At 33.5% G+C, this 144179-nt stretch overlaps 5 protein-coding genes, 1 long non-coding RNA gene and 1 pseudogene across 6 annotated transcripts; 2 read left to right on the top strand and 5 right to left on the bottom strand.

Moving 5' to 3' along the window:
• Positions 1-21988: 21988 nt before the first annotated feature.
• LOC131625799 (pentatricopeptide repeat-containing protein At1g62680, mitochondrial-like) lies at positions 21989-24657 on the top strand (annotated as a pseudogene).
• Positions 24658-24785: 128 nt separating this feature from the next.
• On the bottom strand, positions 24786-28585 carry LOC131625798 (uncharacterized). The gene is made up of 7 exons (XM_058896629.1): positions 28349-28585; positions 28194-28271; positions 28001-28107; positions 25952-26029; positions 25645-25746; positions 25331-25412; positions 24786-25095 (listed from the first exon to the last, which is right to left on the bottom strand). Exons 1-7 carry the CDS (start codon positions 28491-28493, stop codon positions 24977-24979), a joined length of 711 nt encoding a protein of 236 aa, XP_058752612.1. The 5' UTR covers positions 28494-28585; the 3' UTR covers positions 24786-24976.
• Positions 28586-31569: 2984 nt separating this feature from the next.
• On the top strand, positions 31570-33885 carry LOC131625780 (B3 domain-containing protein Os07g0679700-like). Its single transcript, XM_058896611.1, has 7 exons — positions 31570-31754; positions 32011-32107; positions 32212-32460; positions 32892-33137; positions 33375-33415; positions 33546-33629; positions 33729-33885. Exons 1-7 carry the CDS (start codon positions 31570-31572, stop codon positions 33754-33756), a joined length of 930 nt encoding a protein of 309 aa, XP_058752594.1. The 3' UTR covers positions 33757-33885.
• A 5353-nt stretch (positions 33886-39238) lies between these two features.
• LOC131625800 (probable serine/threonine-protein kinase PBL18) lies at positions 39239-42823 on the bottom strand. Its single transcript, XM_058896631.1, has 5 exons — positions 42665-42823; positions 41380-42062; positions 40683-40940; positions 40366-40485; positions 39239-40289 (listed from the first exon to the last, which is right to left on the bottom strand). Exons 2-5 carry the CDS (start codon positions 42019-42021, stop codon positions 39651-39653), a joined length of 1659 nt encoding a protein of 552 aa, XP_058752614.1. The 5' UTR covers positions 42022-42062; positions 42665-42823; the 3' UTR covers positions 39239-39650.
• Positions 42824-54327: 11504 nt separating this feature from the next.
• LOC131625781 (uncharacterized) lies at positions 54328-55896 on the bottom strand. Its single transcript, XM_058896612.1, has 3 exons — positions 55842-55896; positions 55069-55734; positions 54328-54908 (listed from the first exon to the last, which is right to left on the bottom strand). Exons 1-3 carry the CDS (start codon positions 55894-55896, stop codon positions 54328-54330), a joined length of 1302 nt encoding a protein of 433 aa, XP_058752595.1.
• A 21212-nt stretch (positions 55897-77108) lies between these two features.
• LOC131625791 (RING-H2 finger protein ATL74-like) lies at positions 77109-78041 on the bottom strand. Its single transcript, XM_058896623.1, has one exon. It carries the CDS (start codon positions 77818-77820, stop codon positions 77269-77271), a length of 552 nt encoding a protein of 183 aa, XP_058752606.1. The 5' UTR covers positions 77821-78041; the 3' UTR covers positions 77109-77268.
• A 26439-nt stretch (positions 78042-104480) lies between these two features.
• LOC131625792 (uncharacterized) lies at positions 104481-106383 on the bottom strand. The gene is made up of 3 exons (XR_009290955.1): positions 105951-106383; positions 105465-105520; positions 104481-105070 (listed from the first exon to the last, which is right to left on the bottom strand). It is a non-coding gene; the product is annotated as an uncharacterized LOC131625792 (long non-coding RNA).
• Between the last annotated feature and the right edge of the window lie 37796 nt (positions 106384-144179).

Below are 144179 nucleotides of genomic sequence, written 5' to 3' on the forward strand. Positions count from 1 at the left end.
TAAAATTTCAATCGGTTCATTAGAAAGACCGTGGGATGAGGAGTACGAAAATGGCTTAGATTTTTTTATTGGAGGTGGTGGCCGTAGACAATGTGAAGAAAGGGGACAGCGGCAGCGGACTTAGGGTTTGAAGAGAAAAGAGAGAGCAAATCAAAAATAGGAAAGAGAAGAGGAGAGGAGAGAAAGAGAGAAACGTGAGAAATGGGGGTTTGGCAAAGTGTTTTGGCAAAGTACAAAAATTGAATAAATTGACCAATGGAAGGTGAACAAATGGCATGGATGAATATTGAATTTGTTAATTACATGAAAGACCTTTTGGTAGTGTAAAAAATATTTGTTGTAAGGGCTAATTAGTAATTTTGGGCTACATTTTAGTATTGGGTAGATAGTTGATGACTCAAGGTACTCCATCCTATTATTGATCTTTTTATCTCCTCCTCCTCCTCCAAATCGTAGCCAAATATCTTCTGATTCCTTCGTCCTATTATTGATCACAATTCAAACTTATATACTTAAGTGTTCAGAATGTTTGAATAAAACTCTTTGAATGATATGAAAGTTATGCATAAAATTTCATTGTTAAAGTTGTATAAACACTTAAAAAATAATCTGAATTTTATGAAATTATATGTATGAAGAGGTGTATTAAATTTTGATGTATACTATCAGAGTGGGTTACCATTATTCCAACGATCAACTTTTTCAAACAAAAAGCTCATATAACCAATTACCAAAAATAAGATAATTACAACTGTTCTGAAAGTGTTGTTACGACGATGTCAACTTCCATAGTTTATGAAAAACATATTTGACTCACAGGGATTAATTTACAATTCTGTTCTTAATTTCTATATCGATAGAAATCATAAAGGTTATGAACATATCCAATAGACATGACAAACCAACAAGTCGTATCAAAGACACCTATATCTGATTCAATTTGAATTTATAATATTTTTTATATAAAGGTTCTAAAATTGGGATTCTTTTATCTTCCTATTTTGTGTAAGGTTCATGTCTTTTTATTGTAATTTATAATTATGGTATCAATTTATTAAAGTGTATTTATAATATTTAATTATGTTATCGTCAATATATTTTGTCAACCCAAGGATGGTTACACTTATTTTTTAATCAGATAAGTCGACGGTGTAAATGCTAATCTTTTCAAAATGATCACCGTCGTTACCTTGGTCGTTTTCTTTGCTAGAAGAGTGTGAATAAATGGGAGAGAAAGTTATTGAGACATTTTAAGACTCTGGTTTTTTATATGGTTTACACATATTCACTCAGGATCGTAATAAAACAATATAGAAGTTTCTTGTGGAAATTTCTTACATCTAATTTCTACCCATTTTATTGATACAAAACAAGAAAATGTATATGAAATGATTTTATATATATATATATATATATATATATATATATATGAGGAGGGATCAAATTACACCCGAAGAGTTACACCACGAGTTACACTCGTTCAATAACCACATCTCGAATTAATATTTTTTAAATTCAACCGTTGGATTGAAACATAATATCATATTGATCATACCTATAAAGTTTGAGCTTAATCTATAATGATTTACTATATCATCAAGATATCCAAAGATTAACGTCAAAATGAACTTTCATATAACGTTAATTTTGATGTAATTCAATGACATAATAAATCATTATAGATTAAGCTCAAACTTTATAGGTATGATCTATATGATATTATGTTTCAATCCAACGGCTGAATTTAAAAAATATTATTTCAAGATGTGGTTATTGAACGAGTGTAACTTATGGTGTAACTCTTCGGGTGTAATTTGATCCCTCCTCTATATATATATATATATATATATATATATATATATATATATATATATATATATATATATATATATATATATATATATATATATATATATATATATATATATATATATATATATATATATATATATATATGAGGAGGGATCAAATTACACCCGAAGAGTTACACCACGAGTTACACTCGTTCAATAACTACATCTCAAATTAATATTTTTTAAATTCAACCGTTGGATTGAAACATAATATCATATAGATCATACCTATAAAGTTTGAGCTTAATCTATAATGATTTACTATGTCATTGAATCACATCAAAATTAATGTTATATGAAAGCTCATTTTAACGTTAATTTTTGGATATCTTGATGATATAGTAAATCATTATAGATTAAGTTCAAGCTTTATAGGTATGATCTATATGATATTATGTTTCAATCCAACGGTTGAATTTAAAAAATATTAATTCGAGATGTAGTTTTTGAACGAGTGTAACTCGTGTTGTAACTCTTCGGGTGTAATTTGATCCCTCATATATATATATATATATATATATATATATATATATATATATATATATATATATATATATATATATATATATATATATAAACGTCTGCACGTAAATCCACAAGAAAATAAAAAAATTCTATTAGTGTTGGATGTCCATGAAAAATAATTAAACACAACATTCTATTAATATCGTGTATAAATAACTTATACACTAAATTTCTTTATTTAATAAAACAATAATATTTAATAGGCTTAAATGCACATTTGGTCCCTGTAAGTTAGCGAATTTTTGATTTTTGTCCCGTAAGTTTTTCTTGTTGGTATGAGTCCTTATATCTTACTTTTTGCTTGCGGTTTAGTCCTTAAAGCCAAAATCCGCAGGAAAATCTGCAGGTTTTCCTGCGAATTTTCCTACGGATTTTGATTTTAGGGACTAAAACAAACGCGAAAGTGAAATATAGGGACTCAGACCCAGAAAAAAAAACTTACAGGGACGAAAATCAAAAATTCGCTAACTTACAGGGACCAAGGATGCATTTAAGCCTATTTAATATCATGTTATATTTTAATAACACGAGTATCTTTATTTTTTTAGTTTTTAGAAATTTGTAAAATTCTGAATTGCAGTGTTTTGTTGTGCTTTGCAGAACAAAGCAGACACAGTTTGAAACACAGGTCGGTCATGTTGGTTTGCTCATGTTGGTTTGCATCGTCGTGTCCCTTAATTGTTTAATCTGTTAATTTTGTTATTTTTTGTTCAAGTTTTGGCTACGATTTCTAATTTTATATAAAGGTTAACATTTAGAGTGAGTCAATTAAAATAAAACGTCACTAAAGTGACCTCTTTTTTTTGGAGATTACTTATAAGAAATGTTAAATATTTTTTTCTTTTGTGTGTGTTTATTTATGCGAGTATCAATTGATCCAAAGGACAATTAGTGTTTTGCCGGATTTCATACACACCTATGATGGTAAACATGTGATTGTTATTATTTGACATGGTTTATTATCAATGTTTGATCATTACAACAAGAGTACCACAAGCAGTTAATATTAGTGTCCAAAGATTCGATATTGATGGTGCGTTAGGTATCTTGAGATGGGTAAAGCCATTAGCTGAGCATATTAAAGATTCAATTTATTTTGTGAGTATATTTATAATGCTTCTTTTGTTCTATTTTCAGCTATAATTTCTTCCATATATGCTAATATGAATTCGGTTCTGGTCCTTAATGAGACAAATTTCAAGGAATAGAATGAGAACATGGAAATTATTCTTGGCTGCATGGATTTTGATCTTGCATTAAGGATGAAGCAACCACATTGTCCTTCGGAATCTAGTACCTCTGAACAAATGAAAGATTATGAGAAGTGAGATCGCTCCAATTGCATGGATTTAAGAAATGCGAGTCGATGTCATATTTAGGAATTAATTTACAATTCTGTTCTTGATTTCTACATCGATAAAAATTACTCCCTCTGTCCTAAAATAAATGTCATATTTGTAAAAAATATTTGTACCAATATGAATGTCGTTTTTAGTTTTCAATACAATTTTAACTTTTATCTTCCAATTATACCCTCTAATAAATGCTTGTAATTTATATTTCTCTCACACTGCATTAATGATGATTAGAATACACCAATAAACAATAAAGATAATTTAGTAAAATTGTCATTCTCTCTTTCATTTATTATATTTTCTTAATATATGTGAAAGTGTCAACTATGACACTTATTTTAGGACGGAGGGACTATAAGGTTTTAAGCAGATCCAACAGACATAAAAAACCAACAAATTTCTCTACTCGCAAATTTAGAGAGGAATTTTATTTATTCTCTTAATAAATTTATCTTGCTAATTTATATTTTGTATTTAAAGTGTTAATTTGAAAAACTCTTTTTTTTCCACAAATACATTGAAAATGCATATAATCTTGTGATAACTTCTTTATAAGCTTCCAAAATAAAGAAGTATGCTATATGAAGAGACATATTTTCCTTCAAGCAGGAAAGAATAAATAAAGAGTTACACATAGTGTATAGCTTTTCTATTACATATGTCTCACTAAAAATGTTGATACTTGGGTTAGACAATGACTCCTCTAAGAATCTTAAAGTAAAGAAAGGGTGAAAGAAAGAGATACTATATATATACTGTACAAATCAAGGAAAAAAAAGTGTAACCCTTTAACTCTCAAATCTCAACTATAAACTTGTCATATGGCTAGTTAAAATGACATTGCACCAATAACCGTAGAGCAAATGGATATGATTGAAAGAAGATTCGGGGACGAAAAGAGCAATCTATTGGATGAGTTTGAGAGGATCTCCTTCGAGGTGCACGCGGCGCAGCTAAGCAGAGCTATGCTGCGCCGAAGCCTATCAGAACCAGCGTTGCAAATGTCACAGTCACGAATGATTGACATGGCTCCAATACCTCTTGTTAATCAGGTGATCATGCAAGGGACTCATCATGGTAATGGTCATGGACAGGGATTTCGTTGTGTCTTGAAGAAATTTCTCAAACCTATTTTTGGTAAGAAGAAGTTGAGAGGAGGAAGAAAACATGTCTCATCTGATCCTAAGGATATTATGTTTTGCAACAAGGCATTCAGCAGATCACTACGGTTCTGATCAATATGGCAGCTAAAGCATTGCTTAATATCTCATCTCCTATCTATATGTTTATATCTATGATGTATCTACTATATAATCTAAATATAGGCTATTATAATTTCATAAAATGTGTCTACGCATACTATGGAGATATTGGAATTCATGCACCTGCCGTACACCCTAGTTATCCACGACTAACTTACAGCAAGTTATTTATTATTAATGATTATTGTAGTTTAAACAAATAAATTTAGATATATGAAATGAATATTTTTTACATCACTCGTGATTTTAATTTAAAACATATACTTGTAGTAGGTATAATTAGGGGTGGCAAAGCGGGCGGTCCGCCCCGCCCCACCCAATGTCCGCCAAGGTAGCGGGTTGGCGGGCGGCGGGTTTGCCCGCCATTTTTTCCCCATTTTTTCTATTATTTTTAAAAATTAAAAGGCTATTTTTTTCAGGGCCGGCCCAACACTTAACGAGGCCTAAGGCGAATTTTAAAATTTATTATATATATATATATATATATATATATATATTTATATATATATATATATATATATATATATATATATATATATTAAATTTTATTATAATCAATTTATTATAATATTTTTAAATTGATAATAGATTCATTTTACCCAATCTTCATTGAAAAAAAAGTTGATCTTACATAAAATTTAATTGATTTAGACAATTGTTAGGTACCTATTCTCACCTTAATAATATAAGTTTAAATTTTTCTAACCAGTCAAGTAAAACTTGCCTTTATATGTGTATATGCATCAATTTTTTTTTTTTTTTTGAAATCATTACTTTTATTTATGTTTAAGCTTTTTGTTATCAATTTCCCACTGTTGTACGTTACACAGTTTACAAAGTATACTAATTAAAGTGAATTAGAGTTTGTTGAAAACATAAGTAGCAAGCTCCTAGAAGAATAAAAGAAAAAAATTGGAGGCCCAAGGCAGTGGCCTCAGTCGCCTACCCCTTGGGCCGGGCCTGATTTTTTTTGCATTTCAATAAGAAAGCATAAAACCAACAATTAAAAAGCATAAATGGCAAAAGACTAAAACCGAAAAAAAATCCAAATAACCATGTTTAAAAAAAATTTTACCCCAAAAATCAGGTTTTCAGGAAAATTACCTGTATGACCAGGTTTGGGAGGTGGTCTCCACGTAGGAGCCACCTCCGGTGGCGCCAACACACAAAATGTAATACATATACGCCACCTGGGGTGGCGCCATAGTTCATGTTGAACTTGCAAGCCACCTGGGGTGGCGCCAACATGTCCCAGTTTCTTTTTTTTTCCTTTTTTTTTGTTTTTTTTTGTTTTTATTTTAACATATTTAAAAAATATATATTAAATTAGCGCAGATAAGATCAGTGAATCAGCTAACACGAGCGTTCATGGAAAACATTAATTCATTCATTAATTAAAAGGTACATTGAAAATAACCAACAAAAAAACTAAAACATCTAAGAAATTACTACGGTTAAAACAATGTCATTGGGTTCATGCATCATTTGAATGCAACCAATGTCGTATTCCACGTTATCCCAGAAACTTATCGTTGCTCCAGTCACAGCATCGGCCCTTGTTTTAAGCCTCTTGATGCTTCTTATCTGTTCGCCGGATTCCTACTCCCCCTCTAAAAAAGTCATGAGAGTCCTCTTGAGTTGCTCGACGGAAGAGATATTCCAAAACATAACCGACATGGGAGGTTTGACGGGAGAGAATATGACATGTCCGTTCCTTCTGCGATACTCCGGTTCAGGTTCGGTACGCCATGTTGATCTCCGGGGCGGCAACTCTGTTGTCCGGTGACATCCATCTGGTCTAATGCGAGACATTGTTCTGTTTGTGTTTGTGTTTGGTGTTTGGAGTTTGTGTTTCTGTGTGTAAACTCAACCCTAGGAACCCCTAATTTATAATAGTAGTAGGTAGAAAAGGAGTACTGTTGCGTACTGTTTACAAGCACGCCTAACTTGTATGATAAATGAAGGCACACTGATCAATGCCTGGCTTGATGGGACTAGACGAAAGCATGCGTATTTGACTGTCCAAAATACAGACTGAAAGTATGGGTCATGAAGACAGTTTCACTACAAGACAAATACATAACTAGTTGATTTAATAAGAGATAATACAAATACATAAGCGGTACAAATACAAATACAAATACAAATACATAAGCAGTCCAAATACAAATAGAAATAGAAATACATAAGAAGTACAAATACAAATACAAAATACAAATGACATACAACTAATTATTGGTGGAGGTTGATCCACGGTTAGGACAAGTATTTTTATTGTGCCCGACTTCAGGACATATGCCACACTTTCGTACCATTTTCTCATGATCCATCTCGGTTCTGATCCGGGTGCTTTTTGGTCGACCTCTTTTCTTTCTCCGCATGTTGTCATTATGCCAAACCACGTCCCCTTCATACGCAGGCCAATAATCCTCCTTTGCCATCACTTGAAATGCATTGTTGTACACTCCAAGCAAGGTATCCGCCTTGTAAATGGGAGATAAAAGTTCGAACGGATCTTGATGCGCATACGAACATGCTGCAATTACATGAGAGCATGGCATGCGAAAGGCTTGAAACTTTCCGCAATCGCACCACCCTTCGTCTGTAAGAACCTTGTATTGTTGTCTCGGAAGGCCCTTGTTATGGTCAATTGTTTCTTTAACACTGAAGGTCTGATTAAATCGGTCGAAAGATGTCACAATGTGGCTGTTGGCTTTGGCAGACTGCTCTTTCATGAATTTGACGCATGTTTCGCTGAATACTTGTTCGGATTCTAGAACTGCACTCCAACGCTCACTTCTTCGTGCGAAAAGAGAAGCCATCCCTATAGTATGTTGTTTGCACCAAGGAAGTAATCAGAAGGTGTCTGATGCCCTTAAACACCCCGTTCATAGACTCCACAAGATTTGTAGTCATGTGCCCCCATCGCTTCCCGTTGTCGTATGATCTGGTCCATTTCTCTCTAGCAAGATTATCTACCCATCTTCCTGCATCTGGATTTTCCGCTACTATTTCATGTCGATAATATTGGAACGTCGGTTGAGTCAATGCATATCCGACATTGACAAGAGTCTTCCGAAGAGCCTTGTCCTTTATCTCTCGCATGAAATTTTGTGCAATGTGTCGAATACAGTAAACATGCGTTGAAGGTGGGTTTTGCCACCCGTTTGCTGGATTGTTGTACGCACTATCGATGGAAGCATGTCTGTCTGAAATCAAACAGAGTCCAGGCTTGGAAAGGTGATATGATTAAGGTAGGTAGTTCAAATTCACACGTCCTTAAGAACAAGGCGTGGAAGGCCAAGTCCCTCAGGCACGAGGCATGGAAGAGAAAGAGATTTGGGCGCATTAGCTACCACGAAAGGTTTGATATTGTTTATAAGGCATTCTATATTATGAGTGCGAGGGAGGTGGTGAAGTATGACCAGAGCGGTATGAGTGACAAAAAGTTAAAGATTATTTAAGTAAGTTTTTTTTTTTTGCATAAGTAAATGCTTTGACCGACATGAATATTTGATTTAACCTTGATTTTACCCTTTTGCATATAGGATGACCCCATATCCATTGCTGAGAAGAAGACTCTGTATGAAAAGAAAAGGGTTGCTCAAGCGGGACTTGGTTCGTTAGTCCGAAGAGCAACCCCTCAAGTTTGATAACCTGATAAGTTCCAAATTGTATTTATAATTAATAGTATTTTGTGACATTTATTAGCTTGATTCTTAGGATTATTAGGTCAAAACCTCAACTTTTATGTAAATATTGTTTAGTTTAATCTTTTGCATCTTTTTTGTAGGTTTCCTTGCATTTGTGAAGCATTGGGAATTAAAAGGCAAAAGAATAGCTTCAAGATGCATTTTTGAGAAGTTTAGCAAATGCTGTCAACGGGGTTTAGTGCAGTCAAATCATGAAATCAGGGGCTTTCGTGTTTAGCTTCAAAATCTGCATTTAGCGCCATTTGTAGCAGTTTAAGTGTTTTTTCTACTATCCACGCTTAGCACCAATTCTGGGGCTTAGCGCGGTCTGTTGTTTTCAGTTTTGTAAAAATAGAGATTTTTAGATATTTTGAGAAACACATTACATTTTGGATAGAGAGAATCTTAGAAAACAATAGGGGATGGTGCATCTTGAAGATAAGGAGCCGGGTTCGCATCAATCGCTGGGAAATCACAATTGATGCATGTTCATCTTCATTCTTCTCTTTGTATCAAGCTATCATGGGTAGCTAAATCCTTTTCTTGTTTGGATGGGATATAAGTTCACCGTAAAAGTATGTATTTTTATTGACCATGGCATTATATACAATCTATTTATGAATCTATATCGATATTATCTTTATTTTAATGTTAATCATATGTGTTTGAATTATTATTAATAAATATCTTTCAAATCTTGACCTAAGATCATCATCTTTTAAAGACCAGACTCTAGAGATGGATTTGGATTTGAGATTCACATATAGTATCGATTCTTAATGCTTCTTTGTTGTTTAATGAGTTGAGACATCATCGATTAAACAATAAGGTCGAAACCTGATCAGAATTTTAAACATAAACTCTGTTGTGAGCGATATGTGATGATATTGATGAATGTTTAGATTGTGTATAACACATTGGTAAATTACATATTCTATCGGTGGATGAAATTCAATCCTAACAAGCTCTCATCTCTTTGAAATTTTATTTATCATTCATCTTTTTTACAATATGTAACTTTCCATAATTAAACATCTTACAAACGTCCGCTTAAAACCATAGTAACTATCGAACGACATTGATATTGAACCAGTCCTTGTGGATACGATAAAATAAATACTTAACACTTTTGATTGCTAAAACTACAACATCATAAATTGGGATGGAAATAAAAAGAAGTCGGTGGAGGAGGCTTGTATAATATCATACACGTCCATTGCCACTATAAAGCTAGGAGCGAGGAGGCGCAACACTTGATATAAGCTGGAGAAGAAAAAAAAAAAGAAAAAGATGATACCTACAAAAAGTTGGGCAAAGATCTTGATAAGGAAAAGGTTAAAATCAAGAATTTGAAGGAGGCCACTGAGGAAGAGGCCACTACCAAAATCAAGCTGGAAGAAGATTTGGTCAATGCTAAGGCAAAGATTATTTAATCTGTCGACCAAGCATTCGAAAGAGCCAAGGCGCAAAGGATGTGTCTCCATCCCAGCTTGCATATGGACGAGCTTGATGTGTTCAAAGTCATCATGGACAAACATTTGGTTGATAAGGAGGATATATCTGACAAGCAAGAATTTTCTCTTCTGAGACAACGGAAGAAAATATAGTGATGCATGATGTTGCTCATGTTTCTAATGAAAGGGATGGATTCTTCCATGAAAGAGACGAGTCCCCCTCCCAACACTTAGTATTATTATTTGTTAAGTTATGCTCGTTGTAGTATCGCCACTTTTTAGGCATTTTGTAATGTTTCCCCTTCGAGGGTCCTTGAATGAAATATTTACGTCTTTGGCGAAATTTTAATAAATTTTGTGTGCATTTAATGATTATGCACACCACAAACTATCTAAGCACCAAGTCGCCTTATTTCATGTACCTCATGTAACTGTTTAGACTACAGGCCTTTAACTTCATCATTCTACATTTTCATTCCCCTGAGGATGTCTTTATTGGTTAATTTGACCTTTTCGTTGGCTTACGGATGCACCACTGAGACTTCATTTTGACCCTAAGTTCGTGGTAGAACTCTACTATAGTTGAGTTGAAAAATTAGGTTCCATTATCTAGGTGATACATATGGGTATCCCAAATTTATAGATTATTTGCTTTTAATAAAAGTATCGTACTCTTTTCATTGTGATTTAGGATTCTACCTCCACTTAGATCCATTTGGTGAAGCAATCCACGCCCATTAGTAGGAGCTTAGATTTATCTGGCGCCAAAGGGAAGAGATGTTGACCAAATGACTCCAAAAACAAGAAGGGGGTGAATTATTATATTCGAATTTCTAAAATACCGGTTTACAAAAATTATTTAATTTAAAATCATTTATGTTAGAAAAAATTAACACAATGAAGCAGCAGAATAATAGAGAATATAAGAGGAAGAGAAACAAGCAATGAAGAAGATAAATAAACATAAATAAAAGAGATAAGAGATATAATGATCACACTAGTGATTTATCCTGGTTCGACCTAAACCACTTGACCTACTCTAGTCTTCAAGAGCTTCCCCTTGATATTTACACTAAAACAATCTTAAGCTTTTATACGAGATTAACCCAAGAAACCTTACAAACAGCTAAAGCTTTTGCACACGATTGGCCCACAAAACTTATACAAAAAACTATAGTTTTTACACAGACTCAACTCAATAACCTTAACCAAGGCTTCAACAAACAGGCTAAGCTCAATAAGTTTAGCATGCAACCTTAAAATATATTACATAGAGATCACAAGAGAACTACACTCTTGAAGAAGAAATTACATCACAACACCAGTATAACACAACTCTCAGATGAAACTTCTGTACTCTATTGGCACTAAGACAACTCTAGTGAAAAAAACTTTATAAAAGGATAAGAGAAAAATATAGAAGAATGTTTCAATTCAGCAAATCGACGTGTTTTGAAATGAGGATAAACGTCCTTTATATAGGAAAAAATATGGTTCATAAAGGAAACAATCCATGGACGTTTTCACAATTTTAATTGATTATAAATGTGTGTTAGTCAATTAACTTAACCAAAAAAAGGAAGCTTTGATTTTTGAAATCACTTAATCGATTACCGATCTCCTTAATCTAATAAAAGGCATTACGTATTGATTTAATCAATTAGAAGTGTCTCTTAATTTATCATCCAATGTACTTAGCTTTGCTAATTGGTTAAGCAAGTTACCTTGTTTAAGCACTTGTCCGTATTGGTTTTAAGAAGTATTATAAAAAAAAGATGAGAAATTCTAAATACTTTGTGTGTGTTTGTGTGTGTGTGAATTGCCTTAGTACCTCAAGACCTACTCTTACTTCATTTACAATGAGATATTCAAATACTAGATAAAATGTTAACCCCGAGATCAAGCGAGCTTTCACATTTTCATATCTTCAAGTCCATTTGCTTGATTAAACTTTGTCTAAAACTCTCAACTAGAACTTGAAACATTTATTTGATGATACTACATATATCTCTTTATTTATTTAGATGTCATCATCAAGAACCATTCAAATAGTTGTTATCATCCAAACCTTTTGACTTTATCACCTGCACACTACATAGAACCACAAGGGACCCAAGATGTCCACATCCCCATTAATAGAACAACCAAAAGAAGTCATAGAGTGAAGGATTTTTTTGGGGTGTGATTTAGGTTAGAATGCCTCTAGAATTTATCACACTTGTTAACATATTCTACAATGTCTTTCATCATGGTCAGCTAGTAATAAATGACTCATAAAGATTTGTGGTTCAGTGCCCTCCCTCTTATATGGCTTCCACACACTCCTCCGTGTACTTTCATCCGTAATAGGGCATTCTAAATTTTTCATGAAACCTCAAGATCAAATAGAATCTCCCTAACTTGTACAACATCTTTGACATTGTGGTATACTTTTCTTCCAATCTCTTAATCTTCTCCGTCTCTCCCTCCTCTGGGGCCAGTTTATCCCTCATAAAATACTACACTATTAATTTCATCCATCTTGTGGTGTCAGTGTATCAATTACATTGACCACTTTATTTTTGGTGTTGGAAACGACCATAATATCATGTATAACAGTCCTTAATGTTGGCGAGCTTGGGTAGGAGATCATCCTGAGCATTTTCCTCCATGGTCATGTATACCATCTCGAAGAATTTGAAATGTTTGGCTAGGTCTTATACTCTCTAGAGATATTTGATGAGTTGTACCTCCTTATTCTGATCATCTTCGGCAACCTAACTAGTGGCCAATTGAGAATCACTCCAAACTCTTAAATTGGACGTGCACATATCTCTCTAGCCAGAGTCATCCCGACGATTAAGGCTATGTATTCCATCTAATTATTGTTGGCTTTGAATTCAAACCTTAGAGACCGCTATATTAGAATGCTCGTCGAGCCTTCTAGAACTACTTCATCTCTAATTCCTTTCTATTTTGACATGCCAGGAATTATAAGGGCTATATGTGAGCGACTTCCTCTCCAAATGGGGAGTTGAACTCGACTAGGAAATCAACTAGCACTTGAGACTTTATGTCGTATTTTAATAGCTCGAACTACTATGATACATTTCTTTCTTCCAGGTCTAGTTTCTTGAGTATATAGAGAATCATGTAGTTCTTCTTCACCATAACCTTATGCCCTTAGAAGCAAGGTCTTATTTTTATCGTCATTATCACCACCTCCAATGCCAGTCTTTATATCTAATGGTATCTCAACTCTTCACTTTTGAAAACCTTGATGACAAAGTAATCTCGATTTCTAAATAATGCAATTCACCATCTCTTTTGTTTGGAGTCACTTGATCAACAACCACTTAGTGATATTCAAAACATACCAATGCAAGTAAGAAATAAGTTTTTTTTTTTACTAAATTTATGGATATGATAGAAGGAGGTAATTGGGTTGTTCCATAGTTCATCTCAGATCAATTTCTAGAGATTGCATAAAAAATCCTTCTCATTCACCTTCCAAAGAGTCCCCTAAAGGAAAAGTTAGAGTGGATTCCCTCAGGAAATGGATAACTAAATGCAATATGCTTATAATTACCTTGTTGGGAGCATCATATTTTGTAATGGACAAAACTCATTTAACAAAATTTCATCCCACATTCTTCTTCTTGCACCGTTTAAAGACTCATACACACATTTTTAATTGTCATTTCGTTGTTTGCATCTGGAAGGAAATTATTAGAAAGCTGAACATTCCAGCTTTGCCAAATATGACTATAGATTCAATTCAGATGATCAACATAGGGTGACACCCTAAAGTCATTGATATAGTTATATCACAAATAACTTATACAATCCACCGTATTTGCCTAACTTGTAATGAGATGTGTTTCAATAACGCTAAAACCAATACCCACAAGGTGTTGAGTAGCATTTTGGCCCTTATAAAGTTTAGCTCTTTGCTTTTGAAAGTTTGGATTGCAAATTGCAAGCAAGATATCATAATTATAGAAAGTCTTCAAATAGAGAGAGGATACAGAAACGCGCCAAAGATTACTATGGTGATTCGGAGAAAGCCAAAGTTAATGTGGATAAAAGTAAACACAAAATAGTTCTTATTGGAATATGAGAGCTGTTGTGAAAAACGATACCAATAACAAAGTATAATAGGGAATTAGGGAAGAGAATAAGAACACAAGAATTGGTTATAACTGCTATTCTTTCACTTTCTCTTAAAACAAGATTACAAGTTTACAAGAATAACAAATAACCTCTCTCACCCTAAATTAGGATTTGCAGCTTAGCAATGATGAGAGACTAGTATGATATTTATAATAAAACCTAACATACTAACTAATGGGCTTTTTCAGCAAGGCCCATTACACAAGCCAACTTAATAAACAAGCTAACTTAACAAATTAGGGTTTAAACACTAAAACCTAATTTAACATGCTAACAACCCTAGCATCTTCGACACAAGCATTTGAACAACCTTCGACTTCATGCTTAACCTTGTCGAACCAAGAAGCTACCCTTCGGCCATACTAGAGTTTGATCCAATATCTCACAAATCTCCACCTTGGATCTAACTCTACAACATCAAGGGAACAAACTAGCTTTCTTCATGCAGCTTTATCAACTGCATACAGTGGAAAAACTTGCAACTCGGCAATGTCTTGGTAATCATATCAGCAGCATTGTCTTCAGTCGAAACCTTCAGCACTTGGACTTCTCCACGCTCGATTACTCCTCTGACGAAATGCAGCCTCACATCAATGTGTTTAGTTCGCTCATGATAGGCTGAATTCTTCGACAGGTGTATTGCACTTTGACTATCACATTTAACAGTGATACCTCGACCTTGAAGTTTTAGCTCCTTCGCAAAACCTTCAAGCCACAATGCTTCTTTCACAGCTTCAGTTAGGGCAATATACTCCGCTTCAGTGGTTGATAGAGCAACAACCTTCTGAAGTGTTGCTTTCCAACTAATTGCAGTGCCAAACATAGTGAAAACATATCCAGAAATAGATTTTCTGGAATCCATACAACCTGCATAATCAGAGTCGACATATCCTTCTATTACTGCTTTACTATCTTCACCCAAGGCTCCACCATAAATTAGGACTCTATTCAGAGACCCATTTATGTACCTTAAAATCCACTTCAATGCTTGCTAGTGAGCCTTTCCAGGATTCGCCATGTACCTGCTTACAAGACTTACTGCGTAAGCTATGTCGGGTCTAGTACAGACCATAGCATACATCAAAGAACCGACTATATTAGCATATGGGATGCTATTCATATAGGCTCTTTCGACATCAGTACTGGGACACTGATCAATACTCAGCTTGAATTGAGGGTTTGTTGGAGTCACAACTGGCTTCGAATTCGACATACCATACTTTTCAAGAATCTTCCGTAGATATGCCTCTTGAGATAAGCATATCTTCGACTTCTTTCTATCTCTCCGAATGTCAATTCCAAGAATCCTGGAAGCAGCTCCCAGATCCTTCATATCGAACTCCTTATTGAGTTCAGCCTTCACCCTCATAACATCTTCGACATTGTTGCTTGCTATGAGAATATCATCCACATAAAGCAACAAAATAACAAATGAATTACCAGGTCGAAATCTGAAGTAAACACAGTGGTCGAACTGACTTCTAATGAAACTTATGTGTGTCATGAACTTGTCGAATCTCCTATTCCACTGTCGAGGAGATTGTTTCAGCCCATATAAAGATCTTTTTAGCTTGCACACATAATCTTCCTTTCCCTTTTCGACATACCCTTCAGGTTGCCTCATCAGGATCGTTTCATCTAGATCACCATACAAGAACGCAGTCTTCACATCCATCTGTTCCAGTTCAAGATCGAACTGTGCCACCATGGCAAGCAACATTCGAATGGACCTATGCTTCACAACAGGAGAAAACACATCATTGAAGTCGACACCTTCTTTCTGAGTGAAACCCCTTGCAACTAACCTTGCCTTGTATCTTTTCGACGTCACTCCTTCAATTCCTTCCTTAACTTTGAAAATCCATTTACAGCTGACTAACCTTGCCCCAACAGGTTTCTTGATCAGTTCCCAAGTATGATTATCATGAAGAGATTTCATCTCATCATCCATGGCCTTCAACCATTCAGTCTTATTTCGACTCCTCATAACTTCCTTATAGTCTCTAGGTTCTTCGTCTAGAACCTCACTTGCAGAGATTAAGGCATAAGCTATAAGATCTGCATATCCAAGTCTTTGAGGTGGCTTGATGACTCTTCTCGACCTATCTCTCGACAATAGGTAGTCATCGTCAGTTTCCTCAACTTCAGCATCTTCTGCTTCTTCTTCGACTTCATCTGGGATATGCAATTCAGCATCAACATGCTCCACCTCAACAGGAATCTCTACCTGTTCCAGCTCTTCGTCAGATGTTTCTGTACTTCGACCAACATCATCAGTTTTCTTAAAAGCCATTTCAGCTTCATTGAAAACTACATCTCGACTGGTGATACACCTCCTGTGACCTGGCTCTAGGCACCATAGCCTATAAGCTTTGACTCCTTCAGGGTATCCCATGAACATGCATTTCAGAGCTCTAGGTTCGACCTTGTCTTGCCTAATGTGAGCATAGGCTACGCAGCCAAATACTCTCAGTTTGTCGAGATCTGGTGGATGTCCCGACCAAACTTCTTCAGGTGTCTTCATATCTAACGCTGTCGAAGGACATCTGTTTATCAGATATGTTGCTGTCGAAACAGCCTCAGCCCAGAACACCTTTGTTAACCCCGCACTAGTCAACATGCATCTGACTCTCTCCAAAATAGTTCGATTAAACCTTTCAGCCAAACCATTTTGCTGTGGAGTACCTGCAGTAGTTCTATGCCTTGCAATACCAGAGGCAGCACAAAAACTGTCGAATGCCTCATTGCAAAATTCAAGGCCATTGTCGGTTCTCAACCTCTTGACCTTTCTGCCAGTCTGATTTTCAACCAGAGTCTTCCAACTTTTGAAATTCTCAAAAGTTTCATCCTTAGTCTTCTGGATGAATACCCATAATTTTCTGGAATAATCATCTACTATGGATAGAAAATACCTTGCTCCTGAATGTGATGGACACCTTGCAGGCCCCCAAAGATCAGCATGGATGTAATCAAGGGATCCATGTGTTCTTTGTTTGCCTTTGTTGAACTTCACTCTGCAAGATTTTCCAAGTACACAGGGTTCACAAAACTTCAGCTTTTCGATTTTGTCTCCACCAAGCAGATTTTGTTTCCCTAATTCGACCAGACCCCTTTCACTGACATGGCCCAATCTCATGTGCCAGATTTCTGTTTTCGACAAAGGTTTCGTGGATGCAACATTTGTCGAACCACTTACAACTTTAGCCTCAAGGGTATACAAGCCTTGTTTCTTCACGCCTCTCAAGACTTCCTTCGAACCCTTCATGACTCTTAGGATACTTTTCTCTCCTTGGAAAACATATCCTTTCTTGTCGAATTCACCAAGAGAAAGCAGATTTCTCTTCAAATCAGGAACATACCTGACTTCAGTCAATAACCTTATTGACTCATCATGGAGCTTGAATCTCACAGATCCAACGCCTGCAATCTTGCAAGCCTTGTTGTTTCCCAGCAATACTGATCCACCATCTTGATCACATAATTCCTCGAACAAGTCTTTGTTTGGAGTCATGTGCCAAGTGCAACCTGAATCCATAATCCACTCCTTCTTAGAGTCATTGCTTGAAACCACAAGAACATCAGATGATTCGAAATCATCTTGAACAATGGCAGCGTTGCCATTATCCTTACCTCCATGATATTTCAAGCGTTCAGGGCACACCTTTCTTGTGTGACCCTCCTTCTTACAATGGTAGCATCGAATGCCAGATGCTTCGCCACTGTAAGTCTTCGACTGGCTTTTGCCTTTCTTCTTGTCGAACTTACCATCCTTTCGTAAGAGTTTTCCTTTAACGGCCAAACCTTCGCCAACAGTCGAAGGTTTATGCTCCTTTCGTTCATTCAAGTCCTTAGAGTACAAGGCTGATTGAACTTCTTCAAACGTCAGGGACTCCCTTCCATACAAGAGAGTTTCTTTGAAGTGAGCATGTGATCGAGGCAAAGCGCACAATAGTAACAGCGCTTGATCTTCATCATCGATCTTCACATCAATATTTTCAAGATCAAGAATCAGCTTGTTGAACATATCCAACTGCTCAGCCAATACTTTGTCTTCAATCATCTTGAATGAATACAAAGCTTGCTTCAGGTAGAGTCGATTTACCAGCGATTTGGTCATATACAAACTTTCAAGTTTCACCCATAACCCTGATGCCGTCGTCTCCTTTGATACCTGCCGGAGAACCTTATCACCAAGGCTCAACAAAATTGCGTTGTGTGCTTTCTCGATCATATTCTTCTTCTCCGCTGCCGTCAATTCTGCATTCATGGCTGCCTCTCCCTTCAACGCTTCCAAACACCCCTGCTGAACCAGTAGGGCTTTCATCTTCAAGCGCCACAGACCGAAATCATTCACTCCGGTGAACTTTTCAATCTCATACTTTGTTGAAGGCATCTTCTCCACGCTCACCGCACCAATTTGTTGTGAAAAACGATACCAATAACAAAGTATAATAGGGAATTAGGGAAGAGAATAAGAACACAAGAATTGGTTATAACTGCTATTCTTTCACTTTCTCTTAAAACAAGATTACAAGTTTACAAGAATAACAAATAACCTCTCTCACCCTAAATTAGGATTTGCAGCTTAGCAATGATGAGAGACTAGTATGCTATTTATAATAAAACCTAACATACTAACTAATGGGCTTTTTCAGCAAGGCCCATTACACAAGCCAACTTAATAAACAAGCTAACTTAACAAATTAGGGTTTAAACACTAAAACCTAATTTAACATGCTAACAACCCTAACATCTTCGACACAAGCATTTGAACAACCTTCGACTTCATGCTTAACCTTGTCGAACCAAGAAGCTACCCTTCGGCCATACTAGAGTTCGATCCAATATCTCACAAGAGCAGTGGGTAGAGCTATAGCGAGAGACCATAATGAAGGGTATTTAGATGGTTTAAGTTAATTTGAGAGACATATGATTGTCTTGAGAGTTGAGCGTATGGAGGCGAAAGGTTGGCAGAATGTGTGGATGAAGAGTAATTTTCAAATTTTCATTCATAGTCTTCCATGAAGGAGTTAATACCTTGGGCTCTCAAAAATCAATGGTCGAACTACAAAAATTTATAGAGAAATTTGGTTTACTCTCATATTTATAGACAAGAAAACAGATGCCCAGATAAACTAGCAAATAGTCATATTGTAGTGAATTTCTTGTGGTGGTCCTTTTTTTTGTCAGGGAAGAATTTTTTAGAGACAGTTTTCAATTACTCAACTTTAGGTTGGATTAGATCGCCACTCTTGGAGTTTTTGATTTGTTGGTTTGATTGTTTTTTGGTTTTTTTTTTCTTTTCTATTTCTATTTAATTTTGTTTTTATTATTTATTATTTTTTTTATTTTTTTAATGGATCAGACGTTGGCTTTTTTTTTTTTTAGAATTAATTTTTTATTCTTAAAAAAAGACAAATAATAATATTTTTAAAATTACAATTGGTCGAAAGTAAGGGTGTGAGCAAATCAGAAATTGATTAAATCGACAATCCAAATCAAATTGAATCGATAAAACTAAGGTGGTTTGGTTCGAGGTTTTAGCTTTTAGGAACATCTAAATCGGTGGATTAAATTGATGGTTATAGTTAGCCACTTAATCTTTTATTCAGTCCATTATTAAGTATAAATTTTGCACCAGCGCAACCCTTCTCTATCTTTATTTATGATTCATTCCTTTCAGAAAAACAAGCAACCAACAAGCAAACTCCAAATATATAAAGTAGAAATCTTAAGTCAGAAAAACGTGTTCTCACTGAATAGTTGCTTTCGCTGGGCACCACCGTTGTTGCTTTCACCATCGTCGTTCTACTCTGTTCTGATCGTCTTCTTCGTGTTTCAAGTTCTCTTTATTAGTTTTCATCTTTTTTTTCTTTTCAATTTTTACTTCTTCTATGAAATTCTTTATAGTTTTATTATAAAATAGTCTTGATGTGTGTTTGAGGTGTGAAACATGTAAATTTTTGTGTATTGCAATCTTTTGTTGTTATTGTTGTGTTTTATCCGTTATTGATTTGTATGGATTAAGTACAACTTATAAGTTGTTTGAGAAGTAAAGCATAAAATAGATTATTTGAAATGTATTATTTGAAAAAATAATAGTAGGAAATACATTGAAAAACATGATAGTGGAAAATACACAGATGAATATAATGTTTGAAAAAAAAGGTTGTAAAATCGATCAACAGAACCAAACCGGTTAGTTTGGTTTGGTTCCATTTTTTAAAATGACTAAAAACCAAATCAAATCAAATTGATGGAGATATCATCGATTTGAACATTCTTTTATCAAAACTGATCCAAATAGAACTCATTACATCCATATATTCTGAAGGAATAGTTTTTTTTGGTGTGATACTTATTGTTGTCCGTTATTTATAAAATTGTTCTAAAAAATCCTTTTAATTCAAATGTTTAATGTTTAATATAGGGGTGGCAAAACGAGTCTAGTTCGTAAGGCATGTCTATTTTGTACGCATTTTTTTACGGAACGAATCAAGATTTTAGGCTCGTACTCTCTTATGTGTCTGCGATGTCCCACCTCGTTTTTTGAAGACGATTACTTTAATATAAACTTGCTCAATTTTAAGCTTAAAATATGCAGTGCCAGCGAACGCGTCCCGTCCCATCCTTATTTTTTGCGGGGAAGACAACAATTTTAGACCCACACAATTATGTTAGTCTCATCTAGGGGTGAGAATAGGCCAGACCGACTAACAGGGGCCTGCGGTCTAGCCTACATAGGTCTTGGCCAGACCAGACTTTTTATATAAATAGAAAAGACCTAGACTTTTGTATAAGTCTATTTAGCTCAAAAGATTATGTCACATGCCATTTAAAAAGTCTTTTAAGCCTATGAGGCCGACCTATTTAAATAAATATGAATAATTTTATTATTATCATATTATATTTTGTACTTTGAATTAAAATATAAAAATAAATATTAGTTATTTTAAAGAAATTATGAAAATAAGATGAAAAAAATCTTATGAACAATGTCATAAGTTGCTTCCATAAGTTCTTTCAAACAAATAGTATCACAAAATTTATGCTACTAAGTAAACTCAAATAAGTCAATGCAAACAAACATTTAATCTCACTAATATTTTAATTTGTTAGTCTATACAAAGTTGGGTTTGAATGACTTATTTACAAATGTTCAAATAAAATAGGCTTTTAAGTAGATAATAGGTCAACCAGACCTTCAAAAAGGTCAGCTCAAGCAAAAAAATAAGCCTACGATAGACTACATGTCAGACTTAGGCTTTGAATTTTTTAACAGGTCAGATTCAGGCTTGACAAAGCCTAACCCGACCCAGCCTATTCCCACCCCTAATCTCATCCCATACCTTTTCACAGTAGGAGTTAGGAGCCTAAATAAGACGGACATGCACGCCTGCTACACTAATTTAATACTCCATCCGTCCCATAGTTAGTGACCCATTTTAAATAAAATGATGTCCCAAAATGAATGACTCATTTCAATTTCAGACACTTTTCAATTTTACCCTCTAATTAATAAATATTTCACTATTTTCAATACATGATAAGGGTACCATAGTAAAATCAATATTCTCTTTCTTACATTTAAACACTTTTCTTAATTTGTGTGAAATTGTGTGGTGAGTCACTCGTTGTGGGAGCGGAGGAAGTACATGAAATACAATATGTATAAATTGGTTAAAAAAAAAAATTAACCACGAAAATACATATGGTGGACTTCACCCTTCCCACACTCATGGCTCCTCCAATTCCCACACTATCTCAACTTTCTCAACCTTATCACACTCTAATCAAAATCCCCCCTTTCACCATCAAAGCCAACAACAATAACAGCATCACCAGTAACAAACCAATTAACCCCTCTCTTCTAACTACAAACTCCTTCTCCCTCACCAATTCCTCCATCAAACACACAACAAAAAACCTCATTGATTTCAAAGACAAAACAACCAAGTTCCGACTCAAAAACCTTGTCCAATGCATCACATCATTATCCTCGTCCAAAAACAAAGCCCACATCCTACAACAAATCCTACAGAAAGACACTGGCGTGTTCCAAATTCAAACCATATCAGATTTCAATCACCTTCTCATGGCTCTAGTAATTGCGCAAGAGCTACAACTTTGTCAAACAATCTTCACAAAGTTATCGTCTTTTCATCTTGCTCCAGATTCTTGCACTTACTCCATCATGATAAGGTGCCACTGTGAGAAAAACGATGTTGAAGAAGCAAAAAGAGTTCTTTTTACTGTTCTTGAAAATGGGTTTCAACCAGATGCTGCAACTATCACTGTTTTACTAAATTCCCTTTGCAAAAGAGGGAAAGTGAAGAAAGCTATGGAGGTTTTTGAGTTCATGGGGAGAAAGGGTTTGAAGCTTGGTGTTCAAGCGTATAACTGTTTGTTGAAAGGGTTGTGTTATGTGGGAAGGGTTGATGAAGCAGTTGAGATTTTGATGAAAATGAAGGAGAAAGATTTAGGGTTTGTGGGGGTTTTGGGGGTTGATATTTATTCTTATAATGCTGTTATGAATGGGTTATGCAAAGTGGGTCGTTCGGATGAAGCAATGAGGTTGTTCAATGAAGGTATTGAGATTGGATTGAGACCGAATGTGGTTACTTTTAACGCGTTGATTCAAGGGTATTCGAGAGAAGGTAGACCGGTGGAGGGTGTTGGTGTTTTGAAGATGATGAAGGAACATGGCTGTGTTCCTGATTGTATTAGTTATAGTACTGTTTTACATGGATTGTTGAGGTGGGATGAGATTGTGGCGGCGCTTTGGGTTTATAAGGAGATGGTGGAGATTGGATTTGAGGTTGATTTGAGGATGATGGGGAGTTTGGTGAGACGTTTGTGTAAGAAATCAAGGAGGGAAAAGTGTTTGGTTGAGGATGCGTATGAAGTGTTTGAGAGAATGAAGGAGAGGGGTTTAGTGGTTGATAAGACGACAATGGAGCTGGTGGTTGAGGCTTGTTGTAGGGGGGAGAAGTTTGATGAGGCTTTGGTGAGTTTGAATGATATGGTTAGGCGGGGTTATTCTCTTGAGGCAATTAGGTTTAGGAATGTGATTAGAGGACTTTGTAGGCAGGGTAGAGTGGATGAGGCGGTGTCGAGTTTGCTTCTTTTGCATGCAAATGGAGGGATTGTTGATGGGAAATGTTTTGAGGTGGTTGTTAATGAACTTGATGCACATGGGAGAATGTTTTGTGGTTCTTTTTTGTTTGGTCTTGCATTGAAGCGACGCGTTGTTCTTGTTCGCGATAAGGAGCTGCAAGCTGATAAAAGGTGTTAGCAAACATTTGGATACTCAGTGAGCGATGTTTTCTCGCATCTCGACTCGAGGGTTGTTCCCCGTGAATTTTTGAAAGCAACTACTTGAAGTGAATTTTTTAAAGCAACTACTTGAAGCTTCACTTCTAACTTGCAGTTTCACCGTGATTCTTACATTATTCAAGCACTTTGTTAGTCAACTCAAGCAGGCTTAATGATGCTGAAATGGATATTGAGTTTCTAGTGGATAAGGAGTTTCATGTGAAGAGTGCAAAGATTTGGGGTCTTAGAGACCATACTTGCAGGCTATGTGCAAAGTGACTGTGTTTTGAACAAGCCTTGAATAGGAGTACAATGGTGACTCTGCTTGTGGTCACACAGGGTTGCTTGTTGGAAACTGGATTATTTTTGGATTAGATACCATATATGTTTGATTCAATTATTTAGCTCAGAAAGTAAGTATGAATAGAAACATAAGATATTTTGATCAAACTGTAAAGTAAGAAAATGGAAGGATCAAATTTGTATGAAAAGTGTTCTTAATGGGTCTTCATACCAAAAAAAAACAAACAAACTTGGTTGTTTCCTCATTAGAAAAACAAAATTCTCACTTTGCAACTATGTAATGATTTGGTGGCAAGTTACATTCTTAATTGTCTCATCCTATTGAATGCTACAGAATTGAACATTTAAATCAATCTAGATTTGTGCAGTTTCAGCATACAAACTACTTTGACGAATATTAGATGAGACAATTAAAAATTCAACTTGGCAACCAAATCATTGCATCTTTATCAAGTAGAAGACATTCTTCTTTAGAATGAGTTGTTGTTGTTCTACTCCTTAAACCATGACAGTTACCTGTCAGCAAAAGGGTAGCAAAGGATATTTGACTGGCTATATGAATGGTCAATGACACAAATCTATGTTTATGGTGATTTTTATGTTTCTTCCTCTAGCTCATGGTCTTGTTCCTGTGCTCATCTTCATTTCTTATATTTTATTATTTGGTTTAACCTCTGCGGTCACTAGTGAGCCAGAATTGTCTTCTGTTAGCAAAATGACTTATTAGTAATGCTTAAATGTTCCTGTAAATGAATTTTATTGGTAATAATTTCCTTGAGTAAACCATTATTCTTGAAGAACAACAATTTCTTAGCAACCATACTGAAAAACATTAGTTACTATAATGGCAACATTTCACGCACCACAATCATGCTGAAGAATAATGCCGCAAGAGCCTCAGTTTCATAACTAAATTACAAGTTACAACAAAATTTTAACTCATGTTGTGATTCACATAGTCAATTTGCTATGTTTTCTATTACATATGCTACATATTATTGTAAAAGAACAAACTAAATCACGAAACTCTGAACTTCGATTGATGACAAAACTTGATGTGAAATCTTAAGCACGGCTCATGTACTGCCCAGATCTTGTATCAACCAGTATTTCTTCACCTAGGTTTACAAAGAGCGGAACATTGACAATAGCACCTGTGTCAAGAGTTGCTGGCTTTGTTCCACCTGTCATTTCAATCAAATTTCATTTACAATAAGTTCCATGAGGAAACATATGACCAAAAGCGACCAATTATTAGTCGAGATTCACACTCCCTTGATTTTGTTAGTTTAATATCAAATTGTGAAATAGAGTATGCATTAAGGGAATTCTTGGCTCCTACAGGGCTGGCATTAGCAATGTTTATTTACAGTATAAATTTGGTCTGAAAGAAATTAGCAGTATAAAAAATGGCATCACCTTGGACTGTGTCACCCTTAAGGCCGGGATCCACATCGACTATCTTAAGCTTGACTGTTATAGGGAGATCAACATCAATAACCTGAAAAACATCAATAGACAAATTGCTAAACAAATTTATTATAAAACATCAATTGATACTTTCCTCCATTGGAGCATATAATAATCAAGTTAATTTAAGTTTTCAAAAATTTGAGCCCGCTTTTTTTCATAGAACATAGTTACCCATATTTATCATGATCATCAATACCAGCCTAGAAAATAAAGGTTGGAGAGTGTGAAAGAGCGTAATAAATCATGAGATAAAAGGTTACTTTTCCATTCCATAACAGCAAATTGCAGTCCATTCCCTCTTTCAGCCACTTTGTTTTGTTTCCAACTTGTGATTCATCCAGACGAGTTTCCTCATATGTACTCTGATAATACAAAATTAACATAAAGTAAAAATTAAAGGGTGTCTGAAATCAAAAGAATTGCTGGAATAGAGAATTTGAACCTAATTAGACTAACTTTTCATCATGATCCAGGAATTATAGTAAGTAATTATAATCATTGTAAAGAATAATATAAGATAGCTACGGTTAGATTATATAATTAAGGATTCAAGTTTCCGGATGATACCAAGTCCATGAAGACAAACTGAACACCATCTTTATATGTGAACTGTTTTGTTTCCTTGACTATATCTGCTTCATCAATCTGTCAAAAGGAAATAGAACAGACAAGATAAAAACAGAAAAGGTTGAGAAGATAGAAGCAACAGATTGATAGAGAGACAGGACTCTTGTAATACTTCGCAATTCATGTGTCATGCCATCACTAAAGACTCTTGCCATTCACATAAATGAGTTAGATTACCTTAGCAATTCACAATAAAACCTCAAATTTTCTTGGAGGGTGGGTTGAGTTATTACAAAACAGCAATTATTTAGGCACTATGATGCACCGATACTTCATTTTCCCTCCTATATGTACTCGATATGCTCTTATACACTGACGACAAGCGTTGGCCCAGTATTGGATATCCTTAAAAAAAAATTGAAATGCTCTTGATATGACATTGATATGCTTTTTTGACACGAGGCCTGTAAATATGACTCTTCTTCATGGCTTCACATTTTAGGTACATAATTTATGTTGAAACTCCCACTTATTAATTGTTACAAATGCAATTTATATCACAAATTCACTTATTCTTCAGCTCCTAATTCTCACTTTCCCACTTACAGATTAATTGCCACAGATGCAATTATATCACCACTTCACTTTTTTCACCCATTTCAAAAACTCACCACTTTCACTTTTTTCACCCATTTTCAAACTCTCACCACTTTCACTTTTTTCACCCATTTTCAAACTCACAACTTTTATCATTTTATATATGTATTCTAAATGTATTGTATTGGATGCATATAAGTATTGTATGCTATATTTTTCAAGGAATGGTGCTTCGCTGTATTGGATATCTATAGTATCTGATTCTCATATTGTATCCTTACGTTATAGTTTAGGCACAATTATAAGACAAACAGCAGAAGACTCTCTACACTAAGTTGCACGGTACTAGTAAAACAAATTACTGATAGATTCACTCACCAACATAGCTCAATTAGGCCTGGCAATCTATTTCCATTCTACCTCCACCAATTGGGGTTGTTTGCCCATGAAGGTAGTATGACACATGTTTTAAATACAATCATATAAACAGATTCAGAACTAAGTCCAAAGATCTCTAGAGTGAATATGAGCAGGTAAAATTCTTATTGGCAAATGTGGGGAAAATCGTGCCATTACCAAGCTTAACCTAAATAGCTAATAAACGACCCCTGTATAGAAAACCTTGTTATGCAATTTCTGCCTCAAAAAGGGTTTCCAGTTGTGAGACAAAAGACTGAAGCAGAACACGAGTTGAATATGCAACAGACAAAGAAATCCAAAATTTTGGCTTTCCAATTAGCCTTGATGGAAAGTATTATAATTGATTTTGTCTTCTGTTCAACGTGATTTCAGCGAAAATAGAGATGTTCGGATATCAACAACAACAACAACTAAGTCTTATCCCTCTAAGTGGATATCGTTAAGTTAAAATAATTTTGCATCCGGTGCTTAGTTTGACTAGAAGTAATAAAAAATAGCTTCTACATTGAGTTTCTTCTTTCATAGGAGAAAAAAAAGAAAAGAAAGGCAACTATAACTACAACAACTTTATCACCCTCTACCCCTACCCCGAAAAGAATCTAACCAAGATTAAACATCAAAGGGACTTTAGAGACATAATCCAAGCAAATGGAAAATAGTGAATTCATATTCATTTTCTACCGAATCCACTAACCAATGCAACATGGTGAAGTATATGTTTGTTTTCAAAGTTGGAGCACTTAGAATTGATTGTGAATATGTAGAATTGATTTTAACATGTTTGGTTTCTCGAGCATAATTGATTCTGCTTTCTAGAATTAATTCTACTTGTAGTTTTGAGTCTAAACGTAATTTTTACATTCAAATTTACTGCACTTTTGCATAAATCCCTTTATCTTCAACCCATTTTTAAATGAAATCAATTTTACAAAATCCATTCGCTCATAATCAATTTTTTTCACCGCAGAACCAAACACACTCAATATCAAAAAGGTTTTACAATTTACAAAAATTAGGGTGCAATTGCATTACCGAACTTCCAGCTCTGAAGGTCTTGTCAACACTATTTCCCGAAAGATAATTCTTGAGCTTGGTCCTCACAAATGCCGCACCTTTTCCAGGCTTAACATGAAGAAACTCTAAAAAAAACAATGCAAAACCCATTTCAACAAACACTTTCAATACAATCAAAATTACAAAAATAAATGTTAATAAAAAAAAATACCTATCACACGCCAAGGTGAACCATCAACTTCAATATTGGAACCTACTTTAATGTCATTACTAGATAGTGCATAAATTTCTGGAAAAAACGCATAGATTAGTGAAATTGAAAAGGGTTAGTTAGAACTGAGGTTATGGAAAGTTGAAAAAACTTACTGAAAAAACGGGGATTAGAAGGAGGAGGGTTTCGAATTGGAAAGTTGGATGGGGATGGGGATGGGGAAGAGAATCTGCGTAGAGATGAAGTTGAAGAAGAGAAATGGGAGAGGTTGAGGTTCAAGGTAGCGGTTCCCGCTATCATATTGTGCTATGTTGTGTCTTTGTTTTGTAAATGTGAAAAAATGGGTTTGGAGAGGATAAGAGAAGCTTTTGGAATTCACATTCTAGATTTTTGTTTTGTAAAGGTGAAAAATAAAATGTATTTTGTGTAACTGTAAATCAAATAAGCGGTAAACCTTTGTTGTCTTAATTGAGGTATTTTAACAAGTTTTTTTATTATTATGAAATTATATAGATTATTAAAACTGATTGAAGACATTTTTAATATATTTTAATTTAAAACTAAAATTACTCCCTCTAGCCATTATTATAAGCAAATATTCTCTTTTTTAGATTCATTAAATAATGAATGTATCTGGTCTTTTAAGTATACCAGATACATTCATTACTCAATGAACTTAAAAAGAGAATATTTGCTTATAATTCAGGCCGGAGGGAGTACCTTTTAAACAAATACATCAAAATTATATATTTTTACCCATATTAAGGGTGGGAATAGGTTGAGCTGAGATAGACTTTGCTAAGCCTGGAAACTTAATTTTTATTAGTAGCATAGTTAATTTGAGTTTCGTCAAGGGTACTACTAGCATAATAGGCTGCGTGCAGTTTTTTTTTATCTTTACGCTGCTTTAAAACATCACCTACTACGTAGTCACTGGCGTCACACATGATCTCAAAGGGCTGGCTCCAATCTGGAGGCTACATTATTGGGGCGGAAATCAACGCGCGTTTCAATAGTTGGAAGGATTGATGGCATCGTTCATCGAAGATGAACTCAACGTCCTTCATCAAAAGACCAGTTAAAGGCTTGGTGACTTTTGAGAAGTCTTAGATGAATCGCTGGTAAAAACTAACGTGTCCGAGAAAACTCTAGACTTCTCTTACGGTTGTAGGTGGTTAGAGATTCTCAATAACCTTAATCTTTTCCTTATTAACCTTAATTCCTCTATCAGACATCACATGTCCAAGGAATATACCTTCTTTCACCATGAAGTGGCATTTCTCCCAATTCAGCATGAGGTTGACCTTTACACATCTCTAAAGTACTTTCTCCAAGTTAGAAAGACAATTTTCAAAACTTTACCCACATATAGAAAAATCGTCCATGAAGACTTCCATGATGTTATCTAGAAAGTAGACAAATATCGCCATCATGCATCTTTGGAAAGTTGCAGGCGCGTTACACAATCCGAATGGAAATCGTCGGTAGGTAAATGTATTATAGGGGCATGTGAAAGTAGTCTTCTCTTGGTCATTCTAGTGGATTTGGATTTTAAGGTATCCTAAATAACTGTCCAGGTAGCAAAAATGTGAGTGTTTGGCTAAGCGCTCAAGCATTTGATCTATGAATGGGAGAGGAAAATGATCGTTCTGGGTGGCTTTATTTTACTTTCTATAGTCAATATACATTCTCCATCCCGTTATTATGCGTGTGGCTATTGAGTATCCTTTGTCATTCTGTATCAAGTCACGCCTCCCTTCTTCGATACCACGTGTACCTGACTAACTCACTTGCTATCAAATATTGGATAGATAATCCTAGCGTCAAGGAGTATCATTACTTCTTTCTTTACTACCTCGTTCATGTTGGGATTCAGTTTCCTCTTATGCTATCTAGAGATTTTGGAATCCTCTTCAAGCACGATCATGTGCATACACAAAGAGGGTTCGATTTCCTTGAGGTCATTAATAGTGTAACATAATGCTCCAGGATATCTTTTCAACATAACAAGGAATTTCTCAGTTTTGTCTTTCCCTAGGCTGGCATTAACTATGATTGGGCGGTTTTATTCACTGTCTAGAAACTCGTATATAAGATTTTGAGGTAGTTCTTTTAGCTCTATCTTTGGTTGATTTGGGTCAAGCATTGAATCGGGAGTAAGAGCAGGGGATTCTTCTAGATCTTCATCTAAATAAATCTCAACCTCGTCTTCCTTTACCTCCTCTGTCGGAGGTGCAACCAACTCTTCCGTCGGTGCTTCTGACGACAGCTCCTTGATGCACTCATCTATTACATGGGTTTAGTTCCTTAATGTAATCTCTTCTTTTATAATTTCTTGTTAAAAAGTTTAATATTGGTTAGGAAATCATGTATGTAACTTAGCAACATTAGTTGTTTTTGTTGTTTTGTCAAGCAAAATGTTTAATGTTGTTGTTATTGATGATGAGATTTAATGTTTAATGCTTCTATTTGTTTTTTTATTTGTTGTTGTTGTTGTTGTTGTTTTTGATATATAATATTTAAAGATTTTATTGATCTTGTTGTTGTTGTTGTTGTTGTTGTTGCAGTTGAGATTTAATGTTCAATGCTATTGTTTATTTGTGTTGTTGTTGTTTCTGTTATTGTTGTTAATGATGATGATGGAAAAGATTTAAAATTTGTTAACAAATTTAAATTTAATGTTTTGTAGATTGAAACAAAAAATTATATTAAAAAAAAATTATGTAAATAGCCTATTTTAACTCGGGTATTTTTCAACCGAAAGTTATGAAAATCCAAAAAATACTGATGATCTTTTACCTCGTAGAACTTTATCAGAGGGAAAAAGTGACAAGTTGTTATTACGTCCTCGTCCATGAAATTGAAATAAAATCCATTTTTTAATCGGGACAAAAATGGTTTTTTGCAGTAGTATTCGATTTTTAGATTAATAAGTTTACTATTGGATTCTATTCTATTGGAAACTAACGGGAGGGACCGATATTAGAGACGGAAAAGTTTGCAAGGATTATTTATTGAAGAAAAATTTTAGAGGGACTATAATTGCAGGGTCGCGACTAAAAACATATTTAACCAAAAAAAAACACATTATTAGTCATGGGGTTATGGGGTTAATTAACATGAAAACGGCAAAATAAGAATGCATAACTAAAAAGAGAAATGTTATAGTAAAAATAGAAACTTTCTTAAGGTATGCAAATGCTTTGGTTGGTTCAACAAAATCACATTTCATTGTTTGTTGACTAACAAATTCTAGATACTCTCTCTTGATAGTTGATACGTGTGAGTTTCAGACTTTTTAACTTTTTAAGGGTAGTTTAGTCTCTCCCACAATATATGTTAAACCTATTTGTCATAAACACATGTGTGAGTAATGATGTTAAACCTAAAGTCTCACAATCTCCCTAACCCAGCTCTTGCTACAGATTCAGAAACAAATGTGTGCATGGCATCACCAACTCAGATTACAAGACAATCACCTATAAAACGACGACGGAAGAGCATATCTCCACGTAATTTACCTAAGATTACTGATCAAGAATTACAGCAATTATCTGGAGAGTATCCATTATTTTTCTAATTTTTTTTTTTTATTGTATGCCAAATATTTCATGTCAGAAATGATCAAGTTAACATCGTGTAATACTTACATTTTGTTACACCATTCAATAAATTTATTGAACGGTGTAACTAAATATAAATATGACATAAGTGGTGTAATTTGATTACTACTGGTTTTATTTTATGTAGAATGATAAACTTATTGTTTCTGCGATTACTCAACTATTTTGTTAACCGTAATTCATGACGCGTTAAGTTTAAATTCCACCATTGTGCCGCTGTTTGAGAAGACATTGACAGCGAGTGATGTTGGTCGACTCGGTCGCATGGTTCTTCCGAAACCATGCGTTGAAGTAAGTTTAGTAACTAATTAGCTAAACATTGCTCATAACCAATAATTTTGTTATAAACCTTTTTCTATAATTTGTTAGAACCGAAAGAAGTATGGTTTTTGCAGGCATATTTTCCTCCGATTTCTGAACCGGGGGGCATTTATTTACATATTGAAGATGTGAAAGGGAAGAAACTGATGTTTAGATTTAGATTTTGGCCAAATAATAGCAGCAGGATATATGTTTTAGAAGGTGTACATCCTTGGATTCAGTCTATGCAATTGCAAGCTGGAGATTTCGTCACATTTAGCCGGATGGACCCCGGGGAGATACTAATAATTGGGTTTCGAAAGACATCAAATTTGTTTACGCAGGTAACTGTCTCTAAATTGATCACTCATAAAGATCGCGTGTAAAATTGAAGAGATGTAGAAATTACGTTACGTCTCATTAGAGGAAGAATTTTCTTAAAACATAAATATTTAGTAACGTATTCGTCCGCGTCACTAATATTCCGAGCTGTCTTTGAGAATGTGTAAGGTGGGCTGTCATACAAGGTCTAAAGTTTGCCACAGTTTAACTGTACGTAAATAAGGCATCATAAATATTTGTCATTGATAAAACATGGTTAAATATGGTCTCTAATTATTTTGTATGGTTGGACCATGACTAATTTATACATAGCCTCCAAAAATTTAAATTTGAAACGGCTCTGTAGTGATATTATATGTCTAATATGGCCTAAGACTCCATTTCGAATGAAACTTTCTATTTTTTGTATTTATGATAGTTTATTTCCCATCAGGTGCATGAATTTACTTTGTCTAAAGGCATGAAAAGAGAGGGAATGCATCCGCCACAAGAGCTAGTTCCTGAGAAGAAACAAAGAACATGTGACATTGGTTCAAAAAGTAAGAGGCTGGTTATTGATAACCAAGATGCATTCATGTTGAAGCTTAGTTGGAAAGAGGCTCAAGGTTTTCTTCATCCATCACCAACAGTTAACTCGAACATTGTGGTGATTGAGGATCATGTTTTTGAAGAATATGAAGTGAGTAAACTAATACGATGGCACTCCAATTCTCGGGACTAATTTACTGACGAAAATCCACAAATGTTTCATATACAACTTGTTGAAAATGTTTTGTTGATGCTAACTGGTAAATTCTATGAAGCACGAACACAGACATAAGACATGACACGTGACATTGACACGAATACAAACACATTTTTTTTCATAGGTGTCGGTGCTACAGGCTGGTAATTGACTATACTTAAATTGATGCAGGAACCTCCTATCATTTCAAAGAGAGGAATATTCATAAACGGGTAAGATAAACATGTGTGTCACTTAGTAAAACCAAAACTCGAGAAACAAAAAAACACGCGCGTCTATGTTTCTGTTGGATATATTTTCTTTAGGACTAATTGAATATTTCATTTGCAAATTGAATCACAGGATGAATGAGAAATGGATACAGTGTGACAAGTGCTCAGAATGGAGGAAGTTGGGATCTGTGGAGAATTTATGGGAACAGAGAAGGTAAGCATATAAGAATTTCGGTTTCTGCTGCAATGCAATGCAATTGCTAATAAACCTTGTTTTGAGGAAGATCTTTAAGCTTTTGTATGCTGTTATCAGGTGCTCATGTTCTGTTCCTATGAGTTGAACCTAAGGAATGTTGTTTTCAGATTCCTTGAAACCATTAGAAAAGACTTTGATCTACATGGCCTATGCAAAGAGCTGGTTTTTGTCAGAACACAATGATATCAGCTGATCTATGTAGCTCAACTACATGTCGTAGGAGAAGACTTTGATTGTGGTTGCAATATATTCATAATTTAGATTTGCTTAGGAATAGTGGTGGATTATGGTTCTCAAATAGGTTTTCTATTCAAATTTGTACTTATTGGGAAGCATACATGTCTAATGGTTAGTATTTGAGGACTTTATGTTTAGTGTTTTACTAAAGCAAGACCTTAAGTTGTTGCTTTGAAAGTACTTAGGGATCATTCCAAAGTTGTGTCCCTCATGAACCTCCTCGAGCATATTCTGAAAAATAAAAATAAAAATTCTTTTTGAATGTGTTTGAGTGAATAAAATACTCTGCAACCATGATATTTATACACAGTACATAATCAATTACATGTCATATTTTAAGGAGAAATAAATACAAATTCAACTCCCTAATTGTATGAATATAAACATACCTAAAGCTAACGATATAAATGCTTCTTTTTAATGGGAAATATAATGAATTTAACTATTTTCAAGATTCTCCCTCAAGCCATTGAATAAGCATTATCCATTCTCAACTTGGATATAATTCCTTCTGTGAGATTTTGGATCAAACTCTAGTATCTCGACAGGGATGGGTTTCTTGGTTCGACAGAGATTGAGCATGTTGTCGAAGTTTGTTCATATGCTGATGTCCAAGTCCTGCATTTGTAGTCAAAAAGTGTTCTAGCATGCAGTAGTTGATAATACTAGGCTTGTTAGCATGTCGAATTGGACCTGTTTGTTTAGCTCAATTGTTTCAGTTAGCTTGTAGCCTAAGTTGGCTTAGTAGTCTATAAATAGAGTAATTCTCTCAGGTTGAGAGATGTTGATTGTTGTTATTCACTTGTAATCTATAAACCCGAATAGATAAAGTGAATAGAAAAACAGTTACAACCAATTCTAATTTCTTCTTCTTCTTCTTCTTCTTCTTCCCTCTTCTCTCTTTTGGGAAAACCTAATAATGTTTCTTGTGTTGTTAAAAAAACTCAATCTTTCTCATAGTTTTGGTTTGTTCTTGACCGCACTACGATACAACAAACTGGTGAGGTGAATGTGAAAAAGAAGATACCGTCAATGACGTATGAGATTGAGAAATTCACCTATGTGAATGATTTTGGTTTGTGACGCTTGAAGATGCAAGCCCTTCTTGTTACAAAGGGTTTGCTAGAAGTGTTGAAGGGAGTCGCAGGCATGGATGTTGCGCTAACAGAGAAGGAGAAAGCGAAGATGGTTGAGAATGCCCACAGCTCCATCGTATTGAGCCTTGGTGATAAGGTTCTCCGACAGGTGTCGAAGGAGAAGACGACGGCGGATGTATGGTCAAAACTCGAAAGATTGTACATGAACAAATTGTTGGTTAATCGCCTCTACCTAAAGCAAGCTCTTTATTCATTCAAGATGAATGAAGACAAAGTCTTGGCTGAGCAGTTAGATATGTTCAACAAACTGATTCTTGTTCTTGAAAATATCGATGTCAAGATCGATGATGAAGATCAAGCATTGTTGTTGTTGTTGTGTGCTTTACCATGTTCTCAAGCTCACTTCAAAGATACTCTCTTGTATGGAAGAGATTCCCTGACCTTTGAAGAAGTTCAATAAACATTGCACTACAAGGATTTGAACAAACAAAAGGAGCATAAACCATCGTCTGTTGGTGAAGGTTTGTTTGTTAAGCAGAAATTCTCGAAGAAAGATGGTGAGTTTGAAAAGAAGAAGGGTAAAGGTCAGCATAAATCTTATGGAGGTGATACTTCTGCAGTTAGGTGTTATCACTGTAAGAAGGAGGATCACACACGAAAGGTGTGCCCTTATCGACAGATCAATCATGGTGTGAAGGACAATAGTAATGCAGCCATTGTGCAAAATGATTTTAAATCATCTGATGTTCTTGTAGTTTCAGGCAGCAGTTCTTGTAAGGAATGGATCATGGATTCAAGTTGCACTTCACACATGACTCCAAACAAATGTGTTCGAGGAATTTTTTGATCAAGATGGTGGATAAGTGTTGTTGGGAAATAACAAAGCCTACAAAATTGCAGGAATTGGATCTGTACGATTCAAGCTCTATGAAACAATAAAGCCTGTATAGTCTAAGATTCTCTTGGTTTTGTGTTGTCCGTTCTTGAAACGAACTTTACATTGTTTTCCAATAACATAATACTTGCATAATCCAATTGTGCAACTGCGACCACCCTTTAGCAAATTCCTCTTATATAGTTCCGTCATCCCACAATCACTGAGATGAACCAAACGCATGTACCACAATTTGGTTGCATTATTATCAGTTTCAACACATGTTACATCACCCATAAATGTGCCCCCAATAACTTTTAAATGTTACATGCAGTTCTCCTTGCCGTTATCATTTTTATTTCCCCCTTGCTAACCCTCATGATGTATCTATCTTCATCTTACTGGAATGAATAACCATTCGCTTGAAGAGTACCCATAGAAGTCAAATTCTTCCTCAATTTTGGAACATAACGCACTTCACTCAACATGCGCACGCAGCCATCATCCAAAGCAATTTTAATGTGCCCCTTTCTAGTGATGGTACAAGTTTTATCATCATCTAAATAGACATAACCAAAATCAATTGATTTAAAATAGTTGAACCACTCTCGGTGCGGCGTCATATGGTAGGATCACTCAGAATCATGAATCCATCTATTAGTGCACTTTGCAGATGAAATGCAAAGCAAATCCTCTTCACTAGATGAACCATCAGACTGAACTACATTTGCTGAACTATTGTTTCCTGACATGTTTGGGCAGTCCCTCTTCCAATGGCCTATTTTCTTGCAACCATAATATTTTTCTTTTTTTCTGTCCTTGGACTTGAACCTATTTTTATTTCTAGAACTCGTCGCCTTATCCTTGCCTCTATCATGGTCTTGACCTCCCTTTACAAATAAACACTCACCTGAACTTCCTCCACCTTCCTCTACACTTTGTCGACGTTGTGCGTGTTGCAAAAGAGTAGAAGAAATAGAATCCAACGTGATTGTTTCCTTCCCGTATGTGAGAGTGGTCACAAAGTGATCATAAGAGCTTGGTAAAGAGTACAACAAAATAATGGATTTATTCTTATCGTCAACCTTCACACCATGTCGTGTCAAATCAACAAGGAGGTTGTTGAAAGCGTTGACATGAGCCTGCTAATTGCCTCCTTCCTGCATCTTCAGGCTATAGAGACGCTGCTTTGCGAATAATGTGTTCATGAGCGTCTTGGACATGTACTAATTTTCCAATTTATTTTAGACATCCTTCGGAGCTAAGAGGTCTAGATATGATTCATCACGTCATCAAAAACGCTAAGTCTTATCATCATACGACCTTCTACTTCATGTTGTTCCATTCAATGGTTGTGATGTTCGTCGGTTTCTCATCATAAAGTGCCTTCTGTAAACCTTGCTGAGCCAACAAATCCTTAACCTCCCTTTGCCATAAATCGAAATTTCTTATTCCGTCGAACTGAGTAACCTCGAATTTCGCATTCCAGGATTAAGCATCATCTAATATCAATTGTTAGAACAGTAACGCAAATATAAATCAAAGTAGAGAGAAACACATAAAATCTTTGTTCACACTGTTCGACCAAATTACCTATGTCTACGACTATAGAGTAGCTATAATTCCCTTTATTTATGTCTTGAGAACTGCATATTGATTACAATGTTACAAGTCATACATATAATACGAGGTTTTAGATTGTCTAAATTCCTAATCCCTAGTTTCTATCTATAAAAAACTATCTCTACCCATAATTATATCAACAATATAAGCTATTCTCTAAACAACCTATAGTTATCTCATCAACCGATAATTATATCAACAATATGAGTTATACGCTCAACAACCATAGTCATCTCAACAACCTTGATTATCTCAATAATATAAGCCATATTCAACAACAATTGAATTAAAACTAAATAATAACTTATAGAGCCCCCTCAAGCTGGATAATAGATAATCATGTTCATTTTGAAAAATACATGAGTAAAAAGTTGGTGATGGTGTGACTTTTTAGTATGCATATATATTTAAGTTGAGAGGAAGAGACTACATGAAAAAGTTTGATTAACAAAAAGTTTGACATGTGACTCCATAGATAAGAGAGGTAAAGTGTGGTGGTTTAAAAAATCGTTAATTTAAAATAAATAATTATCAAAATTAGAGTTTGAAAATATTTTATAAAAACGTTGAAAAAGTATATAGCAAAAGTTCAAGGTAAATAAATTACGTGGAAAATAAAAAGAATAAGGGAAGAAAATGACCCTTACGAATTATAAATGTTTTGTCTAATGAATTGACTTATTGCTTTAATTATCTTGAGAGTATCTCCTATACTTGAAAGTTTTTAGAAGGTTATGCCTAAGAACTCTTTTATATAGGAAAAATAAAGTTTCAAGATAACTTCCAAACAAACAATGACCAAGGCTTGTAGGCTTGTAGCAATTAGTCTTTAATCCAAACAACAAGTACGATTTTAAGCAATTTTAAGAACGAAATTTTGAGTTGGTTATCCTCCTAAAAGAACCGGAGTTTTACACAAGAAGACCATGAATCGAACTAAGATTTTTGCCGTGTTGATTTAATAAACTAATTGAGATTTTAAACTGGACTAATTTCAAACCAATAGAGTTTTTAACTAGACTTAGCTAAAAAACTCTTGTGAAGATTTTTACTAGGTAAATTTCACGAACAGGAGTTTTACACAAGATGACCATGAATCGAACTAAGATTTTCACCGTGCTGATCTTATAAACTAATTGAGATTTTAAATTGGACAAATTTCAAACCAATAGAATTCGTGCTGATCTTATAAACTAATTGAGATTTTAAATTGGACAAATTTCAAACCAATAGAATTTTTAACTAGACTAAGCTCAAAAACTCTTGTGAAGATTTTTACTAGGTAAATTTCTCGAACCAAAAGAGAAATTTTCTTCAATGTCGGAGTTCACGAACCAAAAGGAGATAGATCAATCCTCAAATACATACAAGAGTTTTTTTTTTAATGATTTACCTTTTAACTAAAATAATAACTTCCTAAGAAAGAGTTATTTACTCAAGAAAAATTATACTCTTAGTAAATTTACAATTATGCACTAATCTAAAACAATATTCCTAATTAGAACACTTTCAAAGCATTAATGTTAAAACATGTAAGAAAATTATGAAAGATTTAGAGCAATTATGAGATAAATGAAATGTATTTCACCTTTTTCTGGATGATTTGAAATGAAATTTATAAGCCAAAACATGATATAAATTTGAAAATAATTCATAAATCAAATCAATAACCTGATCGATTAGGCAATGCCAATAATTGATTGTTAATGTCAAACACTAACATTAAAGATTTAGATAGAAAGTCGTTATCATTCATTCAGAAACTATCGTTATTCATTATAGAATCGTTTTATATTAATACAAATTTTACTTAATAAGGAAATAAACATGTCCTTCCTCATGCTCCACTTCAAAACCAAATTAAATTGAACATTCTGTATTACATAATAGATTTTTAATCTTCCAAAACAGCTTTCTTTCATGACATATATAATTACTTCTTATCTAAGGAAAGAGGATAAAAATGCTAAATATATATATAAATTTTCTTATAAATAGGGTTATTAATTGAACCCAGTCGACCAACCTTTGCACTATCTACAAAAGAACATCACCTCAGAGCATCACACTGAGGTATTAAAAGCTGGAAGAACCGCATCTTTATCTCCTATAAATTTGTGTTGAACCACACCAAAAAAAAAATGAACATTATATAGACAATAAAAATCCTTCAACACTAACCCTCCTAGAGGCCGACGACGATGACTTCCGGCTTTCTTGCCTTTCAAGCTCTTCCAGAGAGAGAGTCGAACACGCTCTAGGTAGAGGGACAGGCACGCCAGACCATCTCGGAGGCGAAACAGCTAGCGGGGCTATAGATGGTCGCGAAGGAGAGTAACTCAACCTAGGTGCAGGGCATATGATACCATTCAGACTCGGTGATCTGAACATTTCTTTTCCAGATAATGGTGCCGGTTCTTGAAGTGAGAACCTGCAAGAGTACTTCAAATCCTGTATCGTTTTGAGATGCTCGACAACAGTTCTCATAGTGGGTCGATCCGATGGCTCTTTTTGAAGGCATCTTTGTGCAATGTCGGCTATTGTTCTTGCTGCTTTGGATGGAAAGCGGCCTTTGAGTTGAGGGTCCATGATCAATGATAAACGACAATTATCAGCTAAGAAAGGTCTGCTCCATTTGACTAAATTCCTCTCTTCCTTGGGGTGGTGGCCATCGAGATTCTTTCTTCCGGTAAGTAATTCCAGAAGAAAAATTCCAAAGCTCCACACATTGCTCTTTGGTGTGAGCATTCCTTTCTCCAGTGTCTCCATGGATAGGTTTCCAACAGCCTGAACAATAATAAAATTCATGAATATAACGAAAGTGAGCAAGAATCATGGAACAAAAATTCGTCAAAGTACTTACAGATGAGCTGCTTGGAATTTCTTCCTCAGGAATATGTCCAACAAAACCATACCCGGAAAGCTTAGCACTGAAATCTTTGTCAATCTGTATGTTGGCTGTTGAAAATTCATTATACATTGCCTGCACACATAGAGAGCTATATCAACAAAGATAAAGTCGCACGCATAATTGTAAAATAGGTCGGTGGAAACAATATAATAATCATGACAGTTTTGAAATCATCCGGTCCATAACATGAAAAAAATAAACATAAAGCTGACATAACAACATAAAGTTTCTTAAATTTGATATATCCAATATGATTTCATACTAATTACCTGAAAAGGCCCTTCTTCATGCAAGAAAGTAAGACCCTTTGCAGCACACATTGCAATTTTCATTCTTGTATTCCAATCAATTGATGGTCCATCAGATCTACCATACAGTAGGCGGTCCAAGCTTCCATGGTATAGCCTTTCATAGACCAACATTCTATGTTCTGAACTATCACGCGCGTGAAAACCTAGTAATTTACATAGGTTTGGATGTTGCAAAGTTGCGAGAGTATTGACCTCGTTTATGAATTCCTTCAAGCCCTGAAAAAAGACAGACGCTTTTAGACCACTTCAGAGAGGTTCTCAAGTCATTTAGAATCATTTTTAATGTCAAGAAAACCATAAAGTTGACAACACTAAACAATTTGCAAGGATTTGGCCACAATAACATATTCATATGCATGGAGACATAAGGAGGATAGCAAGAACGGTATTTAAACACTGCGTATAGCCAGTTGAAGAGAAAATAGTGAAACTGAAAAGCAATCTAATTCAGCAGTTGTATTTATTGGTGAGTTCAACTAAACACGACATAAGGTTATTAAGGTTAGCACATAACACATCTCATGCGACACGAAATACATATATGACAGTAAAGTCGAGCCATGAGAATACCTAGTTTGACATGACCAATTAGCAGTTGGCATGCATGAGAATACCAAGATATGAAATTAAAATAATGCAGTACTGAGAAAAGCACCTGAGATGATGGGTGAAGACGTGTGACAGTGGCTTCAAATTTCTTTGAATTTGAAGGATCGTCACCGAAGTAAGCTTTGTATATGGTGGATGAAAGACATTCAGACATGCATCGATCAGGAGAGAAATTTTGGCAAGCAGCAGCAACTTCCTCATACGGAAAGTTTCGAAGTGAACCAGTAGGTGGAAGCGGCAAAGGTCCAGATGCATTTAGAGGACCACTAGCAGTTCCCGTCTTAAAGCTGTTATTAGCTTTCAGTGTACAACCTCCCTGCGGAGATGGAAGAGGTAAAGGTTGTGGACTAGCAGAACGTTGTTCCTTCATTGATCCTCCTCGTACTCCTCCTCGGTATCTCGACTCTTCTTGTTCCTCATACTCAATGGAGGCCAAATCATCTTGATCTGCTGCATCAAGAATTGACGGAGCAGATAATGCCCGTGCTCTATTGTTAGCAACTTTATTAACATGTTGAATGGGTTTCACTCTGGTCCTAAAACTAGGAGGTGCAGACTGAAGTGATCGAGTAAGAGTTTGAGGTTCAGGAAGCACTGAAGGTGCATGGTTGTTACGGCTTACGCGTTTCACATAAGCAAACTGATCAGACTTCTTCTTCTTGCTCTTCTTTACAGTGAAACACCCCATCCTTTGTACAGAACTAGGCTATTGTAGAGAACTGTTTATCTCTGCATTAAAGAAAATAGAACATAAATTATCCAACTCAACTACCCATATTGACAATGCCAAATTATCCAATCACTACCATGAGTTGTCTCTTTGCAGATACAGAATTACAATTCCTATGATTCCGAAACAATTCCCGCTATTCGGTATATGATTCTATATAGAAAAATAACTCTACATGAATTGTTAGCGCATAACGGGATTCCAACCCGAAACTTTAAAAGGTGCACACTCTCCGGACTCAAGCCTTCACCAACAGGCCAATTCAATTCATCTTATTCCAATTATCAAGTGGCCAACTACTAATATATATGCATCAATGTTTCATCATTAATTTTCAGTAAATTTACAATCAATTCAGATCCACAAAATTATAAACATAAACCCAAATATTCAACTTAGTCTCAAAAAAAAATCCAAGGTGGAAAATAAAATATCATCCCAATTAATAATTTTCCAAAAAACTAAAAAGGACATGTTGCAAAAAAAAAATCCAGAAATTAAATAAAATCATCAGAAAAAAATATATAAAATTCCAAAGTAAATTTACAGATGAAAACACTGAAATTACACGAACAAACAAATTGATGAAAATTGAACGAACCTGCTGAAGAAATGGGAGCTCATGCAACTCAAACTGAGGTATAAATTCGTCGACGAAAGTGAAGATTTTAGAGAGAGAATGAATAATATTGAAGTGAAGAGAGAGAAGAAAAAATGTATATTAAGAGAGAGAAAATGGAAGAAATGAACAGTGGTCAAACCTACCCAATACTCAAATTTATTTTATTTTTTTAAAATAATGTTTTGTTTCATTAAACACCAAACACAAGATCTGCTTTATTTTATTTTATTGTTGTGTTTTTACGGTTTTGCCCTTTTCTTTGCTTGTTTGATTTGGCTTTTATTTTGGGTTTTTGTGTTCAAAGTGAGAGTTTGAAATTGAATGCCCTCGGTTTTGTTATGATTCACAAATGGTAATGGATGCATTTAGTAGTACTTTGTTTGTTTGAACTTTGACCAACTTAGTTGTCTTTATGGATTTTCTTTGACCGGTCAATTCTTTATGATTTGTTAGTTTTGTTTTTTTAATCACTACTAAAGGACCCCTGCGTTCGCACGGGTCACGCAAAGTCGATATAAATAATAAATATATATATAACAATAGTTAATAAATATATATATAAGATACGGAAATTAAAAAGAAAAAATATTTGAAATTATAATTGTCATATAAATATTAATTTAATTTAATTAAAAATATATATAATTAAGTAGTCATCTATCAGTATGTTCGCACGCATCATACAATATTGTTACAAATCTACCATGAGTAGTCATCTACCCGTGCGTTTGCACGGATTGCACAATGTTATAAATAATAAATAAATATAATATATGTGATTATATTTATTTGATTCGGTAACATGTATCAAATTTGTTGTCCAAATTTTGTTCTTTGTCACTCATACCCCTATCTTATTATAAGCATTTAAAATCTTTTTCACTTATTTTAAATAAAAATTTCAATATATTTAATAGATTTATTTTTTCAAAAATATCAGTCATGGCTTAATATCAACATATAAAAAATAAAGAAAATAAATAATATAGTAATGGTTAAAAATGTAAATAAAATATATACAGATTAAGTAGCTTTGTCCTGTCGAAAAATATATATTTTAGTAGAAAAATAAAAAAAATAATTAAGAAATCATTTACCCGTGCGTTCGCACGGTTCGTATAATATCGTTATAAGTAGTAAATTAATATAATATAGTGATGATTAAAAATGTATATAAAATGCAAAAAGAATAACAAATTTTTGTTCTTATAACTTGTCTCAAGTTAAATGTAATTTTATAAGTAGTTTCGGCCCGTCAAATTTTTGTTTTTATAAGAAATTATGTATTCAACTATCATAACTATCTCATGTTAAATGTAAAGTGACAATAATAACGATATGCCATCAATATTGATGGCATATCGTTATTATTGTCACTTTACTCAATAACATATTAGTTAAAAATTAAATCTAAATAATATAAACAATATTTTTCCTTTTATAAAAATAAGGATCTAGGTAAATAAATAAATAAAAGTCAAATGATCCATTATTAAAGAAGGTTTATAACTTTGTATTACAAATTTAAATAGATATTATTGTTAATTATTATCCACATATCACATAGATTAATAGTTATAGATAAATTTAAAGAATAAATTAATCTAAAAAATATATTAGTCTAACAATTTCTATCTCTTTTATCTATAGTTATAGATTAATTTTCACATGAAAATAAAATTAAATAATCATATCAAGATCTCTATGATGTAAAAAATCAACATGAAAGAAAGTCTACTAAATTTAAGTGTCAAATAGATAAATATGTGTAGAGAATATTATTGTACTAATTTACAGAACGGTGGTGGAATGAGAAATTATAAAATAATATACTATTTAAAATTAAATCAAATTAATTTTTGAAGATATAAAAACGTGTTATCAATACCTCCTAAGATGCAAAGAACGTGTTATAATTCCTTATTAATACCTTTATAATAAAAGGTATAAATCAAGTTAATGTAGAATATTAGATTTGGAATATTAATTTATTGGAATAGGCCATTTATTAGAATAGGCAAGTTTGACCGTTTTGAAAAGTTAATTCAAAAACACAATTTATTATCATTATTAAAAAAAATATATGGAGTATGAGGATTTGAAATATTAATGGAGTATGAGGATTTGAAATATTAATTTATTAGAATAGGTCATTTATTATAACTAGAAAGTTACCCGCGCGATGCGCGGCTGTTTGCATATATAATAATTGAATGTGTATTTTAAAATAAGCTAAATATTTTATTTAAGTTTATTGTATATAATAATATGATGTCATCCATGCTTTGATAAAAAAATTGTAACAAAAATTTCTGTCTTCATATATTGTTAATAGATAATATTATTTAGTTATATTTAAATATTACTTTTTATTTTTAAAGACAATCAATTCTTTTGCATTTATTATGGTTTATATGAGAATTAAATGAATTTAAATGGTTAATTAAAAGTTTTAAAAAGTAATAGATGGATTTTAAATAAATTGTATATTAAAAAAATTAATAGAACAAAAAAATTAGTTTATTTAAAAAACCTATATTCTGATTAATTGTTTTAACAAAAATTGTTACATTTTTTTTATAATGAACTGTGATGATATTTAGTTCAAATGTAGTAATTTAGAGTAAAAAGTGTGACTCTTTAAATATTTTAATAGTGTTTGAAATTACCAAATTTAACGATTGTGTAGAAATATATTAATGATAATAATAAAATATAGTAATCGAAGGTTTCAAACATTATTATAGTATTGAAGAGTTAAAATATGATATACATAAATTAAATTATAGAATAACATGTTTGTAAAGAAAAATATAATGACAGAGATATACTATAATACTGAGATCAATTGGTTCAATTTTTTATTATTGTTTAAATTTAAAGTGAAATATTTTACTTATAACCTTTATCTAATATGAAAAATATCGAAATTGAATATTATTTATAAAAAGTAGTTTAAAATGATATAAGTAATTATCAAATATCAATTAAAATTCAATTTTTAGATATAACAGTTTAATATATTAAATTGTTTTTAAATTTTTATATTGAAATGTGTACAAAATCAAACAACGCGTTAAGATAAATTATATTTTGTAAAATAGAAAATATGGTTTATTATAAATAACAATTAATATTCAAATTTTAGATATAAAATTTCATTATATTTAATTGGTATTAAATTTAATATTAAAATATGTATAAACCAATGGTAGCTCAATTTCTCATTGTTATCGGTCAAAATATGGGATTCAACTTGGAAAAAAATTATAATGGATCAAATCTCCTATTTAATATATAATAAAAAAGTTAAATGAAAAATAAAGACAAAAAATGAATACACTTGAAATTTCATACCTTTTTTATTCTTCCAATTATTTATAGAAAAGAAAAAAAATGAACTCAAATAATAAATTAGCCTAATTCTCCCTTAGCCTTTTTCAATCCAAAGTTCAATCTTATAATTATATATGATTTATCAACTCACTTTTCTCGATAAAAAATATGATTCATCATATCTTTATCCGTCCGACAAAATATGTGACTAAACCTGAAAAAGTAAAGAAATTACATACCTTTTTTTATCCTTCCAATTAATTACAGAAAAGAAAAAGTGAACTTAAATAATATATTAGCCTAATTCTCACTTAGCCTCTGTCCATCCAAATTTTAATCTTATAATCAAATGTGATTTACCAACTCACTTTTCTCGATAAAAAGTGTGATTCAACCTGAAATTTTAAAAAATAATAAAATTTTAACTATTCAAATCACATACATGAGATAATAAAGTTGAAGTATATAGAGTAGAATGAAAATAAATCTTCAAAATTACATAAATTTCTTATTCTTCTAATAACTATATGTAGGAGAATGTAAATTCAAATAATATATTAGACTAATTCACAGCTAGCATTGTTAATTGAGAAAAATGAAGGAGAAAACTTTTAAAAGGGAAATGAAAAAAAAAAGAATGTTATTGAAGATCATTTCTTTTGATATTTATAATGAATGCATAGAATTAGAATTTAATAAAGAGTGGTTGAATAGTAAAAAATGCACATTAAAGTATATTTTTTTTATATTCTTAACCGAAAAAGTTAATAGTACCCATTATTTGTCAACATAGTAACTGATAAATAATAATAAGTATTGCATAAGTTATGGAATAGAAAAATATTAGTATATATTTATAATAATTCAAACCAAAATACATTATTACTCTTAGAATTATATTGTCTGTTTTATAAGAACTTCTAAATCTATATATTATCTAAAATTACATTCAGTTAGCATTGTCAATTGAGAAAAATGAAGGAGAAAGTTTGTAAAAGAGAAATGAAAAAAAAAAAAAAGAGATTGAAGAACATTTATTTATGTATTTATTATGAATGCATAGAATTTAAATTAAATAAAGAGTGATTGGATAGTAAAAATTGCACATTAAAGTATATTTTTTTATATTCTTAACAGAAAAAGTTAATAGTTATTTGTCAAAATGGTCAAAAGGGGAAGTAAGAAATAAGACTTCAAAGAAAAATACATTACTACTATTAGAGTTAGATTAATATTTAAAGTTAGAAATAAAATTAAAACATAAGAATTTATATTTTTTTAATAAATGAAATTAATTTTTTATATTTTATTTTTATATATTATCTACATTGAAGAGTTTTATAAATAAAATATAATTATATCAATTTTCATTGATATAAAATATAAAGATTGAAGAGTTTTAAGATGATTTTTCATAATAATAATTTTATTTTTTATATTTTATTTTTATATATTATCTAGATTGAAGAGTTTTATAAATAAAATATAATTATATCAATTTTATTGATATAAAATATAAAGATTGAAAAGTTTTAAGATGATTTTTAATAATAATAATTTTATTATTATTATTTATAATTATTATCATTATTATTATTATTATTAAATATTAATGTAGGGGTTTAATAAAAAATAGTATTTAAATAAGTAAGTTATTTTCTATGAATAAAAATTTAATAAATTAGATGGACAATTATATCAATTTTATTGATATAAAATATAAAGATTGAAAAGTTTTAAGATGATTTTTAATAATAATAATTTTATTATTATTATTATTATTATTATTTATAATTATTAATGTAGGGGTTTAATAAAAAATAGTATTTAAATAAGTAAGTTATTTTCTATGAATAAAAATTTAATAAATTAGATGGACAAAAAAAGTGAACATAAAATTAGGGTTTAGGCAAGAATTACTATGAAGATGACACATCACCATATATGCTTAGAATTGCTATGAGGTTGACATGTGGCTAGGGTTGCCATCATGACAACCTTGGATTTATATATATTAAGATTAAGATTAAGATAGGCAAGTTTGACCATTTTGAAAAGTTAAGAAACAGCATGCGTGTAAAGTAAATCCCAACCAATCATAAATGTAACACGTATGAAATACTCCTTCTAATTATTATATTATATTATTATTATATTATATTATATTATGAAAAACACAATTTTCTAACATTGAATACAATAATTTTTATGTGAAATACCTTTTTAATGTTAATTGCAAGCGAAGTCGAAACGGTTCTTTGAGACTATGTGATACTGTCTATGCACACTTAATTAATAGTGTATATAATTAATATTATTATATATATATATATATATATATATATATATATATATATATATATATATATATATATATATATATATATATATATATATATATAAGCATGCCTAATTAATAGTGAATCTATATTTTTATTCCAATAAAATAGAGTAATAGGGTAATCATGACAAATAGAGACATGAATAACGTTGTTCAATTGGTTGTTAAAAAACAAATCATAAATGATGTCTAAAAATATTCTTAAATGATATGTAAATTTTTTTTACATTATTAATGCAAATTAATTAATTTTTATAAATATTTTTTTAAATAAAATGAACAGAGACTATTCTACATTTTTTATGCGGCGTATATAATTAGACATTCACCCTTTATCTATTATTTTTTTAAAATTATAAAAATAAATAATATACCAATTTAAAACAGTTTTTTTCGAATACCTTCCTAATGTTAATTTCGCAAGAAACAATTTATATATATTTATTAATTAACTTTCTAGTATGATTTTTTATAAATAAAAGGAAGGGTTAATACCTATTTTACCCCCTGCCATATGGGGCGTAGTTGAAAAACCCCTCTGCCAAAAAAAAAGTTTCAAAACATGCCTCATAAAATTTCAAAAGTTTGCATTTGAACCTTTATCACGCCACCTCACTAAAAAATCTGATGTGGCAATTGTTTTTTAATTCTTTTTCTTATTTTTAATGACGTGGTTGGGCTTAGGTGGCATTTTTATTATTATTTTATTGTTTGGTTTTAGGAATGTTTAATATGAATGTTCAAATAATTGGTCCTAGTGGGTGTTGAACCCAGGTCATAAAGCATACATGACCAACACCATTACCACTAGGCTGCATGTTAGTTTTTGTTATTGAAATGCCTTAGCTAAATTATAATAGTTAATATTAACATTATTAGCACTAATAATTAATGTTTTCATAATTAATTAATATAAATATTATTAGTAAATAATTAATAGTTATTAGTTAATATTTATCAGTTAATTAATATTAATTAAATTATAAATTATAAATTAATAATTAATATTTATTTTACTGTTAATAATTAAATTATAAAATATAAACTAAATTAAACTAAATTAATATAAATATTATTAGTTTATATTTTATAATTTAGTTAACTTGAATAGTAAAACAAATATTAATTATTATTTTATAAAACAACCATATCAACCTATAGTAAAGCAACCATATCTCCAAACTAATAATAACAAACTATTAATTATTAGTAAAACAAATTAATAGTTACAGTAAAACAAATATTATTATTAGTAAAACAAATTAATAGTAACAGTAAAACAAATATTATTAGTAAAACAAATTAACGTTAATAGTAACAGATTTATATTTTTTATTTATCTAAACTCATTATTAGTAAAACAAATTTAATATTTAATTAATATTAGTTAAATTACAAAATAATAATTAATATTTGTTTTACTATTAAAGTTAACTAAATTATAAAATATAAACTAATTATATTTATATTAATTTAGTTTAATTTATATTTAATTTAATTTAATTTATTTTACTATCAACGTTATTAATTAATATTTTTTATATTAATTTAATTTAGTTTATATTTTCTAATTAATATTAGTTTAATCTAATTTAACGTTTATGTTTAATTTAATTTATTTTTATTTAATTTATTTAATATTATTTTACTATTAACGTTATATTTATGTTAATTAATATAATTTAAACAATTTATATTTCATTTAATTTAATTTAATTTACTATTAACGTTAGTAATTAATATTATTTTATGTTAATTAATAACGTTATATTTATTTTCAATTTTCAATTAATATTAATATATAGAACGTTATTTTATATAACGTTATTTTATGTGAAGACCCATGATATAGTTGTTAATTAATAACGTTATATTTATTTTCAATTTTCAATTACGTAAGTGAAGACCCGTGATAATAATATTTATTTCAATTTATTTTTAAAGTAAAATAAATATTATAAAATATATAGTAAATAGTATATGTTTAACTTTATTAGTTGGATACTATAAAACATAGTATTAAAAAATCTATACTAAATAGTATATAAAATATATTTTAAAAAAGTTATAGTAAATAGTATATAATTAGTTGTATATAATTATCAATTAAATGCAAATAATTAGTTGGATACTATAAGAATAATTAAATGCAAACAAATAACAACTTAGAGCTTCTAGCCTAGTGGCCAGGCGCTCCACTTTGAAGTTGCAAGGAGTGGGTTCAACTCCCACCTCCAACAAAATTTTAACATGTTTTCTTATATTAACTAAGGTTCAAATGCAAACTTTTGAAATTTTATGAGGCATGTTTTGAAACTTTTTTTTTGGCAGGGGGGTTTTTCAACTACGCCCCATATGGCAGGGGGTAAAATAGGTATTAACCCTAAAAGGAATAAACTATTCTCCATTTATGTTTTTGAAGTTGTTGCAAAAGGTTTTGAGTAACAACAATGTTTTTTGAGCGTATATAATTAGATAGTCACCATTTTTCTTCTTTTTTTACCGTGGTTCCAAATTTGGCGTAGCTTAATCCTCCATGCCTAAGTAACAAATCCCTTTTAAATTCAATTTAATTTTTTATTTTTTAATTAAAAGAATTTTTAAAGTGGTTAGAGTAAATAATATAATGGCTCCAGACATGTAGTATGTTTTATTGATTAGGTAAAAATAGTTAATTTTTTAATGTATATATTCTGTAATAGTTACTACACATATATTTAAATTTTATTTTATTAGAGATAAGTGAATATAAATCTATAAGTAACTTTGTTTTTTAAAAAATCAATACACAATTTTGGTTTTGGATTATCACACACAACTAATAAAGTTGTTAAAGAAAAATAAACATCCATATAAGACACTTTTTCACCATTATAAGAATAAGTCTTTTCAACGCGAAAAGATTATAATAAAGTTTGCAATTGAACATTTATACTTATTTTTATTTAATCCCACTTAAATGCATAAATTAAATATGAAATAAAATTAAATAGATAAAATTTAATTAATTTTCTTACATTTTTGTTTAATTGTGTGTCAAAATATTTTCACTTTGGGTTTGTGCCTAAGGGAGTTTTACTCACTAAAAATATTAGAACACATGCTCTCTAGTTTGTAACTATCATAAAAAATCTCAAAATTAATAGAAATTAAAAATTTATGGAATGAAAAGCTTATATACTTTGGAATGCTTTGAATGTAAAGAAATTTTACAGGGAAATTTATTGCTTAAAAATCGTTACGGAGAGAGCATTTTTTTAAATGATTTACTATTTATGTATTTCATTTTATAAGTTATTTATTTACTATATTTTGATTTTTAATTATAAATAAATTAAAATAAATCTTATTAAAAAAATCAAAGTTTCTAATTTTTTATATAAATTTTATATTATGTATATGTCGTTAACTTGATAAATATTAAAATTCATATATATCAAATTTATATATATATATATATATATATATATATATATATATATATATATATATATATATATATATATATATATATATATAAATTTTATATATATATATATATATATAAATTTTATATATATATATATATATAAATTTTTTTATATATATATATATATATATATATATATATATATATATATATATATATATATATATATATATATATATATATATATATATATATATATATATATATATATATATATATATATATGGAGAATGCTATAACACACCCACTCATTTTTATGAAGGTGTGCATTACCACAATACACCTTTTCAATTTTACACTAAAAAGTCTTCTCTCTCTTCTTCATTATGCATTATGAAATTTCTTTTTCAATTATTTTCATATCTAAAACTCATTTTTTCTCTCTTTATTTTTATTCAATTAATTCATGTAGCAGCTATTTAACATTTTCACTATCAATTTAATTATAAAAATATTTTTGTCAAACAACGTTATAGTAGTAATTAATATTTTTATAATTAAATTACTGCACATTCTATAATATTAGTAGTAATTAATAATAACATTTATAATAAATTTTTTTTTTTTATCGTTGAACTATAACGTTATTTTTATCGTTCACTATAAAGTTTCAATAAAAGAATAAAAAATAATATCCTTGAGCTGTGTTTCAAGAAGAGAAATTAATAAAAGTATTTTGTTTTGATTATAAATGTTAATGTTATAAAGAATATGCACTAATTTAATCACAAAACTAATTTAGTCACAAAAAAAAGGGAAGGAAATAGATGAATAGAATGACAATGAGCAACGTCAAAGATTTTTTTCTGAAAATGCTAAATAGATGCTACATAAATTAATTGAATAAAAATAGAGAGAGAAAATTGAGTTTTAGGTATGAAAATAATTGAAAAAGAAATTACATAAATCATAACGAAGAGAGAGAAGAGTTTTTAGTGTAAAATTGAGAAGGTGTATCATGCTAATGCACACCTTCATAAACATGAGTGAGTGTGTTATAGCATTCCCCATATATATATATATATATATATATATATATATATATATATATATATATATATATATATATATATATATATATATATATATATATATATATATATATATATATATATATATATATATATATATATATATATATATATATATATATATATATATATATATATATATATATATATATATATATATATATATATATATATGGAGCATATCAAGTGAGAGCATTTTAAAATGAGAGATGAGAGGAATAAATATCAACCATTGGATTCATCAAGAGAGAGAAGGTTAATGCTTTAATGTGGCTATTAATTTTTCTCTCTTGATGAATCCAATGGTAGATATTTATTCCTCTCATCTCTCATTATAAAATGCTCTCACTTGATATGTTCCCTATATATATACTAGTAAGTAACCCGTGCGATATATTACATGTATCAGAACACACTAAATTGTTTAATACAACACCATATATACAGACTTAGGGGTGGAAATAGGCTAGGCTAGGCTTTAGAAGGCCTGAGCCTGGCCTACGATAAACTTAGAAGGCCTAAGCCTGGCCTAAGGCCTATCATAGGCTCGGTTTTTTGGCCTGGCCTGACCTTTTTAAAAGCCTGGCCTGGCCTGAAAGCCTATATAAAAAGCCTGTATCTCATTAAAGTTTTCAATTAATTTATATAATTTAAGAAGTCTTGTAGGTCGACCTATATATACATATATAAGTGGACCTATTTAGCATTTGTTTTATATATATATATATATATATATATATATATATATATATATATATATATATATATATATATAGGGTAGTCTATTTAGCTTTTTTTTTCTTCTAATATATGCATACATGGACCAACTTATTTAACATATCTTTAATATATATGAAAATATAGGCCGCCCTATAAGGCTTCATAGGCTTTTTTAGTAGCCTAAGCCTGGCCTATTTAATGAAATAGGCTTTTAAAAAAGCCTAAGCCTGACCTATTTATTAAATAGGCCTGGCCTGGCCTAGGCCTATGTAGGCTGGGCCGTAGGACCCTGTAGGCCGGCCTGGCCTATTCCCACCCCTATATACAGTTGGATAATATTAATAGAGTTATATAACTTATAATCATTTATCAAATTAGAATATCATGTGTTTGGAATGTAAAACGCAACATAATATAATTCAGATAAGTTAAAAAATTCCAAAATAAGTTTCTTAAAAAAAACAATGAACTTGAATACAAATAATAATAAGATTCAGATGGCTACATTTTAACATCTTTAGTGAGCATATCTCTATTTTCTAGATGTTGTATTTATCTTCATTGTTGAAGCAACCATCTCATATCAACAAAATAACATCCTAAAAGAATGAAAAGATTCTGTTAGAATATGTATTACTTATTCGAGTTTGGAAACAAAACAAATTGAAGTTTCTACCAATTATATAGTAAGTTTAAATTGGATATTAAACTTGTATCACAGAGTAAAAGATAAAAGGTTTACCAACTAACAAAATGCTTGGAAGACCTCCTTGTATACAACATTTGTAGTAGTCGAACACGGTGCATTCTCCTTGTCATGAATTAATATTTTCAGGCCACTTTTGGTCTTAACTCTTGAAATTGCAACATATAATTGACCATGACTAAAGACAGGAGTAGGCAAGTACAATCCAACACTATCAAGAGACTGGCCTTGAGATTTATTAATAGTCATTGCATAGGAAACAATTATCGGAAATTGTCTCCTAATCAACTTGAATGGCCAAGGTGAATCAGAAGGTGACATAGACATTCGTGGAATGTAAAAAATGTTACCTATGTTCTTACCAGACATGATTTTTGCCTCTATGATATGATTTGCAAACCTTGTGACAATTAGTCTTGTTCCATTGGACAATCCATCAGCTTGGTCCAAATTTCTCATCAGCATAATAGGGGTACCAACCTTCAATTTGATTTTATGATTTGGAAGGCCTGATGTTCTTAACTTACTTAGAAATTCAGGAGTTAGAACTTCATAAGCTTCATTATAACTTGTATCTGTTCTATCAATGGAGTCAAAACTCAAAAACTCCTTCTCTTCTCCTAAAAGTAGAAGAAGAAAAACAACAATATGGAGAAGTAAAAATATGTTCTTAAACGTATTGTTATATATATATATATATATATATATATATATATATATATATATATATATATATATATATATATATATATATAAATGGAAAATTTAAGGGATATATACCTGGTAGCAAGTCTAATACATAATTATTGATTTTGTCGACAACTTCAATTGTTGAAGCAAGAATAACCTTTCCTTGTAAGAATTCAACATCTTGAAATTTTTCCAACAAATTGGGATATGTGTTATCAACAATTGCCCTTATAGGATCATCAAAATTTGTTATTAATAACTCTGGAGGTATTTCTATTTCAACCAATCCATCATTTGGTTCACAAATCTTACCATCCCTCACATCTAAAATCCATTTTGAAAATTCTGCAAGTTCATGGGCACTTGTACTATCTCTTCCTTGTTGGAGTCTCATATTTTTGGTCAGTGTTAAAACCTGAAAATAATCCCACACATAAGATGAGCTAATTGAAGCATGGACGATATCAGAACGCCCTGCTCTTGGAACCACTGGAAGAATCTTCCTGAAATCACCTCCAAAAATAACAACTTTTCCACCAAAAATAGTATTCTCGAGACCATCTTTGCTCATGACATCTTTAAGGGTTTTATCCAATGCTTCAAAACAATTTTTATGAGACATAGGAGCTTCGTCCCATATGATGACATCTGTTGCCTCAAATAGTTTTGAATGTTCGGTGTCTTTATCAATGTTGCATGTTGAGTTGTCAAGTGTTGGGACGGGTATTTTAAACTTTGAGTGGGCTGTCCTTCCACCTGGCAATAATAAAGAAGCAATCCCGCTTGAAGCAACAATAAGAACAATTTTTTTTGCGAACGAAGTGCACTTGACAGTGTTCTCCACATGAAAGTTTTGCCGGTACCTCCATAACCATGTAAAAAGAACACACCTCCCTTCCGATTGTTAACAGCCTCCATGATTTTATTAAAAATTAAACGTTGTTCATCTATAAAATATAAAAATACAATTAATAGATTTTTCTTGTTTATTAAAATATTTTGTTTATTAGACAAGTAATCATATATATATATATATATATATATATATATATATATATATATATATATATATGTATATATATATATATATATATATATATATATATATATATATATATATATATATATTTATATATATATATATATATATATATATAAATTTATATATTTTCAATGTATCATAATTCAAAAATACATTGATGAGTGAGGTAAGGATGTATACAAAATATACGGTAATAGGAAAAGACACATATAATAGAATGAAAAATAAATGAAATAATTAATGCAATAATCACTATACATAATTTGAATACACAATGATGGTTAAAGTTTTATGTAATAATGTCTGTAATTAATGTTGTATAGGGAATGATGGCTATAATTTTGTGTAATAATGTACGAAATAAATGTCAGCTAGGCTAATTATGGATGAAAATATTTAAAATAGCAAAATGATAAATAAGGGCATGATAAATCCTGGGAAATAGAATATGGACCTAAAGCCAAAATCATCCATACATTTAACCCTAACTTGATTCATATATTATTTGAATACTAATAATAAAATAAATAAAAAATAATAAGAAAAAAAAAAGGAAAACCAAATGGGGAGAACCCCTTCCAAAACTCTCGATCTACTTCTTTATTTTATTTTAAAAAAATATAATATAAAAAATAAAAAGAAAGAAAAAATTGAATTTTCAACAACAATCAATTCACGTGAAAACAGTACTCTCTTCCGCACCATATTTTTCAATCTCTCAATCCAAATAATTATATAATTAATAGTTTGACTTTTTTTAAAAAATCAATTAAAAATAAATAATGAAAAAATAAATGAAACAATGCCTTTATTCTTCCCACTCATTCTCCAAAAAGCGTGAATCCCTCAACTCTTCAGCTTTTTGCGAAAGCATGTTCAATGCAAAAATTTCCTCCACAAAATTTCAGATCACAACCTCAACCATGCTCTTTGAAAATTCAAAAGACTCGCAACAAAAATAACAATCTGTCATACTTTGCTCTCTTTTTTCAAATCATGATTGAAAAAGGGAGGTCGTGCCTTCAAATATCTACAAATTCAATATCATAGGCAAGAGAGATAAGAATAGGTTTTCCACGTGTTGAGAAGTACTGATACATACATACAACAACCAAAAATAATGAAACCTTTGAAATGATATGTAGCGTGAGACGGTTCAGATGAAATTATCTACTGTGTATGAAGTAGTACTTATAATGGTAGGGTTTAGGGTTTGCTTTGGTAAGGGAGGTGGCTTTATGGTTCCTGAGAATTTATCTGCCCCAGTCTAATTGCATCGATGCATTGTTTCAAGGGAAGATGGAAGATACAATAGTCTGTGAATGGAAAAAAATTTACGACTGATGAGGGATGAAAATGGAAGATGCAATAGTCTGTGAATGGTTGATTTAATATAAAGGATGAATAAGAAATCGAAAGGGTGACAGCTCGCATGATTCATTGGTACCTGCAAATATTCGACTCATATTCTGCATAAAATGAAAAATAGAAAACTTCAAACAACAATCCTTAAAAACAAAATACCGTGAATCATTGAGGTGGAATTGCATAAGTAAATGAAAAAAAAAACTAAAATTGATGGATGTAATGGAAGAGGAAGAAGACCTAAACCTAATGGTTTGTAGTTTAGGGTTTGTTGGTTGATATCAAAAGCCATAATATATAGATTAATGAGAGAAAATTGAAGGGTTTCTCAGAAATCAAAGAGGAGAAGCGTGGAGGTGGTTTTGCTGTATTCCAAGAAAGATTGCACAATTCCAAAAAACTTTTTCACCTTATAATGATGGTAAAACAAAAAAAGGGATAATTGAAAGGTTACCAAATGATTAAAAAATTTATTTATTAATTAAAGTATTAAAGGAGATGCAATTACATCTATGTCCCCGTTTATCACCCTCAAATTGGTGATTAGAGGGATAATTATAGAATTTCATATGTCATCTACTTTATTATATTAAAAGTAGATTATGGTCTTGTGAGAAACTTGATAATAACTCTTAATGTAAATTTTTAGTAAAAAACTCTTTATTGTAAATTATTTTCAAAACTTTTTTATGTAAATATTCTTTTCGGCATTATTATTATAGATAATTATTTTAAATTTTTATTGAATATAAATTTATTTATCAAAGGAAAAAATATGTTTTTTAATGTCAAATATTAGTTAGTTGACCATTTTTTACGTATTAAAATAATTATAGAAATGAAAAAAAAAAAGAATAATATTTTTATTGAAGTATCCAATATTAAGTATTGGAAGTGAGGAAAGTAGTCATGATTAAAGGGTACAATTAAAAAAATATGTTAATTTGCATTGTATATTAAAATCGATTATTTATTTAATGATACTTTATTATTTTAAATGTGTCACTCATTATGGAACGGAAGAATTAATATATTTGAGTGAATGATACTCCCTCCGTCTCACAATAGGTATCTTCTTTGAGATTTTCACACTTTTTAAGAAAATGATTAATCATGTTGATTTCAATGATAAAATGAGTCTCATTTACTAAAATAATCTTATTAATAATAGATAGTAGAGTACTTAAATGAATTAAAATACAATAAATAAGGGTAAATTAGTGGAAAGAAATAATAAATATCACATTGGTATTCTAAATGGACAAATAATTTGAGACAAATAAAAATAGAAAAGATGACACCTATTGTGAGACAGAGGAAGTATGTAATAGTAGAGTTAAATGGAGTAAATTGTTGATCTATAGTTCAATTTCTAATGACAATATTTATTTAGGTTTATGTATTACTCACTTTGTTCCCTTTTAAGTGTCGCTTTTGTGTAAAAAAATATTTCTTTTTAACTGTCGTTTTCAAAGTTCAATGTAACACTAATTGTCATTTTGTCAAAATTATCCCTAATAATTTATTACAGAGAGAAAAAAATTCAAATAAAATTATAAAAAAAATAAGAGTATATAGAAAGCACTACTTTTTTGAAATCACTATTGCTACTGATGGAAGTTGGAACTGGAGCCTTTTAATGAGTATTCTTCCTCGTGAAATGGTGAAAAAAATCAGAGCTATTGAACCTCTAGTGAAAGGGAGTCCTAAAGCTGATGTCTGTGTGTGGGATTGACCAATATTGACAGTTTTTCAATAACCAATGTTTTTATTATATTGCAAGTACAATAAATAAAGAGAGTAACGAGCAATGAAAGACCATCTAGAAATTGTTAGTTCTAGAGAGAATTACTAACAAATATATCAGCAATCTGAAATTGAGAGATCCCTTTTGTTAGGATTGCGCGGACCAAGAAGAGACCATTCTTCATGTGTTTAAAGACTGTAAAAATGCCAAGCCAATTTCGATGCAAATGCTGAACATGACGACCAGACAAAGTTTCTTTGATCTAAACTTTTCTGAATGGATGGCAGTCAACTTGCAGAGCAATTTAGGAAAGGGTGAGGAGAACTTACAGGCCCTATAGGCCATTAATTGTCATTAAATGTGGTTTTGGAGAAATCAAAGGATGTTTGTGCTGAATTTTGTTTCTCCCATCAATTTGATCCAAGACATTAAGTCAAATGTTATGAGTTATAATCAAATCATGCTTCTTCGTAGCAGACTGTCTCATAAACCTTCTTATCTTATGAACAATTATTGGAAGGAGACTAGCACTAATTGGGTTTGTTTCAATGTTGATGGTGCAGTTTCAAGAAATCAAGTAGCTGGAAGTGGAGGTTTGGCGAGGAATAGCAATAAAGAGTGGCTTTGTGGATTCTCAAAAAGCATGGGCAAATTTAATGTCCTAACTGCGGCGCTATGAGGTGTGTGCTAGAGTGTCTTTGACTAGCAAAATCCAAAGGATACAACAAAGTGGAGCTGCAAATCGATAATCACGAAGTGGTGCACTTAATTCGAGACAACTACATCCAGAGGAAAGGCTTGAGCTTAATCCCTAAAATAAAAAGCATTAAGGTGGAAATGGTGGAGTTCAAAGTCATAAAGATTAAACCAAGCGCTTGGGCTTGAGTGACAAACGAGTCTATGCAAAGGATGATATTCAGGAAATACCGAGTTCGATTCCTAGCATTGCAGGAATCCTGATGCAGCTATTATAGTTTCGTTTTCTTCCTTTGGGCTTCTAGCCCTCATGACAAAAAAAAAATAATTATTACTTAAAAAGTAGTAGTAAAATTTATATATTTTTTAAATATTTAATATGTGTAAAAAGTCAAAAGAAAACACTTAAAAAGAAACCGAAAAAATACCATATATATATATATATATATATATATATATATATATATATATATATATATATATATATATATATATATTTACATATTTCAAAATACTTAAAAACCTCTAACTTTTTTTAACCCTTAACTTAACTATTAAGCTCCCTTTTTCACTCGAAAAAGTATGTTTGATATGAACATAATACTAATAAGTAATAACTTATTATTATTTTATTTAAATTAAGTGACTTTTATTTCAAACATATTAAAAACTTATAAAGAAATGCTAGGGTCAAACATTTCAACACATTATTCTATTTTGAAACACTTTAACGGAGCATGAAATGATACAAATTGAAGGATCCATGGATAGATATTATAGTTTGGGTGGGATAAATTTGAAGGATCCATGGATGTAAAGAAGTCATGGAGAATGGAGCTTGTTGAGAGTGGAACAAAAAAGCTACATACTTACATTGCAAATGAATTCTTTTCTTTAATTGAAAGAAATAATCGTTTCTTAATTTTATTATGAAGCTGTTGTTTTTTATGAGACCGAGGAAGTATGTAATAGTAGAGTTAAATGGAGTAAATTGTTGATCTATAGTGCAATTTCTAATGACAATATTTATTTATGTTTATGTATTACTCACTTTGTTCCTTTTTAAGTGTCGCTTTAGTATAAAAAATTATTTCTTTTTAATTGTCGTTTTCAAAGTTCAATGTAACATTAATTGTCATTTTGTCAAAATTATCCCTAATAATTTATTACAGAGAGAAAAAATTCAAATACAATTATAAAAAAAAGAGTATATAGAAAGCACTACATTTTTGAAATCACTATTGCTACTGATAGAAGTTGGAACTGGAGCCTTTTAATGAGTATTCTTCCTCGTGAAATGGTGGAAAAAATCAGAGCTATTGAACCTCTAGTGAAAGGGAGTCCTAAAGCTGATGTTTGTGTGTGGGAGGGACCAATATTGACAGTTTTTCAATAACCAATGTTTTTATTATATTGCAAGTACAATAAATAAATAGAGTAATGAGCAATGAAAGACCATCTAAAAATTGTTAGTTCTAGAGAGAATTACTAACAAATATATCAGCAATCTGAAATTGAGAGACCATTCTTCATGTGTTTAAAGACTGTAAAAATGCCAAGCCAATTTTGATGCAAATGCTGAACATGACGACCAGACAAAGTTTCTTTGATCTAAACTTTTCTGAATGGATGGCAGTCAACTTGCAGAGCAATTTAGGAAAGGGTGAGGAGAACTTGCAGGCCACTAATTGCCATCAAATGTAGTTTTGGAGAAATCAGAGGATGTTTGTGCTAAATTTTGTTGCTCCCATCAATTTGATCCAAGACATTAAGTCAAATGTTATGAGTTATAATCAAAGCATGCTTCTTCATAACAGACTGTCTCATAGACCTTTTTATCTTATGAACAATTATTGGAAGGAGTCTGGCACTAATTGGGTCTGTTTCAATGTTGATAGTGCAGTTTCAAGAAATCAAGTAGCTGTAAGTGGAGGTCTGGCGAGGAATAGCAATTAAGAGTGGCTTTGTGGATTCTCAAAAAGCATAGGCAAATGTAATGTCCTAAGTGTTGCGCTATGGGGTGTGTGCTAGAGTGTCTTTGACTAGCAAAATTCAAAGGATACGACAAAGTGGAGCTGCAAATGGATAATCAAGAAGTGGTGCACTTAATTCAAGACAACTACGTCCAGAGGAAAGGCTTGAGCTTAATCTGCAAAATCAAAAGCATTAAGGTGGAAATGGCGAAGTTCAAAGTCATAAAGATTAAACCAAGCGCTTGGGCTCGAGTGACAAACGAGTCTATGCAAAGGACGATATTCACGAAATACCGAGTTCGATTCCTAGCATTGCAGGAATCCTGATGCAGCTATTGTAGTTTTGTTTTCTTCCTTTAGGCTTCTAGCCCTCTTGACAAACAAAAAAAATTATTACTTAAAAAGTAGTAGTAAAATTTATATATTTTTTAAATATTTAATATGTGTAAAAAGTCAAAAGAAACCCGAAAAATACTATATATATTTACATATTTCAAAATACTTAAATTTTAAACCTCTAACTTTTTTTAACCTCTAACTTAACTATTAAGCTCCCTTTTCCACTCGAAAAAGTATGTTTGATAAGAACATAATACTAATAAGTAATAATTTATTATTATTTTATTTAAATTAAGTGACTTTTATTTCAAACATTTTAAAAACTTATATAGAAATGTTAGGGTCAAACATTGTAACACACTCTTCTATTTTGAAACACTTTAACGGAGCCTGAAATGAGACAAATTGAAGGATCCATGAATAGATATTAGAGTTTGGGTGAGATAAATTTGAAGGATCCATGGAACTGAAAAAGCCATGGAGAATGGAGCTTGCTGAGAGTGGAACAAAAAAGCTACATACTTACAGTGTAAATGAATTCTTTTTTTTTTAATTGAAAGAAATAATCATTTCTTAATTTTATTATGAAGCGGTTGTTTTTTAACCTGTGCAGCTGGTCACCAAGTCAAAAACGTAAAGATAGTAGATTACTTGTCTAATTATTAGTGGTGTGTGTGAAAAGAGTGTGTTAGTAGGTTTGATACTAGCATATCTCAAACTTATATATATATATATATATATATATATATATATATATATATATATATATATATATATATATATATATATATATATATATATATATATATATATATATATATATATATATGTGGATAAGGTTTAAGAAAGAAAATGTATGGTCATATGAATGGTATGATTTATAGGCCTTTAACCGAACAATGAACTGCCCTTGGTGGTATATTAAACTCATGGTCACCTAAGAGAAGGGAAGGGCACTAGGACCATTGATTCCCCCATTTCCGGTCGTCCCATGTAGAAGCATTTACAACTATATTCTATGGCGACCATAGACATAGTAGCCCCCCCTAATCCACCTAAAGTTAAAATATCACAACGTGCATAATGAGCCACTAATGTTAAGTGTCGACCTTTCTAGAGCAAAGAGGATTTATCAGACCCTATGGCAAGATCAGAAGGAATGAGGATGTAAAGCCATGGAAATCAACATGGCTCCCTTAATCAAAATGCTCAAGGACATGGTTATCCGACTCCTTGCCAGGAAATCACACCATCAGACCAGCATGAGTGGTTAATCCAGGGAATACCAAAGAAAACTGTCGTTAATCTTATGGAAAACAAGCGGTGGCATAACCACTTGGGTATGTCAAATTCACATGTATTTTTTTTGTAAATAAAAACGATCATGATGTAATATAAACATTTAAGTAAAGAAAATAATTTTTTTACCTAAATTATCTTTCCCTTTATGATCATGAAAGGTAAAAACAAGTATGGTGTACAACCAAAAGGATTGAAGCCACATCATAAATACTTAGGGGTAGTGTCATAAACACCACAATCATATGAATAAAGCAACCAAAACCCTATGATGCCAACACACACACACAAAGAAAGAAAGCAAGCCTAAAAAATGAAAGGAAATTGACTCCCCTCCCTCTAGGTAGGTAGCTACTTCAGAGGCATCGGGGAATCCACCAACATGTCGACCTCAAACTAGGTTTTTTACATGGGAGCATGGGAATGGGTACCAACCCTTGGCCGGATATAGTCCCCGTAGACGTCCAATAAATTTTGAGCACAAGACTCGAAGGAAAAACTAAGTCCTAGAGGAAAGAATTTGAGACCTGAGAAAACATCAAAAGTCGGGTATAATTCGAATAAAAAATGAACTAAAGTAAAAGTATATTACATATATACGTTATATGATGGAAATGTCAAAGCCACGCATATGCCAAATTTAAGCATGTCGGATAAATTCCAATTTTCCTCTTCTAAAGCCTCACCATTCTCAATCATTCTCCGAACAAGTTGCTTCATTTTCTCGACTAGAAGGTCAAGATACTCAAAAGGATCCAAAGTCACTTCTATAGTTAGGAACAAATTTGAAGCACACTTAATATCTTCCAAGTACCGGTTCCGCTCAATAGTAAGTTCATCAACCCATTTCTCGACCCTCTCCCTCTCTTGGTGTAGATGATCAAGTAATAAAACTTCTCTCTGTCAGCGGTGTCGAGCACCATAACAGTAAAGGCTTGGTGGTCTTAGTAAGTTAGTTCATCCAATTCCCTTTGACTAACTTCTTCAAAGAGCCGCGAGAAGTTGGGATGTTCTTCATCATATATTGAAGAACAAAACTCTTCATCCATCCTCAAATCTGGACGTGCCAAAAACATAAGGTGTGGATCCATCTGCATAGAAGATTGCCCACCTGCATACCTGGATCAAAGATGCTTACAAAGAGGACTCTAAACCCGTACCTCTTCTTACTCAAGAAGGGAGGCCAACTTTTCCCCCTTCCTTAACTAGGATATGACAAAGTGCCATCTACCACTTTATGACCAGGGGAAACCTGTACCTCATTTTGAGTGCAAAGAGGATTAGTTTGCTCAGTATGGCCTATAACAGGGCTAGAGGGGGGTCCTGATAGACGTGCCTATGATAAAAGCTCCCTCATATCTCTTATCTTAATTGTTGCATGACGTCTTCACTCTTTATGGCATTTGCACAGATAAAGGTGCATATCTATTTTCTTGCAGGTATGAAGACTGCAACTACATGTTGATTTGGTTTTAATGTTGACAACGCTCTTAATAGAAGTATTTATTAGTCTTGTTGTTCAAGGCTTAATTGATTCAAATGATATCATCTGATATGTTGATCAAGTAACGGTGCTTGACAAGTTTATTCAAGTGATGGTGATTGAAGATTAGTCAAGTGATGGTGGTTGAAGACTAGTCAAGTGATGGTGCTTGATATGTTGATCAAGTGATGATGTTTGACAAGCTGATTCAAGTGATGGTGCTTGAAGAGTAACCAAATGATGGTACTTGATATTTTGATCAAGCAATTGTGCTTGAAAAGTTGATTGAAAATGGTGCTTGAATATTAATAATTTCATATAACCAAAAGAGACATTTAATAATCGTAATATTTATTTTTAACTAAAAAAATATTTTTGATAAGCGTTTTTCTGATTTTTTATTAACTTACAATTTATTTGTATCCTCTATCTTTTTAAATGGTGTTTTTAGTAAAATACTATTTTCAGTATAAAAAAAATACTACTTTAGGTTCTATAAAATATTCTAATATGCAAATTACCACTTATTTATAATATGTACTACTATCAATATTACACTTTCTAATAAATATTTATCTCGGTATTTTAATTAACCGAGGTACAATCACTCCACTTAATGCCTTAATTTAAATTTAAAATTTTAAGTAAAAAATATATTATTATCTATTCTCTCTGTTGTTACATTTAACTAAGAGGGAAATATAGTGAAGGGATCACTCTTGCAGTTTTTCCTCTTATTTTTTTTATAATGTATCCGTTTAACTTTTAGAAGATATTTTCTTCTCTTTTTTAAATTAAAATTTATCTATTATTTATTTAAATTGGCGCCTTACTATTTTTTATTTCAAATAATTATATTCCCTCGGTTGGATTATAAACCCGAGAGGTAATATTAGTTATGTATTTAAAAAAGTGTTTTTCTCTTTTTATTTATTTAAAATTTATCTATTCCCTCAGTTAATTTGTCCAACCGAGAGTAAAAATATTTTGCATGTATTTCTGAGAGCTATAATCTCTACTTATTCATTTAGTTTCCAACTCTCATTCATCTTCATTATCCTACTAAACCGGAAGGCATTCATTCTCCTTCCTAATTCTCATTCATATTACAAATTATCACTTATTTGTAATATGCAATACTATCAATATTACACTTCCTAACAAACATTTACATAAGCGCCTTAATTTAAATTTAAAATTTTAATTAAAAAATATATTACCTATTCTCTTTGTTGTTACATTCAACCGAAAGGAAATATGGTAAAGGACCACTCTTGCATTCTTTATTTTTATTTTTCTTATAATGTATTTGTTTAATTTTTAGAAGGTTTTTTTTTTTATAATTAAAACTAGTAGAAGACATGTACGTCCGTACGGGTAAGTGAATTGTTAATCCTAACTCAGTTTTAGTCTGGTTTTTTCCCATGTTTTATTATGTAAATGTATCTTTTATTTAGTAATATATGTTAGCAAATGGACTTCAATGTATGACAATATAACTATTTCTTAAAAAATTGGTAACCTTGATACAAGGTTCTCTGTCATTTGCTTTTTATATTTTACTTTACTACTTTGATACAAGCTTCTTTCTTACTTATTTATTTAAAGTGTTTTGTTTTATATATGTCCCTATCATTTTGTTATCTATGTTTGCAAATATATTTTGATTTTATAAAGCTTCTTTGTGTTATGCTTTTTTTAAAAATATGTCCTGCTAATCTAAATTCTCATTGCTTCATTTCAAATTTGTCCACGCTCACTAACTATCACTCATGATCTCTATATGAATGTAGTATACTTAAGACGTTGCCAATTTTGAAAAGTTTAAACAATCATAGTCAATCATAACCCAAAAACAATTGCTAATGTTATTCCGCTTAAGACCTATCCTCAAATCTATCATATAAGAAAATTATATACTTTGGGTTTTACCAAAATATCCTATTTGTTCCTAAATTGGCCACGTGGCTATCTTGTCGATCCATCGAGCATTATTTTTTTCTTTCTTCCAACATCTCACACCATGTGAGTAAAATGATGATGACAATGTTATATAAAATCAGGATGTTGTATTATTTTTATGATTTTTTTAATTATTGTATAATAGACTTTAATTATTTTAATTATTAATTAATATCATCCTAACTTATCAAATAAATATGGGAGTAGTACTATCATATATATCTCTATATATTTTTATTTTTCAGTAAAAAAACTAAATTGTTGTGTTACCTCTTAATTAATTAAGAAACATTAAAATATATCTTAATTAATATATTATTTTTAAATTTATTTTGCTTATATATTTTTCATAAAATTTCAATTTAGGGAATGATAGAAATAAGTATGTTTTAAAAACGGGAAGATCCATCTCATACAAGTTAAAAACGTTTCATATGTGTATGACCACATTCTTAACATATAAATTACTTAAATTATAATTTATTTTATTATCATACATGTTAAATATGAAAATTAATCAACTATTTTTTGTTACTTAATATTATAAATTTAAAAGTAAATATTTGAAATTGAAAATTTAATCTTTATATAAATTAACAACATTAATATTATATTATTCAAAATATTGAAGTTACTGATCAAATTAGTGAATATTAACGGAAACCTGAAGTTATTGATTAAAATATTGAATATTAACGGGAACATGAAATTACTGATTAAAATAATAATATTAACGGAAACATGAGAGAGTCTATGGTTGCAAGATGTCCATTCTTCTCAATTTCCATCTCCTTTATGATTATCTTTTGCTTCTCAACTTGTTTGCAGACTTCAGCATTCTTGATACACAGCTTCTTGTATGAGGCAGCATGCTCATCAAAGGTTAGCTTATCATCACTAGAATCATCATCAGATGCATAGACACTTGTTAGCACTGTGACATGTTTTGCAGTTTCCTCTTCAGACTCATTGTCAGAATCTTCATCAGACCAAGTGACAGACAAGCCTTTCTTATGCTCCTTGAGGTAGGTAGGACATTCAACTCTAATGTGTCCAAATCTTTCACAACCATGACACTGAACCCCTTTGCCTTGATTGGGCTTATCTTCAGCTTTAGATCTTCTGCTAGGATCATAGGTCTTGCTGATGTCATAGGAAGTGTTCTTGACATTGGGTCTGGACTTCTGATCAACCTTTTTAATGAACCTATTGAATTGTTTTCCAAGCATGGCTATGGCTTCTGATAAATTTTCATCACTTCCACCATTGATTTCTCTTGAATTATCTTCAGTGTTGGAAACAAAAGCTATGCTCCTGTTCTTCTTTTCAACAGTATCACAAATACTTATCTCAAAGGTTTGTAGTGAATCAATGAGTTCATCCAGCTTCATGTTGCTGATGTCCCGAGCTTCTTCTACAACAATTACCTTCATAGCAAATCTCTTAGGCAGTGATTTGAGGATCTTTCTTACCAGCTTTTCTTCAGATATTTTTTCTCCTAAGGCTCCTGAGGTATTTGCCATCTTAAGGATATTCATGTAAAACTCATGAATGGTCTCATCCTCTTTCATCTTGAGATTTTCAAACTTGGTGGTAAGCATTTGAAGTTTAGACATCTTCACCTTGGATGTGCCTTCATGATTTGTTTTGAGAATATCCCAAACTTCTTTAGTCATATCACAGTGCTGCACAGGTTTGAATATGTTCTTGTCAATTCCATTGAACAAGGCATTTAATGCCTTGGAATTGCCCAAAGGCAGCTCTTCCTCAGTTTTTATCCATTGTTCTTCAGGAATTAGAATAGTGGTTCCATCTTCCACTACCTTCTCAGGATGTTTCCATCTGTTTTCCACAGCTCTCCAGGCCTAGCTGTCCACAGACTTTAGAATAGCTACCATACGGGGTTTCTAGTAGTCATAGTTAGAGCCATCCAAAATGGATGGTATATTCCCAAACACTAACAATTCCTTCTCCATAGTACCAGAATTTTGTTGTCCCTAGATCTCACCCAGATTTAAACAGGCAGGGTGCCTGCTCTGATACCAATTGAAAATTCTAGTAACTCACACGTGATGTCGTACTGGATGTTAATACATCCACAATAACACAGAATAATACTATAAAACAGAAAGACATAAAACAGTAAAGAACATAGATAATTGTTTACCCAGTTCGGTATACAACAATACCTACTCTAGGGGCTACCAAGCCAGGGAGAGAATCCAATATAAGCAGTATTAATTCAGAGCTAAACTCCCCCGTTTACAACTACTCACTTAAGACCTACCCAATACAATTCCAATCTAATCCTAGACCTGAGTATCTCCACTCACTCCCCCTCAATCACAGCAGTGATTACAAACAGACATTAATCAAATGAGAGAAAAGACACACTTAAAAAACACACATTAATCTGCTTAAAAGCTTCAATCAAGAGACACACACTCGTGCTTAAAAGCTTAGAGTGACAAAGTACAAAAACAACCTATTCCAATACAATCATCAAAAGACAATTGCTTGGAGTACAAGAGACTAAACACACAGACACAGAACTACGGTTCTTCACAATTAACAAATCTCTCTGCATTCCAAATTAGGATTGCAGTCTTCTTATATGAAGCTCTTGGGCCTCGGGCTTTCCAAGAAACAAATTAGGGTTAACCAAGTTAACCTAATTCACACGTCATCAGGCTGTTACAGAATGTGTTGTTAGTGAAATCTTCTAGGAGAAATATTCAACACACAATAAAATGTTTCCTAAATTGTAGATTGAGAGAAATCAGGAAACATAATAGTAAAACATAACAGCTCTTGCTGTCAAACATGGATGTCATGACATCGGTCATGACATTCACTAACAAAACCTGTATTAGCTTAAACATATGCAACCTGCATAACACCATATAAAGCATGTCATGACATTTTCGAATACATTAAACACCCAGGTATGTTTTACCACAAATGCAGCCAACATGAAAACACCTACAGATTATACTTCCCTTTTCAACTTCCTTGGTCTTTTGGCCTTTGGATGACTTTGGGACTTTTTCTTCTTCTTCTTCTTCTTCTTCTTCTTCTTCTTCTTCTTCTTCTTCTTCTTATGTATCAAATAGATGTTAAAAGTGCCTTTCTGAATGGGTATATTATTGAAGAAGTCTATGTATAACAACCCAAGGGGTTCATTGATCCCATCTTTCCTAAACATGTGTGTCATACCCCAAAATTTTCCCATCATATTTCTCTTATTCAAACTCACATCAAAGTGCAATGCTCAAAGACACACCCTCCTAAACAATGGCTCAAGGAGTTAGGGTTTTGATTTCTCTGAAGAAAACCAATGAATCAAAGGCTCCAATGCATTTCATATGGCTTATGATGTTTCAAACTATCTCCATGACAAAATTCAGGTTTCAATTCCAAGGATTGACCACTCAATTGCTCAGAAAGTCAACAGTCGACTAGTTTGACCTAAAAGTCAACTGTGGTCAAAACACAGTCAAAACTCCTGATTTTTTGTCAACAACCGTATTTTGAAATATCATTCATCATTTGATCAAGGATTGATCATGACTCATCAAGAAAAGATCAGAAATCAACAAAACCAAAAGTTTCTAAATTAGGGTTTTCATAGGAGAAAGTCATCTGAACTTTGACCAGCCATAACTTCTACATGGAACATCCGAAATTTCCCATCCAAAGCTTATTTTAAAGGAAATTGAATTCTCTACAATTTTGTCTCTCACAAGCCAAGGCTAAAAATGCTTCATTTGAGAGATATGCACCAAAAGATTATAGGTCCTTTTTGAAAGTCAACCAAAAGCAGTTTTTTCTCAAAGCCAATATCATCAATATAAAATCCTCAAATGGAAAAAGCTTCCAAAGTGCCTTGTAGAGGACATCTTGAGGTTTCTAAAAAGTCCTAGAACTCCTCCATAACTTAAAAATTGAGGGAGATATGCCTTGTCAAAGTTGGACAATTTTGAGAAGAAAAATGTGAAGTAAAAGGGTTCAAAATGAATTTCTTTGCAAAGAGGCCAAACTTTTTATGGCCCAAACTTAATCCTCAAGTTATCCAAGACTCCAAACTCAATTCCCACAAATTTTGGATTTTTATTTGATTTTAAATGAATTTTTATCATTTAAAAGTGATAATTAATCATGGAAAATCAAATATTTGGCTAAGGATCTTATTCTAATCATATTCAATCATCATTTAAGGCATATTACCAATATAATTTCGTGCTCTACAAGATTGAGTGGAAGATATTGAGATTTGGCCAATTTTAGAAGCTTTTACAAACAAATTTCCAATCAAATTTTCAAGATAACAAATATATGATTCAATGAGATTCTTTCTGGTTTTATTAACCTAATTCACACTATTATAAGTAGGGAACAATTGCAGACCTCTAGAAAACATTTTTTTGCAGTCTTGGAAACCCTAACCGAGTTCTTCCAAAATCAAGAAAAAGTCAAAATCGTTCTTGGAGTTTGAGAGTGATTCAAGGTGTTTTGAAGGTCTAAACGCATCCCTGAAGGTTCACAGAACGTTTTCCATTCATCACCAAGCTTTGCAGCACCAAGAATCATCTCCAATTCATCACAGTTTGAACCAATCCTTCTAACTTCGATTTCGTTAATTCACGCATCATGACTGAACTTTAGTTGCATATTCATATTTATGTTGATGCTCTGATCGATTCTGGAAAGTTAATTGTGTTTATATGCTGTTATAAGAGTTTCGCCATTGCTAGGTTTTCGAGCTCCAATTTAGGGCTTTCTGATTAAGCCAAAATTAGGAAAAATCGATGCCATATTCATGATCAGGGATGTTGGACGATCCTCCTGATGAGGTCGCGCCAAATTTTTGTGTTGTTTTGGGGGTTCTACGTTTTTGCAGGTGTAATAGGTCGAGGTCTTTTACAGCTTTCCATAAAAAAGCGCTGTAAAAGGAACGTTGCAGAAATTTGTTGAAGAAGATGATGCGTTGTCATCATCCCATTGGTCGGTTCAAAACGAAATTGCGCGCGTCTCTTTTTTCTATTTTTTCAGATCTCGTGCAGCATGCTCAGACACGCACACCATGCACCCTCGCTCAGGCACCATATTATCTCCATACAATTTGATCCAACGCTTCTAGGATTGCAGGCGCATCATGGACCTCACTGCCTTAGCCACACAGGATCCAAAACGCTAAGTCCCAATTTTTTTTTATTGCATAACTTATTTCTTTTTATTTGTTTATATATTGTTTATTTATTTTTATTTAATGAAAACTCTTTTAAATATTCTTTTAATTAAAATTTGTTCTAAATTTTCTTTTTTTCATAAAAACATTAAAAAATAAATATATTTATTTTTAAATGATTAATTTGATTTAGTTATTAATGATAATTTTTATTTGATTTAAATGATTAAATGATTAATTTAATTTGGTTTGTTTAATTGTTTTAATTTGATTAATATTTTATTAATTGATTAAAATACTTATTAGGGTTAGACAATTTAATCAAAAATTTATTTTTTGCCGATCTAATTAATTAGGTTAAAAACCAATAATTAATTAGTTTGGTTTTTATTGTTTTATTAACCATAGTTAACTCGTGCCCTAATCAGGGTTTGCGAGGTTTGTCGTTAGACCATTCATACACTAAAAATTCTTTTCTTTGTGCAACTTTTCAGGGTTATCCCAGGATCCTCCGACTAGGCGCCTACCACTCGAAAAGCTAAGTTTCTGCATCCTTATTTTATTTAATATTTTACTTTTTATTTTTCCTTTTGCCTAAAAATAGGGTTTTCCCCACATAGTTAATGAATTCCTCCTACACTCACCCCTTTTTATTTTGCCTTTAATAATATTCAGGGTTAACCAACCAGTCAAAGCTCGAACCTTCGGTAACCCTAAACTCGTTCTCCTCTAATTCTTCTTTAATTATTACTTGTGTTAAACCTATTGCTTATTGGTTTATTTTATTGCTCTTTTCCCCTTCCCCATGGCTATATTCTGTAACTGCTCCTGGGTTGTATTGTGTGGCCTTGAAGGCACTTAAATTATTATGCATTATATTATAACTGCGTGGTTAGTAATTTAGGGCGTGAAAACCTCGAACTGAATTTAGAATAACTAATTTACAAGATAATTATCTGAATTGAATCACGTGATTGTGCACCCACACACCTTTTATGGTAACCCCTTTTGTTGCCTGTTGCCTGTTGCTTTTTTAGTGCAGAATAGTCAAGTCCCTCGGATACGAGGACGCCTCAGCAAATGTTGCCCTCGGTTCATTCTCATCACAAAAGATCATAAGTCCCAATTATGTTGCCTTCAGTTCGGTTATATGATCTCGTCCCTCAAGGTTGCCTACAAATGATGTGATAGTCCCTTTCGATTGCTGAGGTATCCTCTTGGTTGCCTAATAATGACTATTCTTATCCTTCCCTTAGACTACCTTCCCTCTTCATGACAGGGACAGTCTTGTGGCGAACGATACCTTCGACGACTCTTCAACCTCCAAATAAAAGGACTTCCTACCCTCTTATGGTATGGATAGCCCTGAAAGGCTAAAAGAACTCTTTTACAATGTTAAGGTAATTAGCTCCTAATTGCTTGCTCTGGTTTAAATATTTTTTCTGCTCTTTTCTCAAAAAACCTTCAAAAAGCTACGCTTATTTACAAGCTAAAGTCTTATTTCATTTCTAAGCTTTTGAAAACTAAAAGAGCTGAGCAATTAAGAGCCCATGGAAAACCATGGATGCAAAGGGTGCCTTGCACCTTCCCTTTGTATAAATTACCCCCCGAACTCAAAATTTCTTTTAAAATGTTTTTTTTTCAGTTCTTTTAGCCTTTCTTTAATTTGGATAAAATAAAAGTCAGTGGCGACTCTTTCTTACCGCGACATTTCAATAAAGTCAGTTCACCGTATTACAATGTGTAAAAACAGAAGAAAATTCTCTATGGATTAAAGCATGCTCTTGGAGTTTGGTATGAGAGGTTAACTGAGTTCCCGATCAATAATTAATACAATAATGGAGGAATATATAAAACTCTATTTGTGAAGAATTATGGAGGAAAGCTCATGATAGCCCAGATTTATGTTGATGACATAGTCTTTTGTGGGATGTCAGACAAGATGGTGGAGCATTTTGTTTAACATATGCAGTCTCAGTTTGAGATGAGTCTGGTAGGAGAATTCACTTATTTTCTTGGTCTTCTAGTAAATAAAATGGAAGACAACATTTTTTCATTCCTCGGAGTTGGATTAGCGTTGCCATGGAAGAACAAAGTTTTTTGGGTTCTCTTCTCAATGTGAATGAACTTGTTGGGTCGCCTTTGTGTGTGTCGTTGCTTAGAAATTTCAATTTAACAAATGTTGTACATACTTTTGAAAAGTCAGCATTTGAGATGTTGTGAATTTGGTTGAAAACCTTGTGTTTCCATTGGATATATCTTCGAATATTACAGGTGAAGTCGTGGTTCCTAAAGAGAAGGATACAAGCACAAAATCTTTTGCTCAAGTTTTGAGTAAGACATGTGCTATTTCCTCCATTGTCAATTTCAAAGATATAGTTTGAAAGGAGATGACATAGCTATCAAATTTCCCAAGGAAGAATACAAGGTTAGTCTTGAATCATGCAAAAAATCATCTTCATGGGCGGTTGATTTTGTTTAAGGGACATCCTCCCCTGAAACTTCAAGAGTTGCGTGGTAAACTAAACACTATTTGGAAGCCTTTAAGTAAATGGGGAATTGATTCTTTAGGAAAAGGTTTTTATAAATTTTTTCTTTTGTTGAGGATGTTTAACGTGTTCGTGTGGTGCTTTCTTGAAGCTTAAAGCCTGGTTTTCTCAAAATATTTGCTTGGACTATTGACTTTAAACCTAATAACCACAAACATACATAAGTTCAATGTTGGTTTGTTTTCTTGAATTGCCTCATGAATATTGGAGTCCTAATATTAACTTTGCAATTATTAGTTTTCTCGGATCGCTAATGTGTTTGGATGCTGCAACAAGTGCCCACTAGAGAGATCTTTTGGACAATTTGCAAGAGTTTTAGTTGATATTGACTTATCTGCTAAAACCAGACATAAATTGTGGGTCGAAAGAGAAGATTATGATGTTTTTGTTAACATTGAATATAAAAATTTGCCACTTTTCTGTTCACAATGTCATAACATTGGTCATAGTTTTTCGTCTTGTAAAATTATTAAAGTGGATCAAGACAAAGGGGTAACTAATGAGAAGCATAAACACATGTGAATAAGTTTATGCCTATTCAGAAGGCGGATTTAAGAAAGGAATCAGTTAAATGTGCAAATGCTACTAAAACATGTGTTGATAATAATCCTTTTTTAGGATTTATTGATTGTTTGAAAACCACTGTTGATAGGAAGGATGCGAGTATTGATGTGTTGTATTAAGGAGAATTGGGTGCCCAAGGTAATGAGAATTTGTATGGTTTAGCTGATATAGAAACCACTGATCAAGGTAAAACTGAAAGAATCACGAAAAAGATTTAGATTCAGTTGACACTTTCTTCCAAGAGGATCATCAAGAGGAAGTAATAGCAAATCACTTCTTTTGGGAGATGGCTTTATTATGGTGGCAGACTGTAACTTGTCAAATTTTAGTGCCTCTGTTATTCATGACATGCAAGTTTTAGGGCTTGTTCCTGCAGAGGTCCAACAAGCTATAATTTTTTTTGAGTGAATCTTGGGCTAACATGGCTAAGAAAGATAAGATGGTTGATTTGGATGAAAACACAAGTCATCCATTTTAATTGGTGGACCAAAAAAAAAAACAAGAAGAAACTGCCTGAGGCGAGCATAAGTTTCAAGGTGGGTGCCCTCAACCGCTCACCTCACTAGTTTCTTTGATGAGAATTGTCTCTTTTGTGTATTTGCTTTCTATCTTCTTTTTTTTTTTCCTTTTCGCTATGTTCTTCTAAAGGGTTTTGGTTTTGTCCTCCTCCTTTTTGTACTGCTTTATTTTGTTCTATATATTTTGATGCTTAAAAAAAACATAGTTAAAATCACAATTTTTTTCAAAATGATGTAATTCAAAAAATATTTGAATTAGCTTCAAATTTAAGTGATTTTTTTTAAAATTTTGATATCTAAAATTTTTTTCTAAAAAAAATAAAATATTTAAAATAATATTTAAAAAAAACTATTTAAACCAATTTTTTTTAAAAAATTAACATAAAAGTATCACCCTATATAAACTATCTAAAAAAAACTAAAACAAAATGCACCCCTTATCTTTTAGTTATGCATAATACAAACAATGTCTCATTGAAAATTTTCAAAAGCATTATCGACATCATTTACAAAGAGAATTGTCCTGTGCAGTATAATTTAAAACACATCTTGTGGTTCAGAAAAATTGGTACATGAATGCTCACGGGAGTTTCTACTTTCTAGTACACTCCAACCTATTATGATTCAATATTCAGGTTTTTTTGTGTGGACAAGAACATGACTTTTCACACTATTTTAAACATTCATCGTTATGTAAAGCTATTTTGTCCTATTACTATTTTCTAACCTATACAAACAAACTGGTTAAAAAAAACCAATATTAAAACAAACATCTATGTAGTATTTTAGTATTCTCATTATCAAGAAGATTCTTAAAAAACACTAAACGATCCATTTCTGAATATTAGGATATCAATATTAAGAGATATAGAATTAAATCAGTTAATTGATAGTTAAGCTTTTTCACAAAACCTGATGGTTAAAACTATTAAACAAACTAAAAAATAATAGATGGAAATTATTTTTATCTCTATCCCAACAAAATAGAAAATGTTACACCCTCCTATCACTATTATGCAAATTTCACATATAGATTAGATACATGTCAAAATATAGGCTTAAATGCACATTTGGTCTCTGTAAGTTAGCGAGTTTTTGATTTTCGTTCCTGTAAGTTTTTTTTGTTGGTATGAGTCCTTATATCTTACTTTTTGCTTGCGGTTTAGTCCCTAAAGCCAAAATCCGCAGGAAAATCTGCAGGTTTTCCTACGAATTTTCCTGCGAATTTTGATTTTAGGGACTAAAAAAAACACGAATGTGAAATATAGGGACTCAGACCCAAAAAAAACTTATAGGGACGAAAATCAAAAACTCGCTAACTTACAGGGACCAAAGATGCATTTAAGCCCAAAATATATTACAAAAAGTAAAACTAATACATTTGACTGATAATATATCTAATCTATGTCTGCAACACAAACACAATATTTTTTTATTAAAAAAAATAAGGTTGGTCACATAATAATATTCATGAACTAACTGATTACTACTACTAACAACTAACATTAAATTTCACAACTACCATACACCAAAACCTCATCTCCTTTCCCATGTACCTTTTCAACTCAACTTCCCTGCATCTCAACAACCACCGTACCATTTTCCGGCAACCCATCTCCGGCAACCTCGGAAGAACCGCCAACACTCTTTGATTCTTTCTCAAGCACTGAATTCCTACAATTCGGACACGAAGAATGCGCCACCAACCACGTGTCAATACACCTAACATGAAACCCGTGGTTACACTTTGGCAGCATTCGAACTTTGTCTTCTTTCTCAAATTCCCCGAGACAAATGGGACACTCCGTCGCCGGAATATTCTCTCCGGTACCGTAAACCGCCACCGGAATTTGACTCAGCTCACGCTTTTTTAAACCTGTTTTGTTCAACCTTGCTGTTGTTTGCGCCGGTGTTTCTTCCGAGAATCTTCTGCTGCATCGCATGGCGCAGCGGGCTATGTTGTTCAGCCCTAAAGCGCAGATTAATGCGCATAGTAGTGCTGCTAGTATAATCACCATGTTTGTATCGAAATTCTCTGCGTTGATGAATGAATCGCCTGTGTTGTTTTCGTATGATGGTGGAATACTCATCTCCGTGTCGAGAAACCGGCGTTTCATGGTACTGTTTGTGGAAATCCTGAAGCTTTAGGCTGAAAAATTTGTTGGGTGAGTTTGATGAGGTTGTGTGTGTTTTTGTGGTGGTAGTGGTTTCAATTTTTATGAGAATGTGTGAAGTTATAGAAACCCTCAGTGAAACAATCTACACCGTTTGATTAGGATGGAACAACTCACTAATTAATATTTTTTAGAATTATTTAAAAATATAAAAAATTTATTTGGAACATTATAAATTTGGAAGTTTGGACGCAAGAGGGCGTCCTGAATCAAAGATTTTGGGTTCGAACTCGATCCTAAACATATAGCTGTCTTAAATTTTGTTGGTGAGTAAATGAAAATGAAAGTATTAAGCTTGGTTTTGGAGGGTAGCATTAATCCAAATTGGGACCATTTTCTACAGCTTGTTTGATTATTCAGAATGGTCCTCAATGGAATATTGATTAATGATATAAAAACAAAACTTTAGAAATAATGCAAATTAAAATGATTGGAGTACAGAGAATTATGAAATTTTGTACCTGAACTTCATAAATGAAAATAATTGATGATATTCTACATAGTTTCAATTAATAATAGAATTTTTTGGCATATTACTGTTCATGAGAGAGGGTAGGGTGAGTGAGATTTAGATTAGTGCATTGAAATACAATTTATAGCAATTGGGGATGTTTAGTTGTTGAGAGTGAAAGTATAACTAGTTGAAATAAACATAGAGGGTCCAGTGGATCAGTGTCTTCACATGGTTTGTTTATCTAATTATAATTTTAAAAAATTGTAAAAAATATTAATAATCAGGTTTAGTACCAAATTAACCCAAAAGGTAATTTCTTTGTTTCTAATAATAATAATAATAAGATGGGGCAATTAAGACTATAAATAGGGTGGCAAAACGGACCATTCCATCTAAAACAAAGGAGGGGAGAGGCTACATTGTTATGTTTTAGTCCGCCATGCAGTTAAAGATTCTAACGGGTGGCAGTCTCACAATAAACTTAAATATAGTAGTATAGGACATAGGTTGAGTTAAATTCAATATAATTGAAAAATAGTGTAAGTTTTTCCTGTAAACAAAACAAATTTATTGATAAAGTAAACTCTAAATGAGCAAAGAAAATATTTTGTTAAATTGATGTGTTAATCTATTTCTGTGTTCACGGTTTTTAGCAGATTTATTGGATTGAGTTTAAAAATTTATTTTGATTAAATTTTTTGTAGACTTATATTAATTCTAGAGTTTTTTTTTTTAAAGATTGTTTAAAATCAATATTTTTCAGTTTAAAATTTAAAGAGATTATATATACATTTTTTTTAAAATTTTAAAGTATTTTATGGGTTTTGAAGATTTGAAGGGACTCCATGAATTTTTACAGCATTTTTGAATGATAACGAGGTTAAAACTATTTTGAATCGTTTGCAAGACTTGTAGACAAAGATTCAAGTGAGGAACATGCAAGACCTCAACCAAACACAAAACGTGTAATCCTAGTCTTCGGCCTTCATCATATGATTTAATCAAACGACGACCCGTGCAATGTGCCGAGTTGATCAAGAGGTTTTGATCGTTCAATCTATCTAAGCTATACACGCGTCAGTTTCATGTATCTCTTTCACTCTCACTCCAAGTTGCTTTCAAATACTTCAGTGACTTGGACGTTGAAGTGGTAACCTTGCAGGTCCAAGCTTCTCTGTCTTACCGGAAGAACTCACCATCACAACAGAAGATCTCATTCCCATCTTGTTTCCTATTCCCCGTTCCACCACAGAACAATGACGTTGCCTACGAGAATGGACATCTAATTTCCTCAAATCTCCATGAGAAACCATTGTCTCTCTACCATAATTCGATAACAACCAATCTTCTTCATGTTCGAACAATGGATCAATCTCATGAAATCCATGGCAGTACTAAAATCTACTCGATAGTCGTTCCAACGTAACGTCGCTGCCATGGCTTCCGCGATAATCAATGCTCTTGATCGTGTGAGGGATACTCCACTTCCTCCAACGGCCAAATATGATATAGTCTTGGTGACTTCACCTTATGGTTCTACTCCTCAAATTCAAATTCCTCCGATGATCGACTATAGCATGTTCTAAGTCCTCCTAGCATTTCAACCTTTCAACAACTACTTCACGGCCAAACCTCAAAACAACCTCTGATGCAACCAATAATCCCTAAACAAGAGGTGTTTTAAAGCCTCCAACAACTTTACGACAGTTTAGGCATGCAATGAGTGAACAATTTGCTCAATAGTGTTTACAAACTGTTACAACAACAAAACTCTTGCTAATTGGCTTAAAGAACACTATGAAATAAAGAAAATCTACAATATGATCCTTCCATATACCACTCCTAATGCGAAGTAGTTTTTCTCTGCATCAGAGAGTTACGCCATAACCAAACATTATTAACACCGTCTCTCCATGTAGAATGGCTCATAAATCACCATATTGTATCCAACATTAAGGACAACAGACTCCTCCACATTATTTTTAAGGAAGAGATGGTAGTCACACTCTATCATAGGTTATCTATCCTTACTGATTGCCATCATAACATTTTCGAAGAGAAGACAAGAGCGACATCGAAGTACAAGTTTCTAACTGGAGGAGAAACTTGCTCTCTACACACATCCTTGACAGTAGGATCTTGAAGTCTCTCGAGAAACCTTTAAATTTGTATAGCTATAATGGAAAGGGAGATCCAAACAAGCACGTTGAGTATGTAGACATCATGCTTGCACTATGCCAAACAGCAGCTTTTACAATGCTTTTTTTGGGCTATTAGAGCGCTTAAAAGCGCTGCCATAGCCAGCGCTGCCGTAGGTAAAGACAGCGTTTTTTGGTACGCCAAAAGCGCTATCGTAGCATCCCCTATAGCAGTGCTTTTTCCAGAAAAGCGCTCTCGTAGCATCCCCTATAGCAACGCTTTTTCCAGGAAAGCGCTCTCCTAGCATCCCCTATAGCAGCGCTTTTTCTAGAAAAGCGCTCTCGTAGCATCCCCTATAGCAGCGCTTTTTCTAGAAAAGCGCTCTCGTAGCATCCCCTATAGCAGCGCTTTTATCCAGAAAAGCGCTCTCGTAGCATCCCCTATAGCAGCGCTTTTTCCAGAAAGCGCTTTCGTAGGTTGCGCTTTTTTTATCTTTTATGCTTTTTTTTATCTTAGGCAGCACTTTTAATTAGAAAGCGCTTTCGTAGGTAGGCCTTTAAGAGCGTTTTTGAAAGCGCTGTCATTGCTAAACGCAGTATTTTAAAGTGCAACCTGTAATTTAAGCCTCCCAGTTCGACCTGTAATTTATATTTATTTTCAACCTGTAATATTTTCGACCTGTAATATATTTTCAACCTGTAATATTTTCAAACTATATTTATTTTCGACCTGTAATATATTTTCAACCTGTAATATTTTCAAACTATATTTATTTTCGACCTGTAATATATTTTCAACCTGTAATATTTTCAACCATAGGTAGGACATTATATACCATTATATACCAATATAATACCATTATAATCCAAAATAAAATATATACACCATTATAGTTCAATTCACATGTTTACAACAAATACATATAACTAAATCATCTCTAACAATTACTAAATCAGAATATAAGCCCGAAATTCTCAAAATCCGACGAGCGCGCGGTCCTGGTCCTGCAAAGTATGAACAGAACAACACGGTCAATTAAACTAACTTTGCTCAAACACAATTAAAGGCTCCAACACAAAGTCATTATCAAAATCCGTCACACAATAATGAGCAAGCAACACAGAACGACTCAATCCCCTCATATAAAATTCTGCACTAATAGTATTTCCTCAATATGAAAACAACACTAAAATTCTATACCACGGCAAAGTTTCAAAACAGACCCCATAACAACATCTATACTTCAAATTTTCCAAGAAAACAAATTGTCATTCAGAAACATCAACAGTATTATTAGCAACAATTTCATGTGATTTGCAACTCAATCCACCAATGTAATGTGTCATCAATCCAGTCTCAAATCAAACTATCAGCGCCACTTATTTAAGAATCAAACTCAACAACAACAAAAACAAAGTTCAGCACTCTTATTCAGCAAACAACAAACTTGATTCATATAACAACGTCATCATCGTCAATTAATATTAAGCAAAATGAACCAACATCCACCAAAGAAACTCAAAAAACAAAGCCATTATCAAAACCCGTCACACAGTAATGTATTCATAAAAATTTTCACACAATAATATATTCATACCTATATGAATAGTCGCTGAATATAAAATTGACACAATTCCTCTTTGATTTCTTCCAACTTAAGTCTCGTGTAAGCAGCAACATATAAATCATCAAAGTACTACATAACAAAAACATAATATGCATGATTTAGTTAAATGTAATAAATTATAAGAAATTATCCTAAGTTATAAATCCATACCGTGATTGGAATCTCTAATTGATTCGTTTGAAGGATTTCTTTCAAAAACCTCAAAACAAAGTATCCACAATCTGTACTGTTTCGCTGTTGCGGACACTACATAGAAAAACAAATAAGATTTTATAGTTGTCTTGTTTTATCAAGTAGCATAACTATTATAAGCAAAATTGTGAAAATTAATGTACCTGCACTTTGATCCAAGTAATGTTGTTTGATTTAGTCCGGGATACCTGTGCGTCTCTTTGACTTCGGAAACTTGTATTGATCTAACAAAAATATAAAAGCATATATTTAGATCAATCTCACAAATAATTAAATATATAAATATACACGAATATTTAGAATGATCTCACTTACCTATCAATCTATGACTTCATAGCCGGATAATTGGTCCATTCACCATCTACCGAATTCAGAAAATATACCACTTCTTTTATAGGGTTGATAGCAAGCAACAACCAGTATGCTCTATAAATTAAAACAAAAGTTTATATGAAAATTTTGCTACGCAAAAGAAACAAAGATTAGATGAACCAAGAATGAAAAACTAACCCTACTGGTCGGGTATTATATGCCCAAAGATACAGGCTTTCTGTATTGTTGATGGTCATGAATCTATCGACTAAGCGCTGTCTAACTAAATCCGGTTCCGTAGCAATTGTCTGTCCGCTGCAATGGGAGGAAGACACGAAATGGAATATGTTTGACAATTCAGTCTCGCGCAACACTTTGTCATACAACAACCTTAAATAAAAACATAATAAACATTAGACTATTTTCATTGAAATGTGTAAATAAATTGTTCAACTAATTAAATAATATATTCATCGGATTATCGGATGTATGAGTGAATATTACTGACGCCTAATTGGTCATGCGTAAAAATCTCTTTCATGTCATCTAGTGCAACATTTTCGAGGAATTCAATACCAAAGACAGCTTCATCCATATTAATTTCACGGAAAGCACCTGTCGTCAAATCTGACATATCAACAAGTGTTCCGAGTGTCTGCCGGTATCGAGGCACAAAAGCACCTCTTTTTGCCACGGCCTTCGGAGGACCCTTTTTCTTGGGTGGTACGCTACGAACTTGCTGCGTCACTTGTTGTGACCCTCGAGCAGATACCTAAAAATCATATAACTTAGGTAAATTATAAAATCATACAGTTTTAGATTCAGATCATATATTAACACTTTAGATGTACCTCTTTTAGTGATGCAACAGACTCGTCCTCCTGCAAAATCCCTTTACCCTTAATTGCGGGTTTTGTAGGAGTAGTCTAAAATTATCATGTAAAAAATAATTAAGGTAACGGTTCAGAATTGACATTCGAAAACTAAATGATTCATAATGGTTTTCAACATATCTCATCACCAATGAAAATGAGGTCTGAGGGCCATGCAACAAATGACCCTATTGCATCTCGCATCAATGTTGTCTCTGAGACCATGTCAGGTACCGGTAGCACCGCATCATGATCTAATACAACATCAACTGATACTTTCAGGTGTCCATCCGGGAGCGGTCTATGGTGAAGTAAATCTCCCAAAGTGTTGTGCACTTTTCCCTTGCCAATTAGGCGATAATCCGGTGACGATAAGTATAGTTGGCAAGATGAAATGCCCTAAACCAATAATAAATATAAAGTCATTATCATTACAGAAATAGAACAATTGTAAGAAAAAAGAATTTATAATTACCTCGGGAAATTTTCTTTGACAGTTGATACTAGCTTTATCACTAGTTTCTTTCACCGATGAAGTATTGCACTTTTCTCTCATATATATATATATCTTTATCTCTTTGCAATTCAGAGACTTGTGCTTGTAATTCCTGCAATTTTTGCAACACTTCTTCATTGGTAGGATTTCTTCTCCTAGAATGCTTATAGAAAGAGGTTAGAGTCACACCATGACCTTTACCCCTCACCCGACTAGGATACTCAGGAACATCTAGTGCTTTACTAAGTACGCTCCTATTATCCTGGTCCTCACCGGTGGATACCGATTGCGACATGGTCTCCTATAATTCATTTACATTTCAAAAATTATTAGTGGAGATAAAAAATCAATTATATATTAATAAACATTTGATTTAATTAAAGACACAGTGTTATACTTACACATTCATCATAAACTTTTTGAACATCGGGATCAACAGCTCGATTCTTGCCCACACGAGCTTCCTTCCACAACACATGTACTGGAAGTGAGGTTTCCTCACTTTTCGTCTCCTCTAACTATGCATTGACACAAATGATAAAATCGTCAATTACAACACATTTAGACAATTAATAAGAACGTAGCATTTCTATTTACTTGCAATTTTTTCCTCTAAGTGTGCATATCCCAAACGCCCTTTTTTGTATGGATACGCGGGTTTTGATGCTCTCGCCCTATTTGTGGCACTCCTTTTCCGAAAAGCTCATCTCTTTGATTTACAAACTCAACCCAATCTTCTTCTTTAATGAAGATCTCATACTTTTTTGGACGTCCCGGGGCCTCTTCAAGAAAGTTTCCTTCTTTATCCTTAAGATAGGTGTTTGTTAAAAAAGCTTTCCACCCTCTATATCTTTTTCCGGCCAAACCAAGTATGTAGCATTTACGCTCATCTGGTATGTTAAAAGACCTCTGCGAAAAAACATACGCATAAAGTGTGTTAGTATAAGTAATTTAAACAAATTATCGTCAAGATAATAACAACAACCATATATGATACCTTAAGCTCATCCCAAAGCATATCTTTTTTATCATCCAACGGTTTGCTTTTTAGATTCCATTTAGATACGGAGATTGGAATATGCATACGAACAAGTGTACCAATGTAGCTTGTCAACTTTGCAGCATTAGTACCAATTGCTTGGTTATCGGAATTCCATTCTAAATTATATATTAATCCTTTGTCTCTATCTCGAATGATTCCCTTCATAATGGTGATGCCTCGTGCAACTTCTGTTACTGATGCATCAGATGGAGGATTTGTATCTAGAGCATCTCTATCTTGTGAGTTTTCTTGATTACTAGCCATTTGACCTGTATCAAACAAACTAAATCACATTAGTACACTATTAATATTTAAACATGTATACAAGTCAAAGTAACTATGTACAAGTAAATTGGAATCGAAATCGGTGAAATCGGAATAAGTGTCAAAAAAAGAAAGTTGTCGGAATTGAACGAAATTTACATGGCTATGGTAAAACGTCCTCACGGACTCAAAAATGAAGTCGGTTTTCCGAAATTCAGACCCTAAGCCCGACTTTTGATTATGGACAGAAGCAAAACCGATAAAAAAACAGTCCCGAAATGCAAAGATAAGTGCATGAGCAGCTCCGGAATCGTCAAAATAGTATAGTTACATGTACAGAAGTCGACAAACGGATACATCGTTCAAAAGTTATGTACAAAACGAAAATATGCACCAAAATCGGATGACAAGTATTGTAAGAATCGGCGCAAAATTGAAAAAAACTATACAAATTGAATATATTTATATATATATATATATATATATATATATATATATATATATATATATATATATATATATATATATACTAATTGAATAGGAATATATAACTATACTACTTGTATCAAACAAACTAAAGCACATTAGTACTTGTGTCAAAAAAAGAAAGTTGTCGGAATTGAATATATATACTATTACCTTTTTCACTAACGTCTCTTTCTTTTCTTGGTAGGAATATGTTCTACGCGTCTCTTAACAACGCGGACGGTTGGATTGATCCAAATACCCTCATTATGATCATTTCTAGTACAAGATTCATTCTCATTTTGATCGTTTCTTGTACAAGATTCAATGCCAACACCAATATCACCTTGATCTCCAATGTTTTCATCAATTATTTTGTTAGATAAAAGCACTATAGACCATTTCGTACTTGTCAGATCATTGACATAGAACACTTGTTTAGCTTGAGAGGCTAGAATGAAAGGCTCATCTTTTTACCCCACCCTATTGAGATCCACTTGCAAAAATCCTGACTTATCCATTCGTATGCCATTATTAGTTTCAACCCACTTGCAACCAAATACATGAATCTGAAACTTCGCGTAATCAAACACCAAAATGCGCTCGATAACCCTAAAATATGACAAATTTGAAAATTTCGGATTTAAGTCATTCGCACTTGATATGTGCATTGCTTCAGCTACCAAGGTAACACCACTATTTTGCATAGTAGTTTTATCATCTTGTTCTTTGGTATAAAATGTGTATCCATTAATTGCGTACGCGCTATAAGAAAACACAACTATACTTGGACCATATGTTAAACATCTCAACCTTTCTGTTACTGAAGCAGGATCTGAACGATACTTTGAATAAATATGTTCCTTAAACCACGGTATGAAACTTCGATTGTGCTCTCGTACTATCCAATTCTCATTTCTATTCGGATTTAAACATCGGATAACACTCTTGTGCATTTCAACATACGGCTCAACCTCAATCTCATTGGACAGACATGTATCTTATCATAGCTCATGCCAATAGAGGACAACATCTTTTTGGCCTCATACGTTCGATTGAGAAGAACATTATCATCTGGTAGCATATCTTTCATAAGGGCTAATAACTCTGTGAAACTTTTATCCGACCATCCATTGTCCGCCTTTAAGTTGTATAACTTTAACACCGCAGACAATCTTGTAAATTTTGTACAACCATCATACAACGGTTTCTCTGCATCGCTTACCAACCTCTCGAACATTTTGGGATAATCCTCAAGATCTTCTTCAAGCGCTTCTGTAATCTCTTCGACTCGATCATAATCGTATGTGTCTGTGCAATCGTCGTTTGAAGCATACGTCGTATTATACCTCGATTCAACATTCCTGTTACTTTTCTCACCATGCAAATTCCAACATGTATAGCTTCTATCAATTCCAAACTGTAGTAAATGCGATGCCAACTGATCCCCATCAACCTGACCCCCATAACAGCAACCCAAGCAAGGACACGTCATTCGACTCGAGTCTTCGGCGTGCACAACCGCAAACTTAACGAATTCCGATACCTCTTTCTCGTACTCTTTCGACAAGCGATTTGAATTCATCCATGTCTTATCCATGTCTTAATTAAGCTAAACAAAAACAACTAATTAAGGCACAAAACAGTATAATGCGTTTCTGTCAAAACGCAAAGTATACACGGAATGAATCTGAAGCAATAAAACGCAACATATTACTTTAGCGAGAGATAACAATTAATTACCTGTATAGAAGTAAGCAACTTCTAGACCCACACAATGTAAGATTCTTGAAAACGATCAAACTTTCACTCTTCACAAGTAACCCCTATCTAGCAAAGATATTCCTGAAAAATATAAAATAAAAAAGTTAATTGAAGAGTATAAAATGACATGGATAGACAAATTTTACATGTGAAAATAAGCATCATTCCATAATTAAAGTGTATGCTTCAATTTAATTTCCAAATAATAAGCAGAGTTTGTGATTCTAAATTTCAGCAGGCAAACGCATTTCAGAGCCAGAATTCGTATTTGTCCAATATTGGCAAATGCAAGCAAATTAGCTCAAAACACGACAATACGAGTCGGTAATGTTGAATTTGAACTTGACTTACCAAAGAAAGAAGAGGGGTTATTGGTTTCGACGACGGATGATGCTGCTTTGATGTTCTTCAAATCGGCGATGGCCTTCGACTAACTACACCAATACAAAAAAGTCTTAATCAACTTTTTATTAAAACTATTAAGACTAATAATGAAAAAAGAAAATAGCAAGTTGTAAGTTCAAGAAAGAATTATTATGCATATAATTTACAAACATACAAACATATTCTAAAGAACAAAGGCATGGAGAAATAGAGAAAGTTCTAAACATATTAGGATGGAAATACAAATGACAAGTATCATAATGAAGATAACATGACAGATGATGTGTCATATATCAAATAGCAGAGAACAACGATGACAACCATGACTAGTGGAATGTATCTATGTAGCAGCAATCCATGTTTTATTGGAATGCATCCATCAAACAGAAGACACAATCCAACTATGCAAAATATTATTTCATATATTATTAACAATAAATTATGATCATAACCAATTGTCAAATAACTATGGCAAGTTGGTAACTAATAATTAATTAGTAATTGACCAACAATTAACAGATGAAGCAATCACCCAATTGCATACAATTTTTTCAAAAGATGAAGCAATCAATCCCTTGATTATGAAATAAAAATCTCATTTCTTATTGGCATAAAACATCCCTTCCGTTCATGTGTACATGCTTCCAAATTCATATAACTATTTAACTCTTTACAAATACATGATAAAGATTTAGGTTTTCAACTTTTATCTAATGATATTGACATTAGTTCAGCCAATACACAAACTTCCTAGTGCCAAAATTATTCAATCAGAAATAACTAGTCTTAGATTGGTGTTTGGTAATGTAAAACATGTAGGATAATGTAAAAAATTTCACAGAAGTATTAAATAGCCTATAGTTTATTTCTCAGATATGGGAGTATATTAAACAATCAAAGAACTCATCACTAATTTAATCAACAAACTCACAAATAAGATAGAAAAGCTAAGAAATAAAAGTGACACTTTCGGTTTATACAAGTTCACCTTAAACAAGGCTAATCTTGTCCACTAGCCAAGGTGATTTCGCCTTAAAAAGGACTTCATCCACTAATCTTAAAGGATTACAAACAAATGTCTAAGAGTTTAGAAAAACACCTTATCCATCTCAAGTATACAAACTAACACCTAGTCACTTGAGGAAAAACAAATCTCAAAAGATTTACAATAGAAGTGTTTACAATAGTAATTCTAGATAAGTAAATGAAACAAATTTAAGGACAAATGTTTACACACATACAATGAACAACAACTCTTCTTGTTTGAGATTATCTTGAATGAATATTTTGTAAGTATAAGAGTGCGCCTAAGAGGGGGGGGGGGGGGGTGAATTAGGAATTTGAAAAATTTATCCGGTTTTAGAATACTTGTTCTTATTTTTCTTGTTTGGTGTAAGAGTTTTGAGATGTGTTACTTTCTTTTCTGGTTATGATTTGTGAAAGCGGTAAATGCAGAAAGATAAATGACACGACGATATATCCTGGTTCCCCTCACAGTCTGAGAGTACTCCAGTCCCCTTTCAAACACGAAGGAGATTTTACTAGTGTAAGCAACTTACAAAAGCCTATGCAATCCACAAGAACAATCCTCTTGTGATTGACTAACAAATGATCAAGAGAACAATCCTCTCCTTGATCAAACCAAATGATTAAGAGAATAATCCTCTCATTAATCAAGCAACCCTTGCATCCAACAATCCTGGATAGCAAGTCAACAATAAACAATCTTATTATCAACAATCCTGTATAGAAATTTTTTGAATAGAAATTTGTATAATAATGATCACTTAGAGTGATGTATCAATCAAATTGATCTTCCCTTCCAATAACAATAATTCACAAGTACTTAAAGTAATAGATTGCTTAAGTATTTTCTGGTTTGGATAATATGAAAGTGTGCAGAAAATATCTTGGATAAACTTAAAGAATGACAATGTGAATTTCTGAAATTTTCTAAAAGTTTTGATTGGAAGAGGTGAAGAATGTATTTGAAATATGAAGTATATATAGATGTTCATAACACCCCTTTGAAACATCAAAGATTTCTGTACTTTTAGCATGAACTATTGCCAAGATTAAAGTAAAGGTTTTAATGAAAATGTGTGTGAGAAGGTGCTATGGAAAGATCCTATTTTTCAAAAACGTTCAGCAAGCAATCGATTGCACAACTTCTAACATCCATAAAAATTCAAAAATCCTTCAGTGCAAATTGATTTCTTTAAAGTGCAAATCGATTGCATAGTCAAAAACAGAGGCAGATATAGAAAATCTTCAGCAAGCAATTGATTTACAGTATGTGTAAATCGATTTACACATGGTGAAAATGCAGTTTTTGCTTAAGAGCTTTGAGATTTAAGAATGAGTTTGCTATGAAATTATGGTTTGATCTTTGAGCATCTAAGACTTAAGTATTTGGTAAGAATTATTATTATACCTTTTGAAAATTGCCAAATGCTTGAATTAACATCTTTAGACATGATGCTTTAGCTTTGATTATCATCTTTGCCTTCTTGTTATTTATGATCTTTCTTCATCAAAACAAAGTTCTTTCATTGAGAATCTTGATTTCACATTCTCCCCCTTTGTGATGATGACAAACAATCTTTTCTAATGCATTGTTATTTCTGGAAAAGCTTCCCCCCTAAGATATATAACTCCCCCTCAATGTGTGAAGCTAAGAGTAGTTTGCCTTGAAACTTTTTGTGGTGAAGATTTTGTACCTTAAACAAAGGACAAGGAAATACAAGCATAAAAGTGTAACATCCTTCTCCCCCTTTGACATTATCAAAAAAAAGGGAAAGATAGATAGAATATAATACATGATAAGAAATATTTGAAAGTTAAAGAAGCAAACATTCATTCATTAAAGGAAAATAAGCATAACATAGAGAAGTCATAAAACAAAAGTGCAAGATAAAAGAGTTATGGTACCAAGACCTTACAATACAATAAAAACAGAGACAAAACATAACTTAAAGACAATAAATTTAAAAGAGAAACAAAAAACAAATAAGCTTTAAGGTTGGTCCATGTTGTTGAAAGTGTTGTTGTTGTTGTTGTTGTTGTTGAAATCAAAAGGGCCTTGGTCGGAAAAGTGTTGTTGGATGGGAGGTTAGGTGTATCATGGAGGAGGTGCAGCCGGGTTGGTCGGATCATAAGGAGGGATATAGAGATGTGATTAGAGATAAGAAAATTGTTGGTTCACATCATTCCGAAAATCATCAATCCATTTTATGGTCGATTCATTGATGGATTTCCATTGGTTGTTGATGGAGGTGTTGAGAGATTCAAATTTTTAAGTCATAAAGTTCATCATGTCTTGATTGCTTGGTCCATTTGGAACATGGAGAGGAGGAGCATCTTCGCCGCCTTCATCTTCTTGCTCATTACCTTCATTATCAACCATGTCTTCACCCATATATGAAATAGTTTTTGTTTCCGGATTGTATAGAACACCCATCCGTGCATCAACATTCTTAATAGTAACCTTGTTACTATTTGAAACCATAAGACAAACTTCAAATCCATCAAAATCAATCTCAAAGTATTCCAAGATACGAGTGATAAACCAAGCATATGGTAGAAATTTGGACTTATGATTGAATTTCAACATATGAATCATAATTAAACAAACCCAATTAACCTCAATGTTGTTCTTCCTAGCATACAAGAGTTGCATTTCAAGTTCCATAATCGTACAGTGATTTCCAGCACTAGGGAACATGATATAGACCATAAAATAGTGAAATAAACTATCATCTATATAAAAGATTCTAGCAGACCATGAACCTCTTGCCGGTTCGACACCACCTAGTCCCTTAACTCTTTTAGCATGAAATTCTTGTTCAGTCATCCTCCCTATACTATAGTAAAAATTTCTCTCATTATATTCAGCCCATGCTTCATCCTCAGGGTCATAGAGAGAGCTTCCAGTACAAGGGATATTCAAAATACGGCCAAGAAGTTTGAAGGTTAAACTTATTCTTTTTCCAGCAACATAAGAAATGAGTTTTCCCTTATCCATATGCATATTACAAAAAATAAAGATATGACGGATTCCAAACCATAAGAGACCAAAGTATTTTGAAAAGAGAAGCATTCTTGAGGAAAAGTAGAGATAATACCATATTTTGGAGTTTGAACTATCTTTTTTGAAAAGAACTTTGTGAACCTTTCCTCTTGTTCAATGGTGAGACATTGAAGTAAAGGATTCCCCATAGATGATGAAGAAGCTTTGCCCTTGCCTTTGCTTTGGTATGAAACTTTTCTCTTTTGCCTTGAAGCCATGGAGGAAATTGATTTTCGGATTAGGGTTTGGTTGAGAGAGAAGATGAATTTTTTATAAGGTTTTTTATTAGGTTTTGAAGAATAATGGTATAATATAATTGACTTGGTCAAGAGAGATTTTAATGAGATAAGATTGGGAAGTGTAGAGTGATAAGTGGGTAATAAAATGGTCAAAGATAGGTGGAAGAGTAGGTGGAAGAGTTGGTGGAAAAGAGATAAAAAATGTGACCAACATTAAAAGCATCATAAAAGCAAATCGTAGCAGGTGCAATCAATTTGCACAGAAGGTGCAATCGATTTGCATACGACCAGAAAGCGTAGATTAAAAAACAAACAGCAATCAATCGATTTGCATATATAGTGCAATCGATTTACACAACAAACGGAAAGGCAAAATTAAAAACAAACTGCGACTAATCGATTTTCACAAATGTGGAATGGATTTACATCAAAATAAAAAACATAAAAACTTAAATCAGAACCTACTGTTTCAATATGCAATCGATTTGCATATATGTCCAATCGATTGTAGCATAGAAAAATATATAAAAAAACATAACATAGCCTAGTTTAACCACATGTTTTGATGCATTTAATCATAATAAAGTTTAGACAACATGTTTAGGCATTCTTGAGTATATATTTGTATATAAGAACATATTATTTCTTGTTTTCACAAATGAAATTGTGAAAAAGAATAAAGTGAAGGATTGTGACGTGTACCTTATATGATGAGATTTACTTTTGATCATATATTATGAGATTGAAAAAAAGATTTATACATCATGCTCCTCTTCTTTAAGTTTAACCTTATGTGTGACTTTGTCTTTAAGCATTCATCTTTAGTGAACTTGATTTTGAAGCCTTTTGTCACAAAATCAACTTTGCCAATGCCAAGAATTCTTCCTTTAAGGTATTACCCATATGAAATAATCCTTTGGATTTTTAGATTTTAAAGTTAGTTTAAGTCTTCCATAAAATGCTTAGAACCACCACTTGTCAAAAACACCATAGATTTTAAGTGGTCCTCAAGCAAACCTACAAAACAAATTAAGTTTGATTTGGTACCCAATGTGCTTTGGGTCCATCATAGTTAGATCCTTTCTTAACCCACACATAATGACCACTTGCCACACTAAAATTTCTAACATAGCAAGCATTAGGTGTATGGCCACTTATACCACAATAAACACATGTAGGAACAAAATTACTTCTATATCTAGGAATATAGGGTTTCTTTTTATGGAATCTTTTCTTAGGATGGTGATGAACCACTTTAGGTTTGTTAACATTCTCTTAGGATGTTTGGTCCCTAGCCTTAACAAAAATGATTTTGTTAGAACTTGGTTTTGAGAACTTTGAATAACCAAGCCCACTTTTATCATTAGAGTATCTTTGTTGACTAAGAACACCCTCTAAACCAATTTTTCCTTTCTCATATCTTTCAAGGACTTTCTTCCATTGGATAATTTGAAAGGAAAGTGATTCACAATTATTACATGTAGAGTTTTGTTTTTCTTTATCAACATATTGTTTATTTTCAATCTCAAAGTATTTTTGCATGGTATCAATTTTTTCTTCAAGAGATTTGATTTGTTTCTCTTGTGTTGATATGGTTCTATATAGAATTTTGCATTCATTTAATAGTTCGTTTATGGCACCTTGTGCATCATGATCATAAATGGAAAGTTCATTACTAACCTCATCGTTCTCATCATCAGAATGGTGTGAAGCCATTAATGCTAGATTTGCACTTTAGTCGCTATTCGAATCGGATGATGAACTTATCTCATTGTATTGCCATACAACATAGGCCTTTTTATTTTTGAAGTCCTTCTTTCCTTTGACACCACCATTCTTGGAAATTTTAGGACAATCTGGTTTTAAAGCGATGCCTTTGGATTTTGTCTCTAGACTTTCATTCTTTTGAAGTCTTCCGAATTCTGTTTCGTATTCTTGAAGTTTTCCAAACAATGTTTTCCAAGAGCGTCTAGATGATTTATTAAGTGAACAAATATCTTTTGTAAATCAAGAATTGATTCTCCGGGCTGCATTCTAAATAACTCGTATTCTTGACTCAAAGTATTTAGTCGAAATCTCTTAACTTCAACGATTCCTTCATGAGTTTCTACTAATGTATCCCATATTTTTTTAGCCGTTGTACATGTTGAAACACGAAAGAACTCGTCCATGCTAAGTGCTCCTTGAATAAGATTGACAGCCCTTTTGTCAGCAAGAACTTTTCTCCTATCGTCGTTATTCCATGAGACTTTAGGTTTATCTAATGCAACGCCATCGACAACAGTTGTAGTAGCATAAGCACCTTCTATGACAACCTCCTATACTTCTTCTACTTGTGCTTCTAAGTGAGCCTTCATAAGAATTTTCCAAAAGACGAAGTAACATCCACAGAATAATGGAGGTTTGTTGTTGCTACCACCGTCTCTAAAAACTGGATCTTCATTTGCGGAAGCCATCTGGATCTTCTAGGAACAGGTTACCTATAACCTGCTCCGATACCAATTGTAAGTATAAGAGTGCACCTAAGAGGGGGTGAATTAGGACTTTAAAAAATTTATCCGATTTTAGAATACTTGTTCTTATTTTTCTGGTTTGGTGTAAGAGTTTTGAGATGTGTTACTTTCTTTTCTGGTTATGATTTGTGAAAGCGGTAAATGCAGAAAGATAAATGACACGGCGATATATCATGGTTCCCCTCACAGTCCGAGAGTACTCCAGTCCCCTTTCAAACACGAAAGAGATTTTACTAGTGTAAGCAACTTACAAAAGCCTATGCAATTCACAAGAACAATCCTCTTGTGATTGACTAACAAATGATCAAGAGAAAAATCCTCTCCTTGATCAAACCGAATGATTAAGAGAACAATCCTCTCATTAATCAAGCAACTCTTGCATCCAAAAATCCTGGATAGCAAGTCTGAAGGATAGAAAAACACTTAGAAAGGGGGGGGGGGGGTTTGAATAAGTGTAGCTTTAAAAACTGACAGATAAAAATAAATTGCACAGTTATTTTTATCCTGGTTCGTTGTTAACTAAACTACTCCAGTCCACCCCCGCAGAGATGATTTACCTCAACTGAGGATTTAATCCACTAATCGCACGGATTACAATGGTTTTCCACTTAGTCAGCAACTAAGTCTTCCAGAGTCTTCTGATCACACACTGATCACTCCAGGAACAACTGCTTAGATACCCTCTAAGACTTTTCTAGAGTCTACTGATCCACACGATCACTCTAGTTACAACCTGCTTAGATAACCTCTAAGACTTCCTAGAGTATTCTGATCCACACGATCACTCTAGTTCCTTACAACTTAATGTAATCAATTCTAAGAGTATTACAATTGCTTCTTAAAAGCTATAATCAAAAACTGTGATATTTCTCTTAATCGTTTAAGCTTAATCTCACTAAAATATTACAACAGCAATGTAGTGAGCTTTGATGAAGATGAAGATTCTGAGCTTTGAATTTGAACAGCGTTTCAGCAAGTTTAATATGAGTTGTTTTGGTGCAGAATCGTTAACCTTGCTTCTCATCAGAACTTCATATTTATAGGCGTTGGAGAAGATGACCGTTGAGTGCATTTAATGCTTTGCGTGTTCCGTACAGCATCGCATTTAATGTTATACGCTTTTGTCAACTACCTCGAGCCTTGTTCACGCTGTGTCTACTGACGTAGCCTTTAGTAGCTTTTAACGTTCCTTTTGTCAGTCAGCGTAGCTTGCCACTTGTACTTTCTTCTGATCTGATGTTTGTGAATACAACGTTTGAATATCATCAGAGTCAAACAGCTTGGTGCAAAGCATCTTCTGATCTTCTGACCTTGAAGTGCTTCTGAGCGTGATACCATCAGAACTTCAGTGCTTCTGTTCTCTTGTTCTTCTGATGCTTCCATAGACCCATGTTCTGATTCTGCTTCGACCATCTTCTGATGTCTTGCCAGACCATGTTCTGATGTTGCATGCTGAACCATTTGAGACAAAGCTTCTGAGCGCTGAATTATGCGTACTCTTTATATATTTCGTGAAAGGGAAATTGCATTGGATTAGAGTACCATATAATCTTAAGCAAAATTCATATTATTGTTATCATCAAAACTAAGATAATTGATCAGAACAAATCTTGTTCTAACAATCTCCCCCTTTTTGATGATGACAAAAACATATATAAATGATATGAATTTGCGATCAGAAAGAACAGACGGCAAAAGACAAATTACACAGCTATAGCATAAGCATATGAATATGTCTCCCCCTGAGATTAACAATCTCCCCCTGAGATAAATAATCTCCCCCTGAAATAAATACTCGAAGAACTTTAATAAAAGACTTCCCTGATTATTTCGGTAGAGACGATCATATAAGCTTCTGTCTTCAGAGAATTCATAGCTTCTGACTTCTGCTTCCATAGGACAGCTTCAGAACTAGAATTTCTTTAGATCCCTAGAACACTCACAGCTTCTGATTCCTGCTTCCATCTAGGACAGCTTCAGAACTTGAATTTCTTTGATCTTCTGAACATTCACAGCTTCTGATTTCTGCTTCCATTCAGGACAGCTTCAGAACTTGAATTTCTTTGATCTTCTGAACATTCACAGCTTCTGATTTCTGCTTCCATTTAGGACAGCTTCAGAATTTGAGTTTTCTGGATCTTCAGAACATTCACAGCTTCTGATTTCTGCTTCCCTCGGATAGCTTCAGAATTTGAGTTTTCTGGATCTTCAGAACATTCACAGCTTCTGATTTCTGCTTCCCTCGGATAGCTTCAGAGCTTGAATTTCTACCAACCTCACTTCATGCTAGATTTGTATCAGAACATTGTTGAATGTACCAGAGCATCATCAGAGCATCTCTACATCCTGAAATGTTACAGAACAAAAACTAAACGACAAAAGTCAGCATGAACGAGTCAGAACATAAAATGTATATTCGAACACATTATATGTATCAGAGCCATATAGGCTGAAATAATGTATCAGAGCAAATAGAATTTTGTCATAGCAAATAGACAAATATGGATCAAATTCTATTATCAGTGCTTCTGATTCATTCTTCTTTCCATGGTTTTGCTTCTTGTGTTTGCTTTGAAGATTCTCTTCACTGCTTTATACCTGCAAAACACTTAAACCATATAGAACTTGCAGTTCTTGTTAGAAAATGTGTGGGAGCTTTACCCAGCAACTGATAGATTAATCAAATCATTTATCATTTATCTTCTCCCCCTTTTTGTCATATCATCAAAAAGCAAAAAAGATTCAGATGAATAAAACGACAAATAAAATTACTGGAATGTAAAACAAGGAAAGTTTTCATTGATAATCAAAAAAGATTACAAGAGAGGAATGCAGGAAAACAGATGCAACAAGGAGAGGAAACTACAAAGACCAAAAGACTAAGATCCTAGCCTACGCAAAATCCGCGCCAGAACATCATGAATCCCGTCAGTGCTTGTAGCTTGCCTTGTCATGAAGGAGCGAAACTCAGCATTGGCTGCTTCTTGCGCGTCCAAACGAGAAGCCAGCATAGCTTGATTCTGATGAAGAGTTTCCAAGGTCTCCATCAGAGCTGAGGTTTCACCAGAAGAGGAGGCACTAGAATTTCTGCCAAAACGGACAGCAATCTCAGCAGGGTGATCTTCTGGAAGATCTTCAGCTTGTGCATCTTCCATTTCCTCATCTGAGTCTGACTCAGAAGTCGCCTTAGCATATTCTGGTTCAGGCAGCTCAGAAGTTCCAGCTTCCAACGCTTGAAGAATAGCTGCTAGGTTTGTTGGAGGAGTAGGACCAGCAACTTCAGCACGATAAACCACTACTGGAAAGACCATGTGAGGTGCTTTTTCAGAAGGGTTCATTCTGAACCAGTTGAGCAGCCACTGAAAGTCTCCAGTCAGCACAGGAAACCATGGTTTCCACACCACGATGTCTCTGCAGAGATTTTCTTCTTCCAACACATCTGCTGGTATCTTCCCTTCAAGAACACTTCTGTTCCTGATGAGATGGTGATGGCTGCTTTCACCAACTTCCAACCGAAGACCACGAACACCAGGAGCTTCAGACATAATCCTTCTCTGAGTGTCTGTAGCCTTAGCCAGAAAATCCTGACGAAAGGTATCCCAAAGGTTGCTTGTAGCATACTCATCCAGATGATTAAGATGAGCAGCACCCAGAATCTCCAACCAGCCATTTACATCAGCATGTAAAAGCTCCAGATATGATTGAGTGGTAGGGGTTGGAGGGTTGACAGTGAACCTGGAGTCGGGAAGAACAACGCTATAGGGATTAGGTGTTCTGGTGGGAAAAGGGTGTGAGAGAGATGAAGAAATATCTGATGGAAGGGTTGAAGGAGAGGAGATATCAGATGGTGAAGAAGGTGGTTCCGAGAGGATGAATGAGGAGGAAGAGGTGGTGGAGGTCTTTGAAGAGGGAGGTGATTGAGGGGAACCGTCAAGGGGTTGATACACTTTGAGAGGGTCATAGGAGATCCTTACTCTTTTTGGTTTGGTTTCTGGTTCAGCAGTTGCCTTTCTCTTTTGTTTCCGATCATTATCTTGATTTCCAGAGCTTGACGATGGATTCATGATGAATTTGCAGATATTGGAAACTGCTAGGGTTTATGATATGAAAAGAGAGAGAGACGAAAAAGAAACCAAATGCAGAGAGAGAGAAATATGAGAGGGAAAAGAAACGTTTGAAGAATATAAAAAGAAAACTGAAAGAGAGTAAATGATGAAAAGCATTTAATGTTACGTGACGTGAGGAGAGATAATAATGACAAAAGATGTGATTTGCACAGTTACCTAAGTAGACGTCCCCTCAACTGCACGCACGCTTGTCCAGGAATAGTGAACACGTGTTTACCATCTGGATAGCCAGTTACAGCTGTTTTGCTTTTAAAGAGATTCTGAATCAACTTAGACAATGAAACGTTAGTAATAACTGAATCACAATTTCTAATTGATTTCAATCAGAACTTCTTAAAAAAAATTATTTCAGAAGATACTCATACATAAGAATTTCTCATCTTCTCATTCTGAGCTTGTTTCTGAAGACCCATTTTGTACCTATAATATTGAATCCATCTGGTCTAGGAACAAGATCCCAAACATCATTCCTTGTAAACTGATTCAGTTCTTCTTGCATAGCAATTATCCAGTCTGGATCTTCTAGAGCATGATCAACAGAAGTTGGCTCGATCAAAGATACAAGACCTAATTGACAATCTGCATTGTTCTTAAGGAATGCTCTTGTTCTGATTGGATCATCCTTCTTTCCAAGAATGACATCTTCTGAATGACCGGAGATGAGTCTGGATGATCTTCTGACAGATGGTTCTTCAGAAATGCTTAGATCCTCCAGAGAAGCTGATACTTGATCTTCAGATTCTTTGCTTCTGAGAAGTTCTGCTTCTGATGCGTTGCTTCTTGGCTCAACAACTTCTGATATATCAATATCACAATCTGCAAAATTATCAAACTGCTTTGGTTTTTCAGAACCAAGCTTATCATCAAACCTGATATTGATTGATTCTTCTACAATCAATGTTTCAGTATTGTATACTCTGTAGCCTTTTGAGCGTTCAGAATATCCAAGAAGGAAACATTTTTGAGCTTTGGAATCAAACTTACCAAGATGATCTTTAGTGTTCAGAATAAAGCATACACATCCAAAAGGATGAAAATATGAAATGTTTGGCTTTCTATTCTTCCACAATTCATAAGGAGTCTTATTTAGAATAGGTCTGATAGAGATTCTATTCTGAATATAGCATGCATTGTTTATTGCTTCTGCCCAGAAATGCTTAGCCATATTGGTTTCATTGATCATGGTTCTGGCCATTTCTTGCAGAGTCCTATTCTTTCGTTCTACAACTCCATTTTGCTGTGGAGTTCTAGGACAAGAGAAATCATGGGCAATACCATTTTCTTTGAAGAATTCTTCAAAGGATCTGTTCTCAAATTCACCACCATGATCACTTCTAACCTTTATGATTTTACACTCTTTTTCAGATTGAATCTGAATGCAGAAATCAAAGAACACTGAATGAGTCTCATCCTTGTGTTTCAAGAATTTTACCCATGTCCAGCGGCTATAATCATCTACGATGACTAATCCATATTTCTTTCCTCTGACAGATGCTGTTTTGACTGGGCCAAACAGATCAATGTGCAAGAGTTCTAATGGCCTTGAGGTAGAAACAACATTCTTGGACTTGAATGCAGGTTTGGAGAACTTGCCCTTCTGACATGCTTCACAAAGAGCATCTGATTTGAATTTCAGATTAGGGAGTCCTCTGACAAGATTCAGTTTGTTAATCTGAGAAATCTTTCTCAAACTAGCATGACCTAATCTTCTGTGCCAGACCCACTGCTCTTCAGAAACAGACATAAGACAAGTCACCTTCTGACTCATAAGATCTTGCAGATCTGTCTTATAAATGTTGTTCTTCCTCTTGCCTGTAAATAGGATTGAGCCATCCTTCTGATTTACAGCCTTGCAAGACTCTTGATTAAAGATTATATCATAACCATTGTCACTCAATTGACTGATAGATAAGAGGTTATGTTTTAATCCTTCTACAAGAAGTACATTAGAAATGGAAGGAGAGTTACCAGACTTTATAGTTCCAGAGCCAATTATCTTGCCCTTCTGATCTCCTCCAAACTTGACTTCTCCTCCAGACTTAAGCACTAGGTCTTGGAACATAGACCTTCTTCCTGTCATGTGTCGTGAGCATCCAGAGTCCAGGTACCATGACATGTTGTGCTTTGTCCTTTTTGCAGTCAAGGATATCTGCAATTGGAATAATCTTATCCTTAGGTACCCACATTTTCTTGGGTCCTTTCTTGTTAGATTTTCTCAAGTTCTGATTGAACTTGGGTTTAACATTGTAAACAATAGGAGGAACAGCATGATAATTTTTAGTGTGAGTTTCATGATATTTCCTAGGTTGTGTCACATGCTTTTTGGTGTGTGTTATGTGAAAACTTTGAGCATGTGAAGTGTGCCTAATATCATGGGAGTGGCCATACTTGAACTGATCATACAATGGCTTGTATGTGAATTTCATTTCATCAACAGGTTCAAGTTTGTATGGGGTTTCACCCTCAAAACCAATGCCAACTCTTTTGTTTCCAGACACAACATATATCATAGAAGCTAGCTGACTTCTGCCAATACTTCTAGATAAGAACTTCCTGAAACTTAAATCATATTCTTTCAGAATATGGTTTAGACTAGGAGTGGATTTTTCTGAATCAGAAGGAGATCCAACATTATTGGATAATTTTAAAAGTTTTTCTTTTAATTCAGAATTCTCCAACTTAAGCTTCTTTGTTTCAAATTCAAATAGCTTTTTCAGCTTTTTGTATTTGAGACTAATCTGAGACTTGAGTTCCAGAAGTTCAGTTAGACCGGAAACTAACTCATCTCTAGTAAGTTCAGAAAATACCTCTTCAGAATCTGATTCTGATGTAGATTCTGATCCGTCATCTTCTGTCGCCATCAGCGCACAGTTAGCCTGCTCATCTTCAGAGTCTGAATCATCTTCTGACTCATCCCAGGTTGCCATAAGACCTTTCTTCTTATGAAACTTCTTCTTGGGATTTTCCTTCTGAAGATTTGGACATTCATTCTTGAAGTGTCCAGGCTCATTGCATTCATAGCACATGACCTTCTTCTTGTCAAATCTTCTGTCATCAGAAGATTCTCCACGTTCAAATTTCTTTGAACTTCTGAAGCCTCTGAACTTCCTTTGCTTGGTCTTCCAGAGTTGATTTAGCCTTCTGGAGATTAAGGACAGTTCATCTTCTTCTTCAGATTCTGATTCTTCAGGATCTTCTTCTCTAGCCTGAAAAGCGTTAGTGCATTTCTTGATATTGGATTTTAATGCAATAGACTTACCTTTCTTTTGAGGCTCATTTACGTCCAGCTCTATTTCATGACTTCTCAAGGCACTGATAAGCTCTTCCAGAGAAACTTCATTCAAATTCTTTGCAATCTTGAATGCAGTTACCATAGGACCCCATCTTCTGGGTAAGCTTCTGATGATCTTCTTTACGTGATCAGCCTTGGTGTATCCCTTGTCAAGAACTCTCAATCCAGCAGTAAGAGTTTGAAATCTTGAAAACATCTTTTCAATGTCTTCATCATCCTCCATCTTGAAGGCTTCATACTTCTGGATTAAAGCTAGAGCTTTAGTCTCCTTGACTTGAGCATTTCCTTCATGAGTCATTTTCAAGGACTCATATATGTCATAGGCCGTTTCCCTGTTAGATATCTTCTCATACTCAGCATGAGAGATAGCATTCAGCAAAACAGTTCTGCATTTATGATGATTCCTGAAAAGCTTTTTCTGATCATCATCCATTTCTTGCCTTGTCAGCTTTACGCCTCTGGCATTTACTGGATGTTTGTAACCATCCATCAGAAGATCCCATAGATCACCATCTAGACCCAGAAAGTAACTTTCCAGTTTATCTTTCCAGTATTCAAAGTTTTCACCATCAAATACCGGCGGTCTAGTATAACCATTGTTACCGTTGTATTGCTCAGCAGAGCCAGATGTAGATGCAGGTGTAGACTTTTCACTTTCATCAACCATCTTTTACTGAAGCGTTTTTCTCTTCCTGAATCTTTTCTAAACACGGTTAAGTGCTTGCACCTTAGAACCGGCGCTCTGATACCAATTGAAGGATAGAAAAACACTTAGAAAGGGGGGGTTTGAATAAGTGTAGCTTTAAAAACTGACAGATAAAAATAAATTGCACAGTTATTTTTATCCTGGTTCGTTGTTAACTAAACTACTCCAGTCCACCCCCGCAGAGATGATTTACCTCAACTGAGGATTTAATCCACTAATCGCACGGATTACAATGGTTTTCCACTTAGTCAGCAACTAAGTCTTCCAGAGTCTTCTGATCACACACTGATCACTCCAGGAACAACTGCTTAGATACCCTCTAAGACTTTTCTAGAGTCTACTGATCCACACGATCACTCTAGTTACAACCTGCTTAGATAACCTCTAAGACTTCCTAGAGTATTCTGATCCACACGATCACTCTAGTTCCTTACAACTTAATGTAATCAATTCTAAGAGTATTACAATTGCTTCTTAAAAGCTATAATCACAAACTGTGATATTTCTCTTAATCGTTTAAGCTTAATCTCACTAAAATATTACAACAGCAATGTAGTGAGCTTTGATGAAGATGAAGATTCTGAGCTTTGAATTTGAACAGCGTTTCAGCAAGTTTAATATGAGTTGTTTTGGTGCAGAATCGTTAACCTTGCTTCTCATCAGAACTTCATATTTATAGGCGTTGGAGAAGATGACCGTTGAGTGCATTTAATGCTTTGCGTGTTCCGTACAGCATCGCATTTAATGTTATACGCTTTTGTCAACTACCTCGAGCCTTGTTCACGCTGTGTCTACTGACGTAGCCTTTAGTAGCTTTTAACGTTCCTTTTGTCAGTCAGCGTAGCTTGCCACTTGTACTTTCTTCTGATCTGATGTTTGTGAATACAACGTTTGAATATCATCAGAGTCAAACAGCTTGGTGCAAAGCATCTTCTGATCTTCTGACCTTGAAGTGCTTCTGAGCGTGATACCATCAGAACTTCAGTGCTTCTGTTCTCTTGTTCTTCTGATGCTTCCATAGACCCATGTTCTGATTCTGCTTCGACCATCTTCTGATGTCTTGCCAGACCATGTTCTGATGTTGCATGCTGAACCATTTGAGACAAAGCTTCTGAGCGCTGAATTATGCGTACTCTTTATATATTTCCTGAAAGGGAAATTGCATTGGATTAGAGTACCATATAATCTTAAGCAAAATTCATATTATTGTTATCATCAAAACTAAGATAATTGATCAGAACAAATCTTGTTCTAACAAAGTCAACAATAAACAATCTTATTTTCAACAATCTTGGAAAATAAGATATGAGTATACGAAGAACTATTTTAATATATATTTGTATAATAATGATCACTTAGAGTGATGTATCAATCAAATTGATCTTCCCTTCCAATACACTACAACATTAATCGTTTCTAGGAACACTTGAAAATTGTTGCCATAACTATAAAAAGCGTTGCCTAAAAGAATAGGCGACATTTTTAAGGCGTCTCATATGCGAGCGTTGCCTATTTTCTGTGGCAACGTTTTTCTCACTCTATGGAGACACTATTTATAAACGTCGCCTATACTATAAGAATAGGGGACGATTATCTTCCACATCTAAGGCAACACGTTTTAAGCGTTGCCATTTCTAGTAACAATTTATAAACGACCCCTAAACATTTTATAGGGACAGGATACAAAATGATAATTATTTTAAGCCTTGAATCCACAAAACCACATATAACCAACAACGTAAAAGCAGAAAAATAGATAATCTATCTTACTTTTTTAGATTTTTAATCATTGGAGGATTTCAAATGTTTAGTAACAAAATTAAAAACTACAAACTTGGAAATTTGTTTTAACCAAATAGCCATTTAAAATTCTTAACTTTCTCTTTTAGATTTGTTTTATCCAAAGAGACATTTAAAATTCTTAAGTTTCTCTTTTCGAACAGTACATTAAACCTTCAAGTCATTATATGTACAAATATACTGCAAAAGAACATTATCCATGTACATCAACAAATATTACAATCATAAAACTACAAAATCAGCCTACAATCTGATTAAACCCAGTCTTAGAACTACAACAAACTTAAAACATGTAGAACTCCAATATTAAAACTCATATAACTTAAATAATTCAACCATCCTAATTAACATTTTTCTATAACATCTATATAGTATATCTTTATCTTGGACCTTCTGTTAACATCAACAAAAAGCTATCTGGAAGAGTTTGTGTGAGCTGCAAAAAAAATGAAATGATACAAATTTCAAACTTCACATTATAATGTAAATCTCAAATGTTAATATGTTGAATTGGAAACTCACGTGATTAAAATCACAAGTATGACTCCAAAAGCTATCCTTTTGTAACAAATTAATTACAACCACCAATATGAAATTGTAAAAGATAATACTCATATTGTGTTGCATGTCATTTCTTTTAGAATTTATAATGACAACATGTATTCCTCTCTAGTGTAAGCTCAAAGACTAAAACAAGATTCATAAAGAAACAAACAATAAAATGGTATGTATTCATCCATCCAAGGTAGTACTTTTCAACTAAAGGTCATAACTTAGACAAGAAAATTAGACAACCACACAATGAAAGAGTAGGCATTCATAAAAATTACCTTTTACAATTATTAATACTTGATCAAGAGATCTATCTTCCATCCAATCAAGCTGCCTGGGAAAAGAAATAAGCATTTCAAGAATACTAGAGCTACAAGGTGGTAGTTTTTTAAAGGTTCGGGCTAATCACACCAGTTGAGTGTGTTCAAACTATCATCCATAGCAGCAAAATAAACATCTTCAAGTCAACCAACAACATTAAAAGATATTACTACCTTACAAAATAAAATTCCTAAATGAGTTATTTTGACAAACCCCATTCAAAAACAAAGAATGTAGGCCATGTTCAAAACCAGTTGAAACTAAAATTAAAGTTAACTATTACATTGAAACAAGCTTAATCCAAGATACATATGAGCAAACAAATGAAAAAGTTATATTAACATTGAACATTCAATCTTCTAGCTTCCAAATCAATATAATAACATTAATAATTATATATACAAATTCATATAAATGAAATATTAAAGGTATTTGATTCTTACCGGAGTTGGGACAAGTGATAACAAAAAGAGGGAAGAACTTTGAATTCAAACTCGATAATTTCAATTTCGGCAGATCCAGGGGTTTGATTTCGGTTTTGAGGAAAGCTAATTTTGATTTTAGAGATGACAGTAGAATCGATTTCGATTATAGAGATGAAAGTCGAAAGTAATTTTGGTGGTCAAATTCGAAATCGATTTTGGAGATGAATGTCAAAACCGATTTGGGTTTCAACGGTGGAAATCGATTCAAACTATAAGGTGAAAATCAAAATATGTTTGGAATTGGTTTACGAGGGAAAACAAGAATGAAATTTGAAATCAAATCTGAAAACAAATTTGAAAAAATTGAGTGGAAAACAGAAAGTAATATGAGAGCTTGAAGAAGAGGTTCCTGGAAAATAATTGAAACGATACGTTGACCTAAAACATAATAGTTTTTTTTATTGGCAAAAAAATACATAATTTTTATCGCTAAATTTTTTTGGACTAATAATGTTTTGTTTCTTTATCATAGATTTTTTTTCTACATGTACACCACTGAAAATAAAAAGTATAAATATATAACTGACCATAAATTTCATTTCGGTTTTTTTAAAGTTTAAGTGCAACTTTTTCTAATATTGACACTATTAAAAATTAATAGTGTACTTATATTATTATATAATATTTATATTGTTAACAAAATTTATTACCATTAATAAATTCATAGTTTCTGTTATAAATAAATATAGGTTTCTTATTTTATCGCTATTTAATATTATACATATATTCTTATATTATTGTTATTCATTTTTAAATGAAATTTATATAACATTAATTATATTATATAAATTGTATGTAATGCAACACTTAAAATATTATTTTGTATTATTTAAATAAATTATTATTGTTATAATATTTTTAATTGAATAAAAAATTAAAATAAATCAACAATTTTAAAATAATTAAAATTAAAAAGTATACTACATATAATAAATAAATATAAAGTCTTTGGAGGGATAATTACCGTTAAATTTTTTATTGATGTTAAATTTATATACAACACTTAAAAAATGTAGTCTTTGGCTAAAGAAAATACAACAATAAAAAATCGATCCCATAAATATCTTAGGGGTCATTTATCAAGTATTGTCAAACAAATGCATGAGTACGCTTCAAAATCGTCCCCATAGAGAGTTTAGGGAACATTTATACGTTGTTGTTAAAAAATTGTTGGCATCAAGTATAAAATGTTGTCAGAAATATATTTTAGGCAACATTTTTGACATATTGCCTAAAAAAGTGTTGCTAGAGACAATAAAATAATTCACAAGTACTTAAAGTAATAGATTTCTCAAGTATTTTCTGGTTTGGATAATATGAAAGTGTGCAGAAAATATCTTGGATAAAGTTAAAGAATGACAATGTGAATTTCTGAAAATTTCTAAGAGTTTTGATTGGAAGAGGTGAAGAATGTATTTGAAATATGAAGTATATGTAGATGTTCATAACACCCCTTTGAAACATCATAAATTTCTGTATTTTAATCATGAACCATTGCCGAGATTAAAGGAAAGGTTTTAATGAAAAGGTGTGTGAGAAGGTGCTATGGAAAGATGTTGTTTTTAAAAAACGTTCAGCAAGCAATCGATTGCACCTTTGTGAAAATCGATTGCACAACTTCTAACAGCCATAAAAATTCAAAAATTCTTTAGTGCAAATCGATTGCTTTAAAGTGCAAATCAATTGCACAGTCAAAAACAGAGGCAAATATAGAAAATCTTCAGCAAACGATCGATTTACAGTAAGTGTAAATCGATTTACACATGGTGAAAATGCAGTTTTTGCTTAAGAGCTTTGAGATTTAAGAATGAGTTTGCTATGCAATTATGGTTTGATCTTTGAGCATCTAAGACTTAAGTATTTGGTAAGAATTGTTATTATACCTTTTGAAAATTGCCAAAAGCTTGAATTAACATCTTTAGACATGATGCTTAAGCTTTAATTATCATCTTTGCCTTCTTGTTATTTATGATTTGTCTTCATCAAAACAAAGTCCTTTCATTGAGTATCTTGATTTCACATATTTTTCTACTTAAAAATTTTGCACAATGACTCTCAATTTTCTTTCTCTTTGTTTTTCGTTCACGTTCTTGTAGTTCAACATTTTCTTCAATGGGATAGTGCTTCTATATATAGGACTAAAAAGTAGACCGTTGAGAAGGACAAAATGTCACTATCATTTCTAGCTGGCATAACGGCTTCTATGAGATCGTGGGAGACAAGAGCACCCAAATTCCATTGGTCGTACATACGTTCTCACCAGAGTGGAATGGGTACTATATTGTTGTACTATTATCTTGTGCAAGTTTTTGATCTTATATACTAATGAAATACTTATGATCTGAAGTAATGATGAGTACTGAAGAGACCATGTTAGATGAGTATTCTAAGAGTACCAGAGTCTTCAGAGTCAGAACCTTGTCTTCAGAGTTGACAGAAACAACTAATTTGAGAAACAATTCTTGATTTCTAAGCTAGAAGCAAAAGCTTATCGAAGCTGGAAACCTTGGTTTCTGATTTGGAAGTGACAACTTATATGAGAAACACATGGAGATCCTTTTTTGGAAAACATTCAATATTCTTCTGAACTGCTGATGTTTCTTTAGAAATGGATGCAATAAATCTTTTGAGGTGTCCCAACAATGTTTTTGATGATTTATTTAGATAACTATCCAGAATCAACTTAACAATTTTATCTACACACTTAAGAAACTATTAGAGTACAAAATTATTACATATAAAATATATGTATTTTTATCATCAAAACTAGAGATTAAATGCATTATCAAATATTGTTTTGACAGGAAGCCTCAGTATTAGATAGCAATGTCTGGATAAACTTTAGGGTGGTGTCCTTGTTCTTTATTTATTAAGGCCATTGTTGCACCCTCTCAGCCAACAAGTAAGGATAGCTACAGGATGTATCTCATTACCCATTTCCTCAAATAGACTTCTCATCGTAATGAGCTTCTCCAAAAGCCAACCGTGTTCAATGGTTCGTGCACCAACATGTTCCTCGAACACCTTTTTCTATTTCCAAAGACAACCAAGTAAGAAGGTATCTCATCTTTCATTGAAACTGAATGCTAGAACCGTTAAAGCTATGTGCATCTGATACGACACCTCTTCCATTTCCCCGACGAATAGCTTCCTTACTTAACAAATAAGAAAAGTCTTATTCAGAAACAAAATATTGAAGTTCCTTATCCCTTCGGGGGTTGGGACAAACCAAAAACACTAATGATAAGCAGCTTAGGATCGTTGATGAGCTTTTCCCATCAACTAATCTTCTCGAATCTGTCTCAACTATTTGATTTCTTTTGTTATATGGCTCCTCTATAAGAGATGTTTCAACGCCAAACCTTCTGGAATAACTCTCGCTTGTCGCGCATAAAGACAGTGGTAAGGTGCTCCTTGCCACTCTCTAATTAGCAGGGCCATATGCCTCTGTTTAATCCGAATCAAGAATGATAAAAGGGATCTAGTCTATGGATTTATGTGCGTGCAAGTACAATCGTCAGTTAGTTTTAATGATGACAACTGATGAAGCAACTTTAAATATGACAAATCCATAAGTCAAACAAATTTTTGATGTTGAGATTTATTTATTAAATAGGGAGTTGACTTCAACTGTCAAGTAAACTTTCTAATGATGGTACCTGATCAAGAAGATATATCAAGTCTCATGAGTCTAACAATTCAAGAATTCAATTGAAGTGCTAATCGAGTTGTTTAATCAAGTAGAGGATCTTGATATCCAAAAGAGACAAAATGTGAATGCTCACATAGTCCCACACTTAGCGTCTTAGAATGGTCTGTTATATTTCAAATGGCCAAGAATGATTTTTGAAGCACTTAGGAAATCCCACACATACAAAAAATTTTATCAAACCATTTTTTATTTCATAAAGCTTCTTGAAAACCTATCAAGAGTTGTATGGAATAGATTAAGAAACGTTTCTAATACATTGAGAAGTTTTTACATTGCCTAATCGATTAAGGATTTGATCCAATCGATTGGAGTAAGGTAACTGACCTCTCAATTAATTAAAAAACTTTTAATTGAGTAAACCATGTAGACATTTTAGGGTTTTGTTTTTTGGATTAGGGCTTCTATATTTTGAAAGCACTTGATCAATTACCAACTAAGTTTAGTCGATTAAAACTATAAATTGGTCCATTGATTATTTATTTTTTTGAACCAAATTTTTTTATATGGTTCCTCCTCATTTCTTTTGGCACCGAAATTCTGAATAGAAATCTCTTAATCATTCTTCTACTCTTTATACTTTTATGTACTTTTCATAAGAATTAGGGGTGTACTTGGATTGGGTAAACCCAATAAACCCAGTAAAACCCACACAAACTGACCCAAAAAAGTGGGTTGGATCAGGTTATTGAGTGAATGTGGTTTTAAAAAATGAAAATACATTCCAAATATTTAGGTTATGGGTAAACTCACACCCAACCCACAAAACCCATGGGTTATTGAGTGTCTATTTTTTGCTCTTTTTTGTAATTATGTAAGTGACGAATTTGATGTTTTTAATCTTGGTTGCTTCAATTTCAACCTTTTGAACATCTTTCACTTTGGACGTAATGATTTTAACTTATTTAGGATGCCGCACTTTGATTATTTTGATGCTAATTCTGATAAGTTGCAAGTATTTTATGCAATTCTAGGTATTATTTTAATATAATTTTGGTATTTGCAAATATGTTTATGATGAATGTTATCGTGCATTTAGATATTTGATGTTAAAAAAATAGCGATAATATGTTAAACTATTTATTAAGAAAAAATATGACACATCATTAATAATTATATTAGGAAGAAAGATAATTGGATAATCCACTAGCCAATTCAATCCAACCCACAAATTTATGGTTTTACCCCAACCGATCCAAGTGATTAATTATCTCACCCAAACCAGTGTACCATGTACGAGTTGGGTTATGGTCTTGGCTAAACTCAACCCAAACCGATCCATGTACACCCCTAATAAGAATTCTTTTAGTGTTAAAAGATAGAAAATCTTGTGAAAATTATTTATTTATATTTTTGTATTAATGGCTGGTTTAAGGGCCAATTAGTGAAGATATTATTTATTTATATTTATATATTAATATAAACACTAAGCCAAAATTGATATTTTGTATCGCCTAATTTAATAGCACTTTTAAAGAAAGTGCTATTAAAAAAGTGTTATTAAAAAGGAGACAAACAGATTTATAATAGCACTTTATGGTCGGACGCTATTATAGAATACAAACAATGTGATTTTGATAGCACTTTGTGAAAATACGCTATTATTAAACTTCAATAAGATAGCGCTTTTTATAAAACGCTATTAATATTCCATACTAAGATAACACTTTTCTTAAAATGCTATTAATAGTATTATTCAACTTTTTTTTTACAACAAATATTTTCCATTTAAATAGCACTTTATATGAAACGCTATAATTTTAGCATCCCAATGTTAGCGCTTCTTACAAAACGCTACAGTTTAAGTTAATAAAATAAAAAAAATAAAAAACATGCACTTTTCGTTTTCATGTTGCCTCCAAAAACCTTATCTCTTCTGCTGAACTTTTCATCTTGCCTCCAAATCTTCTCTCTCACACCGATTTCTCTTTTCCGCCGAGCCGTCAAACCCTAGTCACACCGTCAAACCCAGCCACACATTCTTTTCCAATCGTCAAACCCAGCCACACACACTTCTCCATCATAAGTACCCTTACCCGCCCGAAGACCACTCACAAACAAAACGATAAGTTTTGCACTAGGGATTTTATCCTTCCACACAACCATTCTTCTGCAACCACTCTCACCCTTATCAACTCTTTCTCCCTTCATTATTCATCACACTCGTTCTTCCTTATCATTAATGTCTCTCACTAACCTTAGAATCCCTTCCCACATCCTTATTTTCCACGTTTATTCAGCTCTCTCAACCCAAGCTGCAGTCCACTATCACCCGTCGCCACGACCTATCACCACATCATATGTATATTTATGCACTCGATCTATCATTCACTTTCACATTGTTATACCCCAATATTTGCCCGCATCTTTTTTAGAAAGAAGGCAACAGACTTCTGTCTAAAAATTGGGAGTTTCATATAATCTTGGATTTTTATTTCATAAATATCTTGATTTTATGAATACTCAGTTTTTAGAATTTTTCTTATACGGTATTTTGGTTCGCTGTTGAATTTATTCTTACACAAATGCCAAGTACTGTTTATTACTTCACACACGCTGTTTATTTGAGATTTATTTGCAGATAAATAGTACTGACGCGATTGGTACAGAACTAAATTTTGCAGGCGCAGAGTCCAGGGATTCAGACTGTACTGGTAACAAGTAAATTATTATTAGTTTTGTTTCCCCACTAATTTTTGTACTATATTATTATTTTCAAAATCTCTTCTAATATTTTCAAAATCTCTTCCTTTCTTTTCAAATCTCTTTCTTTCAAATCAAATCCTATCTTTATTCTATACATCTCTCTTTTCAAACCCTACCATACACTTTCTTTCAAATCCTACTACCACTCAAATTTTCCTTTTTTTGTACGGAATCACTTCATTCCCCAACGTCTCTATCCTTCTTTTCACTCTATAAATACCTCTCATTTTTTCCATAAATTCTCACATAAAATTTCAACTCATTTCTCAAACTTCTACCTCATAATTATTTTCTCTTCTTCCCCGGCAAAAATGGCAAAATGGATGGATACGTGTTTTCTTATGGTCATCACTGTCTTGGTGGTCATCATGTCCTTTTTCTGTCTGCATAGTCCTGAAAAATGCGGACCTGGGTTGCTTACACTACCGTTCATCTATATGTTGTTATTTATAGCATGGGTTTTTAATCGTCATTTTTAAAGTTTGTCGTATCTTTTTCTTTCAAATAATGTACCGTTCATTTTATTTGTCGTACTGTTCATTATATTATGTAATATTTGTACTGTCAGTATTAAATATCGTACTAACTGTCGTACTCTCGTTTAATTATCAAGATAATATTATGTGTGTTTATTGCTAGTTAAATATTTATTTTTCTGTGCATTAAATATTTTTCAAGGTTATTATCGGTAATTTCGTTCGCGTACGGTATATTTTATTTATTTATTATGTTTGTGTTTTTCTAACAACTCATGTAAATAAATTTTCACCATTAACACAACAAAAAACAAAAAAAAAAATTAACTTTAACTGTTGAATTTTCACTTTAACTGTTACGTTAATGCCCGAACAGCCAGTTGACAGTCAAATCCGCTGGCAGCACGATTCTCCGTGTTTTGTACCATCAATCAAATCAATCTTTTTCATTTCAAAATTCCAAGATTTTTGTTCTAGAAGTCTTCTGATAATCATATGATCAGCAAAGACTCAGCACTGCACAAAAATCAGGTACGCTTAAGTGTCTCCTACACAAACAGTCCCTAACTAGGGTTTTTGTTTTTTCTCAGGAGAACAAGTTTTTTGAGACCTCAAATGGATTCCATGAACCTCGATATGTCTCAAAGTACCACCAGACAAATTTTCAAATTTCAATTCACTCAGACGCACAGTCAGCAGCTCAAATAGTCGCCTGACGACCAGTTTGACCGAAAAGTCAACAAACAGTCAAAAATGAAATTTTTGTCAACATCCATATTTTGTCAAAAGATTCATCATTTGATCAATGGTTGATCATAATTCATCAAGAAAAGATCAAAAATCAACAAAACCCTAAGTTTCAAAATTAGGGTTTTCTCCTAAAAAGTCAACTGAACTTTGACTGGCCATAACTCTCTCCTCGTTCATTCAAAAAATTCCAACCAAAGCTTGTTTTGAAGGAAATTCAATTATCTTTCAAATTCAATTGATCCCATGGTCATTGGATTCACCATTTGAAAAATATGAGCTCAGACATTACAGGTCATTTTCAAAGTCAACAAAAAGTGGTTTTTTGTCAAAGGCCATAACATCAAGATAACTTCTCCAAATGAAAAAAAGTTTCCAAAGTAGCTTGTAGAGGACATCTTGAGGTTTCTAAAAAGTACAAGAACTCCTTCATATGATCAAAATTGAAGGATTTATGCCTTGTTGAAGTTGGCTATTTTTTGGGAAAATGCATGAAACCAACATTGATCAAAAATGTTTTTTTTCCAAAAGAGGCCAAGTTTTCATGATCCAAACATGATTCTAATGATGCTAAGGGCCTCCCACGACCAACCTAAGGCCCATAACATTTTTATTTCTTTTTTAGTTTAATTTTATTACCTTTAAAATTAAATTAAAAAGAAATGGTGCAAGATCATTATCCAAAGCTCTTGTCTCTTGCTTGAGTCACCAAAGTAGCTTATTTTCTGCAACAAAGAGAAGTACATGGTAGGCCTAGAGCAAGAGGTTGAAGGAATTCAAAGCCATGGCCAAAAATTCAAAGTTTTTATTATTTAAAAATTCAAAAGTTCAAAGATCATCAATGCTTCTTAGTTTAAGTTTGCAGCACATTCATTGCCTATAAATGAAGTAGAATACTTCATCATCAACACACACACGAAAATACATAAAGAGAATAGCCAAGAAACTCACAAATTTTCAAAAAAATATCAAAGAACTTGCAAAATTCGAATTTCATTTTCCATCCATTCTCAAGCCAAACCAAACACACAAACACTCTTCTGAGCCTTCATATACCAAAACCCAACCCTTACACGAAGCTTAAACACCTTATAGAAGCCTCACTCACTCTCTCCGAATTGGTAAATTTTCTTGAACCTATATCTCATTCACATGCATATATAAATTATATCTAACGTTTGGTTTGAGTTTGTGAAGTGATTTACAGTAGCTCTGACGTGCAACATGAAGCTTTAAGTCCCTGAAATACATCTTGCCATTTCAGCCCGGTGCTATGTTCATCAGCTTCGAAATGCATTATACAACCATTTTCAGGACCTGAGAACACCACCAATCGATCCACAAGGGTCAGATTAGGGGGGAGGGAGCACTCTTGATCATTTATATTTGCTATTTTTGCAGGAACAAGGAACGAGTCGCCGGAGAAGACGACCTGACTTAGGTTTCCGGCGCTTCTCCGGTCCAGTCAAAGTCCCAACCCAGTCAGCGTCCTACGTGGCGTTCTCCCTTTCCCTCATTGGCCAGTCAAAGCACTGAAGGCACGCGTGGAAAAAAGACATAATGTGATTGGTTCTGGTTTAAGTTATGGGGCCCACATGTTTAAAAATCTGAAAATAAATTTGCTTGTTGGACTGGGCCTGCACGCGTCTGCTCTTCACACCCCACATTTTAAAGGCCTAAACACAAAAAACAATTGATTTCAGTTCAATTTCCAAACTTCTTAATACACCCCCTGCCATCTTAATTAATTAGTTTTTTTTTACTTTAATTAAATATCAACCAATCAAAATCACTCAAATTATTTTTCTTCTAGATTTAGGTTTTATATTTTATCACTTAACTTCTGAACATAAAAAAAATGTTATTATTTTATTAGGTTAATTTAATTAGTATAATTAATTAGTTTAATTAACTTAGTATAACCTTAAAATCAATTCCAAAAATCACAAAAAAAAAATTAGTTTAAGTTTAAAATTAATTGACAACTAGTTTAGACTTAATTTAGATTTAATTAAATAAGGTTAGATTTTTTTTTATCATTTAGTCTTTTAATTAGGTTAAATTAGACTTTTAATTTAGTTAAAAACATCAAAAAAAAAAAAACTTAGGTTTAAAATAAACTTAGACTTAGGATTTTTATCTTATTTTCAAAACTTTATTTTTCCTTTATCATCCACCCTTTCCATTCCTCGATTTTATTTCAACGTAATTTGTTTGCTTTATTCAAAATCCTGTAAATAATTTGTAATAGCTTAGATTTAATTCTCGCACAAGTAATGTAATAATCTAGCTTAGGGTTTTAGTTTTCGTGCTCCCGATTATTATTGTAATTGTTAGAACAAGATTTGTTCTGATCAATTATCTTAGTTTTGATGATAACAATAATATGAATTTTGCTTAAGATAATATGGTACTCTAATCCAATGCAATTTCCTTTTCAGGAAATATATAAAGAGTATGCATAATTCAGCGCTCAGAAGCTTTGTCTCAAAGGGTTCAGCATGCAACATCAGAACATGGTCTGGCAAGACATCAGAAGATGGTCGAAGCAGAATCAGAATATGGGTCTATGGAAGCATCAGAAGAAAATGAGATCAGAAGCACTGAAGTTCTGATGGTATCACGCACAGAAGCACTTCAAGGTCAGAAGATCAGAAGATGCTTTGCACCAAGCTGTTTGACTCTGATGATATTCAAACGTTGTATTCACAAACATCAGATCAGAAGGAAGTACAAGTGGCAAGCTACGCTGACTGACAAAAGGAACGTTAAAAGCTATTAAAGGCAACGTCAGTAGACACAGCGTGAACAAGGCTCGAGGTAGTTGACAAAAGCGTATAACATTAAATGCGATGCTGTACGGAACACGCAAAGCATTAAATGCACTCAACGGTCATCTTCTCCAACGCCTATAAATATGAAGTTCTGATGAGAAGCAAGGTTAACGATTCTGAACAAAACAACTCATATTAACTTGCTGAAACTCTGTTCTATTCAAAGCTCAGAATCTTCATCTTCATCAAAGCTCACTACATTGCTGTTGTAATATATTAGTGAGATTAAGCTTAAACGTTAAGAGAAATATCACAGTTTGTGATTATAGCTTTTAAGAAGCAATTGTAATACTCTTAGAATTGATTACATTAAGTTGTAAGGAACTAGAGTGATCGTGTGGATCAGAATACTCTAGGAAGTCTTAGAGGGTATCTAAGCAGGTTGTAACTAGAGTGATCGTGTGGATCAGAATACTCTAGAAAGTCTTAGAGGGTATCTAAGCAGTTGTTCCTGGAGTGATCAGTGTGTGATCAGAAGACTCTGGAAGACTTAGTTGCTGACTAAGTGGAGAACCATTGTAATCCGTGCGATTAGTGGATTAAATCCTCAGTTGAGGTAAATCATCTCTGCGGGGGTGGACTGGAGTAGTTTAGTTAACAACGAACCAGGATAAAAATAACTGTGCAATTTATTTTTATCTGTCAAGTTTTTAAAGCTACACTTATTCAAACCCCCCCCTTTCTAAGTGTTTTTCTATCCTTCAATTGGCATCAGAGCGCCGGTTCTAAGGTGCAAGCACTTAACCGTGTTTAGAAAAGATTCAGGAAGAGAAAAACGCTTCAGTAAAAGATGGCTGATGAAACTGCAAAGTCTACACCTACATCTGGCTCTGCTGAGCAACACAACGGTAACAATGGTTATACTAGACCGCCGGTATTTGATGGTGAAAACTTTGAATACTGGAAAGATAAACTGGAAAGTTACTTTCTTGGTCTAGATGGTGATCTATGGGATCTTCTGATGGATGGTTACAAACATCCAGTAAATGCCAGTGGCGTAAAGCTGACAAGGCAAGAAATGAGTGATGATCAGAAGAAGCTTTTCAGGAATCATCATAAATGCAGAACTGTTTTGCTGAATGCTATCTCTCATGCTGAGTATGAGAAGATATCTAACAGGGAAACGGCCTATGACATATATGAGTCCTTGAAAATGACTCATGAAGGAAATGCTCAAGTCAAGGAGACTAAAGCTCTCGCTTTAATCCAGAAGTATGAAGCCTTCAAGATGGAGGATGATGAAGACATTGAAAAGATGTTTTCAAGATTTCAAACTCTTACTGCTGGATTGAGAGTTCTTGACAAGGGATACACCAAGGCTGATCACGTAAAGAAGATCATCAGAAGCTTACCCAGAAGATGGGGTCCTATGGTGACTGCATTTAAGATTGCGAAGAATCTAAATGAAGTCTCTTTGGAAGAGCTGATCAGTGCCCTGAGGAGTCATGAAATTGAACTGGATGCAAACGAGCCTCAAAAGAAAGGTAAGTCTATTGCATTAAAATCCAATATCATGAAATGCACTAACGCTTTTCAGGCTAGAGAAGAAGATCCTGAAGAATCAGAATCTGAAGAAGAAGATGAACTGTCCTTGATCTCCAGAAGGCTAAATCAACTCTGGAAGAACAAGCAAAGGAAGTTCAGAGGCGTCAGAAGTTCAAAGAAATTTGAACGTGGAGAATCTTCTGATGACAGAAGATTTGACAAGAAGAAGGTCATGTGCTATGAATGCAATGAGCCTGGACACTTCAAGAATGAATGTCCAAAACTTCAGAAGGAAAATCCCAAGAAGAAGTTTCATAAGAAGAAAGGTCTTATGGCAACCTGGGATGAGTCAGAAGATGATTCAGACTCTGAAGATGAGCAGGCTAACTGTGCGCTGATGGCGACAGAAGATGACGGATCAGAATCTACATCAGAATCAGATTCTGAAGAGGTATTCTCTGAACTTACTAGAGATGAGTTAGTTTCCGGTCTAACAGAACTTCTGGAATTCAAGTCTCAGATTAGTCTCAAATACAAAAAGCTGAAAAAGCTATTTGAATTTGAAACAAAGAAGCTTGAGTTGGAGAATTCTGAATTAAAAGAAAAACTTTTAAAATTATCCAATAACGTTGGATCTCCTTCTGATTCAGAAAAATCCACTCCTAGTCTAAACCATATTCTGAAAGAATATGATTTAAGTTTCAGGAAGTTCTTATCTAGAAGTATTGGCAGAAGTCAGCTAGCTTCTATGATATATGCTGTGTCTGGAAACAAAAGAGTTGGCATTGGTTTTGAGGGTGAAACCCCATACAAACTTGAACCTGTTGATGAAATGAAATTCACATACAAGCCATTGTATGATCAGTTCAAGTATGGCCACTCCCATGATATTAGGCACACTTCACATGCTCAAAGTTTTCACATAACACACGCCAAAAAGCATGTGACACAACCTAGGAAATATCATGAAACTCACATTAAAAATTATCATGCTGTTCCTCCTATTGCTTACAATGTTAAACCCAAGTTCAATCAGAACTTGAGAAAATCTAACAAGAAAGGACCCAAGAAAATGTGGGTACCTAAGGATAAGATTATTCCTATTGCAGATATCCTTGGCTGCAAAAAGGACAAAGCACAACATGTCGTGGAGTACCTGGACTCTGGATGCTCACGACACATGACAGGAAGAAGGTCTATGTTCCAAGACCTGGTGCTTAAGTCTGGAGGAGAAGTCAAGTTTGGAGGAGATCAGAAGGGCAAGATAATTGGCTCCGGAACTATAAAGTCTGGTAACTCTCCTTCCATTTCTAATGTACTTCTTGTAGAAGGATTAACACATAACCTCTTATCTATCAGTCAATTGAGTGACAATGGTTATGATATAATCTTTAATCAAAAGTCTTGCAAGGCTGTAAATCAGAAGGATGGCTCAATCCTATTTACAAGCAAGAGGAAGAACAACATTTATAAGACAGATCTGCAAGATCTTATGAGTTAGAAGGTGACTTGTCTTATGTCTGTTTCTGAAGAGCAGTGGGTCTGGCACAGAAGATTAGGTCATGCTAGTTTGAGAAAGATTTCTCAGATTAACAAACTGGATCTTGTCAGAGGACTCCCTAATCTGAAATTCAAATCAGATGCTCTTTGTGAAGCATGTCAGAAGGGCAAGTTCTCCAAACCTGCATTCAAGTCCAAGAATGTTGTTTCTACCTCAAGGCCATTAGAACTCTTGCACATTGATCTGTTTGGCCCAGTCAAAACAGCATCTGTCAGAGGGAAGAAATATGGATTAGTCATCGTAGATGATTATAGCCGCTGGACGTGGGTAAAATTCTTGAAACACAAGGATGAGTCTCATTCAGTGTTCTTTGATTTCTGCATTCAGATTCAATCTGAAAAAGAGTGTAAAATCATAAAGGTCAGAAGTGATCATGGTGGTGAATTTGAGAACAGATCCTTTGAAGAATTCTTCAAAGAAAATGGTATTGCCCATGATTTCTCTTGTCCTAGAACTCCACAGCAAAATGGAGTTGTAGAACGAAAGAATAGGACTCTGCAAGAAATGGCCAGAACCATGATCAATGAAACCAATATGGCTAAGCATTTCTGGGCAGAAGCAATAAACACTGCATGCTATATTCAGAATAGAATCTCTATCAGACCTATTCTAAATAAGACTCCTTATGAATTGTGGAAGAATAAAAAGCCCAACATTTCATATTTCCATCCTTTTGGATGTGTATGCTTTATTCTGAACACTAAAGATCATCTTGGTAAGTTTGATTCCAAAGCACAAAAATGTTTCCTTGGATATTCTGAACGCTCAAAAGGCTACAGAGTATACAATACTGAAACATTGATTGTGGAAGAATCAATCAATATCAGGTTTGATGATAAGCTTGGTTCTGAAAAACCAAAGCAGTTTGATAATTTTGCAGATTGTGATATTGATATATCAGAAGTTGTTGAGCCAAGAAGCAACGCATCAGAAGCAGAGCTTCTTAGAAGCAAAGAATCTGAAGATCAAGTATCAGCTTCTCTGGAGAATCTAAGCATTTCTGAAGAACCATCTGTCAGAAGATCATCCAGACTCATCTCTGGTCATTCAGAAGATGTCATTCTTGGAAAGAAGGATGATCCAATCAGAACAAGAGCATTCGTTAAGAACAATGCAGACTGTCAATTAGGTCTTGTATCTTTGATCGAGCCAACTTCTGTTGATCATGCTCTAGAAGATCCAGACTGGATAATTGCTATGCAAGAAGAACTGAATCAGTTTACAAGAAATGATGTTTGGGATCTTGTTCCTAGACCAGATGGATTCAATATAATAGGTACAAAATGGGTCTTCAGAAACAAGCCCAGAATGAGAAGATGAGAAGTTCTTATGTATGGGTATCTTCTGAAATGAAATCTTTTTTAAGAAGTTCTGATTGAAATCAATTAGAAATTGTGATTCAGTTATTACTAACGTTTCATTGTCTAAGTTGATTCAGAATCTCTTCAAAAGCAAAACAGCTGTAACTGGCTATCCAGATGGTAAACACGTGTTCACTATTCCTGGACAAGCGTGCGTGCAGTTGAGGGGACGTCTACTTAGGTAACTGTGCAAATCACGTCTTTTGTCATTATTATCTCTCCTCACGTCACGTAACATTAAATGCTTTTCATCATTTACTCTCTTTCAGTTTTCTTTTTATATTCTTCAAACGTTTCTTTTCCCTCTTATATTTCTCTCACTTTGCATTCAGTTTCTTTTTCGTTCTCTCTCTTTGCATTCATATCATAAACCCTAGCAGTTTCCAATATCTGCAACTTCATCATGAATCCATCGTCAAGCTCTGGGAATCAAGATAATGATCGGAAACAAAAGAGAAAGGCAACTGCTGAACCAGAAACCAAACCAAAAAGAGTAAGGATCACCTATGACCCTCTCAAAGTGAACCCGTTTGAAGCTATGATGTCTGGAAATTACTCTAGACGTGTGTATCAACCCCTTGACGGTACCCCTCAATCACCTCCCTCTTCACAGACCTCCACCACCTCTTCCTCCTCATTCATCCTCTCGGAACCACCTTCTTCACCATCTGATATCTCCTCTCCTTCAACCCATCCATCAGATATTTCTTCATCTCTCTCACACCCTTTTCCCACCAGAACACCTAATCCCTATAGTGTTGTTTTTCCCGACTCCAGGTTCACTGTCAACCCTCCAACCCCTACCACTCAATCATTTCTGGAGCTTTTACATTCTGATGTAAATGGCTGGTTGGAGATTCTGGGTGCTGCTCACCTTAACCATCTGGATGAGTATGCTACAAGCAACCTTTGGGATACCTTTCGTCAGGATTTTCTGGTTAGGGCTACAGACACTCAGAGAAGGATCATGTCTGAAGCTCCTGGTATTCGTGGTCTTCGGTTGGAAGTTGGTGAAAGCAGCTATCACCATCTCATCAGGAACAGAAGTGTTCTTGAGAAGAAGATACCTGCAGATGAGTTGGAAGAAGAAAATCTCTGCAGAGACATCGTGGTGTGGAAACCATGGTTTCCTGTGCTGACTGGAGATTTTCAGTGGCTGTTTAACTGGTTCAGAATGAACCCTTCTGAAAAAGCACCTCACATGGTCTTTCCAGTAGTGGTTTATCCTGCTGAAGTTGCTGGTCCTACTCCTCCAACAAACCTAGCAGCTATTCTTCAAGCGTTGGAAGTTGGAACTTCTGAGCTGCCTGAACCAGAATATGCTAAGGCTACTTCTGAGTCAGACTCAGATGAGGAAATGGAAGATGCACAAGCTGAAGATCTCCCAGAAGATCACCCTGCTGAGATTGCTGTCCCTTTTGGCAGAAATTCAGGTGCCTCTTCTTCTGGTGAAACCTCAGCTCTGATGGAGACCTTGGAAGCTCTTCATCAGAATCAAGCTATGCTGGCTTCTCGTTTGGACGCGCAAGAAGTAGCCAATGCTGAGTTTCGCTCCTTCATGGCAAGGCAAGCTACAAGCACTGACGGGATTCATGATGTTCTGGAGCGGATTTTGCGTAGGCTAGGATCTTAGTCCTTTGGTCTGTGTAGTTTTCTTTCCTTGTTGCATCTGTTTTCCTGCATTCCTCTTTTGTAATCTTTCTTGTTGAAATCAATGAAAAGTTATTTGTGTTTCTTTCCTTTTGTCTCTTGCTTTGCATCTGAATCTCTTATGCTTTTTGATGTTATGACAAAAAGGGGGAGAAGATAAATGATAAATGATTTGATTAATCTATCAGTTGCTGGGTAAAGCTTCCACACATTTACTAACAAGAACTGCAAGTTCTATATGGTTTAAGTGTTTTGCAGGTATAAAGAAGTAAAGAGAATCTTCAAAGCAAACACAAGAAGCAAAACCATAAGAAGTGTTATTCTGTAAAAAGAATAAGCTCATGGAAACTGAAGCAAGCTAAGTGCTGTCAAGCTTCAGAAATCAGAAGCAAGAAAGAAGAATGAATCAGAAGCACTGATAATAGAATTTGATCCATATTTGTCTATTTGCTCTGACAAAATTCTATTTGCTTTGATACATTATTTTAGCCTATATGGCTCTGATACATATCATGTGTTCTAATATACATTTTATGTTCTGACTCGTTCATGCTGACTTTTGTCGTTTAGTTTTTGTTCTGTAACATTTCAGGATGTAGAGATGCTCTGATGATGCTCTGGTACATTCAACAATGTTCTGATACAAATCTAGCATGAAGTGATGTTGGTAGAAATTCAAAGCTCTGAAGCTATCCGAGGGAAGCAGAAATCAGAAGCTGTGAATGTTCTAAAGATCCAGAAAACTCAAGTTCTGAAGCTGTCCTAAATGGAAGCAGAAATCAGAAGCTGTGAATGTTCTGAAGATCAAAGAAATTCAAGTTCTGAAGCTGTCCTAAATGGAAGCAGAAATCAGAAGCTGTGAATGTTCTGAAGATCAAAGAAATTCAAGTTCTGAAGCTGTCCTAGATGGAAGCAGGAATCAGAAGCTGTGAGTGTTCTAGGGATCTAAAGAAATTCTAGTTCTGAAGCTGTCCAATGGAAGCAGAAGTCAGAAGCTATGAATTCTCTGAAGACAGAAGCTTATGTGATCGTCTCTACCGAAATAATCAAGGAAGTCTTTTATTAAAGTTCTTCGAGTATTTATTTCAGGGGGAGATTATTTATCTCAGGGGGAGATTGTTAATCTCAGGGGGAGACATATTCATATGCTTATGCTATAGCTGTGTAATTTGTCTTTTGCCGTCTGCTCTTTCTGATCGCAAATTCATATCATTTATATATGTTTTTGTCATCATCAAAAAGGGGGAGATTGTTAGAACAAGATTTGTTCTGATCAATTATCTTAGTTTTGATGATAACAATAATATGAATTTTGCTTAAGATAATATGGTACTCTAATCCAATGCAATTTCCTTTTCAGGAAATATATAAAGAGTATGCATAATTCAGCGCTCAGAAGCTTTGTCTCAAAGGGTTCAGCATGCAACATCAGAACATGGTCTGGCAAGACATCAGAAGATGGTCGAAGCAGAATCAGAACATGGGTCTATGGAAGCATCAGAAGAAAATGAGATCAGAAGCACTGAAGTTCTGATGGTATCACGCACAGAAGCACTTCAAGGTCAGAAGATCAGAAGATGCTTTGCACCAAGCTGTTTGACTCTGATGATATTCAAACGTTGTATTCACAAACATCAGATCAGAAGGAAGTACAAGTGGCAAGCTACGCTGACTGACAAAAGGAACGTTAAAAGCTATTAAAGGCAACGTCAGTAGACACAGCGTGAACAAGGCTCGAGGTAGTTGACAAAAGCGTATAACATTAAATGCGATGCTGTACGGAACACGCAAAGCATTAAATGCACTCAACGGTCATCTTCTCCAACGCCTATAAATATGAAGTTCTGATGAGAAGCAAGGTTAACGATTTTGAACAAAACAACTCATATTAACTTGCTGAAACTCTGTTCTATTTAAAGCTCAGAATCTTCATCTTCATCAAAGCTTACTACATTGCTGTTGTAATATATTAGTGAGATTAAGCTTAAACGTTAAGAGAAATATCACAGTTTGTGATTATAGCTTTTAAGAAGCAATTGTAATACTCTTAGAATTGATTACATTAAGTTGTAAGGAACTAGAGTGATCATGTGGATCAGAATACTCTAGGAAGTCTTAGAGGGTATCTAAGCAGGTTGTAACTAGAGTGATCGTGTGGATCAGAATACTCTAGAAAGTCTTAGAGGGTATCTAAGCAGTTGTTCCTGGAGTGATCAGTGTGTGATCAGAAGACTCTGGAAGACTTAGTTGCTGACTAAGTGGAGAACCATTGTAATCCGTGCGATTAGTGGATTAAATCCTCAGTTGAGGTAAATCATCTCTGCGGGGGTGGACTGGAGTAGTTTAGTTAACAACGAACCAGGATAAAAATAACTGTGCAATTTATTTTTATCTGTCAAGTTTTTAAAGCTACACTTATTCAAACCCCCCCCTTTCTAAGTGTTTTTCTATCCTTCAGTAATCCCCCTCCCGAAGCCATGTAATAGCGTAGATTTACTTTCCGCATTTTACATTCCCGCACTTTAATTTCTGTACATATAAAACTATGTGTATGTCAAAGATAATAACTGAAGCGCTAGATCACTAAATTCAAAAGACAAAAATATCTGAATCAAAACACAATCACACTTGCACCTCTTAGGGTAATCCCTCTGTTACTTTTTTCAAAATCAATTCTACTGTTTCAAATACAATTCAAATAACTTCTTTCTGTATCCAGTCAAAGAAAATTTTCTAAAAGAAAATAGGAAAGGACCTTATAAATTTAGGGTAGATCTCCTAATTGCTTGCTCAAATCAAATCAAAACAACAAATGCTTCACATATCCATTGTTTTTCAAAACAAAACTTTCAAAAAAAAAAGGCAATACTTGGTATATATCCAAATAAGGATCATTACGAAGTTAAAGATCTTTTTTTCAAAACATCTTTCGAAAGATAGAACACTTTGTATACATCCGCACAAGGATCATTACAAAGTTAATTTACAAAGGTATTTTAAAACCACATATAAGCATTTCAAAGCAAGACAAATAATTCAAACAAGTGAGCTAAGCAATTAAGAGCCCATGGATAACCATGGATACAAAGGGGTGCTAATACCTTCCCTTTGTATAACCTACCCCCGAACCCAAAATCTCTTAAAGGTCTTTTTCTGTTTCTTTTATAAACCTTTCCTTAATTGGATAAAATAAAAGTCGGTGGCGACTCTCTGATTTTCACAAACTCAAAAATAAAAGAAGAGTCAGTTCGTATCTCACGAGAAAAAACCGAGGACGACAGAACTGGCGACTCTGCTGGGGATTTCAAAAAAAGAAAATGTTTTCAAAAGGGGTTACCTTAGAGTTTAGATCACTTCGATGTTTTCAATTGCTTGTTTTGATTGTTCTATTTTTCAAAGGTTTGTTTGGGTATTTACTTGTGTGAAAGATTCTAGCCCGAATCTCGAGATACCTTAAGTATGTGACAATAGACCAATGAAACTGTACGGCATGTACCGATACGGTTGATCTGGTAGTCACCGTTAGTGCGACACTTTGGTCTATACTGATATCCCTTGAAAACGATCAAGGAGTATGTTAGGCTTCCGAAATGTCATTAAACACTAATTTGTCTTAGAACCTTTAGTTGAACTTGACTTGTGGCCTATTAAGTGACTAGCTTTGAAATTGATCGAAGTTAGTTATCCTCGAGGAATGTTTTGATCGGCCGTCTGAGCGCTGTATTGAGATGTTGTCTCCAAGGATCATAGAACCCAAATACTATTTTAAGACAGGTTTAAACCAACTCAACTTCAGTGGGGAGGGTATCACATATAAACCTCATGCAAGCCTTTAAACCTAAGGCTATTGTTTGATTTGTTTGTGTGTGCCACATGTTTGACATCATGACATCATAAGCATCATAAACATATCATTTTCTCACTAATCATTTCAAGGATCGAAGAGTTTACCTTTGTTCTGTTGTTACAGGTAATGGCTCCCGCTACCAGAGATTATATCCGAATCAACATCTCAACAGTACCATCTGAACTTAACGACTTAATATCAGAATTTCCAAGAAATGCTCAATTCACCTAAAAGCACGGTCACCTACTCCATTTGGTTACCTCAAAATTTGAAGAAGACATGATACGGGTCCTGTTCCAATTCTTTAATCCCGAACATCATTGTTTTACATTCCCTGATTACCAGCTAGTACCCACTTTGGAAGAGTTCTCTGAACTGATTGGGTTACCTGTTCGAGATCAATTACCTTTCACCGGTTTAGAAAAGATTCCAAAACCTGAAATAATTGTTGCTGCCTTACATTTACGAAAGTCAGAAATCGAGTCCAATTGGGAAACAAAGGGTGGAGTCAAGGGTTTGCTTGCTAAGTTCTTAATGGAAAAGGCTCGATTACTACTAAAAAACAGAAGTTACCTAGCTTTTGAAGAAGTTGTGGCTCTTTTGATTTATGGGTTGGTTTTATTCCCTAATCCCGACCAGTTCATAAGTGTGCACGTCATCAACATTTTCTTAACCCGCAATCCGGTACCTACCTTGCTGGGAGACATACTACATTCTTTACACACTCGTACTATGAAGAAACGAGGAACTCTTATGTGTTGTGTACCACTACTGGCTAGATGGTTTACATTACACCTTCCCCGATCAGTGTTGAGAAACGAAGAAAGGATGCAATGGTCTTGCAGGATTATGTCTTTGTCTCATTCAGATATCCGGTGGAACAACTTCTTTCAAAGAGACATCACTCTCATTGACCATTGTGAGGAGTACCCTAATTGCCACTCCTTGGCATTAGGGGAGGCATCACTTACAACCCCTCTTTAGCTTTGCGCCAATTTGGATATGCACGAAGAAACGGTCCTCATGACATGATTATCCGTGGCATTGTGTCCGACTACGAAGATGATTCCCAAAGATATCGACGAAGGTTTATACATGCGTGGGGCAGTGTCTACAAAGTAGAAAGCAAGACTTTAGGACAATGGAACTCTATTCCCATGGAGCCTTACCTCAAATGGGTGCGAGCTCGTGCTCAGAAGTTCATCATGCCATATCCCGCTATTCTACCTATGACTATTGAGCCAGAAGTCGAAGGGGACGAACCTCGAGTTATTCTACATCCGGACATGCCAACTGACCTGGAAGAGCTGCAGAAATCTTGGGTTCAACTAAGAGGAGAAAGGGACACCTTCAAAGCACACTGTCAAGACTATGAGAGGAAAGTGTTGGAGCTCACCAGACAACTCCAGGAAGAACAACAGATCAACACGTTCCTGGGTGCAAAGGGAAAGCGTCCATGGGAGGCTTGAGAAATCCTTTATTTTGTAAGCCCAAAAAGAGGCAAAGAAAAGAAAAAAGAAAAAAAAGAGACAAAAGAAAAGAAAAAAGAAATAAATTGTTTGACTAATAAATGTTTGTTTCTCTTTTTTAAACAAATCTAAATTCTAAGATCCTTGAAAACATTGCATATACATTTCATTCATAATGAGTGAATACAAAGTGGAGATGATTCACCATGAAATGCAAGAGCTTTTTTTGGTTGCCAATTATATATTTTTTATTTACATGTGTTGCTGATTCTTACTTTTGTTTTATTGTACTGTCATGGCCCTTGATGTTCTACTCAGTTTTATAACTTCTAGCTGTTTGATGAAATGCACAGCTGAAACAAAACTTAAGTTGTCATATTTTTCAACTCAGCAAGATAAGATAGAATAATATTAATACTAATATTTGTTGTTCGGGAAGGTTTGAATGGCGAGTAAGGACGTGCTGTAAAAGAGACACTAATAGCAGATGCTATGGTAAGAAACATTAGTCACAACATGAGATGTACTAAATGTGGGAATCAATCCATTGAAGATTCTCAAAGACATTGTCATTTTTCATTGAAAGGTACATCCTTTCTCACTTCTCAATCTCCAACAGGGCATTATTCTAAAGAGTATAAAAATGAGTCTTGTTTGAAATTTTAGCTTTGTCACTAGAAAGTCACAGTTTCAAGTCATTGATAATGGAGGATGTGGTTACTTATAAAGGAGCACATTTATTCATATGGAATTAAAACAATCACAATTTGATGAGTAAGTGATATTTGTTTTTTTTTTAGAATTCACTATCAAGAGAATTATTATTGAACCAATTGAGAAATTCTCAGATGTTCCATACATCATGACACTTCTCAACTATCTTCTTTCTTGGTAACTTTCTTTCCTTGTTCTTCTTTCTTGTTTTGAAGCTAAATGAATTTTATTATATTGGTTTTGAATTCACTTTTTGGAACCTATTAATTAATTTTCAAGTTAATTAACTGTAACTTTGGTCTTGAAATTTATTCTTTACCTATTGAGTATACTGATTTTGTTGGAGTTCTAAAGGTTGGTATACAAGCATATTCACTTAATTTGAGTAAAGTGGGTTTAGATATTTTAACTCAAAGTGAGTTTAATATATCTACAAGATAAAGTGTTGGTGCTGCTTCATAGATCATATCTACATGCACCTATAGAAAAATGAGTTTAATTAATGGTGTAAAGATTGATTCAGATTATATTATTGCCATATTGTACTATGTTGTGAATCACGGCGCGAAGCAGAAAAAACGAGACGACCGCTTTCGGTCTTACCGCTTCAGCGCGTTAGGGTGAAGCGGTCCAACGCGGCTGCGATCACGGGTTGCGGAGCGGGTCGGATGCGGCCCAAAGCGCCGCTTTTGCTGGTTGCACTTCTAACAGTAAGAGATCCATCATTTTTTTAGCGGCTCGCAGCTCAGGAACGAGTGAAGTGGAGAGAGAGAGAAGAAGACGAGTTGAAGTGGGAAGAGGAAGAAGAAGAGATGATGTAGAGAGTCGGCGGAGAAAGAGAAGAAGAGACGAAGTGGGTATGGGAAGAAGAAGAGAATACGTATCAGTCGGTGGGGAGAGAGAAGAAAAAAAAGATGAAGTGGGGGAGAAGAAGAAGGGATGACGTGGGGCAATATTTACCAACAAGGGACCACTAAGCCCTAAGGGGGTTGAAAAGTCAAGAAAGCTATTTCTTATGACAGCTATATACCACTATACTTCACTATGATTATAAAAAATATAATAATATGTGTTAAAAAATAATAATTTTTTAAATAGTTAATCAATCCACTTAATAGTTTTTTTAGATATACATAGTTAATCCTCTTAAATAAATAAAAAATAATATATAAGTGCTATTAAATTATTTATTTATAAAAAAAATATATATAAGTGCTATTAAAATATATATTTTCTTAGTGTCCGCGTTGTTAAAATAGCGGCCGCATCGCTCACCGTTTTCATGCCGCTCCCATTTTGTGGTTGACCGCGCCGCGCCGCTTTCCGAGATTAACAACATAGATATTGTAAATAGGTTTTAAGAATAATATATGATATATTAAGATGAGATGAAGAAACATGATTGGATTTAAGGTGAAAGGAAACACTTGCAACTAAACTACAACTCTTCAAGATTTTGTCAGCTACTTTCTAAGTTACATATTTTAAATTCTATAGAAACTAACTAATTCATTGTTGTGTTATGCTTCCAGAGTATGTAATATGACATGGTCTTAAGCGCAGGCATTGGTCATGCAACATATTTATTCGTGCGGGATAGAGTTAATAGTAATTCGGTCTTAAGCATAAAAATGTGAATGTAATGTTGTAGGGCAGGGTTTTTTCTATCTGAAACTTTCACGCTTTTAATTATTTTATACTTATTCTTATTAAATGTTATTTGGTATTGATGGATCATAATATGTATGAAATGAGTAACTTAAAGCATTATTTGGTATTGAGTTGAATGTAGCTTTTTGATATTTGCACACCAATAGAATGATCTTATGTACAGCAAATAAAAAAAAAGAAGTGTACCATATATTAGCGCTTTCTTTGAAAGTGCTATCAAACATGAGTCATATATTAGCGTTTTCTTTGAAAGTGCTATCAAACATGAGTCATATATTAGTGCTTTCAGTTAAAGTGCTACTTTGATAAGTCATATATTAGCGCTTTGTTTGAAAGCGCTATCAAACATGTCCCCTTTAATAGCACTTAGTTTGAAAGTGTTGTCAAAATCAAATCAAAACACACGCAAAATGCATATTTCAATAGCGCTTTAGAAAAAACGCTATTAAACACGGGTACTTTAATAGTGTTTTTAAAGTGCTATTAAACGAAAAACATTTGCAATAGCGGCGCGGTTAATAGCGCTTTTAAGCGCTGTCAAAAATTAAAAAAAAAAATTGCTACTAAATAGCTTATTAATCATAAATATCAATAATTTATTTAAATAAATTATTAATTTTTCTGATTAATAACTTTTTTTAAAAAAATTTATAAAAACTATTTTAAAATCTTAATTCAATACAACATTTAAAAAAGACAACTCATTCTACTCATATAGCGGTCTAATGAGACTGTTGTGACGGACACCGTCGGTTTTTCCTAGCAGCTCCTTATAAGCAAATGGACCACATGCAAAATGAATGTGTCAGTTGAGTGTTAAATAGTAGAAATTTTGTTGCCACTATCTATTTGGTTGTTCATTACTTACATCATACAAGGCACGTAAGAATCCAGATCAAGAAAAAGATACAAAAGAAAAAGGAGAGCACAACATTCAAAATATATTCCACTATAAAAATCATTCAAATATACCTTCCTTTCTATCTTCACAGTCTGCACTCAATAACACCAAAGAGTCTCATTTAGCATTTTAATTAAAACTTATACTTTTGTGGTAATATTTATGGTCCATTTTTGAAGGTACTATTTAGAGGACAGGTATGGTGGGCCTGCTTGTTTCAGTTTTTAAAAAAATGAATTTTTTCTTTGTATTTTTTAAAATATTACAAGTTTTTTATATTTGTTTTTTCTAAAATGAAACAGTAATTTTGACATCATATAATATAAAACATACATTATTGAAGACCGAAATTTAGTTAAAATCGCTATTTTTTCAAAAAGTTGTATTTCAAATTTTTTTTTATAAAAATCTATTTGAAATAGCTTTAAAATTAAGTGATTTTTGAAAATTTTGATATCTAATTTTTTTCCCATAAATAAATGAAATACCTAAAATCACATTTTTAAGAATAACTATTCAAAGTTTCAAACAAAATTTTCATTTGAAGCTTTTATAAAAAGTTTTTTTGTAAAATTTTTTTTCACAAAATTATATAACACTATAAAAATCATTTTTAAAAAAAGTCAAAACAAACGGGCCCATAAACCCTATTTATTTTTTAATACATAAGACAAAAAAAAATCCACATCAAAGAGTCTCATTTAATATTTTAATCTTAGAAATTAATTCTTTAACAATATTATATTGTAATAGGTCAAATTTAGATCTGCTAGGGTTTCCCTCACCATGAGTGGCAAGGGGCGGGGACGGCCGAAGAAGGCCTCGCTACCTCCGGCGAGTCGTGAAAAATCCACATCTCAACCAGCTACTGAGATAGAGAACACCAATTCAGGGAAAGGAGTGCAAAGCAAATCGAGCACGACGGTTAATCAGACGAAACCAACAGGAGCGGCGCAGGTGGTAGAACCTAAAATCGTAGAAGGAACTTCTGAAGAGAATCTGGATACTCCAAAGAAGCTTTGGGTGGATGTCATTAGCGGTAACAAAAACCCTTCAAATGGATTGCAAATGGAATTTGTACCTCCGAAGGTTATCAATGGAGAAATTGAAGTTGATATTGAAGAGGAGGACATTGCTTCAGAGATTCGTTATTGGGAGTTTGCTCTTATCATGTACGTGATTGGTGGTGATTTGAGTATGAACACGGTTAAGCAATTTATGATCAGGAATTGGAACTTTATCAAGTTGCCGGATATGTTCTTCAACGATGAGGGTTACTTCATTCTGAGGTTTCAATCAATGGATGACAAGGATTTGGTGCTGATGAAAGGTCCGTATACGATACATAATATGCCAATGTTATTGACTGACTGGAAACCTAATTTTGATTTGAAGAAGGATATGCTGCGCACGATTCCAATATGGGTCAAGCTCCCTCAGTTGCCCCTCTACCTATGGGGACAGAAAAGCCTCGGTAAGATTGGGAGTGCTTTGGGGACTCCAGTCGTGACTGATGAATGCACGGCGAATAAACTGCGTGTCTCTTATGCAAGGATTTTAGTAGAGATGGATGTCACAAAGAACCAGCTACGGAGATAACCATTAAGGATGCTGATTGGATTAAGAGGAAACAAGCTGTGGAGTACGAATGGATGCCTAAATTTTGTGAAAGATGTCAACGCATTGGACAAAACTGCCTAGATACCACTCAGAAGAAATCTTTGAAACAATGGAAGCCCAAGACTACACAAGCTCCTATAGAAGAAGCTCAACCCAGTCCTAAGGTATCTTCCCCCACCCCTGTGTCTAATACTGAGGAGGCTTGGACTACTATAGAAAGACAAAGAAAGGGGAAAGCTGTGTTGCAGGAGGGAGAGGCTTCTATGATCACCCAGGGGAACTCTTTTGATCCACTAACCCTTGTGAATGAGGGTGTGGTGCATCAAGAAGGGTTATGCTAGTTTCGTGGAATGTCAGGGGGTTGAATAAAGTTGGTAAGATTTTAGAGATTAGCTCCCGTCTCATTAATCTTAACCCGAATATTTTAGTTCTTTTGGAAACTAGAGTAAAGATTAATAAAGCTGACTCTGTGAGGAAAAGGCTGAAACTACATGATTCCTATTTAGATAACTATGGTAATCACTACAATGGGCGAATTTGGCTTAGCTGGAATGAGAGGAAATATGATATCAGGTTGTTTAAAACTACTGACCAATTGGTTCATTGTGGGGTTTATAATAATAGGGGTGATTTTTTACACTGGATCACTGCTATATATGCCCTGAATCAACTTGAGAGGAGGAAAATCCTATGGAAAGATATTGAGGGGATTAGTCATAATCTGCAGGGACCTTGGTGCTTGATTGGAGACTTCAATAATGTGATTAAAGCTCAAGATAGGATTGGTGGTAGAAGTGTTACTGAATCTGAATTTCAGGACCTGACTGAGATGATGGACACGGTTGGTTTGGCTGAGATGGATAGTAGTGGAGAGTACTACACATGGTCAAACAAGCAAGTTGATGGTATCATCTACTCTAGAATTGATAATGTTTTGGGGAATTTGGAATGGCTTACAAGTAATATCGATTCCAGCCTCTCTATCATGGAACCTCATGTATCTGACCACGCCCTCCTTTGCCTTAGGGAAAGAGGGTACAGGTATTACAAAGACTAGGCATTTCAAGTTCAGGAACAACATCACTGAGCTGGAAGGTTTCCACCAGACAGTTCTTCTTAATTGGCAGCTTCCTATACGGTGCTCTCCCATGTATGTTGTTTGGCACAAGTTGAGAAGACTAATCCCTATTCTTAAGAGGTTTGGTAGACCATTGGTAGGGCTCAAGAGGCAGCTGGAAGATGCTAGGAAGGTACTCCTTGAGGCCCAACAGTCTCTTGCAGCTGATAGGTATAACCCTGAGCTCATTAATCTAGTGAAGAAGCATACGGATCAGGTTCTTAACTTGGAAGAATTGGAGCATCTAAATATTAGTCAAAGGGCTAAAATTGACTGGATTAGGGCAGGTGATTGCAACAATAAATACTTTTATGCCTCTATCAAACAAAGACAAAAGCAGCATTACATTAGAAGTTTGAGCAAGGAAGATGGGACTGTGGTTCATGAACAGCATGATATTGAGGCAGAGGTGTTGAGATACTATACTGACATTATGGGCACTGCAGAGTTGACTCTTGAGGGTGTGAATATTCCTGCCCTTAGACAGGAAGCACAACTGTCTTGTGACCAGAGGGAGTTCCTTATTAAACCTATCACTAAGGAGGAAATTTATGAGGCTCTTAATGGTATTGGGGATAACAAAACCCCTGGCATTGATGGATTTGGAGCTAGGTTCTTTAAGAAGACTTGGAACATTGTGGGTGATGATGTATGCAGGGATGTGCTGGATTTCTTTGCTCATGGGAGATTGCACCATGGTTTCAACACTGCATTCATAGCTCTCATCCCTAAACACAGTTTGGCTAAGGCTGCTAAGGACTATAGGCCAATATCCTGTTGTACCACCATCTACAAAATAATCTCTAAAGTTTTAACTGGGAGATTAGGGTCTGTCTTGCCAACTATTATCTCTAAGAATCAGGCTGCCTTTGTTAAAGGTCAACACTTGCAAAATCATGTTTTACTGGCTTATGAGTTAATCAGAGGGTATGAGAGGAAGCATTCCACCCCAAAATGTATGATGCAGATTGACTTACAAAAGGCATATGATATGGTAGACTGGAAAGCCCTAGAAAGCATCTTGTTGGAGTTGGGGGTCCCTACTAGATTTACTAAGTGGATCATGCTGACTGTGTCTACAGTGTCATAGAGGTTCCATATAAATGGTGAATACTCTCAAAGTATGTCTGCTAAGAGGGGGATCAGACAAGGTGACCCGTTGTCACCCCTCTGAAAGTTTAAGAGTGCGCCTAAGAGGGGGGTGAATTAGGATTTTGAAGATTTATCCGGTTTTAGAATACTTGTACTTATTTTTGGTTAAGTATTTGAAGATTTTTGAATGGTTCTTTTCTTTTCTTGGTAATAGTGATGAAAGCGGTAAAATGCGGAAAAGTAAAGAACACAATGATGTATACTGGTTCCCCTCACAATCCGAGAGTACTCCAGTCCCCTTTCAACATGAAAGAGATTTTACTGTTGTTAGATCTTTGTACAAGCCTATACTAAGACTCCTCCTACAATCTTCTAACAAAACCACCAAGAACAATCCTCTTGGATTTTCACTAAGTACATTAAGAGAACAATCCTCCCTTAATGACTTTCTTGCTTCCAACAATCCTGGACAACAAGAACAACCAACCAAGTAGAACAAGAAAACAATCCTTTCCTTTCTACTAACTTGTTTCCAACAATCCTGGACAACAAGAATTTACAAAACAAATCTGGAAAATATTTGAGTGATAAAGTTGATGAACATATATCAATCTATAAGATTGATCTTCTCTTTCAAGCAAGACAATTTACAATGATATAATAATGCTCAAGTGTTTATGTATGAATGAGAAACTTTTCTAACAATGTGTAGAAAAAGTTTCAATGAAGGTTCAAGTATGAAACACTTGTATGAAAATATATGATGAAAATATATGATCAAAAAGGTGGTAAATTGTAATGAAAGAGGTGAGATTTAAATCTGAAGTTTATGGTATTTATATAGGTATTTACACCCTTTAGAAAGAGTATAAAATGATCAAACAATGCAATGTTTAAGGTTTGAAAAGATATTCACGTTTGAACATAAAGCAAAGTGAAACAAGGCAATGTTTCAGCAGGTAATCGGTTACCAAAAGCAGGGTAATCGGTTACCCACTCCCAACGTTCATATTTTTTGAATTTTTCAACTCAGTAACCGATTACTGAAACAAGGGTAATCGGTTACCCATACAAAAAACAGTGGGAAAAGTTTCAGTAACCGGTTACTGAAACCAGGGTAACCGGTTACCTCAACATAAGGAGTAAAAATGCATGTTTTTGGTATATGGAAACTTATGCCATGCATATATAAGTTTGGACATGCATATTTATGAAAGTTTATATGATTTTTGAGAACTAAGGAATATCAATGTAAAAGGAATTAGCTTGTACCATTATGACATGAAGATCAATCAATCAAAGCTAATCTCCATGAAAGTTGAAATCTTGATCCATAGCTAATTTGATCTTTTTGCTCATCCTTTATTGATGTATACTCATGATAGTTGTCTTCATCAAAACATAGTGTTGTAGAAGCTTGCCTTCACATTCTCCCCCTTTTTGATGATGACAACCTTTGAAATATGAAGTGTAATGTTCTTATGTGAATGCTCCCCCTAACTTTGATAACTCCCCCTTGATCAAAGCTCTCCTTTGATTTATAGAGAATTTTACTTCTTTGTGGCTGCAAATGTTAGAGACAAGCAAGCATACACATACACACAAATATCTTCTCCCCCTTTGTCATTATCAAAAAGGATGGGAAAAAGATAAATTATTGAAAATAAAATATGAACACAATTAATTCTTTACCTATGAGTTTTACCTCATGAGTGACTTCATCAAACATTCATCTTTGGTGAATATTATTTTGAAGCTTTTGTTACAAAGTTGACTTTTGCTTAGAAGATTTTGCTTTAGTCTTTCAACATAAAGTACATCTTCAATTGATATGAAAATTAGTGCTCCAACTTTGTCAATGCCAAGAATTCTTCCTTTAAGGTATTCTCCATATGTGAAATCACCCTTGGACTTTATAACTAGATTTGAAAGTTAGTTTATGTCTCCCATCAAATGCTTAGAACCACCACTTATCAAAACATCATAGATTTAAAGTGGTCCAGAAGCAAACCTACAAAATAAATCAAGTTTGATTTGGTACCCAATGTGCTTTGGGTCCATCATAGTTAGTTCCCTTCTTAACCCACACATAATGTCCACTTTCCACACTAAAGTTTCTAACATAGCAAGCATTAGGTGTATGGCCAACAATACCACAATAAAAACAAGTAGGAACAAAGTTACTTTTATATCTAGGAACGTATGATTTCTTTTTAGGAAACCTTTTAGGATGATGATGAACCTTTTGTGCTTTATCCAATTTGTTGAATTGTTCACTTGCCTTCACAAAAATAGTTTTACTAGTACTTGGTTTGTTAGACTTTGCATATCCAAGACCACTTTTATCATTAGGGAATCTTTGTTGCCTAAGGACACCTTCCAACCCAATTTGTCCTTTTTCATACCTTTCAAGTACTCTCTTTAATTGAACAATTTGAAAAGAAAGTGATTCACATTTATTACATGTATATTTTTGTTCAACATATTGTTTCTTTTCAACATCAAAATCATTCTGCATGGTATCCATTTTCTCTTCAAGAGTTTTGATTTGTTTCTTTTGAGTTGATACGGTTTTATACAAGATTTTGCATTCATTCAATAATTCATTTATAGCACCTTGAACATCATTATCAAAAAGGGAAAATTCATTACTAACCTCATTGTCTTCATCATCAGAATGGTGTGTTGCTACCAATGCAAGATTCACATGTTCTTCATCTGAAGATGAACTTATTTCATTGTTATCCCATGCTACATATGCTTTCTTTGATTTTTTATCCTTATTTTTCTTGAAGTATTTGTTCTTCTTTTCAAGTTTAGGGCATTCACTTTTGACATGTCCTCTTTCTCCACATTCAAAGCATTTAATCTTCCTTGTTGGTGCTTCTTCTTTAATGATCTCCTTTTTCCTTTCTTTTCTTAGAAATTTCTCAAACTTTTTGATAAACTCATTATCTTCTTCACTATTGGATTCATCCTCTTGATTGCTATCATGATGCTTGACTCTTGTCTTCAAGGCAATATCTTTTGAATCTTTTATTTGAATTTCATGCGTTTCAAGTCTTCCGATTTCTGTTTCATATTCTTGAAGTTTACCGAACAAGGTCGCAGAAGTCATCTTTGATAGATTCTTTTTCTCGGATATCGCCGTTACTTTCGGTTGCCATTCTCTTGTTAAAGATCTAAGCACCTTTAGATTTAGTTCTTCGGTAGTGAGGGTCTTACCAAGTGCCTTCAAGTGATTTGTCAAATGAACGAATCGTTTTTGCAATTCGAGAATAGTTTCTCTGGGCTTCATTCTAAACAGTTCGTATTCTTGACTTAAGGTATTCAATCTTGATCTTTTAACTTCGGTGGTGCCTTCATGAGTTTCTACAAGAGTATCCCATATTTCCTTTGCTGTTGTACATGCCGATACTCGGAAAAATTCATCCATACTAAGAGCACCTTGAAGAAGATTGATAGCCTTTTTGTCAGCAAGAACCTTCTTTCTATCATCATCATTCCATGAAACTTTAAGCTTTGTTGATTCAACACCATCGACAACAGTTGTAGGAACAAAGGGACCATTTTGGACTGCTTCCCATACTTCTTCTCCTTGTGCTTCTAAGTGAGCCTTCATTCGGATTTTCCAAAAGTCAAAGTATTCACCACAAAATAATGGAGGCTTGTTGTTACTACCACCATCTCTAAAAACTGGATTTTGATCTGCGGAAGCCATTCTGGATCTTTAGGAACAGGTTACCTATAACCTGCTCTGATGCCAATTGAAAGTTTAAGAGTGCGCCTAAGAGGGGGGGTGAATTAGGATTTTGAAGATTTATCCGGTTTTAGAATACTTGTACTTATTTTTGGTTAAGTATTTGAAGATTTTTGAATGGTTCTTTTCTTTTCTTGGTAATAGTGATGAAAGCGGTAAAATGCGGAAAAGTAAAGAACACAATGATGTATACTGGTTCCCCTCACAATCCGAGAGTACTCCAGTCCCCTTTCAACATGAAAGAGATTTTACTATTGTTAGATCTTTGTACAAGCCTATACTAAGACTCCTCCTACAATCTTCTAACAAAACCACCAAGAACAATCCTCTTGGATTTTCACTAAGTACATTAAGAGAACAATCCTCCCTTAATGACTTTCTTGCTTCCAACAATCCTGGACAACAAGAACAACCAACCAAGTAGAACAAGAAAACAATCCTTTCCTTTCTACTAACTTGTTTCCAACAATCCTGGACAACAAGAATTTACAAAACAAATCTGGAAAATATTTGAGTGATAAAGTTGATGAACATATATCAATCTATAAGATTGATCTTCTCTTTCAAGCAAGACAATTTACAATGATATAATAGTGCTCAAGTGTTTATCTATGAATGAGAAACTTTTCTAACAATGTGTAGAAAAAGTTTCAATGAAGGTTCAAGTATGAAACACTTGTATGAAAATATATGATGAAAATATATGATCAAAAAGGTGGTAAATTGTAATGAAAGAGGTGAGATTTAAATCTGAAGTTTATGGTATTTATATAGGTATTTACACCCTTTAGAAAGAGTATAAAATGATCAAACAATGCAATGTTTAAGGTTTGAAAAGATATTCACGTTTGAACATAAAGCAAAGTGAAACAAGGCAATGTTTCAGCAGGTAATCGGTTACCAAAAGCAGGGTAATCGGTTACCCACTCCCAACGTTCATATTTTTTGAATTTTTAAACTCAGTAACCGATTACTGAAACAAGGGTAATCGGTTACCCATACAAAAAACAGTGGGAAAAGTTTCAGTAATCGGTTACTGAAACCAGGGTAACCGGTTACCTCAACATAAGGAGTAAAAATGCATGTTTTTGGTATATGGAAACTTATGCCATGCATATATAAGTTTGGACATGCATATTTATGAAAGTTTATATGATTTTTGAGAACTAAGGAATATCAATGTAAAAGGAATTAGCTTGTACCATTATGACATGAAGATCAATCAATCAAAGCTAATCTCCATGAAAGTTGAAATCTTGATCCATAGCTAATTTGATCTTTTTGCTCATCCTTTATTGATGTATACTCATGATAGTTATCTTCATCAAAACATAGTGTTGTAGAAGCTTGCCTTCACATTCTCCCCCTTTTTGATGATGACAACCTTTGAAATATGAAGTGTAATGTTCTTATGTGAATGCTCCCCCTAACTTTGATAACTCCCCCTTGATCCAAGCTCTCCTTTGATTTATAGAGAATTTTACTTTGTGGCTGCAAATGTTATGGACAAGCAAGCATACACATACACACAAATATCTTCTCCCCCTTTGTCATTATCAAAAAGGATGGGAAAAAGATAAATTATTGAAAATAAAATATGAACACAATTAATTCTTTACCTATGAGTTTTACCTCATGAGTGACTTCATCAAACATTCATCTTTGGTGAATATTATTTTGAAGCTTTTGTTACAAAGTTGACTTTTGCTTAGAAGATTTTGCTTTAGTCTTTCAACATAAAGTACATCTTCAATTGATATGAAAATTAGTGCTCCAACTTTGTCAATGCCAAGAATTCTTCCTTTAAGGTATTCTCCATATGTGAAATCACCCTTGGACTTTATAACTAGATTTGAAAGTTAGTTTATGTCTCCCATCAAATGCTTAGAACCACCACTTATCAAAACATCATAGATTTAAAGTGGTCCAGAAGCAAACCTACAAAATAAATCAAGTTTGATTTGGTACCCAATGTGCTTTGGGTCCATCATAGTTAGTTCCCTTCTTAACCCACACATAATGTCCACTTTCCACACTAAAGTTTCTAACATAGCAAGCATTAGGTGTATGGCCAACAATACCACAATAAAAACAAGTAGGAACAAAGTTACTTTTATATCTAGGAACGTATGATTTCTTTTTAGGAAACCTTTTAGGATGATGATGAACCTTTTGTGCTTTATCCAATTTGTTGAATTGTTCACTTGCCTTCACAAAAATAGTTTTACTAGTACTTGGTTTGTTAGACTTTGCATATCCAAGACCACTTTTATCATTAGGGAATCTTTGTTGCCTAAGGACACCTTCCAACCCAATTTGTCCTTTTTCATACCTTTCAAGTACTCTCTTTAATTGAACAATTTGAAAAGAAAGTGATTCACATTTATTACATGTATATTTTTGTTCAACATATTGTTTCTTTTCAACATCAAAATATTTCTGCATGGTATCCATTTTCTCTTCAAGAGTTTTGATTTGTTTCTTTTGAGTTGATACGGTTTTATACAAGATTTTGCATTCATTCAATAATTCATTTATAGCACCTTGAACATCATTATCAAAAAGGGAAAATTCATTACTAACCTCATTGTCTTCATCATCAGAATGGTGTGTTGCTACCAATGCAAGATTCACATGTTCTTCATCTGAAGATGAACTTATTTCATTGTTATCCCATGCTACATATGCTTTCTTTGATTTTTTATCCTTATTTTTCTTGAAGTATTTGTTCTTCTTTTCAAGTTTAGGGCATTCACTTTTGACATGTCCTCTTTCTCCACATTCAAAGCATTTAATCTTCCTTGTTGGTGCTTCTTCTTTAATGATCTCCTTTTTCCTTTCTTTTCTTAGAAATTTCTCAAACTTTTTGATAAACTCATTATCTTCTTCACTAGTGGATTCATCCTCTTGATTGCTATCATGATGCTTGACTCTTGTCTTCAAGGCAATATCTTTTGAATCTTTTATTTGAATTTCATGCGTTTCAAGTCTTCCGAGTTCTGTTTCATATTCTTGAAGTTTACGGAACAAGGTTGCAGAAGTCATCTTTGATAGAATCTTTTTCTCGGATATCGCCGTTACTTTCGGTTGCCATTCTCTTGTTAAAGATCTAAGCACCTTTAGATTTAGTTCTTCGGTAGTGAGGGTCTTACCAAGTGCCTTCAAGTGATTTGTCAAATGAATGAATCGTTTTTGCAATTCGAGAATAGTTTCTCTGGGCTTCATTCTAAACAGTTTGTATTCTTGACTTAAGGTATTCAATCTTGATCTTTTAACTTCGGTGGTACCTTCATGAGTTTCTACAAGAGTATCCCATATTTCCTTTGCTGTTGTACATGCCGATACTCGGAAAAATTCATCCATACTAAGAGCACCTTGAAGAAGATTGATAGCCTTTTTGTCAGCAAGAACCTTCTTTCTATCATCATCATTCCATGAAACTTTAAGCTTTGTTGATTCAACACCATCGACAACAGTTGTAGGAACAAAGGGACCATTTTGGACTGCTTCCCATACTTCTTCTCCTTGTGCTTCTAAGTGAGCCTTCATTCGGATTTTCCAAAAGTCAAAGTATTCACCACAAAATAATGGAGGCTTGTTGTTACTACCACCATCTCTAAAAACTGGATTTTGATCTGCGGAAGCCATTCTGGATCTTTAGGAACAGGTTACCTATAACCTGCTCTGATGCCAATTGAAAGTTTAAGAGTGCGCCTAAGAGGGGGGTGAATTAGGATTTTGAAGATTTATTCGGTTTTAGAATACTTGTACTTATTTTTGGTTAAGTATTTGAAGATTTTTGAATGGTTCTTTTCTTTTCTTGGTAATAGTGATGAAAGCGGTAAAACGCGGAAAAGTAAAGAACACAATGATGTATACTGGTTCCCCTCACAATTCGAGAGTACTCCAGTCCCCTTTCAACATGAAAGAGATTTTACTGTTGTTAGATCTTTGTACAAGCCTATACTAAGACTCCTCCTACAATCTTCTAACAAAACCACCAAGAACAATCCTCTTGGATTTTCACTAAGTACATTAAGAGAACAATCCTCCCTTAATGACTTTCTTGCTTCCAACAATCCTGGACAACAAGAACAACCAACCAAGTAGAACAAGAAAACAATCCTTTCCTTTCTACTAACTTGTTTCCAACAATCCTGGACAACAAGAATTTACAAAACAAATCTGGAAAATATTTGAGTGATAAAGTTGATGAACATATATCAATCTATAAGATTGATCTTCTCCTTCAAGCAAGACAATTTACAATGATATAATAGTGCTCAAGTGTTTATGTATGAATGAGAAACTTTTCTAACAATGTGTAGAAAAAGTTTCAATGAAGGTTCAAGCATGAAACACTTGTATGAAAATATATGATCAAAAAGGTGGTAAATTGTAATGAAAGAGGTGAGATTTAAATCTGAAGTTTATGGTATTTATAGGTATTTACACCCTTTAGAAGGAGTATAAAATGATCAAACAATGCAATGTTTAAGGTTTGAAAAGATATTCACGTTTGAACATAAAGCAAAGTGAAACAAGGCAATGTTTCAGCAGGTAATAGGTTACCAAAAGCAGGGTAATCGGTTACCCACTCCCAACGTTCATATTTTTTGAATTTTTCAACTCAGTAACCGATTACTGAAACAAGGGTAATCGGTTACCCATACAAAAAACAGTGGGAAAAGTTTCAGTAACCGGTTACTGAAACCAGGGTAACCGGTTACCTCAACATAAGGAGTAAAAATGCATGTTTTTGGTATATGGAAACTTATGCCATGCATATATAAGTTTGGACATGCATATTTATGAAAGTTTATATGATTTTTGAGAACTAAGGAATATCAATGTAAAAGGAATTAGCTTGTACCATTATGACATGAAGATCAATCAATCAAAGCTAATCTCCATGAAAGTTGAAATCTTGATCCATAGTTAATTTGATCTTTTTGCTCATCCTTTATTGATGTATACTCATGATAGTTGTCTTCATCAAAACATAGTGTTGTAGAAGCTTGCCTTCACATTATCCCCCTTTTTGATGATGACAACCTTTGAAATATGAAGTGTAATGTTCTTATGTGAATGCTCCCCCTAACTTTGATAACTCCCCCTTGATCAAAGCTCTCCTTTGATTTATAGAGAATTTTACTTTGTGGCTGCAAATGTTATGGACAAGCAAGCATACACATACACACAAATATCTTCTCCCCCTTTGTCATTATCAAAAAGGATGGGAAAAAGATAAATTATTGAAAATAAAATATGAACACAATTAATTCTTTACCTATGAGTTTTACCTCATGAGTGACTTCATCAAACATTCATCTTTGGTGAATATTATTTTGAAGCTTTTGTTACAAAGTTGACTTTTGCTTAGAAGATTTTGCTTTAGTCTTTCAACATAAAGTACATCTTCAATTGATATGAAAATTAGTGCTCCAACTTTGTCAATGCCAAGAAT

This window comes from Vicia villosa, unplaced genomic scaffold (genome assembly GCF_029867415.1).
Source record: "Vicia villosa cultivar HV-30 ecotype Madison, WI unplaced genomic scaffold, Vvil1.0 ctg.000236F_1_1_3, whole genome shotgun sequence".
NCBI classification, from domain to species: Eukaryota; Viridiplantae; Streptophyta; class Magnoliopsida; order Fabales; family Fabaceae; genus Vicia; species Vicia villosa.

Bases quoted from the DNA above. Each gene is read 5' to 3' on its own strand.
- LOC131625798 (XM_058896629.1), bottom strand. From the start codon at position 28,493: ATGATAGCGGGAACCGCTACCTTGAACCTCAACCTCTCCCATTTCTCT. The intron at 26,030-28,000 runs GTAATGCAATTG...TCCTTTTGACAG, and splicing joins CCTTCAGAGCTGGAAGTTCG to ATTGATGAAGCAGATATAGT. The intron at 25,096-25,330 runs GTGATGCCATTT...TTGAAATGACAG, and splicing joins TAAGGGTGACACAGTCCAAG to GTGGAACAAAGCCAGCAACT.
- LOC131625780 (XM_058896611.1), top strand. From the start codon at position 31,570: ATGTTAAACCTAAAGTCTCACAATCTCCCTAACCCAGCTCTTGCTACA. The intron at 31,755-32,010 runs GTATCCATTATT...TGACGCGTTAAG, and splicing joins TTACAGCAATTATCTGGAGA to TTTAAATTCCACCATTGTGC. The intron at 32,108-32,211 runs GTAAGTTTAGTA...TGGTTTTTGCAG, and splicing joins TTCCGAAACCATGCGTTGAA to GCATATTTTCCTCCGATTTC.
- LOC131625800 (XM_058896631.1), bottom strand. From the start codon at position 42,021: ATGGGGTGTTTCACTGTAAAGAAGAGCAAGAAGAAGAAGTCTGATCAG. The intron at 40,486-40,682 runs GTAATTAGTATG...CTATGTGTGCAG, and splicing joins ATGAAGAAGGGCCTTTTCAG to GCAATGTATAATGAATTTTC. The intron at 40,290-40,365 runs GTAAGTACTTTG...ATTATTGTTCAG, and splicing joins AAATTCCAAGCAGCTCATCT to GCTGTTGGAAACCTATCCAT.
- LOC131625781 (XM_058896612.1), bottom strand. From the start codon at position 55,896: ATGGAGGCTGTTAACAATCGGAAGGGAGGTGTGTTCTTTTTACATGGT. The intron at 55,735-55,841 runs GTACCGGCAAAA...TATTATTGCCAG, and splicing joins CTTTTTACATGGTTATGGAG to GTGGAAGGACAGCCCACTCA. The intron at 54,909-55,068 runs GTATATATCCCT...TTCTACTTTTAG, and splicing joins TGTATTAGACTTGCTACCAG to GAGAAGAGAAGGAGTTTTTG.
- LOC131625791 (XM_058896623.1), bottom strand. From the start codon at position 77,820: ATGAAACGCCGGTTTCTCGACACGGAGATGAGTATTCCACCATCATAC.